Source organism: Mesocricetus auratus, unplaced genomic scaffold (genome assembly GCF_017639785.1).
Source record: "Mesocricetus auratus isolate SY011 unplaced genomic scaffold, BCM_Maur_2.0 Super-Scaffold_100022, whole genome shotgun sequence".
NCBI classification, from domain to species: Eukaryota; Metazoa; Chordata; class Mammalia; order Rodentia; family Cricetidae; genus Mesocricetus; species Mesocricetus auratus.
Window position 1 is genome coordinate 11,525,595 of NW_024429203.1, and position 144,179 is coordinate 11,669,773.

At 42.7% G+C, this 144,179-nt stretch overlaps 1 protein-coding gene across 1 annotated transcript; it reads right to left on the minus strand.

Annotated features, from left to right (window-relative positions):
* Nucleotides 1–43,669: 43,669 nt before the first annotated feature.
* Nucleotides 43,670–108,252, minus strand: Barx2 (BARX homeobox 2). Its single transcript, XM_005084438.4, has 4 exons — nt 107,910–108,252; nt 57,255–57,555; nt 52,456–52,540; nt 43,670–44,685 (listed from the first exon to the last, which is right to left on the minus strand). The coding sequence occupies exons 1-4, from the start codon at nt 108,094–108,096 to the stop codon at nt 44,419–44,421; spliced, it is 840 nt and encodes a 279-aa protein (XP_005084495.1). The 5' UTR covers nt 108,097–108,252; the 3' UTR covers nt 43,670–44,418.
* Nucleotides 108,253–144,179: the final 35,927 nt, after the last annotated feature.

Sequence of the window (144,179 nt, forward strand, 5' to 3'; positions counted from 1 at the left end):
GGAACAAAATGGAAAACACAAAAAGATCCACACAGGCAAGATGAAATGATTTCTGATGGAAGAGCAAAGGCCACAAGTCTCTCCAAGATGTGAGAATACCTGGACGTACACATGAAAATGTTTTTCTTAATTCTAAGCAGACTTTATATTCTTTATAAATGGTAACTCAAAGTAGGCCAGAAGGCAAAATATAAAGTATCAAAGATAGAATTCTCAGATCAGCTTCATATTAATCTATACAACCATAGGTTTACCAATAGCCTTCACATGCTGCCATAGGCATGATCCATGGAGACACAATCAATGAGAGGATTTTGTTACAAACAAAAATTTCCACTCTGGGGGGAATACACTGTCAAGGGACTAAGAAGACAAGACACAAACTTGAAGAAAATATTTGCAAAATATATACTTGATAAAAGATTATACAAAATATAAAATGAACACTCAATAATTTAAGTTTAATCTAAATGGAAGTCCTGAACAGACGTCTCATGAAAGTAGTCAGATGACAAATAGACATAGCTGGAGAATCCCAGCATCATATAAATCAAATGAGGTTCTACTATACACCTATTAGCACAGCCAAAGTTCAAAACACTGACAACAGTGAGCACCGAGAAGGATGTAAAAAGACAGAATGTTGGGAAGCTCTCACTCATAGCTGGTAAGAATGAAAAATGGTGTGGTCAGTTTAGACAGCATCTTGACAGTTTCTTACAAATCTAAAAACATAGCTTCTATGTAAGTCAGAGGTTTAGATGTTCCGTCCGTGCAACTCAACAGAAGTAAAAAAAAAAAAAGAATGAAAAAAAAAACCCAGAATCTCTACTCCTACAAGACAACAGCCACAACCAAATTTATCAAGCCAGATTCAGTCTCCTTGAGGAAGCAGACATGGGTGCAGAGAACCCATGCCTGGATGGACCGAGGAACTCTGACGAGGTCAGTGCAAACCACCAGAGAAGCTCTTCCATAACACACACTGGCGTCGCAAGAACAGTTAACTGGGCAGCCAAGAGCTGAACACACAACTGTTGATGAGGACTGAAGAAGCAATGTTTCAGTAGTCTCAACTCAAAGAGCTTCTCCTGAAGCCGGTGGGAGCCCTCACACAGACTGCCCTCTCCCTACACACACTCGCACCCAGGAACAGCTCCAGGGAGGAGCTGCTGCGGAGCCTGGAAGGGGACAGGACTGGGGAGCAGTCCTGGCTATGGAGGCCTGGACTGAATGGATGTTGAGGCTCAGGCAGATGTCTTGGTTGAAGTCAGCAGGAACCCACAAACAAGAGCTTCCTGAAAGGTTTTACGGGGGTTCGGCTGGGGGGGTGGGGAGGAGCACTGAGATGGGTTACTGAAGAGTAAGGGTTTATTAGAAGAGTTACTGATATCAAGGTCAGATAGGCCGTCCGTCAACAGCATGACAAGGACTCTGAGTAGATTTCAAGGCGCAGCTCCAGAAACAGACTGGAGACACCAACGCCCATGTGGCGGAAGTCAGGCTTGCTCTTATACTTTCCCGATGATGGAGGAGGATTCATAGCCCAAGCCTGATGCCGGGCTCTTTGATACCCAGAAAAGAGGCAAGGAATGAAGTGGGAACCAGTATGTGTGACAGCCATTCCCCGCTTTGATGTTAACTCACTTCCCAAGTGAGAAATCCTAGCCGTGGACGTCTGTTAGCTAGGGACTCACGGTGTCAGAGACAATGCCTGTCAGTGTCTGTGACAGGATGCTGCCACAGATGTGACCTCAGCAGAGGCTCGATTCTAACCTTACATTCTTTTGTTTTCCAGAGTCAGGGTTTCTCAGTGTAGCCTAGGCTGTCCTAGAACTCACTCTATAGACCAGGTTGGCCTTGAACTCACAGAGATCTGCCTGCCTCTGCCTCCTGAGTGCTGGGATTAAAGGCGTGTGCCACCAAAGCCGGGCCTAACCTTACATTCTTACACTAATGCACTCACCCTTCTTTGAGCTCTAAGGATCCTAAGAAAGGAGGAAGAAGGGAACTGAGACTTATGCCACTCGACTCAGAACAGTTGTGGGAGAAACTCAAAAGTAATTGGTCTCAACTCCACTAGAGCAATGCATACACCAAATTAGGTTTCATAGGCTTGAATTGGAATTACAAATTACACTTCCTCCATTGGCTTAGTTTGCTACAAGAAACATTACAGGGAGGGAAGGTATTCAAAATACTTCCCATCAAGGAAGAAATCTTGACTGCAGTGATATTTTTAACCTAATGCACTTGTATCCCACATGGTCTTTTCTATTGATGATTTTTGTTACTTTTATTTCTTTTTTCATTTCTACTCTTGCATAATTGCCTTATGGTGGTCTTGCATCAATCTGTATGCTTCTCAATTAGGCTTTATATCGTTCTGCATGTTTCTCGAACCATTCTACTGTTAGGTGTATTGTGTCATTCTTCCTACACACAACTCATACACATTTCTCATTCCTACCACTTTTCTTATTTCTTTGTCTCATCTCCTTTTGTTTTCACCTTTCACTACAACCTTCCAAATTTTTATAATCCTAAGACTTTATGTACCCTAAGAACTATCCCAATCTTCCCTTACCTCTTAGTTTTCCCACCTCTATTTTTTCTCAGTTGATCTAACACTAACCCCTACACCCATCCAGTTTGCTTCCCCTTTGCTTCTAATCCTAATAAATGATATTGGAGTATACAGTGTGCTAGTCTTGCTGACTTATTCTCCAACTGATGCTAGAGGGATCACTGCTTATAACTGTATATAAGGCAAGCAGACTGCATAGCAGGCTTATGTAGTAACTGTGGTTGCTTCTACAGTTAATGTGCCCTAAGTATTAGGTCCAAAGTGGGTTCCCAATCCCCCAAATGACAGTGCAAGATCATAAGTGGCAGTGTGGGCTTAGCTCAGGCTGGACTCTGTCCTGGTAATGGAAGGACTGCCAGCAGATAAGCAAAAGTCAAAAATGAGCAATCCCAGAAGCTTGAGAAGCTACTTCCCTTAGCAGCCGCTACACTCCAGCAATGGGGCGTCCGGTTCCCTATTAACACCATCTGTAATGCACATCAGAGACCCACACTAGTCCTTTAGCTCTTCTGGCCTGCAAACCTCTCCCATCCCTATTCTAACTTCCATGCTGTTACAGTTTACAGAGTCCTTCCTTTAGAACAGGCAAATTGTTCCCTGCCGTTGGCTTCTCTCTGCCTTGGCAGTTGAAATAAATCTTTCTTTCCAACCACAGAGTGGTCTAGTTCAGTGGTTTCACTGCACCCTTGCACATGGATTCAATATTTAAGTTATGAGCTACGCGTCTCAACCCTGTCACAATGTAGCCCCAACTGAGTATTGCATGTACTTTTACTCAATGAACACAGCCAATTAAAAAGCAAATTAAAACTAATCCACACAATAACCCCAGATGCATAAATCCAAACACAATAATAAAAGAAAAGAGAAATCAAGGCAGTGTGGGTCTCCTCCTGGAAAAAAATGCCAGTTCCACAGTAACGGCTCCCAGTGAGAGGGAAATAAATAAAATCTTAAAGTTTAAAAGAGTGATTATAAGAATAGTTTAAAATTAAAGGGGATACAAATGAATCCTTAAATGAATTAAAAAAGAATTCAAATAGCTGAGTGAAATAATGAAATAGAAACTAGATATGAAATAAAAATTCAATAAAGGATAGAAATATTGAAAACAAATCAAAATTAAATTTCTGGTTAGATAGATGGCTCAGTGGGTAAGGATGCTTATGTGCAACCCTGACAATCTGACTTTGATCCCTGGAAACTACATGGTAGAAAGAAAGAACTGACTCCTGAAATTGTTCTGTGACATGGCACACACACACACACACACACACAATTTTTAATTCTAAAGTCATCAATAATGTATTCGATGAGATCATACAAAACTTTATAAATCTAGAAAGAGAGATGACCATTCTCTCAGCAGATATTTAGAACACCAAATGGACAGAAGAGAACCACCCACATTAAACTATAGTTAGAGAACAAAGAAAAGTACTGAAAGCTAAAATCGACAAGCACCGACTCATACATGAAGGAAACCCATCAGAATTGCAGCATATTTTCCAAACCCTAAATGCCAGGACAGCATGGAATGTCATAATCCAAGTACTAAAAGACTAAAAGTCAACCTATGCTGTACACTCTGTTATAATTGATGGGGAAAGAAGCACTCTCCCGACAGAAACCAATTGAAAGAATCTGAACTAGCACTACTAAAGACCAGAAACCAATTGAAAGAATCTGAACTAGCACTACTAAAGACAACTGAGGGAATGCTTCAGACTAAAGAGAAAGATAAACATACCCAATATGCCAAAGCCAAACGAAAACACAAAAACAATAAGAAAAAGCTATGCACCAATCTCCCTAGTGAATATACAGAAATCAAATTTAAGAACTTAGAAAGAAGGATCACTTACCACAATAAAACTAGCTTTATTCTAGAGATGCAGGGGTGGTTCAACAGACAAATTACATAACACTATACATCACATGAATGAATTCAGTGAAGAAATTCCATCATTGTCTCAATAGACAGAAAAGGGTTTTGACAAAGTCTGACATCATGATAAAAGTCCCCAAGAAACACAACAGAAGGACTATATATCAATATGATAAATGACATATATTATATCAATATGATAAATGACATATATTACAAAAGAATAACCAATATTACACTAAATGGAAGAAAAAAGTTCAAGGCATTTCCACTAAAATAGAGAGTAAGACAAAGGTGTCCATTTTCTCCATTCCTATTCAATGTAATGCTCAAGACTTAGGTAAATCAGTAAGACAGGCAAAAGAAATAAAAAGGATATGTGTAGGAAAGAAAGGAGTCAAAGTGTATTTATTTGCAGATGATGTGATCCTACATGTGAGGGACCCTGAGAAATCCACTGTACAGCTCTTAGAGGTGATGAATATTTTCTAAGAGGCAAGACGCAAAATGAGTATACAAAAATCAGTTGCTTTCTTGTACACTAGGAAACAATCCCATTCACAATTGCCACAGGAAAACAAAGCCCCAAGAAGAAATCTAACCAAGGAAGTGAAAGACCTCTACAATGAAAACTTCAAAGCATTGAAGAAAGAACCAAAAACAAACACACTAGAAGACAGAGAGTACATTCTTTTTTTTTTTTTTGACCTTTTCAGATATACTGTTATTTTACTGTCCTTCTGTCCCTAAAATGCCCCCCTTTTTTTCCATGTCCCCACTCAGGTCACTTGTGCCTTGCCCTTCCTCTCTATTGTTCTCCAATCCCCATCCTAGCAATGGCCCTTTTTACTTTCCTGGTTTCTACAGTTATTCAGGTTACATACATCTGAAGGTTTGGAACTTGGAGGCTCCAATGATAGAGAACATACAATGTGTGTCTTTCTGGGTCTTTGTTACCCCACTCAATATGATCTTTTCTAGTTCCATCCAGTTACCTGAAAAGTTCATGATTTCATTTTTCTTTACAGCTGAAGATTATTCTGTGATACATACATACATATACACACACACATATATACATACATATACATACAGTCATTGTTATTATCCACCTGTTGGACCAGTTGAAGGACATTTAAGTTGTTTCCATTTCCTAGATGTTGTGAATTGAAGGAGCAGTGAACATGGCCAAGCAAGTGTTTGTGCAGTAGAATGTTGAGTCTTCTGGGCATAGGACAAGGAGTAGTATAGCTGGGTCATATGATAGGTTTGTTTTTAGCTTTTTGAGAATTCTCCAAACTGATTTCCAAAGTAGTTGCACAAGTTTGCAATCCAATCATAATGACTGAATTTGAGTTGCACTGTGTCTTGGTTTGCATCTCTTCATTTCTTGTATTTGGAATTTCACTGAGCTGTTAATATCTTTGAGTTTATACTGTCCATCAAATTTGTAAGACTTCAGCACTCTTTTAGCATTTTGAACTGCTTCTTTCTTTACTTGGAGATTCCATTCTCCTACACCATGTGACTCACGATTTACTTTTCTTTTGATTGTTTTTTTAGGGTTTTATTTTCTGTTTGATTTTTCAGATGCAAATCATTAATATTTTTCTGGGCAATAATTAATCTGTCTTCAATCCCACTCACTGTCCTTTTCATGTCAACATAGTTTTTTTTAATACTTTTTAAATTATATATTTAAATTAGAAACAAGCTTGCTTCCCATGTCAGACCCAGCTCCCTCTCCCTCCCCTCCACGCCCACTCCCTCCCCCCTCATGCTCCCCCAGCCCCCTCCACCCAATCCCCACTCCATTCCCCAGAGAGGGTAACGCCCTCCATGGGGGATCTCTAGAGTCTGTCATTTCGCTCCGGGGAGGGCCCAGGCCCTCCCCAAAGTGTCCAAATTGACAAAGCATCCCTAATTGTGGGATGGGTCCCCAAAGTCCATTTGTGTGCCAGGGATAAATATTGATCTACTATGCAATAACCCCATAGATTGCCTGGGGCTCCTCATTGACACCCACATTCAGGGTGACAAGATCAGTCCCACACTGGCCTCTCAGCCATCAGGCTGGGGTCCAAAATCTCCACCTTGTTCAAGTCAGCTGTTTCTCTGGGATTCATCAGTCCAGTCTTGACCCCTTTGCCATCACTCCTCCATCTCTGTCTCTGGGTTCCAGGAGTTCAGTTCAGTGTTTAGCTGTGGGTGTCTGCCTCTGCTTCCATCTGTCAATGGATGGAGTTTCTAGGATGGTATGTAAGATAGTTGTCAAAATCATTATTAGGGAGGGGTATTTAAAGTAGTCTCTCCACTACTGCTTAGTTTGCCAGTTGGTGTCGTCATCCTTGTACATCTCGGGAGTTCTCCTTAGTGCCAGATCTCCCCTCAAACCTAGAATGGCTCCCTGTATTATGGTATCTCTCATCCTGCTCTCCTCTATTCTTCCCCCAACTCAACCTTCCTGCTCCCCCATGTCCTCCTCTCCCTTCAGCGTGTTTCCCTCTCTTTTTCCTAGCTCCGTTTCCCCTCCCCCACCCTGTGCTCCCAATCTGCTCAGCAGATCTTGCCTCATTCCACCTTCTCTGGGGTACCATGTATATCTCTCTTAGGCTCCTTCCTGTGAGACAGGCACTCACATGATTCATGTCAAAAATCCACATATGAGTGAGTACATACCATGTTTGTCTTTTTGTGACTGGGTTACCTCACTCAGGATGGTTTCTTCTAGTGCCATCCATTTGCCTGCAAATTTCAGGATTCCATTGGTTTTTTTCTGCTGAATAGTATTCCATTGTGTAAATGTACCACATTTTCTCTATCCACTCTTCTGTTGAGGGGCATCTAGGTTGCTTCCAGGTTCTGGATATAACAAATAGTGCTGCTATAAACATAGTGGAACAGATGTCCTTGTTGTATGAATGTGCATCTTTTGGATATATGCCTAACCATGGAATTGCTGGATCTTGTGGTAAACTGATTCCCATTTTCCTGAGGAATCTCCATACTGATTTCCATAGTGGCTGTACGAATTGGCATTCCCACCAGCAGTGTAGGAGTGTTCCCCTCTCTCCACATCCTCTCCAGCATAAACTGTCATTGGTGCTTTTGATTTTAGCCATTCTGACAGGAGTAAGATGGTATCTCAGAGTTGTTTTTATTTGCATTTCCCTAATGGCTAGGGATGTTGAGCACTTTATTAAGTGTCTCTTAGCCATTTTAGACTCCCCTGTTGAGAATTCTCTATTTAGTTCTGTAGCCCAATTTTTAATTGGATCCTTTGGTGCTTTGGAGACTTGCTTCTTGAACTCTTTGTAGAGTTTGGAGATCAGCCCTCTGTCAAATGTGGGGTTAGTGAATATCTTTTCCCATTCTGTTGGCTCCCTTTTTGTCTTCTTGACTGTGCCCTTTGTCTTGCAGAAGCTTCTCAGCTTCAGCAGGTCCCATTTATTGATTGCCGATTTCAGTGTCTGTGCTACTGGTGTTGTGGTCAGGAAGCTATCTCCTGTACCAATTCGTTCAAGGGTACCTTCCATTTTCTCTTCTAACAGGTTCGGTGTGGCCGGATTTATGTTGAGGCATTTGATCCATTTGGACTTAAGTTTTGTGCATGGTGATAAACATGGATCTATGCAAATTCTTCTACATGCCAGCATCCAGTCATGCCAGCATCATTTGTTGAAGATGCCTTCTTTTTTCCATTGTATAATTTTAGCTTCTTTGTAAAAACCAAGTGTTCATATGTATGTGGGTTAATATCACAGTTTTCTAGTTGACTCCATTGGTCTACCTGTCTATTTTTGTGCCAATACCAAGCTGTTTTCAGGACTATTGATCTATAATAGAGCTTGAAGTCAGGGATGGTGATGCCTTTGGGTGTTGCCTTGCTGAGCAGGGTGGTTTTGGCTATCCTGGGCCTTTTCTTTTTCCATATAAAGTTGAGAATTGTTCTTTCAAGGTCTGTGAAGAATTGTGCTGGGATTTCAATGGGGATATCATTGAATTGTAGATTGCTTTTGGCAAGATTGCCATTTTTACTATGTTGATCCTATCCAAGAGCATGGGAGATCTCTCCATTTTCTGGTGTCATCTTTAATTTCTTTCTTTAAAGACTCAAAGTTCTGTGATATAGGTCTTTCACTTGTTTGGTTAGGGTTACCCCAAGGTATTTTATGTTGTTTTGGCAATTGTAAAGGGTGATGTTTCTCTGATTTCTTTCTCAGCCCTTTTGTTTTCTGTATATAGTAGGGGTACTGATTTTCTTGAGTTGATCTTGTATCCTGCCACTTTGCTGAAGGTATTTATTAGCTGCTGGAGTTCCCTGGTAGAGTTTTACGCATCACTTATGTAAACTATCATATCATCTGCAAATAGTGAAAGTTTGACTTCTTCCTTTCCAATTTGTATTCCCTTGATCTCCTTTTATTGTCTTATTGCTCTGGCTAGAATTTCAAGCACAATATTGAAGTGGTATGGAGAGAGTGGGCAGCCTTGTCTTGTTCCTGATTTTAGAGGAATTGCTTTGAGTTTCTCTCCATTTAGTTTGATGTTGACTGTTGGTTTGCTGTATATAGCTTTTATTATGTTTAGGTATGTTCCTGTTATCCCTGATCTCTCCAAGACCTTTATCATGAAGGGGTGTTGGATTTTGTCAAAGGCTTTTTCAGCATCTAGTGAGATGTTTACATGATTTTTGTTTCTCAACTTCTTTATATGGTGGATTACATTGATGGATTTTCGTATGTTGAACCATCCCTACATCTCTGGGATGAAACCTACTTGATCATGGTGCATGAGTTTTCTGATGTGTTCTTGGATCTGATTTGCCAGTATTTTATTGAGTATTTTTGCACCAATGTTCATGAAGGATATTGGTCTGAAGTTCTCTTTCTTAGTTGTGTTTTTGTGTGGCTTGGGTATCAATGTTATTGAAGCCTCGTAAAAAGAGTTTGGCAAAGACTCTTCTGCTTCTATTGCATGGAATGCTTTGAGGAGAATTGGTGTAAGCTGATCTTTGAATTTCTGGTAGAATTCTGCACTGAGGCCATCTGGACCTGGGCTTTTTTTTTGGTTGGGAGACTTTTGGTAATTGTTTCTATTTCCATTGGTGTTATAGGTCTATTCAAATTGCTTATAAGTTCTTGGTTTGATTTTGGCAAGTGATATCTGTCCAGAAAATTGTACATTTCCTTTAGATTTTCAAATTGTGTGGAGTACAGTTTTTCAAAGTATAACCTGATGATTCTCTGGATTTCCTCAGTGTCCGTTGTTATGTCCCCCTTTTCATTTCTGATTTTGTTAATTTGCATATTCACATTCTGCCTTTTAGTGACTTTGGATGAAGGTTTGTCTATCTTGTTGATTTTCTCAAAGAACCAACTCTTTGTTACATTGATTCTTTGTATCATTTTCCTAGTTTCTACTTTATTGAGTTCAGCCCTCAATTTGATTATTTCCTGGTGTCTACTCCTCCTGGGTGAGTTTGCTTCTTTTGGTTCTAGAGCTTTCAGTTGTACTGTTAATTGTCTAGTGTGACTATTCTCCAGTTTCTTCATGTGGGCACTTAGTGCTATGAACTTTCCTCTTAGCACTGCTTTCAAAGTGTCCCATAAATTTGGGTATGTTGTGTCTTCATTCTCATTGAATTCCAGGAAGTCTTTAATTTCTTTTTTTACTTCTTTTGTGGCTCAGGAGTGGTGCAGTTGTGCATTATTCTATTTCGATGAGTTTTTAGGGTTTCTGCAATTTGTGTTGTTGTTGAATTCTAACTTTAAAGCATGGTGGTCTGATAAGATACATGGAGTTATTCCAATTTTTTTTGTACCTGTTGAGGTTTGATATGCTGCCAAGTAAGTGGTCAATTTTTGAGAAGGTTCCATGTGGCGCTGAGAAGAAGGTATATTCTTTTGTGTTTGGATGGAATGTTCTGTAGATGTCAGTCAAACCCAATTGGGTCATAACTTCTATTAGTTCCTTTGTTTCCTTGTTAAGTTTCTGTCTGGTAGTCCTGTCTAGTGGTGAGAGTGGGGTGTTGAAGTCTCCCTCTATAAGTGTGTGAGGTTTTGTGTGTGGTTTGAGTTTTGTAATGTGTCTTTTATGAATGTGGATGCCTTTGTATTTGGGGCATAGATGTTTAGAATCGAGACTTCATCTTGATGGATTTCTCCTGTGATGAATATGAAATGACCTTCTTCATCTCTTTTGATTGATATCAGTTTAAAGTCTATTTTGTTAAATATTAGGATTGTTACCACTGCTTGTTTCTTGGGTCCATTTGACAGGAAAATCTTTTCCCAACCCTTAACTCTGAGGTAACTCTGTCTTTGAAGCTGAGGTGTGTTTCTTGTATTCAGCAGAAAGATGGATTCTGTCTTCGAATCCATTCTGTTAGCCTGTGCCTTTTTATGGGCAAGTTAAGACCATTAATATCGAGGGATATTAGTGACCTTTGATTGCTCATTCTTATTTGTTTTGGAGTGGTTGATGGTGTTGGAATTGTGTGTGGATTTCCACCCCTTTCCTCTTTGGCTGTTGGTAAGTGGGATTATCTATTACCTATGTTTGTCTGGTTGTAGCTAACTTCTCTGGATTGGAGTTTTCCTTCTAGAGCTTTCTGTAGGGTTGGGTTAGTGGATATGTATTGTTTAAATCTGGTTTTTTCATGGAATATCTTGTTTTCTCCATTATATTAATTGAAAGCTTTGCTGGGTATAGTAGTCTGGGCTGGTGTCCGTGGTCTCTTAGTGTTGATAGAATATCTATCCAGGCTTTCAGAGTTTCCATGGAGAAGTCAGGTGTAATTCTGATATGTTTGCCTTTATATGTTATTTGACCTTTTTCCTTAGCTGCTGTAAGTATTCTTTGTTTATTCTGTATGTTTGGCGTCTTGATTATTATGTGGTGAGGGAACTTTTTTGTGGTCTACTCTATTTGGTGTTCTGTAAGCTTCTTGTCCCTTCATTGGCATGTCTTACTTTAGGTTGGGAAAGTTTTCTTCTATGATTTTGTTGAATATGTTTTCTGTCCCTTTGAGTTGGGTTTCTTCACCTTCTTCTATACCTATTATTCTTAGGTTTGGTCTTTTCAGTGTCTCATATTTCTTGGATGTTTTGTGCTAGGGATTTGTTGGACTTAAGATTTTCTTTGGTCGATGAATCGATTTCTCTTAGTGTGTCTTCAACACCTGAGATTCTCCCTTCCATCTCTTGTATTCTGTTGGTTATGCTTGCATCTGTAGTACCTGACCATTTCCCCAGTCTTTCTATTTCCAGCATTCCTTCAGACTGTGTATTTTTATTGTCTCCATGTCTGCTCTCAACCCTTGCACTGTTTGAATTGTTTCTTGTAATTTTTGCTTCGTGTTTTCCTCCCTTTCTTGCATTTGTTGGAATTTTTGGTTTGTTTTTTCTTCCATCTCTTTAAGGAATTTTCTCATATCCTCTTTGAGGGCCTCTATCATTTTCATGAAGGTGTTTTTAAGGTCATTCCCTTCAACTTCATCTTCTCTGGGGTGTTCAGGTCTTGCTGGTGTAGAATCTCTAGACTCTGGTGGTGTCTTATTTGTTTTTCAGTTGCTGAGTGTTTTCTTATATTGCATCTTTCCCATCGCTTCTTCCAGTGGGTGTAGAAAGTGTCTCTTCCTCTCCTAGTGGGCAGGCAATCAGGGTCCCCTTTCAGTGGGTGCAAGCAAATCCAATACTCTCTGGCCTCTGCTCTTTGCTTTTTGTTCTCTGTCCTGAGTGCGGGCAGGAGTGGACCAGCTCTCTCTGCAGGTTCCTGCTCGCTTGGTCAGCAGTCCAGGGGCAAGTGGACCTGGCTCTGGCCTCTGCCGTGAGTGTGGGTGGAAGTGAACCAGCTCTCTCTGCAGGCTCCTGGTTACTTGGTCTGCAGTCAAGGGCGAGTCAACCTGGCTGCAGTCCCCAGGTAAGGGGATCTGAGAGTGAGATTACATTCTTATGAAACAGAAAGATTAATAGAATGAAAATGGCCTTACTATCAAAAGTAATCTATAGACTCAATGATTCTCCATCAAAACTCCAATGTCTTCACAGAAATTGGGGGGGGGGGAATCTTAAAATTCATATGAGCATATAAAAGACCTTTTCTAGATACTTTTTGTTGTGATAAACAACAGGACCAAAATCATCTTGGAGAGGAAAGGGTTAACTTGAATTACACCTCCAGGTCATAGTTTATCATTGAGGGAAGTCAGGGCAGTCACTGGAGAACTAAGGCAGCAACCTTGAAGGAATACTGCTTACTGGCTTGCTCTATAGTCCTCTGCTCAGCTTGCCTTTATTACAGCCCAGGACTACCTGCCCAGGGATGTCATCACCCACGGTGGGCTGGATCCTCTCTCATCAATCATTAGCTAAGACAGTTTCCTCACAGACGTGGCCACAAGCCAACCGGATCTGTGAAGTCCCCCAACTGAGACTTCCCCAAACAAGTTGACAGTTGTGGCTATCTAGGAAAAGATAGCCAAAGTAATCCTGGGCAAAAGAACAATGCTGGAGGTGTCACCTACCTGTTTTCAAGCTATACTATAGAACTATGGTGCAGTCCTCTGAGCATAACAGCCATTGTCATCTTCATCAGAGCAGCTGTGACTAGTCCAAGAGACCCTCAAGCTCAGGCCTGTTGGTATTCCTCTATAGAAGAGTGTTCTGAAGGTCATTAGGCCCTCACTTGAGATTTCTTCCATTGTTTCTGCACAAGTTGCACATGGTCTAGTAGTCTGGAGAAGTGATTGAACATATATTGAGTGTGAAAGTTAACCCAAGAGGAGACTCCACTGTGCTACTATCACAAGGTTGGATGAGACTTTTCTGTGGTGTGGTTGTTTGGAGTCAGTTTCCTGTAAGTAGCCCTTCCCACATGCTCTGTGAGTAATTCAATAAACTAACTGGTTCATGAACTTGGACTTTGGTGGAATTGTATTTGGGTGCCCTATCTGGGGTGAGTAGACATTCCTTCCTATCTTCCCAGGAAAACTTCACCCAATAAATAGTAATAATTTATACAATACTGGCACAAGAATAGAGCTGTAGATCAGTGGACAGAATAGCAGACCCACACAGCTATAGCCACATAATTTTTGACAGAGATTCTAAAAATATCCATTGGAGAAAAGTCAATTGTTTCTACAAGTGGTGGCAGCAAAATCTGAATATCTACCTGTAGGAGAATGAAAAGACATATTTACCTTTCACCCTCTATAAAGTTGCCTCCAAATGGATCAGTGATCATTAATGAGAGACCAGAAACTCTGAACCACTTTCAGATGAGACTTTACTAAATTAAAAGTCCTCTGCACAGCAAAAATAAGCAACCTGAGTGCATAGACATCCTGTATAATATGGGGAGAATCTTTGCCAGCTACACACCTGACAGAATTAATGTCTACACTATACAAATAGCTCAAAACTAACAAGAAATCAAGCAACCCAACCAATAAATGAATTAATGAAACCAGCACACAGTTCTCAAAAGATAAAGTGCCAATGACCAGCACACATGTGAAAGTGTGTTCAAAAGCATTCGCCATCAGGGAAACACAAACAAACATTGCGTTGAGAGTTCATCTCGCCCCAGTCAGAATGACTATTAAGAAAACACAGTAACAAATGCTAGTGAGGATGGGGACATAAAGGAACTCTTATACACTGTTAGTAGGAATGTAAATTAGTCCAGTCCTAGTGGAAAACAGTAAAGAGGTGCCTCAGAAAACTAAGTACAAATGACAGAGCTATGCCACGCCTTAGTATTTACCTGAGTGACTCCATGTCAACATTTCATAGACATGCTTGCACATTGATGTTTATTGCAACACTACTAACAATAGTTAAGTGGTGTATATAAACAATGGAATTATATTGTTTATAATCAGTCACAAAGAAGAATGAAGTTAAGTCACTTGCAGGGAACAAATGGACACAGCTGAAAATAATCCTATTAAGTAAATTTAGTTCCAGAAAGATAAACGTTACATGTTCTCTCTTATTTGTGGATCCTAGATTTCATATAGACACATAGAATCATATATATTAGTTAGGGTTCTATTGCTGTCATAAAAATGCCATGACTGAAAGGATTTATTTCATCGTACAGTTTGTAGTTCATCATCCAAGGAAGCCAAGGCAGGAGCCTGAGGCAGGAGCTGAAGCAGAGGCCGGAGAAAAGTTTGGTTTACTTGCTTGTTCCCAATGCCTTGCTCAGCTTGCTCTCTTATAGCACCTGGGACCACCAACCCAGGATAGGTACCACCCACAGTGATTTGGGCCCTCCCACATCAATCACCAATCAAGAAAATGCACCACAGGGTTGCCTACAGGTCACTCTGGGGGAGTCAATTTCTCCTTGAGGTTCCCTCTTCCCAAATGACTCTAGCTTGTGTCAAGTTGGCATAAAACTAGCCAGCACATCATGTAATATGGATAAGATAAAAATAGATGAGGAACTGTCTAGGGAACAAGGGAACAATGGGATACAGAGGGATCAGAAAGGGGAGAGAAGCCGGGAATTGGGGAAATATGCTGAAAGCACATTATACACTTGAAAATGGCCTTATGTAACCCATTTACAGTAATAAAAAATGTTTTAAACATTGTTACTATACTCCAGGTATCAATTTGGACATTTACTGAAAGCAGCTAGAAACAGGTACACACACACACACACACACACACACACACACACACACACACACACACGACATAACATGGAAGAAACGCAAGCGCACGTTACTAAAGGATCCAATTTGAAAGGACTACTACTACCCTATGATTCCAACTGTGTGATGTACTAAAAAAGGCAAAACTATAGAGACAATAGACCATGGTTGCTGGGGTTGTAGAAAAGGAAAGAAGAACAGGAAAGCAACGAGAATTTCAGGGCAAAGAGAACACTCTACAAGGCTATACTGATGGATACGTTTCATGCTTGTGTTGTGTTGATTTGGGGAAAGTCCATGGATTCTAGTGGACTGCCTTTCATTCCCCTACCAGTCATAACTAGTTTTGGAAACTAGCCATGGGGATTAGACAGACAATCAAAAATAGAACTAAGTTGAAACAGAAGGGACAAAAGTGAGAAGTCCTCAGAGCTTAGCCATGAAACACACAATGGGCAGGTGGGTGGTTATGCACTTCCTGGTATTAGTGATGGGTGGGTGGGAGGGCAGGGGACAGATGGAGGCAACTGTGAGCTGTGGGTATATCTAGGATGATGGAGATCTTGTTAACATTTTTAACTTTGTGGCAATACAAGACTTGTCCTGGTCACAGTGAAATTGATGCTGCAGTGCAGCTATAACCATAATTACTACCTGGCTCTAGTTGTTAAGGACAAGCCCTGAATTCTTATCCATTTACTTATTCAAGAGAATACCAAGGGTCTGCCATTAGGCAGGGAGCTTTTGAAGCTATGACGATAAGCAAAATCAGACAGTATTTCTACCACCTGAGTACTTACAGTCCAGACAGTGGAAGGCAGAAATTAAGAAAATACACATAAACATATCATTGCAAACCATGCTTAGTACTTCAAAGACAAGATAAAGAGCAAATAAAAGGAACTGCTGAGCTGGCCTAGAATGTCTGTGATGATTGATTTCCCTAAACTAATAATGTGTGAGGTGAGAAACAAAACATGGAGCAGAGTTTAACAGAGAAGGGAAAGGATGGCAGCAGTAGTTCGGGGAGAGGGAAGAGCACAAGTGACCAATGAGAGAAGAGAAGATGATGCTTTCAAAGACCCCAGAGAAGGCCAATGCACTGGAGTCCACAGTAGTTAGAGGAGGAGTGTGAGAGTAGGAGCTGCTAAGGTTGGCCAAGCAAGGTGGCTGGTGCCCTGGAAAAGAGGGGAAGGGATGAGCTGCCTCCTGGGTCTCTGGCTCAGTTGCTGGATGTATAATAATGCCACTCACGTGTGCACAGCAAAATCTCCCTTTGTTTTCTTTATTTTCTGAGAAGAACGAACCTAGGGGAATATGGTGAATTAAATTTAGGACATGCTGAGCTTATGATGTGCTTTTTTCAGCCACTTAGTACACATGTCTATCAGACAGCTGAGTTATCATCGAAGCTATGGGTGTACAGGAGATATCTCATGGAATAAATATGCATAATAGAGAAAACAGAGGACTCAAGAGGCATGCAGGAACTTAATGACCTTCATAGATGATGATGAACCTGCAAAGGAACCCAAGAAAAAGATGTTGAAATGGGAGAAAAGATGAATAAATGTCACTAGACAGATGGAAGAGTGAGAGATGGCTCAGACGTGTAGAGAAGTTGAGTAAGATTGTGTCTGAAAATGATTCCCAGGTTTAGAGATAGGTTTACAAACTCTTTCAGTGATGTGATGAGCCAGAATCCAGACTGGAGCTATGTGAGAAGAGGGGGAGGTAAAAAAAAGTCTCGATTTTGAATCCAGGCAACTTTTCCCAGGAGGCGTGGCTAGAAAATGGCATGATCTGTGGCTGGAGATAAAAGTATGCTCAAGAGGATATTTTATTCCTGATATTTAAATACCAGTGAAACATATATCTACTTCCACCCAAGATGGAGTAACAGAGAACAAATGTACCCTCCTGTTTGACATGGCAGCATCAACAATTTGGCAAATGAATGTTGAATACCTCTGATCTAAAATGCTTCACATTTCAGAGTTTTTTTGGATTTTGGAATTTTCATACATACATAATGAAATACCTTAGGAATGGAGCATAAATCTAAATGAAAACACCACTTATGTTCATGTTAATTTATACTCATAAGCAGAAGGTGCTAGGGTGTTGTTGCAGAATGTCTTCAATACGCCCGTGTTTTGACCGTGACCTTGCCCATGAGACCCACTGAGCCTTTTCTACATCTCAGTGTCATGTGAGCATTATAAAAGGTTTAAATTTGGGAGATTTTCAGATTGGTTATTTTTTATTAGGGATGCCTAATGTGTTTATTGGGGAGGGAAGGTTTTTTCGGACTCCAGACAGAAAAGGAAAAGGGACATAGAATTCAGAATCATGAATGACCACAATTTATGACCTTGACTATGCTTCCAGGCTGTTGTGCATGGAAGGATGGTGTATGTGCTGGGCTTCAGTTGAATAGACAAATCTCAGGGTCCCAGATCCTGGCAAGACCAATGGAGCTAAAGTTTACAGCACAGAGTAGCAATAAGGACAAAACTGCCTAGAAGGGGAACCCCAGAAAACTGCAGAATGCCCTCATGAATATTCAGCAGAATGCCAACAAAATACTTAACAGATAAGTCAGACCAGTGATAGGAAAGATCTGTATGCTAAAACTGAAAAATGTTATTGATAGAAACAGAAAAAGGCCTAAGGACACCTAGATGGAGAGAATACTAAAATATCTATCTACATGTGTTAGTAACTTTCAATTGTTTAGCAACAATCCATGACAAAATACCTTCTAGAACAGTAACTCTCAACCTGTGGGTTGACCTCTCTGAAGGTTGAACAATTCCTTCACAAGAGTCATGTATCAGATATTTACATTACAATTCATAACAACATCAAAATCACAGTTATGAAGTAGCAAAGAAAATAATTTTATGCTTGGAGGTCATCAGAATATGAGGAAATGAATTAAAGGGTTGCAGAATTAGGAAGGTTGAGACCCTCTGTTATGGGATCAAGTTAATGAGGAAAAGGTTGGTTGGGGAAAACATAGCATCTAGAATTGCTCTGCCCCTGGTAGCAGGAGCTTCCAGAGTGGCTTGCTACGCCTTGATGAAGGACAGATCTTAGGAAAACCTGGAGCAACTATAATGTTCAAGACCTGCCCCACCAGAGGCCCACGTTTGCTGGGCCCCAGCCTCCGAAGTCTACAACCTATTAAATAGCACTCCACATCTGGGGACAGTGTCAAACACAGGAAATCAGGTGCATCATTTCGCACTCAAACCTTGACATTCCACCGTTGGCCCTCACAGGCACACAGCCATCTCATAATGAAAAATGCACTTAGTTCAACTTCAAAAGAATTTCCACTCTTAGCAGTTCAATAGTTCAATTTTTTTCCAAGATTTAAGGTAAATTCTTAGCTGTGGGTGTCTGCAAAGTCAAAACAAATACGTACTTCCAATATATAATGTCACATAGTAAACATATCCGTTCTAAAAGGGAAGGGTAGAAGGAGAATAAGGAAAGACTGAACCAAAGCAAGCTCAAAATGCATCAAACCCAGAATCTCATGTCCAGTATCTGAGACTCATAGCAGCATCATCTGTGGTAAGATGGGTTTGGGTAACTCTATTCCTGGTCCTTGCATCACATATGGCCTCTCTCTTAGGCCTGCTCCCCTTCACGCCTGCAGTTTTCATAGACATGTTCACCACATTCCTGATATTTCCAACACTCTAGAGTCTCTATTGAAACTTGAAGTTCACTCTCACAACTTTATATATCTGCATTGTGGGGTCTTTCTTCAGAGGATCTGACCCTATCACGAATTGCCTGTCAACATTGCCTCTTTTTTTCTGAAACCTTGGTGAAGCCGTCAGTATCTTGTAATTGTTATATTCTGGTGCCTGCAAAACCAGAACTACATGAACAATGTCTAATTCTGCTGATAATCTAAGAAGTAGCCTTGGTAACCACAGCCTACGAGTATCCATGTGGATCAATCGAGAAAATCGCTTCCGTTGGTAGCCCTGTTCAAAAAAGTGCCTCGGAGGCTCTCTTTGTTCAAGACACTCTCCTTTTTAATTAATTGACATTTTGACACCTTGGAGACTTCATTTGGGTGGGGTCTTGGCTCTGAAGTTACCTTTGCTGTTACCCTAGCAAAGTCTAAAGTTACTCTTTATCAATACAAATCTCTTTAGCTACTACAACCACATTGCCTATACCTGCTTTGCCTGCTCTTTTAAATGTCTTTTCCTTGCTAAACTTCACATCTTTTACATTTTTATATTCCACCTTTTGTTTTGAATTCTCACCATAAATCTGACTGGAAGCAGCAACTAAATTTGTGCTGACCTAAAATTTCCTCTGTCAGATAAATTAATTACTTTTAAATTAATCTCAAATTTTTATGTCCTAGACAGAATGCAATAAGATTTCTTACCAGAATGTAGCGTAAACGGCCTCCACTCAATTTCCTTTTACATTTCCTGTTTTTCTGCCTGAAAACTCATTAGCACAGTCTTTGCTTTCTCTTTCCTGGAGACAATATGTCCCTCCAAACTTCCACCAGAATGGCTCATTAAGCTCTAGTCCCATCTCCAAACTCTTCCATAGCCCTCCTTTAAACCAGTTGTAAGGGCTTAGGAATCACATATCATTGTGTATTGCAGCCATGGCTCCACGTCTCAGCGCCACTTTTCTCTCTCAGTAAGTTTTGTTCCACTAAAGCAAAAGTATCCAACATAGCAATTTAATACAAATACGTTTATTTTGGATCACAGTTTTAGGACACATTGGTCCATTCGTTATGGTAGAGAAGGTATGTGGGGTCAGGTGGTTCCGTCCGTGGTAGCAGGAGCTTGCAGTATGAATTGCTACATCTGTGCACATGACAAAGCAAAGAGCATGGGAGGAACTAGAGACTGGTGAGCCTTCAAAGCCTGTCCCCAGTAACACCCTTCTCCTAGATGTGCCATAATCCCAACGGTTTCATGACCTCCCAAAACAATGCCAACAGCCGGAGCCCAACTGTTCAAACATGAGTCTATGGGAGAAAATTCACAATCAAACCACATGACTACTTAAATTTATCTGTATATTAAATTATACAGATAAACTCTTACCAAGTTTGTCTGTATACATTAATAAAGAAATCCTAACACACATATTCTAGTGCATATATATGTCATCCTCAGATTTTTTTTCTGGCATCTAGATGCAACCCTCATAACCCAATAAGTCTTGTATTTTGGTGCCTACAAAACCAGCACTACATAGGCAATGCCTAACTCTGCTCACAGATTGAGAAGTAGCCCAGAATCTTTGGAACATGTTAGCAACACCTCTGAGTGTCTATGTGGATGAACCATAAGTCATTTCAGTAAGTGGCTGTTCAAACAAGGTCCTGTCCTGTTTGATAGGAAAGTTGCCAGTACCAAATGGAGCTACCTTGAGAGAACACATATGCTGCAGGGAACTCTGACCATGTGTGTATGGGTATATACACACAAGTGTACATGTACATATGCCCGTGCATGTGAAGGCGTAAAGTTAATGGTAGGTGTCTTCTTCAGTTGCTTTCTCCATTATTCTCTGAAGCAAGGCATCTCCGTTGAACCCAGAGCTCACAGATGGTCTAGGTAGACAGCTTGATTCAGGGATCCTCTAACTCTGTCTTCTGAGTGGAGGGTTTGTGGGTAGACTGCTACACTGGCCTGCATTTGCGTGGTTGTGGTCTTCTAAACGCAACTCCTCATGCTTATATGGTAAGCACTTTAACGTTGGGCCACCTTCCTGTTTGTTTTCTCAGAGAGCTTAAAATAGCAACCCCCAAAGTGTAAAAAGAACAAAGGGGGTAACACTGTCTTAGTTCAATGCTCATTATAAAACTATAGAAATTAAGGCAGTGGGGTGTTAGTGCAATGACAGAGAACAGACCACAGAAACAGAATAGATGGTCTAGACATATTTTGTCATGCTTTTGACAGAAATCTAAGAGCACTTAGTAGACACAGGATAAATTTTATAACCAATAGTTGCTGAACAACTAGATATCAATACTCAAAAAGAGAGAGACTAGAGACCAAGAACGTTGAGATCTTCTTTGTAAAATCGAATTCATAAGCAGACAGAAGGCCAAATGAGCTTATGATTCTTAGAAGAAAACATAGAAAAATATCTTTGTGACCTTGCGTAAGACAAAACTGTCTTAGATTTGATATGGAAAGCACAACCCATAAAATAATGAGGCTTCAGTTTATCAAAAGATGCTGAAGAAATAAATGAAAAAGAAAAAAGTATTTGTAAACTACATTGTCTGATCTCTAAAACCTTAATGTTAAGGAAACAAACAACTCAGTGAATATGGACCAAGGGTTTGAACAAACATTTCACAAAGTAAGATATACACATCTGAAAAGAAGTCCAGCACAACTAATCATTAAGGAAATGAATATTAGCAACTTGGTAGGAGTCCTCCAAAGACACCAAATGTAGAGAGACACATTGTCCAGTTGGAGGACTCTGGTAATTCCCATCTGTTTCAAGAAGAAGATTCTCTAATGAGGATTGAGCAATCGCTCTGATTTATAGGTAAATTAGAATGAAATTAGGAGTCATTTCATTACTGTATTCTTTTAGTTGAATAATAGTATTAGGTTTTACCCTAGACCAATGACCTCTCAGGTCTCAGGTTCTTAGCCTCTTTAGCAGTATCAGATATGACTTCCATCTCATGAAGTGGGCCTTAAATCCATTTTTTAAAAAAGGTTGGTTGGTTACTCCCATAACATATGTGCCACTGTTACAGCAGTATAACTTGCAGACCAGTCACTGTTGTTACGTTTCAGGGTTTGTATCTGGGCAATATTGCTAATTGCCTTTCTCTTCCAGTACCATGCAGAGTACCCTTGAGCACTGTGGGTACTAACAATGAGGAAGGAACCACCCAGTCAGGCACCAGTTCACCTTCTCCTTGTTATATGGCATAAGTAAGTGTGGTCCTCACAATAGGGTCTTGCCATCATGTTGGAGAGAGTAATCAATAGCCATGGCAATAACCTGTACATTTGGAGTATTCCATGGAACTCCTTTGGCAGATAACTCAATAAAATGTAATCTACTCCTGGCACTTGAGGTTTCCTTTGGCTAGATGAGGCATTGCCTCCCCTATTATTTAATAACTCCACTTATATTCCTTTCATATATGTATATATTTTAGAAAGCTTCTGAAGTAGTAGGTTTCCATGCGGCTTTTCAAATCCATTAGTATTAGTTGTTCCTCCCCTATATTTCCCTCCTTTACCCTTCTCTCCCATCTTTTCACCTGTTTAATCCTCTTATTCCAGTTTCCTTGTCTCTCCATTACGCTATATTCTATCTCCCCTTCCTTGGGAGATTCCCCTCTTTTCCCTGGTCTTTATTAGATACCTAACTTCTGTGGTTATTCAGATTGTAGCATACATACCAAAAGCTTAAAAGCTTTTGTAAGGGAAAACATGGGTGAACTCACTGAGAATGATGCTTTTTATAGCTTCATTCATTTACTTGCACATTTCATAACTTCATTACTCTTAACAGCTGGATAATATCCCATTGCATAAATGTACCACATTTTCATTATCCATTCATCATTTGATGGACATCTCGGCTGTTTCTAATCCCTCAAGGCTCAAGGATCGAAGAAGAGGAGGCAGAAATATTCAAAGGAACAGTGTCTTCCATACACAACAGGACTGATGCACATATGAACTCACATAACTATGGCGCCATGCACAACGTCAACCCAGATGGGATTCCAGCACCGAAAGTGGGAAGCAAATATTTGGTGAACTCTGTAAGCAAAAAGCTATTTGCAAGTGATACTTGCTGGCAAAGGGAAAAATCAGTTTTCTCCAATGGAGTGTCACTGGGTGTATATCAGCCACACTCCAGCAGGCCCCATGCCCAGGAGTAGTTGGTCAACACAAAATTAATTTCATGCATTTTGGGGGACTTTTTGTTTTGTTTCTGTATTTCTTGTCTTGTTTTATGCTTGTTTGTTTTGATTTTTATTTGTGGGGTCCTGTTTTATTTGATGTTTATTTCTTTGGAAGAGAGAAAGACATACAGTTTGGTGGATAGGTAGGTGGAGAGGATCTGGAAGTAGATGGGATTAGGAAAAATGACCAAAATGTATTATATGAAAAATTAATTAAAAAGCAATATAATAAAAATATTTACAAAAGCAAGCACACAGTAAGTGGGCCAGGTATGGTGTTACACACCTTTAATCCTAGCACTTTAGAAGTTGAACAGACAGATTGTTGCTACTTCACATCCTGCTTGGTGTACATAACAAGTTCCAGGCAGTCATGCTACACAGTGAGCCCTGCCTCAACATTAAATTAAATTAAAACCATGGTTAAAAAACAGTACAGACCTATGCATTCCAGGTGGAAAGAGTGACCATTCTGTGTCGGTGACGATAGGGAGAGCAGAAACTCTCTCATAATGTTGGTAGGAATCAGAACTAACGCAATTGCTTTGGAAAACAGTTTGGCAGCTCTGTAAGAAGTTAAACATAAAAAAAAAAGCCAGGCTGGACCGACAGCCTCCAAAGCTACAGAGAAACCCTGTCTCGTAAAAACCAAAAAAAAAAAAAAAAAAAAAGAAGTTAAACATAAAGTTACACAATTACAAGCCATTTTTTAGGAACGTACCTGTGAGAAAAGAATGCAGGTAGTACATTAATAGCTACATAAGCTGAATTTATAATGGTATGAAAATGGAAACGCCCCCAGTGTCCATCAACTGGTAATGGATAAATTAATTTTGTTTTTATATACTTTAGAATGTTACTTAGCAATAAAAATAATTTATATACACAACATGAATCTCAAAATAATTACACTGACTTAAAGAAGCCAGACAAAAAGTACATAGAGCATGAATCATTTCTATGAATCTTTAGAAAACAAACTAATCTATAATGACAGAAGGCAGATTCATGGTTGTTTGGGGATGACAGGCAGGGAGGAGCTAGAGGAAGGGATTAGAAAGGGACATGAAGAAACCTTTTGGGATATTGGATATACTCACCATCTTGACTGTGGTGATGGCTTTTACATATATATATACATATGTCAAAGCTTGTCAAATTATACACCTGCAATATTTAAAGTCTATTATATGTCAATTATCCATCAGTAAAGCTATTTAAAAATAATACTTCTGAAGTAGGCACAGTGATTGAAGAAGAGGATATATGGTAATATTCCAGAGGTTGAAAAAAGAGACATCCAACACACAGGTGAAAGGAGAGGTTTTACAAAGAACAACACCTTTTAGGAACAGGAGTGAAGGAAAAAGAAGGCAGGCAGAGATAATGGCGTGCAGGCTTTGTAGCAGGAAATTGAAGGAGTCCCATCTAGGCCTTTGTTTTTTTTTTTTTAATGAAGAATAATCTGCTGAACATGCGGTGGAGGCATGAACTAGTCACTGCAGACAGAACACAAAGTTTTCTTAAGTAGAAAAACAGTTTCCAGGAAATGTCAGGGCGTGGCAGAGGAGGCTCATCATGAAAAGTGTCTGCTGCTCTTCTTACGATTAACTCCGGAGCAGCCAGACTCCCTCTGCAGACACTGATGGCAAAAATATAAGAGGGGAACACAGGTCTGATACCAGCGGGATGCAGAAATTAAGGTGAGTTTGGAGCAAAAGTGACAAGGCTAATATTGTCTGAGAAGATGCACCTGTGGCATGGGGATTCTGATGATAGTTGAGAATGGTTATAGGATCCATTAATTTTAAGATGGAAAGAATTAAAAGTTGCTATGAGACTGTTTGTTGCTGCTCTATTCAAAATAACCAGAAACTAGAAACAACCTAGATGTTCCTCAACAGAAGAATAAATTTTTTAAAAAGTGATACATTTACACAATGGAGTATTACTTGGCCATTAAAAATGGCATTATAAAATTTGCAGGTAAATGGATGTAACTAGAAAAAAATCACTCTGAGTGAGAAACCCCAGATCCAGAAAGAATATGGTATGTATTCACTTATACATGATATTAGCTGCTAGCTCCTAAGTCAATGATAACCAAGCTACAGTCTGTAGAACAACAGAGGGTAGGTATAAAGTAAGGGACTAGATAGACTTTGCTAGGCAAGAGGAAATTGAATAGTTATGGGTGGGTGGGTCCTAAAACGGGAGGATCAAGTGGGGAATGGGAGGAAAGAGAGGAATGAAGAGGGAATGAGGAAAGACAAACAGCTAAAATTAAGGGCCATTTGTGGGGTATTATGGAAACCTAATACAGTAGAAGCTTCCTAATACACACACACACACACACACACACACACACACACACACACAAAGTTGATCTTAATGAAATCATCAAATAATGGGGGAGACAGAGTCCCAAATAAACATCTTTTGTCACCAAATAAAACTTCCAGTACTAGGTTTGGGTTACATCTAAGTGAGTTTTTGCCAATGGGGTCCCATAGCAATCCCCAAACAACCCAGGCTGTATCCAAGACAATAGGTTGCTTTCCAAATATTGAAAGCAAGGTTCCATTTTGCTAAAGGCAACACCCACACAACCCCTTGAACATGGTAAAGACGAGCTTGTACCTACAAAGAGCCTTCACCTCTACATTCTAGCATCTTTGGTACAGGAAGATATTTGGCATACTACTGAAGAAGAAACACCAACCCAGTGACAAACACTTTGATCTGTAATGGTGCCCTTCCTGCAAGTTATGCTAGGGCAGTGGTGGCACCAAACTCAGGGGAGTAATTGATCAATATCTGATTTGACTTAAGGCCCACTACATAAGATAGAACCCACACCCAACACTGTTTGGGTGATCAAGAAGATGCTAGATACCCTGGGAACCTAGGGTAAAACCAAATGCTACTGTTCTAAAAATAGAAAATGTAGTGATGAATGACTCCTGATGACTCCTAATGCTATGCTCATAGATCAGTGTCTTGCTTAGCCATCATCTGGGTAACTTCCTCCTGCAGCAGATGGGAACAAATACAGAGACACACAGCCAGACATTATGCAGAGAATGAGACACCTTGCAACATTCAGTCCTACACAGCGATGTCCCCATCAAATCCCTCCCCTCAGAGTTCAGGGAATCCAATGGAAGAAAAGACAAATAGAATCTAAGAGCCAGAGGAGATGGAGAACATCAAGAAAACATGGCCCTCTAAATCAACATGATCAAAGTTCAGATGCTCAGTATCCCTAGCTGTCAGGGAAATGCAAATCAAAACAACTCTGAGATATCATCTTACTCCTGTCAGAATGGCTAAAATCAAAAACACCAAGGACAGTCTATGCTAGAGACGATGTGGAAAAGGGGGAACACTCCTCCACTGCTGGTGAGAGTGCCAACTCATATAGCCACTTTGGAGATCAGTATGGAGATTCCTCAGGAAAATGGGAATCAGCCTACCACAAGACCCAGCAATTCCACTCTTAGGCATATACCCAAAAGATGCATATTCATACAATAAGGACATCTGTTCCACTGCATTCATAGCAGCATTGTTTGTAATAGCCAGAACCTGGAAGCAACTTAGATGCCCCTCAACTGAAGAGTGAATAGAAAAAATGTGGTACATCTACACAATGGAGTACTACTCAGTGGAAAAAAATGGAATCTTGAAATTTGCAGGCAAATGGATGGCACTAGAAGAAACCATCCTGAGTGAGGCAACCCAGTCACAAAAAGACAAACATGGTATATACTCACTCATATATGGATTTTAGACATGGATCAGGGAAGTGCCAGCCTACAATCCCACTGCCAGAGAGTCTGGGAAACAGAACCTTCAACCAATGACTGATGGAAGCAGAGACAGACACCCACAACTAAACACTGAGCTGAACTCAAGGAACCCAGTGACAGAGAGGGAGGACTAATGAGCATAGGAGTCAAGACTGGGCTTGTTTAACCCACAGAAACAGCTGACCTGAACAAGGGAGAGCTTTTGAACCCTAGACTGATGGTTGGGAATCCAGCATGGGACTGATCCAGACTCCATGAATGTGGGTGTTAGTGAGGAGGCCTAGGCAACCTATGGGGCCTTGGATAGTAGATCAGTATTTATCCCTGGCATACAAATGGACTTTGGGTGCCCATCCCACAATGAGAGATGTTCTCTCAGTCTGGACATATGGGGGAGGGCCTAGGCCCTGCCCTGGATGAAATGACAGACTCTGGAGATCCCCCATAGAGGGCCTCGCCCTCCCTGGGGAAAGGAGTGGGGATTGGGGGAAGGGGAATGGGAGAGTTGGTGGGAGGGCATGGGAGGAAGGGAGGGATAGGGAGCTGGGATTGACATGTGAAGCAACCTTGCTTCTAATTTAAATTTAGAAATAAAATAAAAGGAAACTCACTTAGGTAGGGACACAGAATACACAGGGCCTGCACGGTCTGCACAAGGTCCTCTGCATATATCTTATGGCTTTCAGTTGTGAGTTCAGTCCCCAGTTTGGTGATATGGAAGTGATTTTAAAAACTTTAAGAAGTCTAGCAATGATGGCACAGGCTTATAATATCAGCACTTGAGAGGCAGAGGCAGGCAGATCTCTGTGAATTTGAGGCCAGCCTGGTCTACAGAGTGAGTCACAGGACAGCCAGAGCTGTTATATAGAGAAACTTTGTCTTGGAGGAGAAAAATCTTCAAGTGGTACAGCCCATTATTAGGCCATTACAATAATTGATCTCAGTCCCATGGATTTGGCCTCTGATCTTGTCTGGTTATCTTTCATTCCCTGCCACCCTCCAGGAGGTGACACAGCCTCAAATGAGCATGATGTTTGTATTTCAGCTCCCAAAGCTTAAATTTCATTTCATTCTAAAAGAGCATGCAGATTTTTTTTGTTACAGTGACAGAAAAGAAACCAGGGCTGATGTCAAGGGTGACTTTCTCTGAAAGAGTGAAGTTAGAAAAGTCCACATAAAGTATGTCATTATAGTCATTAGATACTGCAGACTGTATCTCTGGAGCATGTTTTAACACATTCCTCAGCCTTTTGACATATATATATATATATATATATATATATATGTATCAATATGTATATTGATCTAGAAGTTTGATCAGAGTCTACTTTGACTTCTGTTTTGCAGGAGTTCTTCCTAAGTAATGCTGCACACTTTACCGGGACATGTCTGATTATCTCCCTGGGGCTCTAACATCTACTGGTGATTATCACTCACATCTTTTCTCATTAGCTTCTAGGGAAAAGATTTCTGCCACCAGTTGTTAATATACAGAAGAAGCATTTTTCTTAGAAGACAAATGTCTCATGTTTTCTCTTTATTAATTTTCAAAAGCATGAGTTGGTTTCTTATTATATGAACACACAGATGTGTGCATATCCTAAGTATTTCAGCTCATGGTTACAATTCCTACTGGTTTCAATCCACATCACCCACTTCAGTCAATGGAAATATCTTGGATGCAGCTCCTGTGTCCTCCATTCCTTTGGCATGACCTCGTAGTGTTCTACAGCCCCACTGCTTTCTGGTCTAACAAGACAGTCCAAGCCAAACTTGCAAAAGTCCCACCCTGGATCTTGGATGAGTCACTTCTTGGAGACTTCCAGTTGTTATTTGGAGGGAAGAAAATTTAAGGAGGATCATCTCTGTACTACTAGGTTAACATTGCTTGCATTTAAAAAAGGCAAAGCGAAGAAGTACTTGTTTTTAGAGACAAATGAATTCACACCAATACCAGCAGTCAATGGTTAAAGTTCATACATTCATGGAAACGATGAGTCTGATTCACAAATAAATTACTAAAGGGCTGAGGAGATGAAATGGAGAAGTCCATAGGTAGAAGGAAACAGGGGAGAAATACTTGCTCTTAAGCTCAAGCTGATCCTTTATCAGGCCAATACCAGCTACATTTCCCTAATCCATCTTCCAAAAATTGAGTTGGCTTCTTCTAAAAGTTGACAATGGTGGCAAAATAAATGAAGAATGTCTGTCTCATATTTACTAATTTTACTCATTGCTGTTATCAATAAAATATGAATCAAACATAAGAAGTGAGGTATAGGAAAGGAGACAACTGCCAGAAACTTCTCTGGAGGGGTGGGGGTCAGGGGAGAACCCACAGCCACAATCACAAGGAAAGGCAGTCTGCCCAGCAGCACACTGGCAGTACGGAACAACAAGAGAAACCTTGAATCTAGTGAGAACGCTTGGTGTGATCATGACTTCTTTTGCATAGAAGTTAACATTAGACAAGAATACCATTGCATTGTTTCCTGTATTTCAGAGTGTGTAATGGGGTGTCATCTTGAGAAGGGTCTTAATTGTTTGAGACTATGGGAACTTAAAAACAAGGAACAATTGAAAGTCAGAGAACCTGGGACACCTTGCCACAGTAGATGAGTGAGAAATGTTAAGAGACACAGTTATGGAGTTGGGAAGAGTTGAATCTGGAATTGCTAGGAGGTATAGGTAGCAGAGAGCTTGTGCTATGGGGACCAGCGGCCCCACTCTCAGGGGTACCAAGTGAGTCCATCACCTGTAGATTCCTGAGAGGTTCAGAGCTAGGAGCTCTTAGATGATGGGCTCCTACAGAGCTGCCTCTCTGTCTTTTGTGGTTTGTGTCTGGAGCAGGACTCAGAACTCTAAGGCCTGGCTTAGGGATAATTCATTAGATTTCTCCAGTCTGGTTGGAGAAGGTAGAGAGACTGGAAGACAGAGAGAAAATCAGCAAAGAGACAGGGATTCTAGAGGAAAAACAAAATGAAATCGTGGAAATAAAAAACTCAATGATGGGGCTGGAGATATTATTCAGTGGACCTTAACATTCAAGATGCTAGGACATGATTAAGAGATCAAATTTATAAATCTGTGGTATAGGAGAGGGAGCCAGAACAGAGTAAAAAAGGTATAGAAAAGTTTATTCAATGGAATTATAGCAGAATTTGGACTTTTAAGTACAGGAAGCACTTAGGATACCAAATAGAAGTGGTCATGTTACACTATAGTTAAAATGACCATCAAACATGAGCTGAACAAAGATGATACTAAAGAACGTGCCAAACTGAACAGGGGAAAAAAAACCATGAAGCCTCAGCACTACACAAAGAACTTCAGGCAACTGAGTAAAATTGGCAATGGGAGAGGTGATCCTCCCCAGGGAAAAACACACCAACCCTGAAAACATATACATAACTAAAATTGTAGGGACTCAACAAATTATATTTGGGAGTGTGTGTGTGTGTGTGTGTGTGTGCGCGCACGCGCGCGTGGGCGCGTGCGCGTGCATGACAACTTGGCAAAACTAAAGTCATTTGAGAGGAGGGAACCTCAATTAAGAAAATGCCTCCATAAAATTTGACTGTACGCAAGCTTTTAGGAAATTTCCTTAGTTATCAATGGAGGAAAGCCCAGCCCACTGTGGCTTGTGCTATCCCTAGCCTGAGGGTCCTTTCTATAAAAAATCTGGCTGAGCTAGCCATGATGAGCAAGCCAGTTAGCAGCACCCCCATCCCAGTGGACTCTGCATCAGTTCCTGCCTCCAGGTTCCAGTCCTGTTTGAATTCCTGTCCTGACTTCCTTTCATGATGAACAGCAATGAGGAAGCATAAGCCAAATAGACCCTTTCCTCCCCAACTTGCTTTTGGTCATGATGTTTCATCGTAGAAATAATAACCCTAAGACAATAAACAAATACATGCATGTATGTAATAACAATTAATGAATAGAGGTCATGAATCTAAAGGAGAGTGGTGAGGAAGGGGTATATGGGAAGGTTTAGACTCTAAACTTTAATGGGAAAAAAGACAAGGGAGAAATGTAATTCAATTTCAACATCAAAAATGAAGAAAAAATACAACCTAAAAGTAAATGCCCTGGGGGCACAATAAATAAAAACTGTAATAGAGAAGGCACAAGTTACTTATAAAGCAAACATGAACTACAGAAGACCTCTTGGCAGAAGCCCCCAAAGGCAAGAAGACCATGAAATGATGTATTTTAAGCTCTAAAACCAATATATTCCAAGCCCTTGGCAAGCCAGATTACTATATCTAGAAAAGCTATCCTTCAATGTCAAAGAAGAAATAATTTCCATAATGAGCACAAACTAAAGCAATTTAGGAACAGTGACTGAGTTGTACAGGTGAAACATAAAGGCATGAATGTGTAGAAGAGGAAGAAAGATATATACAAATAAGAGAGCTCAGAAAAATCACAACACTTAGAGTAGTATAGAAAGCCGATGAGAATCGGCAAATAGTCAAAATCTGTTAGTTTAGTAATCTAGAAACAACTAAGATGAAGAGAGGAGAAATTAATACACTTTTTCAATAATAACTAAATAGAAATGGTCTTTACTATCCAATTAAAATATGCAGACTGGCTGGGTGGATGGAAAAGCAAGATCCAATGCATTTTGTCAAGAAACTCATCCTACTGATGAAGAAGAAAAGGGTAGAAATTGAAAGGATGGACGATATTCCAAACAAATGAATAGAGGCAAGCAAAAAAGTCATAGTCATATCTGAACAAGCAGAAAGCAAGCCAAAGGTAATCAAGGGGATAAAAGTCATCACATATTAATAAAGAAAGCATAAGTATTATAAATACATTAAATGTAGATTCGGGCTTGGTAGCTCACACCTTTAATTCCAGCAGGAAGCAGAGGCAAGCGGATCTCTGAGTTCCTGGCCAGCTTGGTCTACTGAGTAAGTTCCAGGACAGCCAGGGCTATACAGAGAAACACTGTCTTAAAACAAACTAATTAATTAATTAATTAATTAATGCAATAAATATTGAATAATGAAATAAATATACCAATGAATATATTAACTTCAGAAAACAAACACTGTCAAGCATAATGAACAGAGAGGTCTGGATATAAAAAACAAAATAAAAGTTTATCAATAATAGATCATTCAGATGAAAAAATTTCACCATGAAACTTCACAGTTAAACTTGTTCCACAGATCAGATAGACTTAACAAATATCCACAGATTATTTTACCCAACGATGATGATAAATGCTCCTTTCAATAGCTGATGACACTTTGTCCAAAATAAATTGCATTTTATGTGATACTGAAATTCATTTAAAAATGGAATAATCTCTTAACAAATCTAGAGCTATCAAAAGAAACAACATAAACACATGAAAACTGAACAGTAGGTTTTTCAGTGAGTTTCGCTGAAGAAGGCAGGAGAAAAACTTGAAATTTTTTTGATTGAGGCTGGAGAAATGACTCAGTAAGTAAAAGCACTTGCCATACATGCCTGACAGCCCAAGTTCAGAGCCCTAGAACCCTGTAAAAACCATATGTGGCAAACATGTATTTATAATCCCAGCACTCCTAATACGAGTTGGGAGGTGGAGACAGAAGAATCGCTCCCCCACCAAAACTCATGTGCCAGCTACTCTGGAATACACAGAGCAGTAGCAAACCAGAGAGCTCCCCACCTCAATCAAGGCAAAAATGACCTAATACCCATGGTTATTCCTGTTCTTTACACACATGCGCACGCACACACACACACACACACACACTCCATGGCATGTATGCACCCTCCTATACAGACATGTATAATCACATACACAAGAATAAAATAAATATTGTTAATGCTTAGGATAAACCATAAATGGAAACACAACTTAGCAGAACCTTTGGAATGCAGAGAAGGTGTTGTAAGAGGGAAGTTTTAGCTATAAATATTAGCATTAAAATGTCAGATTTCAAGTAAATGGCTTAATGATGCACCTCGAAGTCTTAGGAAAATAAAAGCAAACCGAATTCAGAACTAGTAGACAGAAAGAAATAAGAGGGATCATGTCAGAAATTAAAGAATGGAAAGTATCAGTGAAACAAGTAATAGGTTCTTTGAAAAGACAAATGAGACCAATAAGCTCAGCTGACCCAAATTAATAATCAGAGACAAGGGGGGGTTATTATAACATGTCCATGAAATCCAGAAGATTTTTTTAGGGAATACTCTGAAAACACTGAACCAAGGGGACATTAACAACAGAACCAGAAGATCTACAAGCAATATGATTGAAGCCCTAATAAAACATCTCGCAGCAAAGGCCAGGGCAGAATGGAGCCACTGCTAAATTCTACAAGGCCTTTAAAGTTCCTACCACCAGTCTCCTCAAAATAGCAAACTGAATAAAAGTGAAAGGAACACCTCCAAGTTCACCCTATGGGGCCAGGATTACTGTGATGCCAAAACAGATAAAGATATGGGAATGCATGGTGAGAAGAGAAGGGGCGGGGAGATTTTAAACGACTTTTCTTAGGAACACAAACACAAAAATACTCAATAAAATATCAGCAAGGCTGATTCAACAAACATTTAGAACACTTGCTCAAACTGCTTTCACTGTGGATACAGGCAGAGTTCAACCTTTGCAGGTTGATAAATTTAACAGAGCACACAAATAGAATCAAGGACAAAAGTCACATGATCCCAACAACAGATGCGGCAAAAGTCGTTGACAAAATTAAATATCAAAAAAAGCTAGGGGTAGGAGGATCTTGCCGCAATATAATAGAGACTGCATATAACAAACCACAGGCAACTTTACACCAAATGGGGGAAAAATTGAAGGCATTTCCTATAAAATCAGTAACGAGACAGTGTGTACTCTCTGCACTCTCATTGAACATTAGAGTTTAATTCTTATCCAAAACAAGCAACAAAAAGAAATAAAGGTAATGTTAATAGGAAAGGAAGAGATTAAACCATCCCCATTTTCAGGTATTATGAGCTTATGCTGAAATGATCCTAAAATCTCTGCCAGAAAGCTTAGATCTGATAAATAGTTTAAACAACATAGTACGATATAAAATCAACATGCAAAAGTTGATACACTTTCTACATATCAACAACAAACATTCTGGGAAGACATTAGAAAAATCATTTCACTCACAATAGCCTTAAAAAAAATTAATGTATCCAAGGAGGCTAAAAACCCCTACAAAGGAGCTGGTAAAGGCACTATGGAAATCAGTGTGACTTTCCTCAAAAGTTAAACATAGGAGCTGGAGAGATGGCTCGTGGTCAAGAGCATTTACTGCCTGTTCTAGTTTGTTTTCTGTTGCTATGGCAAACACCAAGACCAAAGCCACTTAAAGGGGAAAGGTTGTCTCTGGCTTATACATCCTACCAAAGTCCATCAGTGAGGGAGCCAAGGAGGAGGAGAGGCAGGAACCAGGGAGGAAGGCTGCTTACTGCCTTGTTTTTTATGGCTTGCTCAGTTTGCCTTCTTACACAACGCAGGATCCAGGGTTAGCACTGCCCACAGTGAGCTAGAACCTGCCACATCAGTCATCAATCAAGAAAATGCCCCCATAGGCCAGTCTGATGGAGACAATTCCCCAACTGAGATTTTCTCTACTCAACTGACATTAGCTCATGTCAAATCGACCAATATCTAACCAACACGTGGGTCTTACAGAGGACTAGGTTTGGCTCCTAACTCTAAACCACCTGTAACTCCAGTACCAAGGGATCTGATGCTCTCTGACTTCAAGGTGCACTTGCACAAACAAGCTATACACAAACTGAAACCGACACGCGTGCATACACACATACTTATGCATACCTTTTAACAATAAATCCTTAAAGCTAAAAGTACTAACTATGCGTTCTCCAGCTGTAATACTCCTTGGTATACCCACAAATGAATCAGTCAGCACACAAGAGCATAACCGCCCCTCCCATATCATACCTCCCATATTACATCTGCAGTATTGACAATGCCAGAGCTGTGGAAGCAATCTAGATGTCCATTAACAGGCGAGTGGGTAGATAAAATGTGATATACACATAATTAAATATTATTCACTCATAAAGAATAAACTCTGCCCTTATGTAAAAATAGAAAGAGCTATAAGTCCTTAGAGTAAACTGAATAAACCAAACTCAGAAAGACAATATTATATGCTTTCTCTCATATAAAAATAAAAAGAGGGAAGTTTGGGAAGAGGAAGGGGAACAGTGACAGGGAAAAGGGACAAGAGAGGATGATGGGAAGTGAATACTGTCTAAGGGCATTGTGCCCATATATGAAATCACAATAAAACCCCCATATTGTGCCATTAAAATTCACCAATAAAAATAACTAAAAGCATTTTTTATAACTCACCTGAATTTAGCTCACAGATCCTTCATTGTGAACATTTTTTAGTTCAACTAACTCCAAAAGCAGGCTGCCTTTGGACCACTAGCTGATGTTTTACATGGGGCTTGATGCAAAGTCTAAAATTGACCTGATTCTGTAAGATCCTTTGCCACAGCTGCCTTCATGTGTAGAGAAGTCTTTCTAAAGAAACTCACACTCACTGAAGCCTTTGGCTCCTGTGACCACACAGCAGTGTTCCAGGGTCCAGACACACACAGCTGCCTTGATAACAAAAGCCAATGTTTGCCAGCCCAGAAAGCGGTCATAACAGCCACCTCTGGCTGCTGTGTCTCAGAGCATTCTTCATATCTGCATTGGGAACAGCTGTTTTGGTGGGATCCTATGGAGTGAGGAGTTCATATCTTGTACCATATTTGCCTTAAGTACAAACTGAAAACAAAATGCACGTGAAAAGAAAGCAGCGTCTGAAATGGAAACCAAAAAGATGAAGAGGGCAGTCGGGGAAAGGAAAAGGTGCCCGGGGTGATTGAAGGTCAGAAACAAGGTGACCCTGGGAATGGGATCAGATCATGAAGGCTCCTGGGACCTCAGGGATCACTCCAAGGACTCCGGGGAAGAGTGACCTCTGCATCTGTAGGTGTAACAAAGAACTCTACATTTTAGTGGTCCTCAAGTCCCACATCTTCCTCACATGTCCATCCCTCCGTGATGCAACCGACCACATCCTTGAACACTGGACGTAGGAAGCCCTGTTTCTTTGCTTCAGATGGGACTTCTCCCTCCAAGTTCATCCAGATGTTAGCACCTGCTTCCAAGGTTACTGCCAGAGACTTCAGTACCCCTTAATCCTCTTGAGCCTCTGGACACATAACAGAAGAGGTGAGAAAGAACCCGGACTTGTCACATTTGTGGTGACTGGGGTGGGCAGATTGCACCCCAAACTGTGAAGAATGGTGCCCTTATGTGTGGGAGCCGAAATGTAGGAAGTCTGCAGAGGGCGTGAGGGTGCACAAGGCCTGCCAGCTCTAAGCCTCTTTACCCTGGAATCAGCCTTCTCATAAGCAAGCTGCCAAAGCCTAGTGTTCCCTCCCCCAGGGAAACAGCAGAGCTCCAGCTATGTCAAGTAACTGTACAAACTACCTAGCCATGTTAGACCTCAGTTTCCCCGTCTCTAAAATGGGCATGGCAATAATGCCGACATCCTTGGTCCGCTAAGGGAATTCATCTGACAGTGTAAAGAAAATCCCCATTGCAGAACCTGGTGTTGTCAGGACGCATTAAAAAAAGACAGCCGATCTGGATTTTGTTGCTTTCAGTCAAGCAGTTTACAAGAGTGACGATCCAAGTGCGTGGGAAGAAAGGCCACCTGAAGGAGAGAAGGGACCCAGGGAATTTGGATGGAGGGAGCCGCTTTCATCCCAGAGGGATGGGGATTCGGCCTGGCATGTCTTGAGGTTCTTGGCAGGCGTCTTTGAGCAGGTGCACAGCCGCCTCTCAGCCTGCCTCAAATCGTGTGTTCTCTAGCAGGCAAAACAAAGAAATGAACTCTGGACCCCAGCATCCTGAGGGAGCGATGACGTCTTGACGAACCGGGTAAATCCAGGCACCTCTGAGGGCCCTTGTCACATTCTTGAGCTGTAGGAGAGGCCTCTGCTTAGGTTTCGGGTGTTCTTGGCCTCCTCGCTGACCTGGGGCACTATTTCCTCCTCCTCTCTCCCATGCTTCCCCCACCTTCTTAAAAAAAATGTTTAAAGGGTTTTGTCCATGAATGAACTTATTCATGAAGCAGGCAGGATGACAGTTCGCAGAGTTAAATGGGCACTTTAACTGTGTGTCTAATAAATCCGCAACAAAAATAAACAGAGGGGAAGAGGGTTTGGGAAAGAAAGGAGTCATGCAGGCTGGCAGGCATGAAAGGAGGTTGTCACACGGATTTACACAGACCCTTAGAGAGCAAGGTGTCCTGCCCCTCCCAGGCCCAGTCGACCTGCAGGCCAGTTCAAAGCAGCCAGGTAAAGGCCAATTCCAGAGCGCACCTGGATGGCTTGTGAGTAGTGGACGAGACATGATGTGTCCACTGCCCACCAGACACACAAGAGTAAACTGCAAGTAGGCAAAACCAGACTGGTGCGGAAGCACCTTGGGTTCCACACCCAGATTACAGATGGCATTACCAGGCTCTTTCTGCCCACCCCAATCACCCTCCACCCAGGATCTGGGAGACAAACTGGGATTAGAGACATTCAGGTGAACTTAAACAGCTGTTGCTCCAGTGTTAATCACCACTCCAGGTGTACGAAGGGCCTGCATAAGGCCTTAACCCTTTCTTAGGCAGCCTAGCATGGTAAGGGCATGCTTTGGGGTGGATCTGCCATGAATCACCTTCCTTGCCCAGGAAGAATGTCGTCACACAGGGAAAGGGACAATGTCTTTGTAGCGAAAACGCAGCTGGAATCTTTAGCCCCATCCTCAAGCTTACAGATTATAAATTTCTCTAGGATTTGAATTCATTGGAGGGCAAAGCTACCCTTCCTTTTCCTCCTTGGCCCCACTTAGCGCTGTCTTAGGACTAGGCACAGAAATGAATGTTAAAGTGCTTCCTGGGTTGTGGCCATGGCTGCTAATGGCTCTCTGGAGGCCCCGATGCTCTGGTTTCAGGTTCTGCAAGCTCTGGGACCTCTTTCGCATCGCTGCCATCTCCATCAGCTTCCACTCTGCAAAAAGGAAAGTATGTCTCTAGCTGGCGCCCATTCCAACCTTTGTGGCTTGGCTCCATCCTAAAGTCGAGCCTATAGGCATGGCTCAGACCTTCTCGCCTTCACCTTCTAGCCACTCTACTCAAGTCTAGGGTTCATCTTCCCACCCCACCTCTTGTTATCACAGGCCAAACAGCCTCATGACTCCCCACCAGCTACCCAATATCATTCTGCTCTAGACAGATTTTAATGTTTGCTTTAGATAAGTGTTCAGCAGGCACTGCCCCTCCCCTGGGCCACACACTGCCCACACCACCCAGCACTCTTGATGGAAAATGCTTTGAGGATATCTTCAAAGCCCTGGCCAGATTCTTTCCAAAAGGAGATGGTACAATCAGTGGTAGCCTTTGCCCTTCCCCACAAGGGCCTCCAACATAGATTCCCTGTTACCCTTCTTTCTGCGTGGCTTACCCAGGGGAAAGTGATGCAATGTTATTTTATTAGGTTTTGGGAGAATTTCAGTGGGCAGTGAAGCTCTTGTCTTTGACTTTCTTGACTGAAAACTGCAGGCAACCCCCAACCCCATGGACAGATCTGCTGCTCTGAGGACAGCCAGGGACCAGAAGTACTTCATGATGAGGGGACCTCAGGTTTCATGACTGTGAGCAATGCAAATTTCTGTACATCCAATAGTAACAATAACAATAATAAACAATGATAACAATAACTTAGCAGGAAGCCAGCATAGACCCTCTAACTGCACAGCTGCAGGTCTTTGGGGGACCTCAGCAGAGAAAGAGGAAGTGCCAACACATAAACCGAGAAACAGCCTCAGGGGATTTATGCTCTAAATAGGGAAACAAAAAAGAATCCGCGTCCTTCTTGGGAAAAATGGCAGGACGAAGCAGCACTTACAAAAGGCGCATTAAGGAGAAGAGGCAAGGGAGGAGTGAACAGGTTGGACTGGCGAGAAGGTGGGGTTAGTTACGGAGCGCTCTTAGGAGGTGACTTCACGCTGTCCTGCTGAGGTGTGAGAAGAAGGAGTGGAGAAAGGACACTGTCTCTTGGGCACAGGGCATGTTCGGGTCCAGCATCTCAGAGACAGAGTCACCTGACCCAAGGAAGAGAGCTGGCTCTGTGCCTGGAAAGAGTGCAGCAGGCAGCAAACACAACCAGATCTTGGAGGGGGTCTAAGAGCACCAGCGAGTCCAGGACTTAGGCAGTGCGGGCAATGAAATGCATAGAAACCCTGAAAGGGGAGTTTCTGTACACAGTGCATTTCAGCTCTGCCCCTAACATCTTCTACCCATCTCTGGTTTCTTTCAAACAGGGTAAGGAAGTACCTACAAATAATTTTGAGAGGATTAAGTCTTGACTTAGCCACAGACTTAGGTAGGATGGAAAACTCCAAACTGGTCTACTTAAGGCTTGCTTCTGATGAATCTATTTAGATGAATTTGGGAGTTTATGGCTCATACTGTGAGACCCAATGCATTACTGAATTCTTGTTTTGGGTGTATCTTAGCAAATCTTTAAAGATAGCATGGGAGCCATCTGGCACACATGGTGACCCAGAACACAATCATGTGGATAGATGAATGTCACTGACAGTCTACAATGGGTTCTACAGCAGGAGTCTGCTTTCTGCCAGAAAGAATGCACACTATGGAAGCAGAGCCAGAGAAATCTCCTCAGAAACCCTCAATAGGACCAACAGCATGTCCACCACAGGGCCTTGTCTGGAAGCAGAGAAGCCATGTTTAAGAGGAAGATTCTGCGGGGACTGGGACCCTGGCTTGGTCCCCAGCATGGTTTCCGAGCCACTGCAGGACCCAGAAAATGGCATTGTTCTCTCCCTGGCTAATGGGCTTGTATAAAACTGAAAGAGTCAGCCCACCTCACAGTCTAATTGAGTGGATGATATGGGACATGTGCACACTATGTGAAGATGTATTATTATGATTGATGTAATAAAAAGCTGAACGGCCAATAGCCAGGCAGGAGAAGATAGGTAGGGTTTCCGGGCAGAGAGAGGAAGAGGAGGAGGAATCTAAGCAAGAGGATTTAGACAGCAGACTCAGAGCAAGTTGGATGTGGTGTACTAAGGAGAGGTAACCCAGCCATGTGGCAGAAAGTAGATTAAAAATATGGGCTAATTAAGTTACAAGAGCTAGCTGAAAACAAGTCCAAGCTAAAGGTCAAGCTTTCCTAATTAATAGTAAGTCTCCATGTTGTTATTTGGGCACTGGGGATCCAAAGATAGCCCAACACAGGCAGCAGCAGGTAAAAAATAATGTGGTAAAAACTCTCTCTCTCTCTCTCTCTCTCTCTCTCTCTCTCTCTCTCTCTCTCTCTCTCTCTCTCTCTCTCTGAGTGTGTGTGTGTGTGTCCCTGGCTGCCCTGAAACTCATTCTGTAGACCAGGCTAGCCTCAAACTCACAGAGATTCACCTGCCTCTACCTTCCAAATGCTGGGATTAAAGTTGTGCGCCACCACTGCCCGGGTCAAAATCAAAGTCTCTTAGGTCAGTTGCTTCAAGCAGATTCTGAAAGACTTGCCTAAGCTCTTTTTTTTCCCTTGGAAAACTTTAAAAAATTGACCACATTTTACACTGAAATCTGAACCCTTGGTGACCATCATCCTATACTCCTCCAGAGAAGAAGAAGAACACATTCACTTAGCAAGGCCTGCAAGTTAAGAAGCACTAAGAAATGATGGGGGCAAGGGGATTCTGTGGGAGTCACTCAGTTCCAGAATTGCTTACAACAAGCTACCTATGATGACATCCCAGAGGAAATTTGTGAAGCTGGTACCTGGATGCCTATCACAAGGCCTAGAAAATATGTGAAAAGGGAAAGACAGAGATGAAGAAAGAGCAGGGCATGGCTTACAGACAAGGCATAAGCCTTTTCCTCTCCAGTGCTGGGGAAAGAGACATCAGCATGCCTGTGTTCATGTCAGTATTACTCACAATAGCAGAGATGGCTGTAAACCCTACGATCCAACTGACAGGTGGGTAAAGAAACTTGCACAGAGCTACAATGGAATACAGTTTGGCACAAGTGGAGGAAATCTTATCATTTGGAACAAAATAAATGGTTCTGAAGGTCATCATATTAAGTGGAAAGAGGGGACAGCTATAGAAGACAGCCATGACATGTCCCCTTACTTGGTATGTAGATTCTAAGGAAGTTGAGGGTATGATAGAAGTAGAGCGTAACCATGGTAATTACCAGATGGGGGACTAGGTCTGGAGAGATGCTGGGTAAAGGATACACGATTTCATGGGGCTGGAGAGATGGCTCAGTGGTTAAGAGCACTGGCTGATTTTTTTTTCCAGAGCACCTGGATTCAATTTCCAACACCCACCTGGCAGTTCACAACAGTTTGTAACTCAAGTTCTAGAGGATCTACTACATTCACACAGACATACATGCAGGTCAAACACCAATGTACATAAAATAAAAGTAAATAAATCATTTTTTAAAAAAAGATTTCAGTTAGGATAAATAGGTTCAAGAATCTATTGTACAGCATGGTGATGACAGGTTTCGGCATATTGAGTAATTAAAAGTTGCTGAGAGTAGATTTTCATATTCTAGCCACAAAATAATGGTATATGAGATAATGCAAATGCCAACTTGCCTAATGTAGCCATTCTACACTGTGTGCAGATTTTAAAGTATCAGGTATAGTTAAGTATGTATAATCTGTATCTGTCAATTAATAATAATAATAAAGGCCTCGCCTGGCCCATCTTTGATTCGTCAGAAAAAGAAAAAAGATGCATTGCACATCTGAGGCTGGAGGATAAGCCAAGAGCTTGTAAGTGGAGGTACCCTTGGGCTGGGCCTTACCAAACACAAGGAATGATAATCCTAGGTCTTAAATTCACCAGTGAAATGTCTTCAACCCCTCCAGGCAAGAAACACACCAAAGAGCATCGTGGGCCAAAGAGCAAGCTGGAGTCAGAAGCACCTGGCACCCAGCACGTGGGAAAAGCAGCATGTACGCGTACAACAGGTCCATACGGTTGCAGTCATAGTCAGAGCACAGTAAAGGACATCATAAACACCCAGGGCAAGAGACCAAAAGCCCTCGTAGGAAACCGGCATCTCTGGGAGAGGCGTCTCCTGGAGTGAGATCAGTAGAACGGCCCTCAGAGTCTAGCCTGGTGCCCCTCTGCACGCTTACTTTGGCCACTGTGCGTATTCTTTAGCTTGTTGTGACACCATCTGGGCGGCAGATTGTAAAATTGTCCTGCGGGGTGGGTAGAGGTGAGACAGTTTTCTGCTCACTTGGGCTGCAAGCCACCTCACACAGGCAGCCGGGTGCGGTCTGCACCAACTGGTTCTCAGAGGCCAAGTCCTTTAACTCCTTTGTCTATTCACAGGAGTGAAAGAAAGACGGCTTTCTCTGCTCTGCTCAGTAGCAGAGGGGTAAGGTCTGCCTTGGTAGCACCAAAGCTGCTGTTGCCCTCCAACTGCTTGTCAGTGGAGAGAAGCAGGCAGCCAGAAGAGTGCACACAGGCAGGGTTTGTCCTGTTGGGCTCTGAAGTGTGTTATGGGACTGTTTCAGAATAGTCATTAGTTCTGCCAGCTAGTTGAGGCCCTGGTAGCTGCTGGCTGGTATTCTCCGAGCCTACAACTCGGCGGGGTTGACAGCAATTGATGACTGGCTAGCCACTCACTAGGCGTTGAGTCCTGAAGAGCATCGCAGGGAAACAACCCTAAAGGTGACCCTGAGAAATCAAGCCTCCCGGCCAGAGTGCTTGACGGTGAGACAAGCCCTCTTTGTGACAGACATTCGGTGTCTGCCACTTCCCAGGCTTTATTTAAAGTGGAGCATCGATACTGCATTTTATTTGTCTTCCTCTGATGCCAGGAGTGGAGCCCAGGCCCCTGTGACCGTAAGAAAGCACTTAACCACCGGACACTAGCTCCAGTCTGGGATGTCACTTTTAAATTTGACATGACTTAGCATGGTTAGGCAGTCTGTCCTGAAGATTTCTTAAAAATTGGACACTCCGGTTTTCAAGCTGGGAGAACAGCTGAGGAACCACTATCAACAATTGTGTTTAATTGTTGGAGTGGAAGTAAGGCTCAGTTTTATAGTTTGGACCTTTAAAGCATACCATCTAATTCGTTTTTCAAAAGGTAAAACAGGGCCAATCTGCAAGACAGCTGAGCAGGTAAAGCCACTCACCTCCAAGCCTGACGACCTGTGTTCAGTCACCAGAGTCCACATGGTAGAAGGACAAAACTGACTCCCACAGTTTGTCCTCTGGCCCCCACACACGTACAGTGCCATGAGCACACACCAAACACACACACACACACACACACACGCACGCACGCACGCACGCACGCGCGCGCACACACACACACAGAGATGCATGTATGCAGACATTCACAAGCACATGTAAATAAAATAGATACACTTTTAAAAGGCTACAACAACTTTTAAAGTTGAAGCCCCAGATGCACAGCTGCTGGCCATGGGGTTGCTTCATGAGGGGCAGCCTAGCTGCTCAGCTCCCTCACCACAGCATCACTTCTGTGGCTCCTGTACTTAAGCATTAATGGTCTGGTTCAACCTTTTGCTTTGTAGATGGGAACAGGAAGGTCCAGGGCCCCTGGATACCTCTTTCCATAGGACACGTCTCAAAATAAAGAAAGAAAAGAAAACAAGACAATCCTCTTGAAAGATTTATTTTTAATTAAAAAATAAAAATTATCTTAACGTATCTGCACTTGCAGCTTCAGGGATGGCAACTTGATGAAGCAGGAAAACCAAGGCTCATAAGTTCTTTTTGTCACCTGACCATCTTATAAAGGTACAAAGGCACACGTGTCTCCAACCAGACAAGCAGGACTCGGGACTGTCCCTAGTAACTCGCAACTCCCTCCAACTCCCTTTTTGCCTGCCTTCAACAGTTTTCCCCACCCCACCCTCCGAAAAGAACCCCAAAACAGTCAATTCTCTTAAAACTACAGAAATAAGCGCTGAGTCAGCAAGGAGCCTGGCCGGGCTTCCCAAGCATTCCCACCTGCCTCTCTCTGCTTTGCTGACTGGCTGGCTGCCCAGAGGGGAGGCAGGGAGGGAGAAGAGCAGTCCTCCCTGCAGGCCAGGCCAGCTTCTCACACTGACAGTCTGCTTGCTGTACCTAACCCCCCAGCCATCACCCCAGCCTGGGTAAGCAGCTCCAAGGCGCTATCTCCCTTACTCAAGGGTATCTGTGGCTAACACAGCCTTGCAAGAAGGGCAAGTCCCAAGGCAAACAAGTCTTCATCAAACGCTCAAGATGAAAAGGCCTCTGGGAGGAGGGAGACAGGTGGCGCTCCTCCACCCACTGACTAGGCTTTAGCTGTCTTCTCTCCTGAGTCTCCTTGCTTTCTCTCTTCCCTTATTCCCAGTCTCCCCCGTCCCCCAAAGAACTTTAGTTTAGCTTAACGGTGGGGGTTCAGAAGAAGCTTCTGGCAACTCCTGGGGATGGAGAGGCGTTTCTGCCGCCTCCAGGGGGACACGGCATGCCTTGGGCTCCTGGGTGTCACAGGGCTCCTCCTGTCCCTGCAAGGACTCCAGGTGCTCTTGGCTCTGGGCCTGGCTGTTCATCTTCTCTTCGGCTTCAATCTCCTCTGATGTGGGAATAGAGTTCTTCTTGGGACGCCCCTTAGGTTTTGTGGGTGCTTCCTGTCCACCTTTAAGAACCTATGTGACGAAAAAAAAAAAGAGAGAGAAGTTATTGAATCCAAAAAATCCCTCCATTCCGCAACTTGGTTCACCCTCACACAGCACTCTGTAGCTTCCCTCCAATAGCAAAGCCACAGGGTTTGGCCACATGCATTTTAACGCTGTCCCCTATAGTCAGCTTCTTCCATGTCCAGTGGACTTTGAGTCAGCATTATATACTTTGGCATTTAATACCCCGATCATAAGAAAATGGTGCCTGGATCATCTTTTCAAGATAATCTGACAAAAAGCTTTAAAACGTGAACCCCTTTAAAAAAGAAATTCCTCAGGATAAATTCTCAACACCCACCCATGTCTTAAAACATGGTCAACCTAACATTGGTTATAACAGCAAAGGATAGGGTGGGTACCCTAGAAGTCAGATAATTACAGTAAATTCCAAAGAGAGATTCTTGATAACCAAAACAATTATTATAGAGGAGAGTGTTTGCTTGGGAAAGAGTATGAATATATTTTTTTGTAAAAGTCAAGTCATCATACAGCATAGTCCAACTTTAAGTCTAGACAGCCATATGATGCCTTGTGCAGGATCAAGATCATGGGTAATGCTTCATCTTTTACGTTATGTTATTTTCTAAATTTTCACCAAGGACCATTTGTAAGAACTTCTGTTATCAGAAGAAAAGGTGTCAAAAAGAAACATTTTCCTGTCTTGCTGAAAGAGGTAGCTAGCTGTCTTAGAAAGAGTTGTAACCACAAAGGCTAAATTCCAACTCTGCCACTTCCCAGCTTTGTCTTTAGGGAGCTCTTTAAGGAACCCACGCCTCACTTTTGATGTCTGTAAAATGGTGCTCAGAGCACCTTCTACCACAGGGTGACTGGGAACAACCCATTGTGTACATGAGAAACCAGGATGGTTGCTGAATGGCAGCTTTCTTCTGCTCATAGCTGCCTCTCCTTGGCTGATGTCTTCTGGAAGCCTATGTTCCCTGCTCTCCTGAAATCAAATTCTCCCCCCACGTGCCCCGTGAGAACTTTCATAAAAACACCACCACTACATGTGTATTTGTAGGCCCCTCCCACTAGCTCCTTGCATGCAGCAAGAATGTGACAACTATTGTGGACAGAACCTTTAAACACTTCAGAAAGGTTAAGGTCAAAAGTGCGGCAAAGTGATGTATGCCTGTGATCCTAGAAGTTGGGAGGTGGAGGCAAGTGGATCAGGAGTTTCAGGTCATTGTTGATTATATAACAGGTTCAAGGCCAGCTGAGCTACATAAGACCCAATCTGAAAAAAATAAAATTTAGGGGAATGGGGAGGTAATTATGACCAAAATATACTGTATACATATGTGAAATTCTCAAGGATAATATATATATATTATATATACATATATATGCACACACACACAAAATCATGCAAAAAAAACCTACACCCCAAATGGTCTTTGTTGGTATAAAAGATCTATATACTTATCCCATTTTATGATGATCTACACAAGAGCCCCCATGAGACAGATAGAAATCATTTTTTAATTTTTCATGGTTTACTTTGGAAGGTAATATACAATCCCTTACTCCATCATCTTAACACCTGGTTGTGTGTAGTTAACGTTCTGGGCAGCTAGTGTGAAGAAGATCTTTGGGAGGGTTTGACTCTAACAGAGAAGAGGTAGGAGATTTTTTTCTACTTTCTATATTAATTAGATTCATATCTCTGGTGCATAATACCTGAGATGCACAAACCTAGCTGGAGGAAAGGTTTCTTTTCACAGCTCTAGTGGTTTTATTTGGTGCTTGGCCAACTACTTTTGAACATGTGCTGAAGGCAGAATAGGAAGCTGTTGATTTCATGGGATCGGGAAACAAAGAGAAACAAGAAGAGCTGTGGTCCTAGTGTCCACTCAAGGACACTCCCCGGTGGCTTAATGTCCTTCCTCTAGGCTCCACATCCTAAAGCTCCCATCATTCCTCTATCCCTGACAGCATTACAGTCTAAAGATGGAGCCTTCTACACATGGGCCTTTGGGGTCATTCTAGATCCAAACTACAGAACATCTCTAACTTATCACTGTCTTCTCCATTTGCTCCGAAGCTCCTTAGTGGCAAATCTCTATGACACTTCAGCTGCCATGACCTTTCTTATTGACCCTCTCTCTTTCTTCAAGGACAGAAGAGAACCTTCTTGGGCTGAACTTCAAGAAAGAGTACAATCACTTACCAAATTTTAAGTTCTTATTAAAGCAGCTTTGAGATATAATTTGAATACATGCCCAATTCAACCATGTTTATTATAATTGCCAACTTGGGCAACTATCATGGTAAACCAGTTTTATAGCATTTTTCCTCATCCCCAGTAGAAACCTTAAACCCATTAGCACCAAATCCTCATTGCCCACAACCTCTTTGGCCTGCACCTCATCAATCAGTAGTCTTCCCTTTGTCCTTACAGATGAATCCATTCTGGACAGTTCATACAAACAGAACCATAATATGTGGACTTAGCTTACTTGACTTGGCACAATGCTTTAGAATCCACCTACGTTTGCAGCATGTACTCAAAAACATTCACTTTACGTCTATATCAAAGTGTGGTGACTCACTCATCAGTTGATGGACACTTGGGTTACTTCCACCTTTGGGTCTGCGAATAATGCTGTTATGAACATGGGTGAACAAATACCTCTGCAAGTTTCTGCTTTGACCTCTTTCTAGCCTATACCCAGAAGTGCAATTGCTACATCGTATGGAAACCCTATGATTAACACTCTGAGGACTTTTTCTAAAGTAGCTGCACCATGATGCACTCTGCCAACAATGTGTGGGTTTCAATTCTCCACTTCCTCACAAACACTTGTCATTACACCTTCCTGATTATAGCCATCCTCGCTAGTACGAAGTGGGTTCTCATTGTGGTTTTGATTTCCATTTCCCTGGTGATTAACAAGGTTGAGCAGCATTTCCTGTGCTTATTGGCTATTTGCACACCTTTTAAAAATAAATTTAAAAATATTCCCCGTTCCTTTCCTCCAACCCCTCTCACGTATCCCTCGCCACATTGGTCTCTTTCAAACACATGGCATCCTTTTTTAATTGTTGAGATTTTATATGTATGCATGCACATATGTATGTATGTGTATGCGTGTATATATATGTATATATATGTGTGTATATATATATATATATCCCTAAGTATACACGTTGTATGGGAGAACCATTTATACAACTGTTTTGGAGGTAGGTCTGTTCAAATTGTCTCCTTAGAATACATCATAAGAGTTTTTTTTAGTAGTCTAGATACAATTTCCTTAACAGATAAAACATTTGAAAATATTTCTTTACATTCTAAGGACTCTCTTTTTCATTTTTTTTCTCTTTTTATTGCTTTTACATTGTGAGGGTACCCTTCACGGTACAGAAGTTTTAACTTTCATAAAATCCAACTTAGTTTTTCTGTTGCTGATACTACTTTTATGTCATATGTTGAAAGGTCTCATTAAATCCTAAATCAAAAATATTTACTCACGTTTTCTTCTAAGGCTTTTATGGTTTTAGCTCTTGTGTAGAATTGTGATCCATTTTGAGTTAATTTTTCTATGTGAGGGCCAGGAAAATTATGTATTCTCAACTAATCCTCCTTTCCAGCAGCAATTCTTCTTGACCTATTTGAACCTGACTAGATAGCTCACATGGACATAGGAAGTAATCTTCAACAAGGTATAGATGTTAACAGAAGTCACATCTGGAGAGACGGCACCCCTGTATACCTTTTTGGGTTAGTCAGTATCTGATTTTTATGTCAGTGCTTTTGAAAGTGCCTGACTATGCCAGGACAGAGTCTGCGTGTTGAAAGCAGCCCCACCGGGTATGAAAGAGGTTATACAGAAAGCAGTTGCCCCATGCAGTAATCAAGTTAGAAAAGGGCAGGTCTAAGGAAGCCACCTAATTGGCAAAGGAAAGCCCAGCAATTAGAGAACACCACCCACACGGCTTGGATTTACCCCACCTGGCTGTTTTCCTACAGCATGAAAAAAAAGTCAAAACAATCAAACCATTTTCTAAATGGAATAAAACATTCCAGTGCAAGCAATAATTAGAAGACAACTACCCGCCTGGCTGCTTTCCGCATCGACCTCTGGCCCCTGCCTCTCAGCACCTGAGACATGCAATTATCCCCACACCCTCCCTGCACCAGGGCTACACATACTCCCATGCACCCTGCAGCCCTCTCTGGGGGCTGGCCTCCTCACTAGTCCCCAGATACAGTTTGTTCCTTAGTGCAGAGAGGCCAGATAACCCACTGGACATGAGGTCACAAGCGTCTCTGTCTCTCACGAACACACCTAGAACGAGGCACTTTCGTAGCTGTGTCTATTGGCAGCCCTCCTCTGAACCCTGAGTTGAGGCATGTGACTGCCCAGTAGCTGAGGGTGTCAGGATGGGTCCTTTTGCTTTCTTTGTGAGGTACCTAGGTGAGGTCCAGGCAGTCACCTCAGAGAGGACAGGATGGTCTTCCTTCACCTTCCAGATAAGAAACAGTTCCAGAAAGGGCTTTCAGGGTCAAAGAGAGCCAAGGGCAGAGCTGGGCTTGAACATAAGATGCCTAACCACTCAAATCTAACATTCTTAGCAGCGATTTATTCTGTTTAGCATGCAGTGAACACAGGACAGGCTGCTGTGTTTTCTGTTCCCTATTCACCTGCACTTACCCAACAGATGCTTATGAACTTAAGTTTTGCTTCCCTCTCCCCTCCTCCCTCCAGCCCCGTGGGGACCACAGAATTGATGACAGTTTCAGTGATGCAAGGGGGAAAATGTCTGGGTTCTCCTGAGTGAATCTCTCCCATGGCATTACTGCTCACATTAGTTACTTGTCCCAGCCTGACGGCCTAGTGTCACACAAGGCCTCAAAGTATGTCCCAGTGCCAAAGCTCTGAATAGGGGACCAACAACCCAGGGACTCCTCTCAACCAAAAGAGCCACTTGAGGGGTCCTCAAAGCCTGTAGAATTCATTTTGACTTTACATATTGTGGCCTCCAAAGGTTTGGATCATCTGGAAACACGGATTTTGCAGAAAACAAACAGTAATAATAATGGCAGCCAATATGTCTTGTCTGTATCCTTTGTGGCAAGAGCTGTCCTAGGTATTTTATAGATGTTACCTCAGTTAATAGCACAACTCTGTGAAGTGGATATGAGGTTTCACCAAGGATACACACAATTCCCTGTCCAGGGTCATATAGGTAACAACCAGTAACAGTTCCACTGAACTCTCTAGAGACAATGCCAAAGCTAGGCAACAACAAAAAAAAAGTATGACCGTATAATCCACCCACATTGTGGTGTGGGATTGGATCCTCTTTCAGGAGAAAATTGAGTTTTAACACTGCAGACCACTGAATAATGAGACGTTTTCAGCCTGGTACAAATGCTGCGGACACAGAAAAGGAATATAGGATAAGCGCCCCGTCTAATGTGCAAGATTAAATTTACTCAACCCGCTATAGGTTGCAGATGCTGACCAGTCAAAACTCGTCAGAGATCCTATCTCGCTCTTGGCAGCTTTTTCCTTGGCACCCTCAAGAGTGAGTCTGAGAATCAAATACTAATCTTTTTCCAGTTCCAATTAGGTTACTAGCCTTGAGACATCTTTATTACCCAATTATCTTTTTCTTTCCTTCTCAGTACCTGAAGAGATAGCCTTGAAAGAGTTTTTAGCAGGAAAATATGTGAGGCAATCTGGAGCTCAACAATGCCTCGCTGTTCTGAAGCAGCCAGAACTCAACCCTCACAGCCGAACGCCAAGCCTTCGTTGCTCCCGCCATTTTGAAGTTCCTAAGCACCCCCAAGCTTTCTGCCTGCAGTCCATTCCCCACCATCACTGACACATTTCCATCCAGTCGCTGCAAACAGCCCCATGGTGCCTCTTCCTAAGCCCCCCCCTTCTCTTCTGAATCCTGTCACTCCCTCCTTGGTTGCCCTGGTTAGTTTGTGTAGCTTAGTTTTCAGGTCTGTGTCCCTGACTTGACAGAAAATAATTTTATATTTTGTGTGTTTTATTAATATTTTAATTAGCATGCAAACCATACGATTTCATGAAGCGTTTTGAAACACCTTTTGTGATAACTCCCCCCCTTCTTCCCATCCTCTGCCTCCCCTTCTACTCCGCACCTCATCTTTCCCATCCCTTCAACACCTTTTCTCCTGTCACAGCCCTTTTGAGTTCCATGACACTCACAACCACCATATGGAAACACCAAGGGTCACAAAACGTGTTTAAGGTTTTAAGAGACAGATTCAGCTTGTCACTTCATCTCTAATACCTGTTATAAATTAATTGGTCCATATGCTATTGCTACCATGAACTGAAAGCTTTGTTCTCTTCTCTCCTGAAGCGACCTGAGTTTGATCCACCTGGAATGTTCTCTGGGGTTAAATATGCAGAATTACTTCCATTTTGGTGTGTAGGGTTGATAATCACCATCAACTACTCCATGGCTGTGCCAGCAGCAGAGTGGCTGATGAAAAACAAGTGATGTCAGAGCCCAAGGTGCACTCATTGTCCCACGGGGGACTGGGTGGTGCTGGCCCTGAGGACTGGCTGTCAGTTCGTTATTCAAATGACTCATGAGAAGAGCTGATAACCAATTTAAACAATACTCTGCTACTCAAGAGACATTGATTTCCATGATGATGATTGATGGGGAAAGAGGTAGGTGGTGGAACTTAAAAGGAAAAGAACCAAAGGGACGTGCCCCAAACAGGCAGGGAGGGGCACGCATGGGAATGCAGTCCAACACCTCTTCCCTCCCAAACTTGGTTCCTTCAAAGAACTACAGCACCCCCCACCCCAGTCTCCACCGTAAGTTCCATGTATGTAGTAGAGCCTTATAGAACTTTTAGAATGACTATTTATCTGAATGTCATTGTCCTTCAGTTTCAACTTCTGTCTGCAACTGTCTTCACTACCTCATCTGAACTCTTTGGGGTCTTATCAGCTCAAATGAAATAACCAAAATAGCCAGCACCAAGTCATTCTGCACTCCCTTGTTGTTTCCTGAGCCTTCAGCCTCCAGCTACATAACAAATTCCACTAGAAGCAGAAGTTATATTCTATTGTCTTTCCTATGGTGCCCAGGACAGGGATGGCTAGCAGAGGAACAGCAATGTTCGAGTGTGAAGGTTGTTCACAGCTGGATCCCTATGGCAGATGTTCAGAGGTGGGACTTCAAGGACCACATTATGAGAGTGTTGACCTCACAACGGGTTCATAAACTGATAGGCCAATGGAAGGCGGGGCCTGATTAAAGGAAGCACACTTTGGGATAACCTGGCCTATCCCCAGTTCTGGCATGGGTCTCTGAAGTCACAATCCCTAGGAGAAGGGCTTATCCTGCTACCTAGGTGACTATGACGGCCACCAATTTTAAGGATCCCTGCATTAAGGGACATAGGCACAGAAATATGTGTCTTTTTTTATGACTGTCACTACTGCTGGGAGGGAGACAGAGTTCTTTGGAAGCACTAGCCGGTGGGATTCGGAATAGCAGCTGAGACACTTGTAGACTTTCTTCTTTGATTTCTAAGGAAACTGAAAAAAAAAGAATATCTCTCTGGTTAAGAGATGAGGACAAGTTCAAACGTCCTCTCTCCCAGCCAGCACCTTGGAAGACCTTCATGTCTTGAAGTCCAAACTACCCACTGTCCTTCCTGCCTCCCTGCTGTCCCATGGTGGGAATTCTCCCTATAGGGACGGGCTTGGGGTTACACTCCTTGTCCTTTCTTACCATCTTCTTCCACTTCATCCTGCGGTTCTGATACCAAGTCTTCACTTGCAGCTGAGTGAGTCCCAGAGACTGGGCCAAGTCCAATCTGGAAGGCATGAGACACAGAGGAAGGGTGAGGAAGAGAGGCGAGAACAAGAGTCCCAGGGTCGTGCTGGCTGGCACTTGCTTCTAAATCTCAGGCTGTCACCAATAAACCAGTCCATCCCCCAAGAGGAAGAATGTCTCCCTTCTAAGATCACTGAAGGAAACTGGAAGCTTAGAAACGTGTGAGTGCCAGTCCTTGCCCTAGACAGTTTCTCTCTCTGAAATGAACCTGACATCCGAGCCTTCAGTCGTCACCCTGATCCCCTATGAAATGCCTATTCCAATCACTATACACTGAAAATAAAAGGTGAAGCTATACTTCTATGGGAATTCCACCCATCAGTTCCGATCTACCTCCAGCAGGTGAGTCCCCGAGCTCCCAGGACCCCTCCTATTCAACAGTCCCTCAATGGATCACACTGTCAGCTATCTCCAGAGCACATGTTACTTCAGCCTCTCCAGCTCAAGACCAAGTCTTTCACTTAATTTACGTCCACAAAAGTACCTACTACTATGTTGCTAAATTCAGACGCAGGGTTCAGAAATAGTTTTGCATAGCCATGTATGTAAGTTGAGCGTGCACGTTTGTGTGTGATGGGTGGACACCCAAAGCTGATGTCAGGAAACGTCTTCCATCACACTCCCCTTTATATTTTAGACCTTGCTGGACCCAGAGTTCTCCCATTGCCCTGGGTACCCCCTGTTTCTGTGTACTAAGTGCTGGCTCTTCAGGGAGCAGCCACACCGTCTGACTTTCATGTGGGTTCTGGGGATCTGAACTTCAGTCCTCACAATTGTGAAGCAAGTGACTCATCCGCTGAGCCATCTCTTCAGCCCCAGGAATTTACTGTAGCTGCCTTAAATTATTATAATGACTGGAATGCAAAACCATAGAGTCCAATGAAGCGTGAGATCCATAGTCCCTCCCACCTTCTATGCTCCCCTCGTGTTCCTACTTTTCTCCATGGCCTTCAGAAAGGCCCTCAAGTCAAAGCCATTGTCATGGAGGGCACAGTGGGAGGTAATTCCAACAACACGGCAACTATTTCCAGAGTGTGGCAGCATCCCAGAGAGATTAGAATTTCTCAACTATGTAGCCAAACCCTTCCTGACACTCGATTTTCTTTTAAATAAAGTTTATTGGAATACAGACAAGTTTGTTTGCTTTCACACTGCTCGTGGCTACCTCTGTGCTACTTCAGCAGATTCGATGGAATAGCTGCGACAGACCATGTGTCCCAAAAGCCTGAAATAAACAGTCTTCTGGCTCTATTTTTGCTGACTCCTGGATTCTGGAACGAGTGTGAAATCCACCCATGGCTGACTTATATGCCACCTTCTGTGGGAGGGCCCATCTCGAAACACTTCTCTACAAAGCAGAACTGTCAAGGGGGACACAGAGATGCCTCAGTCTGAGGCATAGTCAACACTCCAAATGGAGCACATGGGAAGGAGCAATTGATCAGGTTTCTACCCTTAGTCCTCCAGGCTGCGGCCAGGCACCTGTGTGGTTACCTGGGCACCACGTGGAGGGACATGAGATCTGAGAGACCACGAGCTGCCCACCTACAACCTCCCTGAGTGCAGCACTCCAGATTTGCATGAAGCAGTGGCCACCGCTTGAAGGTGCCCATGTTTGTGAGAATTGCCACTTGCAGATCTAGGGCCCGCTATTTCTTGCAAGCCTGCACAGACTCAAACCTAAGCCACGGGTAGTGGGCGTGAGGTCTCCGCTGCAGCTGTCTCTACCTGAGGAGATGGAGCATTGGCAGCAACACTGAGCTCTGACCCTGGTATCAGCCAATTCTTAGTGCTCACAGGCACAGCTCCTCATCAGGGTTTATTAATTAAGCCTCTAATAATAATTTAAAAAATAGAATCTGCCTTTAAAGGAGTATTGAGCTTGTCTTAAAGCCTGCTTTCACACATACCTGACCATCCCTGTAGAAGGGCTACTGGCAGCAGAGTTTTTTTATGACCCACTAAAGCAATAAACTCCCAGTGCTAACAGCAATTCCCATTAATGAAGCACTATGCCCTACGCAGTCATTCGTATGAACCAGCAACCCAGGGGGGGTCCCACAGTTCTGGTCCCAGGGCTAGTCTGGGCTCTGGTAGTCCTCAGGGTCCTCTCAGGCTCCTGCAGGGTTTTCCCTGAGCCTGGTTCACCTGAGGCCATCAGGTGCATTAGTCAGTGGAAGGTTCATAGTTCCGCCATGGCATTAGCAAATGCTGTTAGCTCACTTGGGAAAAATGCATCCTTGACACACACTGGCTGCAGAAACATCTCACTGTCATCAGCTTTCTCTCATTACCTGCCACCGTTACAAATTCTCACTTCCCTGCATATTCACTCAAAGGGAGTCACCTAGGAAACCGGGGAAACAAACACAGAGGAGGAGGAGGGCAGGAGCTGTGGGAGGAGGGAGTGCTCATGGCTCTGGTCACGTAGGGAGGTAGGGAACGTCGGAGAGGGCGGGTTGAGACATCAGTGTCAATGCCAGCCAGATGGTGTCCTCCCTAGCAAGTGAATCAGTTCTGTGTGGGTCACCTGAGAGATGCCTGGGCAAGTATCAGGGAGCCCCAACAGATGCTATTTGTTAAAAACTAGCATTTTGATTTTTTTTAAGTTCTCTAGCTTCTGAGAAATAAACCCAACTTTTACCCATACTTTTTCTACCTCTTAGATACACAACTGGACAGCTAATGATGGCTGCTCCACCTGGTTACACAAGTCCATGAAGCTTAGCTACCTGCTACTTGGGGATCAAACGTATTAATTCCCAACTCACAGACCTGACTGCCCGATGTGACCCCCCCCCCCCGTGTGAATGCTCAAAGCAATGTTCACTTTTCCCCATCAATGCCAGCCTGCCCTAGCCTTTTGGCTTCCAGGAATAGCATCCTTGTTCCTGACAGCCTGCCTCATTCAGGAACCACAGGACACTCAGCTCTCACCCTTCTCCCTCATCCAGTGTCAGTGCTGCCCATTCCCCTTCCAAACACCACCCCCTTCTCCTCTCTATTCCCAGTGTGACATCCTGCAGCATTCCGTGCAGTCTTTCATAACTCTATTCCCAGTGTGACATCCTGCAGCATTCCGTGCAGTCTTTCATAACTGCTTTTCTCTACCCTATCACTTGCCAGTTGTGGTGCCACCAAAGCTATGATCCAAACATGCAAATCTAGCTCTTATGGGTCGGTGACTGCCTCAACAGCAAGATCTTGTTCTTCAGCCAGGCATCTGGGGTCTTTCGTAACACCCTGAGTGGAAACACCCATGCTTGTAGTGCCTACAATGTGCCCAGTGAGACCAAGAGTCTCTGGCTTTGGGGGCATCCCCTCTATGTAGGATACTCTGTCTCTTCTGGAACCAAAGCTCTTCTTAAAGGCTTCCCTGCCACACTTAGCAACATCTGTGGGTTTCTATGGCAACATATGGCTCCGGTAGTGGCTCACTATGCTGTAGCAATTATAGTCACCCTTACCCCAAGTCCTTCAAAGCAGGACTGCTTTGAAGTTTACTGCTTCCTGAACTCACACCACCCCACCCCATCCCACCCCCTCCCACCCCTACTTCGCCAGCACCCAAGCATCTGACTTGTGGAACCAGCAGACAAATTCTCCCTGAAGGGGTGATCTGCAGACTGCTCTTTCATTTCCATCTCCATTTCTAAACAGCTACTAAATAACTCGGGCATTCATCTGCATCTACTTCCCATTCTCTTTCACAGGACTGGGGTCAACCAAATATCGACAAAGCAGTTTTAGTGAGAGAGAAAAAAATGATGTTTAGAAAGACCTGGGAAAGTCCCCCGATAAATAGTCTCATCCCTGAGCTCAGCCATCTTGGGGTGAGATAAGGTAATAAGGCGAGACACGACTCAGCGTATTTTGTAGTTAAGATATTAAAGACAGGGGGTGAGGTATTAGACCAACCTCTACAGAAAGTAAGGATTACAATCACCCCGCCTGCTGCATGAATTGCAAAGGGGTCTAAAGAGGAGATCTCCCTCCAGTTTTGCAGGGATCTCTGCTAGGTGGCTCTGCTTCAATCCTGGTCAGATTCCACTACTGTGGGATCAGAAACCTCCTCCCCTGGATCAATCTAGGCCTTTCCCAGCCAAAGCCAGGCCAGAAAACTGAATCCGCTAGGTGTTCAAGGTGGGATGGGAAGGCTGAAATCACAGCTCCAGTGTCCAGGTCTAGACCCACTGCACATGATGCTAAAGGTTAGGGGCTTTAAAAGCCCAGCTACAAGCCCAGTGATGATGGCAAATGCCTTTAATCCCAGCACTCAGGAGGCAAGTGCAGGCAAATCTCTGTGAGTTCTAGGCCAGCCTGGTCTACAGAGCTCCAAAGCTACACAGAGAAACTCTGTCTCAAAAAGCAAAAACCAAACCAAACCAAACCAAACAAAAACAAAAACCCAGCTAGATTTGCTGGACTTTCCATTGCTTGTTACACTGCAGAGGTTTATCTAACACATAGAAGAGACAGAGGAGGGCATACATTCAGGCTCTGGGCTGATGCACTAGATTCAGATGAGCTGCCTCTTCTAAGTCAATGTTGACAGGGATTGAGCAAAGGAATAAGAATCTGGACCAAGAGTGTAAGCCAGCACTGAGAGGGTCCTCTGTAAATCCACACCCCACAGAGAGCAAAACACTTCTCCAGGGTGGTACCTACAGAGAGTGCCTTCCTTATGCCCTCACCTGTCTGGGGTAGACAGGTACTTCTGTTTCTGAAATTTCTTCTCCAGGCCCATGAGCTGCAGCTCTGTGAAGATGGTGCGACTCCTGCGTGGTTTCTTCTGCCGCTGTGTGGGTTGTTCTGTCTCAGATTCGCTGCTGGCTAAAGTCTCGCCTCCAGGGGTCTCGGCTGCAGCAGCCTCGGTGGCTGGATGGCGGGGTAACACTGGGGTGATTCCTGGACCAGTGGGAACCAGGTGGGAGATGACTGTGGGCTGTCGGGTGATCACAGAGAGGAGAGGATATGCCCGTAAGGAAGGAGAGCCTGGAAAACAAAGAGTCAAGTCACCACAGAGCACAGGAGAGACCAGGGACAAGATTCCGAAGAGAACCCCTTGCAAAGACCTGCATGAATGCTGGGCCTCTTGCTCTTCAGAAGGTTCAAGCGGAGCAAGCAAAAAAGAAAAGCAACTCAAGAACCTGAACTGCAGGGTGGGTCAAGTATACAGAGTCTTGCATCAGCATGGTGTATGAGGCCATCTGTGCCCCACTTAGCCATGAAAGGTCCTTGCAAGTCCTCTCATTTAAATAACTTCCTTTTCCCCTGTTAACACCTCAATTCTGGTTTCAAAGATATAGATCAATGGAACCATGCACATAAAAAGCAGTAGCCAAGAAGCTAGAAACATGTACTTCTGGATTCCAATAACAGATCTGTAATATGCAAATTTCCTAAACAAACAAACAAACAAGAAATTCCTATGGTCCTCTTCAAAGACCTGCTTATAAAATCATAGACTCAAAACTTCTATGCCTTGAATCATAATAATGTTCAGAGCAGCAGGATGCTTAATGATTACTACACTCAATGCCCTCATTTCAGGACAAACTCATCTAGAACAGTGACTAACCTAAGACAGTATAATCAGGAAATGCAGATCAAGGAGTCAAACCACAATCTCCTGACTTAAAGTCCAGGGCTCTTAGCATCAGTTCACGAAGCACATGTTTGGGAGTGGGGGACAACAGATGTTTAAAATTTATGAGGGGGCAACAGATGTTTAATTCACATAAAAATGGTTCAATTATGACTAGTTACCAGCAGCACTGTTTAAGGAGGGTTCTCGGGCTGAATTGGAGCTTTCTGGGATTGATTAACAGTGTCTGCCACGAGCAGGTGGTGGGTGCAAAGGTTCAGGGACTTATGAACTGGTTTTACACTACTTCTTAGGAATTCAAAGTGCTTTTGCAGCTAACAATCTAAGTCTATAAAGTGCTCGTGAAAGTGCCCGCCTTCCTTTCACTGTTTAATTGTATGAGGTTTAAAGTGTGTGGACTATCACCTATGAATCTCACTTTGTCTCTCCAAATAACAAGAGTGGCTACCTTAAGAGAACTCTTCAAATTCTGATATACTGATGCCACCAAAGTATGTCTCACCCCACATTCAACAGCTGATAGGAGGGCTACCCTTTGAACCTCGATGTACCCCTGCCAGCAACCACAAGGGCAGAGCAAGCAAGAGTCAACCGACATTCACATTAGTCCTGGGCTGAAACCAGCTATACCACAGAAGCCCCCAGGTGCTGTTGAGAACCAGCTCTCCTCTGGCTTGGCATTGTTCTCTGTATTCATTCCTGTGCCTGTGTTCTGGAGGCCAGGCCTAGTCATTAAAACAGATAGCTGCTCTTGTTCTTTGAGTATGGTCTAGAGAGGCCTGGCAGAAACCGCAGAGTTGTTAAGTAACGATAAATCACCAAGTGCAACAACTTCCATGAACCCCATAGCCAACTCTAACACTTGAAGTTTTGTATTGTCGATTCATTTTAAAAAACTAAAAATCAGGGCTGGAGCGACGGCTCAGTGGTTAAGAGCACTTCTGCTCTTCCCAAAGGCGTGAGTTTGGTTCCCAGCACCTGTGATAGCCAGCCTCTGGACTCCAAGGGTCTTGCACACACCCATACACTGGCACACAAAAATAATAAAAGTTAATTTGAGGGGAAAATTTCATCTAGAAATAGTACTTTATAGGAAGAAAAGCAAGATCCTAGGTGTGGACTTTCAATCTCTCAGCACACATCAGAAATGACTCTACATAACAAAGTCTCTGGAAGCATCGACAAAGACAAATGTTTCTCATGGCAAATCACTTTCCTTCACACCTTATTCTCTCTTTGTGAAACTGAGTTTCTGATCTAGGAATTCATGAGTTTGTCAGCTAGGAAATGGAAAACATCGACTTGCAAGCTTAGGTTTTTGTTACTGTTCCCATTTGTAAAGGAGTTGAACTTTTTTTTTGCTAAAAGTGATATAATATATTGTGTTGACAAGGATATGGAGTAATAGGCACTCATATACTGTTGCTGGGAATATAAAAGAGGAAAAAGCATTTACTGCTCACCATCAACGTCTACCAAGTCACTAACATAAGACCTAGTATGAGTTCTACTGTCTGTGTATACAGGATTGTGTGTGCCAGCATATCTACTACCGTCCTGTTGACAGTAGTGGAAGGGGACACAATCCACAGACCTATTAACAGGACAACAAATTGGAGTCTATTTGTAGTGTTCACTATCTGTATAATCTGATAAATATATAGATGAATGGGTAAACTAATTATTCAAATATATACTATTAAGTGGGAAAAATACAGCATAAGAATCGTGTCCTCAGAAAAGCTGTGTGACAACTGTTACAAATGCATTTTTTTTAGAAAACCAAAAAGCTATTTCCCTCATGAATAACAACAATAGCAACCTCCAGGGGAACTGTGGAAGTAAAGTAGAATAGAAAGGAATCTACCGGTGTTGATCTCATCCAGTATGTAATCCTCCCATAATACTCTGAGCGTGGACTATGGGCCACACCTGCTCTGGAAGCTGAGATTGCAGCTATGAATCAAGTAAAGTTCCACCTTTGTGGAATTTACATTTCGGTAGAGCAGGCAAGCAGAAAGCGAGTAATAGAATCATAGGTGGTAGTGAACTCTACAAAGAAAGGTAAAGCCAAGTGAGAAGACAGACAGAGCAGGTACCGAAAGGATCTGGGAAGGCCTCTGAGGAATGGTGGCCTGTCAGACCATAAGTGCATCTCAGTGTGCTAGAGTCTGGAGAAGACACAGGGTTGAGCTCCAAGGCACAGAACTAGCGTGTGCAAACCCATTCAGGGGAACAAGCTTTGACTTGAGACTACCGAATGGGCAGAAGTGCGGAGAACAGAAAAGTTCAGAGTGACCTGCTGGTGTCAGGTCACATGGAGATGTGATTCAGAATGTTGAGAAGCCATCCATGGGATTCTAGCTGGGCCAGGACATGATCTGGCCTAGTCATTAATGAGCTTTATGGCTACTGTGGAGAGCAGGCTTCAGGAGCAGGTAGGGAAGCTACAAAACCAGTGAGGAGTAGAGGCTAAATACCAGGTACCACAGCAGTAGTTCTCAACCTGTGGGTCATGACCCCTGGGGGGGTCGACCCTTTCACAGAGGTCAAATACCAGATATTCTGAATATCATACATTTACATTGCGATTCATAACAGTAGCAAATTTACAGTTATGAAGCAGCAATGAAAATAATTTGGGGGGGGAACCCGCTTCATTAGGAAGGTTGAGAGCCACCACCATATGGTGCTGCCCAATTCTGAGTAGATTTCACTATAGCGTGAAAGGGTCTGTTGGGCAGTTTCAGGTGCTAGCCATTTTTTGTCTTAGCAATGGAGGGATGTCCCTGAACTTCACCACAATGGGAAGCCAGGACAAAGAGCAAGGACGTGTGGGGAAGCAAGACTGCTGTGGTGGAGGAGTAGCTGCTAGACATCTCTCATCTGTTGAGGAGGCAGCTGGGAGAGCCAGTCTGGAGTTCCAGGAAGCACATGGCTGAAGGAGCTTTGACTCGGTAAGTGTCTGTGGCATTTTGAGCCATGAACTGAATGAGATCACCCAGGGAGTGAGCAGAAGAAATGAGAGATCCAAGGGCAGAGCCTGGGGCATACCAACACCTGAGGTCATGAGGAGGGAGAGATGCCAGCCCCGGACAGCCAAGAAAGGACAAAGAAATAGAAAGCCAGGATGCCCTGGTGATGATACTTCTGCTGTGTGCACACTCTGTCACGTGCTTGCAGTAGTTTTGTACGTTTCAAAAAGGAAGAGTTCAGTTAAATAAGCCTTGCGTCCCATTCTCATTCTAAAGTTTTGATGTTTCCAGTCTTTCTTGAGTTTCCAAGAAGCTGGGCAAAGAGAACTGATGCATAAACTATGTTTGGTTTTGTGACGCTATTGGGAAGCCAACTGATACTCTCATGGACAAAGGGGACTCTTTTCATCACATAAAGGGTCTACAGAACTTTTTCTTTATGCTGGGAGATGTTTGAGTTCAGAATTCATATTCTAGGTTGAACTGTGTTCTTTCCATTAGGATAAATTCCATTAAGTGAAAAAAGCAAAAGATTTTTCTGCAAGTGAAAAAAAAACAGCCTTAGGAGAAAAAAAAAAACCTTGCTTCCTAAATTATTTAAAAGTTTACTTGAAATAGATCATAGATCCTAAACACACAGAAAAAAATCTCACAGCTTTGGAATAGGCTGAGAATTCTTAGTAGTGGCACCAAAAATACAATGCATTTTTAAAATGGGAAAAAGATGATTCTCGTCAAAATTAAATCTTTCATTTACAGTATGTTTTCTCATATGTGGAATCTAGATTTGAGGGGGAGAGAGAGAGAGAGAGAGAGAGAGAGAGAGAGAGAGAGAGAGAGAGAGAGAGAATAGTGGAAAGAGAGAGGAAAAAATAGAAAGAGGGAAAAGAAATGTCAAGGGATTTCAAGACCATAATGGAATATTGACACAGAAGTGGAGACTTCGTGGGGAGAGAAAGAGGACCAGGAAAAGGGGAGACAAGAAGGATGGAGAGTGCAATGGAGGAGTGAGATGACTAAGAACAAACTATAGTGGCATACACGCAAGGATGTTTCACAAGGACACGCCTTACTTTGTGTTCTAACTTTTGCCATGCAGAAGATAATTCTGAGGAAAGGAAAAGGCATGCCACAGATCAGTGAGTGTGGAGGCATGTGTCTAAACTGGTAAACGATTTGCATAGAGACTATATTAAAGATTTCAATTTTTTAAAATGGATAAAATGAACAAAAGTAGGCAAGGTGTGGTAGTACATATCTGTAATCCCAACACTGGGGATGCTGAGACAAGAGGGATACAAATTAGAGGCCAGCTGAGCTAGACAGTGACAACTAACCAGACATATTTGAAATTTATCTTTTAAAGGCACAGATTAGAGGTTGTCTGTGAAATCACATCACCAAAGGAGATTAGGATGATCAGTCACTGTGAAAACGCAAAATAAAATCTGAAATTCCAGCCGGGCGGTGGTGGCACACACCTTTAATCCCAGCACAGGTGGATCTCTGCGAGTTCAAGGCCAGCCTAGTCTACAGAGTGAGTTCCAGGACAGGCAGGGCTACACAAAGAAGCCTTGTCTAAAAAAGGAAATATCCAAAATTCCACCATAAAGGTCTAGAAATGTCCACAACTTTCTATAAGCTGATAGAATGGAGCGTGGGCAAGGGAGAGGAGCAACTGGAATTCTTATGTTGAATGGTGCATCTTCTTTGGAAATAAGGCTGGTGGCTCCCTACAAAGGTAAACACATAGACACCATATGACAAAACAAATCAAATTCCTAGGTGTTGATCCAAGTGAGAAGAGCACAGAAAACCCGCAAGCCAATGCTTACTTGCAACAGCTTAGTAGCAATTGCCCAACACTGGACACAATCCAAGTGCCCCCCCCTTCCTGCTCCAGGGGCAGGTAAACTAATATTCACAATGAATACTCTATTCTACTCATAAATAAAAACAGAACACAGGGAAATCTCAAATGCATTGTTCTAAGCAAAGCACTAAATGCTGCCTGACTCCACTTCCCTGACGCTCTGGACACAGCATAACCATACGTGGCAAAGACACTGCCGGACGTGGGAAGAGGGTGGTGCCAACTACAGAGGAGACACGGGGCAAGGGAGCTGAGTCATGCGGAAACTGTTTCCATCTGGAGTACAACAGCAGTTACACAGTTTTTTGTTTTCATCAAAACTCATATTCATATACTAATGACACTTTACTGAAAGCAAGCTAAAAAAAAAAACTAAAAGAAACGGAAAACAGCTCAGTTTTTGTTTTGTTGTTTTGGGGGGAGGCAACTTTCACTTCCATACATTTGTATTCTAAGATGACATGAATCTGTACATAGAGTCATTCCTCACCCCCAACCCCCCTGCCCTGGTTATTGAAATTGAGCCTGGGGCCTCACATATGCTAGGCAAGCATTCTGTCACTAACTTACATGTTTATCTTTCAGTAAGTTTTTGTTTAGGCTGCAGAGATAGCTTAGCTGTTAAAAGCTAGACTCACAACCAAATATAATTTTTTGGTGGTTGTTTATGTAGCTGAAGATGACCTTGAACTCATCATCATTCTCTCTCTCTCTCTCTCTCTCTCTCTCTCTCTCTCTCTCTCTCTCTCTCTCTCTCTCTCTCTCCTCCCCCAACCTTCTGGTGGAACATAGTACATTAAGGTATATCAGAATCACCAAAATCTATAGTGTCAGGAATCTTAACTGTATATTCTAATACAAATTCAGTTACAAAAATCCCATCCAGAGAGCGCATCTGAGCTTGGGAACACACACAGATGGAGGACCACTACCATGACAAATATTGTTGCAATGAGATTCAGGGTTCTGGGTGTTTGCTCTGTATCTCTAAGGTTTAGAAGGGACTAACTAGCGTACTAGACTGAGAGCCGGTGGGTAATATGTGTGCATCAAAGCCCCAAGTCTCCTGAAGGGTAAATCTACACAAAGAGAAAAGTGAGGCAAAATATGCTCAAGTCAGCTGCTCCTGTCTTTTCTTGTATGACCTGATTTTCATCAAAATAGCTCAGCTCAGAGCTTTACTTTCACAAACCAATTGCATCAACATTTCGTATTCCCATCAAAGTGCTGAGATGGTTTAATCATGTGCCTATAGTTTACCTAAAAGTAGAGTGGAATTTACAAATTAGTGCATAATTAGTAGAAATTATCACTACGAATATTGACTGAAGATAGCTGCCAGGGGAGCCTGGTTCACTCACATGCACTTGGGAAACTCAGGCAATTATCTGCCCGAGAGAGAGTGCTGACTGTAATACTCTATTTAAAGAAACACATCTTTAGTTGACAAAAGGAGTGTAAACATGACTACACTGGATGCTGTTTCTAATAATTATTCTTTTTCAACTTAAATGGTGCTTTCCCATAAGAAGAATATAGCATAACTGTGTGTATGCTGTTTCTAGAAATACTTTCCTTGCCGAATGTTTGGTCTTTCTGAGAATCTGCCTTGGAGTTTTAAGACCTGGGTATATTATTGGTTGGCTGGTGCATAGGGACATCCCAGGAGTTTGAGGAGATGGGCTAAACACAGTAGTTATAACTATAGATTCATGAATTCTGTCTGCATCCATGAACTTACCCAACCTCAGATTGAAAGTACTTCCAAACAATTGAGTCTGTGCTGAACATGCACACTTTTTTTTCCATTATTCCCCAAACATTTAAGTGTAACAGCCATTTGCAGAGTGTTTCCGTTGTGTCTGGTATTAAGATCATCTAAATAAGGTTTACATTATAAAGTGTGCCATTTTATACAAGGAATCAATCTGTCCATTCCCATGTTTGCTTATCCACAGGGACCAGGGTGACCTAGAACCAGTGTCCGTGATTACTGAAGGATGACAGTACTTCCAGATCCCACACACTGTGTGAGCTCACATGTGCATACATGCCAGAGCCAAGCAAGGACACCATCCAGAGCTGCAGTGCCTACCACTTGTCACCTTGAGCTGCGGCTGTACTTGAACTACAGGGCAGAAACCCCAGACAGTAGTACCTTCTTGTACAAATCTCTTTTGGCCTTCTTCAACATACCAGTTCCCAAGCTGCCTCTCCACACCCACATTTCTGGCTGACACAAGCAAGGGCCAAAGGTCAGAATGAATAAGAATCTCTAAGATGCTGATTGACTCATTTATGTTCCAGGAATGTGTGACCTACATATGTGTAGAATACTTCAGAGCATCCCAAGCAGCACACACAAGGAGACGAGACAGATGTGCTCAGTCAGCCTGAAAGAGACTTGATGGAGCACCGGGTTACAATAGCTGAGCTCCGGAGAGGGGGCGGGCACATAATCACTCACATGGGATGATTTCCAGTAGGGTTTCATTTCTCCCAACTGGCTGGTAAATTTGGAGGGGCGCTGGGGACAGGGTCTCTACTTCTGACTCTCAGAGTGATCTGGAGCAGATAGATGTCAAATGTTCCTTTGTTTTAGTGCCATCATCTATAAAGCAAACAAATACCTGTTCTTCCCTTGTGTGACTGTGAGAATTAGAGTTAAAATATGGGAAGCGCTCAGTGGATGTCAGGTTGCTCTCCGCCCCCTTTCTGGCATCCTTGATTCACTTATCTGTGATGGAGCCACCAAGGGGGCAGGGCTGACTTTCTTATCAGGAGAGTGGACTTAAATTTGTCTTGGTGGGACAGACCTGTAATCCCAGCTAGTCAGGAGGCTGAGATGGGGGAATTGCAGGCTCAAGACCTGATTAGTCCGGAAGCATAGTCAATCAGCTGTTAACTATGTCAGAGAGGTAGGGAGGCAGCTTAGTGGTAGAGCACTTGCCTAGTATACATGAGGGGCTGGGTTCAAACCTCAGTATCAAAAATAAGGAAAGAAAAAGCAAGCCTACTCAAGAACCACAGCTATAGTCCCTTGTCCTCTGATTATTCATATGCAACTCAAAAACCATCGACCCAGACAGAGTCTGTCAGTTTCTCTTTGCCTGGTGAAAGGCTGAAGCCATGTGCTGAGACTGACCACAAGCAGAGAGCAAAGTCATCAGTGTTAACTGGACAGAAATTCTCCTAAAACCACCAGAATTTCAGAAACCATTGATTTTACAAATCAATAAGAGGAAAAAAAAAACAGAGCTAGAGATGTAGCTCAATGGCAAAATACCTGCTTAGCATGCAAGAAGCGCTAAGATTTCATTCCCAGTCTTTCTCTCTCTCTCTCTCTCTCTCTCTCTCTCTCTCTCTCTCTCTCTCTCTCTCTCTACACACACACACACACACACACACACACACACACACTGGGGCACATGCACGTGCACACGCACATACACACATTCATTAAACAGCCTGAGCATCCCAAATGCATAGCCCATGTCAAGGTAATGGGGAGGGAAAGATGACTTTCAGGACACAGCAGACGACACCAAAGTCAATGCTACGAACAGCAGGAAAAGAAGCATACAGTTCATACAGTTGTTCAAATTACTTTGCGGTGAGTGATCTGAGGGTAAACAAGACCTGGACATGAAGTTAGGTGGCTGTAAGTGTTGAATGAAGGGATATAAGGAGGGAAGAAACACAAGGAGGTGCCGGACGGCCCTGTAACTCCACAACGCCCTACGTTTCCAGCCCAGCACAGTGAATAAAATCGGCTGGGATCCTGGGTCACAGCTTTGTGTGGCTCAAGAAAAGAGAAGCTTTTTTTGAGAAGCCAACTCAAAACTCAACAAAACGTCTTAGCTGTTAACTCCATCATTAAAAGAGGGTTTTGGCATTTAATGAGGTAAGTGGAAATGAATTTGAAATACGGAAGAAATTTATTTAAAAATCCACGTGAACTGACCATGATGTAGACTATAGTAACCATCTATGCGGTTATAAAGCAAGCAAGCAAACAAAGAACACTGAGGAAGATTCATAAAGGTTCAAAACGAAAGGCAGGAGGTGCACGGGAGAAGAGAAGTCAGGGAGGTGTAGGAAAATGAAGGGAGACCAGCAGAGGTAAACAGAGACACAGAGAAACCCCAAGAGGCCGGTTGCGTCACGCTCCTGATTTGTTATGCATACAAACTCAGTCTTGTCACATTCGACCTGCAATTTTATCAGATCTGTAGCTATCCGCAGAGTATCAGACTATGCTGGAGCTGAGATCAATCAAGATAGCCAAGAAGATGGATCCCTGGACCTTTCTGTGCTGCTAAAACGCAGATTGCCCCATCCCGCCGACACTGTGAGTCTTCAGCGGTCCTCAGCTTCCTCGGCCAAGAACACATGGAAAATGGCCCGGTGTCTCTCCTCCCTCCCAGCTATCCTATAGTCTACGTCCAGCCACACCTGCTCTCATCCACTCCTCACAAGCCAGCGCTGACAGAGCGCTGCCCAAAACAGCTGTTGTTTATTACAAAGACAGAATTAATCACTCCTACCTTCATGTACCCACACCTTTTGTTTCTGTCTTTGGTCACCCTTACTTAATTCAAGCCTTCAGTTGCAAGATAATTTATTACCCATCTGCTTCTCATCAACTTGCAAATTTCTTTATCAGAAGACAAAATCAAAAAGCTTATTTTCATAGAACTCCGACTGCCATTGGACTGACTTTACCAGAGCCAAGAGATTAAGGACAGAGACAATAGTTCTGGTCCACTGGGTTCTGTGGCTTTGGTCAACTCATGCTTCATAGCTCCTGTTTTCTCCTTTTAAAATGGAAATGGCACTTTTCTCCAAGTTATGTCATAGGGCAACATTGAATAATAAATATGAGAATCAGTGAAGAATTAATCCAAAAAAGATTCTCTCTCTCTCTTTTTTTTCCAAACGCCCATTTAGCAGGCCCAACCAAAGCTTCCAATTTTACAGGTGCCATATTCACTAGGAAATAACAACTCCTCTCAAGTGTCTTATTAAAAGTTAAGTAGCTACTGCGTGTGGTCAGGAGACAAAACGGTTGCAAAAACCTCTCAAGTGTGAGAGAAGGAAGAAAGGGAAGCCCTCTTTAAATTTGGGATCTTTTAAAAACCTTTATTTTACTTTTATTTATATTTAGGCTTACATATGTGGGTGACTGCAGCAGCCAGAGAGGGTGTAGGATCTCCTGCAGCTGGAGTTACAAGAGGTTGTGAGCTGTCCAGTGTACAGGCTGGGAACTGAACCTGGGTCCTCTGTGAGAGCTGCAAGCATGCTTAACTCCTGAGCCATCTCTCCAGAGTCCACTCACAGGATCTTAGCGAAAAGAATGAAAGTGTTCCTTTCCCTTTCCCTCTTAAGCAAGCAAAGGTACCCCAATTGTGAAAACTGGGAAGGTGCATATCATGCTGAGATAACAGCAATAGGATGTTACAACACCATGAACAGCAATTGTGCAGACCATGGCATCCAAACAGGACCAAAGTCAATTTCTCCCTTAAGCAAAATGGCTTTGGGCTTACCCTACACTGAACCAAATCTTATATATTAAGATTCATCTCTACTGCAGTAATTCCATTCAGTTTTCTCAGTCTTCCAACCACAGTGGGTCTCTGAAATTTCCTCATCTGCAAACAGGGAGGTGGATGATTTTGTGGCCCTTTTGGTACCAAAATGCAGTTGTTTTATTAGTATGTTATACTGAGAAACAAGTGTCTGTATTTCTCAATCTGACTTGAAGTCTTTGTGTTATATTTCTACCTGCCCTTTTATTTCTCATAGGCTATCAACTAAACAACCACTAGCTGAATTAAACAAGCAACCAAAGAGCATGAATAGTAATACATGCAGATAAACTTCTCCAGCTCTACTTGGTTCACAGGAAGTAGGGTGATAAGCTATTTATTTATCTGATATCCCCATAGGTGATCCTGATTAACTACTGGAGGCAAATGACTCTATCTGCATAATTCTCCACTTGCTCAATTAAGACTTTGAGGCTCTGTGATTTATACCTAATGACACACTGAAAATAAAACACGAGGGTATTGTTTTCTAAGCCAGCCTTTGATGGACGGGGCAGCAAGCATTGAACACAGGCACACAGATAGTCCGTGTCTGAACTCAGAGACCTCTGGAGGAGAGAAGTGTTCATCTCACTGAACTGACTTTGTAGACAAAGGCCACCAAAATGCTTTGTACTGCTGTCCCTTAATCTGCTTCATGTAGTCTATTTATCGGAAGCTTATGTGCTTCTAGAGCACAGCTAATAATTGCATACATTACCAGTCACTGTTTCCCTTTAAGATCAATACATATACAGGAAGAGGGGCGGGAAGAAAGGGTAAGCTTCTGATTGGTTGACAACACAGCAATACTGATGCTGGCGTTGCTTTGTTCACTAAAAACTAATGGTGATAAGAACAGTCTCTTGAAGGGTCAATCTCTCCAAAAGAAAGGAAGCTCAACAAGCCATCAAACCAACTTGACATTTCTTAAATAGCACCCCTAATCTAAAGGCAATGGGCATAGAATGAAAAGGAGAAAGGAAAGTTCATTAAGTTCCACCATATGTATCTCACCCCCCTCACAAACACCACCCAGTGACTAAAGCATGTGTCTGGGATTTGAACACAGCCTTTTTGATTAGTAGACATCCTCTTCTAATTATATAATACCACCTTACAAACTTCCAGAACATAGCTCACCCGGAGCTCGGCTTTCTGACACTTGCATTCCCTAAACACTCAGTGTGCCTTCAGACACTGTTCAACCTGCTGGTTCTTCCAAAGTGTGCTCGGTAACTACGCCAGGCATTAGCTTACATTGCTTAAAACTGGCCGATGCTTGTCTCAAGGCCTTCAAGGTTTTTCTGACATGGCACCCAATTCCCAAGAGAAGAGAGACAGTCAAGAGATGCATTTCATTTCTTCTAGATGACAACTATTCCACAACAGGCAATAATAGATTTCAGTGTAGAGAAACACAGAAATATGTGCCCTTCCCAAACAGACAAGTGTATTCCCACATACAGAAAAACTACCAAAGCTCATGGGTTTCTAAAAGATAAAGGGGGCCCAATGTGGAGAGGTTCTTCACTACTGAGGAAAATGATGGCCCTTGGGTTCCAGTCCAGGTAAAAAAGAGGACAAACAGTGTGTTTCCCAGGGAACAACTTGGGTTGAAATAATATGGCATTCTAAGATCCATTTAACACAGAAATAATGACCCCATTACCAAATGCAGAGAACTGAGCCAAGACACACATGGATGATGAACTCAGATTTGCTGCCAGGTAGTCAGGTATTTTCTCATTTTCCATGAGCCACTTGCCCACTGACCGTGTGAGAATACATGTTGCTTGAGGTTTCCTTTAATAAGTCAAATTTACTTCTTCTTCTTATATATATATTTTTATTTTAAATTTAAATTAGAAACAAGGTTGCTTCACATGTCAATTCCAAGTCCCTCTCCGTTTCCCTCCCCTCCTCCCGTGCCCTCCCACCAACCCCCCCCAATATCCCCTCATTTCCCCAGGGAGGGTGAGGCCCTCCATGGGGGTGTCCATAGTCTGTCATTTCATCCAGGGCAGGGCCTAGACCCTTCCCCAAGAGTTCAGGGTGAGAGTGCATCTCTCATTGTTGGATGGGAGTCCGAAGCCCATTTGTATACCCGGGATAAATACTGATCTACTACCCAAGACTCAATAGATTACCTAGGCCTCCTCACTGATACCCACATTCAGGGGGTCTTGATCAGTCCCATGCTGGATTCCCAGCCATCAGCCTGGGATTCAAGAGCTAACCCTTGTCAGGTCAACTGTTTCTGGGGGTTAAACCAGCCCAGTCTTAATCCCTTTGGTCATCAGTCCTCCCTCTCTGTCACTGGATTTCTTGAGTTCAGCTCAGTGCTTAGCCGTGGGAGTCTGCCTCTGCTTTCATCAGCCACTGCTTAATGATATAATAAATGCTTTAGGAAGACAAGTACAAAAACCAAAGCTAAAGGGGGTGTAACCTTCTCCAAATATTGACTTTGTGTTATAGGCTAAAAAATTGTGTCCCTAGTAGGAGATAAGATAAATACACAACAGTAGCTGAGATGACTCAGCAGTTAAGAGCTCTGGCTGCTCTCCCAAAGGACCTGGGTTGGATTCCAAGCACCTACATAGCCACTCACAACCATCTATGATTCCAGTTCCAGGGGATTGATGCCCTCTTCTAGCCTCTGTGGGCACCAGGCACACACGTGGTACACAAACATACATACAGGCAATATGCCCACACACATACAATAAAAATAAATAAATCTTTAAAAGGAAATAATAAATAAATAAATGATAGTGACATTTTTACCACAACCATTTCAAACCGTGCATTTTTAGCTAGGCATCATATACACCTATAATCCTGGCATTCAGGCATCTGAGTCAGTAATATCACAGATCTAAGCCCAGCCTGTTTGTACAAGGGCCTGTCTTAACATAAATTTTGGATCTCTTCTGTTTTCCTAGTGAAATGGGTGTTTGAATAATTCTGAAATTCTGTTATAAAGGAGAAAATTATTAAAATGATAATTTGGTAAATTTCCTTCAGAGGCATTACTGTACCTGTGCTAGATAGGGTCAAGAGGGTAAATTTGCTTAAGAAAAACCCAAAAAGGAAAGAGCAGCACAAATGTAAATCATTACTATCATCTGTTAGGGATCCGATTGTGAGCTCAGTCCTCCCCGGAACATCGCTCTTCTTGCTATTGGCATCTGAGAACTCGGTTCCCACCAAAAGTGAAGATGTATATTCTGAAACAAACTCATAGACCTCCAAAAAGCACAGTATCTATTCATTTTGCAATTTCATACAGCATAACAAAAAAGATTTTTAAAGGAAAAAAATCTCTTCACAGAGCCCCAAAAGGAGAATTTAAGTATATAGCAGGCACTGCAGGGGTGTTGAACTGAGCTACCACTTTCATTTAGGTGCTAAGTGCTCACTGGATCTTTCAGAACAGCGCCTACCTTCTCTCTCTCATTGCTCATCTGGGAGCAGGAATGGAGTATTAACCCAAGAGGTGTCTCTCTCTGTCTTGGGGAGCAGATCTGAAAGGGAGTTGGGGCAGAGTGGGGTTTCTTTATCCCATGATTCTGCAAAGGACCGGTAGAGACAGAAGTGCTACAACATCCCTTAAAATGAAACAAAGACACTGGGTAGATGCACTCCTAGGATATCCCAAGAGTCTCCAAAAACTAGCCTCAAACAGCAGCTGAATTGTATTACACTGACATCCAGGTAGATACTGCCCATCCCTGAGGAGAGGAAGAACCAGTTGGTCTCTTACATTTTTATGCCTATAATGAAGTTATGTGAAGTCAGGTTCCAGGTGCCAAAGTGTTAATTAAACAGAAACTGCCACTGTCAACTTGTCAGCCCACCCACTCACTGGTTAGGGCTTCTATCTGGTCAGAGTTCAAAGGCGAAACAAGCAGCCTCCACATATCAGCCCCAAGTGTTTTTGACAGACCACACAATTTCTCAATAGTCTGAACTGATGAGGCACCATACAGTTCTTGGTTTGAAAAATCCTTGGGGCATTGCAGATGAAGGGAAGTGGTCAGAGACGCAAAGATAAGTCACTTCTGAGAACTCTTGAGGAGTTTCTGTAGGAAGAGCTGCCTTGTTAACTTCTCCATCCCTAGGCCTGGTCCTCCTCCTTCTCAGCATGGGAGTATCTGCCAGTCTTTCTTAACCTTCCCACCTCCATCACTAGCCACACCCTATTCTCCTGATAACCAACCCCGAATGTCACCGGTGGGAGATAAAAACCCCACGTTCAGAAATATCAAAACCCTGTAAAATGCAATGTTGGATCTCAATTGTCAGAGGATAGAAACTCAAAGAATCCATTCAGATATGTCCTGAGTCCCATCCTTAGCTATGACACAACCTGCAGATTGGATGTGAATGTACCACATTTCCAGAGCTCACATGAGAACAGCCCACCCACCCAATCAATCTTTGCTGTGAGAGACAAAGATGATCAGGCAGCCGGAGATGTATAAAGAAATTCCCACCTCTGACCCAAGGTGAGTCTTTCTGGGGATGAACATGGGAAGCCTAAGGAGGAACATAAAAGCCCAGCCCATGTCATACCCAATAAAAAGTCACAGAAATAGTGCCATTTCTGAGCCCTAAGACACAGCTAACTTCAAAAATATTCTAGGGTTGCCCATGACTGCAGGGTAAGATTCTTCAAAGAATTTCAACATGCTTTTCTTCTGGAGAAGAGGCACGAGGAAAACATGGGAGGAAGGGAAGAAATTGTTATGAAAAGAGAGATTTTTAAAAATGGATTTAACAGACATAAAATCAAGCATACTTATCTGTGCACCATTTCATGATTTCTTGAATGTATACATGCATTACACATACAATGTGTAATACTCAAATTAGAGTAAACCTATCTCAAATAGGTATTATTTCATTATGGTAAAAATACTCAAAATTCTTTCTTTTAGCCTTTTAAAATATATATACTCTATCACTGTCTTTTGTCACCCTTTCTGCAATGGCACAGCAGTTTTTACTATTAGTCTTACAATAGTCTTACATGCTTGCCCAGCTACAGGGAGGCAAGCTCACTGCCTGGGACAGTTCAGAAGGCTCCTTCCCATGATTCTTGCAGGCTTCACTGGGGAGGCAGGAGGAAGCTTCTGAGCTGGGGTGGGGGTGAAGGGTGGCCAAGAAGAGAGCAGCTGGCCAGCAGAGCCCACAAAGTGAGAAAAGACATCAAAGAGGCTGGCCTATTAGGCAACAGACATACACTTAAAACTCATTATTATCATCAATAGCACCATCAAACCAGCTATTAAGAACCTAATTACGGGGCCTATCACAGGGAGTGAACTGAGGAAGTTCTACAGTAAGGAGGCCACAGTTACTACAAAGCTTATAATGGGGAAGGGGACTTAGGTGTCATCTTCTGTTTAAAACGGACAACTAAATAAAAACAAGGGAAAGTTAAACAGATCAAAATTGCAAGAGCAGTAGGAAGTCAAGGTGTCAGTGAGCACCAGCTACCATGAAAGGCTTGCTGCCCGCAGCCAAAAAGGACAATGAGCTCACTCATTCAATAATTGCTATCTCATTATTTGGGAGTGTTGTTGACAGTACTATTGTTCACTTTAATTATTTTTGGCCTAAACTCTTTAGCCCTTATGAAAATCATTAGTAAGAATGCCTTTGAATTTCTCACACCTAGCTCAAGTAGTATCTCCACATACCTTTGATAGGAGTAATCAAGGCCCAGGGTCTTTCCCAAGCTAACACATGACTACAGTCACAACAGAGGTGTAAACACACCCTGATTCACTGCCTGCTTCTCCCCACTCAGGTCATGTGCATGCCGTGCTAACTCAGTTTAAAGGCACCAGAAACGCAGCACCATGGAAAGGGGGAGATTTGCCCTAGACTCAGAGAAGATGTAGCTTGGTAGACAATGGTCTGGAGATCTTAAAGAAAGAGGTGTATTTAACATGGCAGCTATAATTAACAGAAAAGAAAACAAGGAAATAAGAAAACAATTTACTGGCCTGTTGAGAAATATTGTCAGAGTCCGGCATCAGAATCTGATTGTATTTAATTAATGTAATCCCTTTATCTCAGAACTTGTTAGATAAGGCATATGAAATAGCTTAGTCACAGAGGCCAAAACACAATTACATACAACACTGAGCTGAATCAAAGGTCATATAGTCCTGATAAGCCCAGAACTAAGGCAGAACTTACACCAGCTAAGAAAAACCACTTACCTTTTTTCTTAAAAACAGTGAAAACCTAAACTAAAGCCTCCCTTCTTATTACATCGTAGGGAGACTGGCATGGGTGCCAACCTCACTCCTGCTGTCTCCGAAACTTTCCTATTTTTTCCTGCCCTTCCATTCCCCACCTATTCCATACTTTCCATCTTTGTGCCCCCACGTCCCCCACCCCTCTTATAACTCCTCCCCCTCGAAAACCTTCAAATAATCCACAGTATCCAAAACATAAAATTGAGTTCTGAGAAATGGCAGTAGAAGCCCTGGACAAACTGTCAGCCTGCGAAATGGCTTTATGGATTGAGAGCTTGCCATACAAGCATGAGGAGGATCTGAGTTCAGATCCCCAGCACCCAAGTCAAAAGCCAGGAGCGGTGCATATCTGTAACTCCAGCACTGGGGCGGCAGCCAATCTAGCCAACTCCAGGTTCAGTGAGAGACTGGTCTCAAAAACCGAGATGGAGGCATCTACTTAGACTAATCTGTCACCAAGTCGTGCTTCAGAATACACGTGGTCCACACCAGCCTCTCCTCTACTTACTCTGGTTCTGCAGACGCTACTGACGAGCCAGCAAAGAGCCACACAGCCCCACTTTAGAGTAAAACCCCAACTGATAAGCCTTGGCTTTTCCACCTGCAAAGCAGAGATAATAACAACGCATTCATCCTAAGGACAGCATAGACCGTAAAAGGCACCCTGTGCAAATGCTTAGAGCAGTGCTCACTGGGAAACTGCAGTGTCCACTGGTTCCTGTTTAAGATACTAAGCTATTCTCTGGAGTTCTTCATGACAAAACTCAAATTAGATGCACAACTAGGAACTTCTCCAAACATAGCCAAACTGTCTTCAAATCTTATTGCACTTAAATTCCCAAACATAAGTTAGCATCAAGTAGCTCCATTTCCTCAAGCTTGTTATTCTGACTGTCCTCAATCCAAAATAGAAATTTCTTCAGAATCCAGACTGTTGTATCTACTTCAGAATGTATTTCAGACCAGGCACAAAACTAGCCCTCTGTTAAGAGACACTAGCCAACCATCCCAACCGTAAAGACGGCTCCCTCATCTAAGCTCATCCATGGGAATATATTTTTTCATTTTTAAAATAACTTCATTCTGTTTATTTCTTTTTGTGTATGAAGGGGTGTGTGCCACAGCGTGTGCATGAAGCCCGGAGGACAACTTGCTCAAGTCGGCTCTCCCCTTCCACCACATCAGTTCCAGAACTCAGGTCCTCAGGCTGGATGAACAAGAACTTTTTACCAGCCGAGCCATCTTGCCAACTCCTATATTACATCTCGTAAGCTGCCCATTTGTGATTTATAGATATCTCGTTCCGTAACTTAAATTCTGCTCCAGCAGATCACCTTAAAAGCAGAGTCTCTCATATCTCATTCTTTTCCATAAGACTCTCCCACTCATTCTAGCTCATTCTAGTTCTAAAGCAAAAGGGCCCGGAGAACTTTTAACAAACAGTGATCCCCAGGCCTCACACTCAGGACTTCCGATTGACTGTCGTGTGGTGGGACCTGGTGATTGTGCCGTGCAACCAGAACTGAGAATTGATAGAGCTCCAGTCATACAGTTCTTGTCGAGAGACTGACGATAAACAAGCTTGTGGGCTGTGGTGAAGACTCTTGGTCCCTGTCTCAGTGTTAGTGAGCTTACTCTCTCCAAACGTGCCCTTGTGTGGACTTCAGCTCAGCTCTTCCTGTTCTCTCCCCAAGTCTCTTGAACACACAAACCTTCAGCTCAATTACAGACTTGCTCTCTGAGCAAGCTCCCTGAAGACTTTAGTGCAGATGCTGCCCGTGACTCCTCATCCATATTATCCTCGGTTGCATCCCCCTGTGAACGTCTCTAATACCCCTATTTACTGCATGCTATGCTGCACTGAGAGCCTGGATCTGACCAGCACAGATCACCTTCAAGCCTGTCTAAGGACTAACTTGGAAACAAGCTTATGCTAATGTAAACATGTCTATAACGCAGCCACACAGCTTCTATTGCGAAGAGAACATGGTTTCCACATTCCAGGATCCAAAAGGACTCTGGACTCCACCGAGCAAGGTGGAGCACAAGCAGGCAGGTTTGTTGGGTGTCTGTGCGCAGAGCCTTAATATGAACCCTGCTGGGGTTAGACTCTCCTAACCAGTTAGACACATCCCAGGCCACCTTCCAACAGAAACTGGAGGGATCCTTCTACAGAGAGAAAAAAAATAGCCTGGGCAAAAGCTCTACTAGCACTGATAATGCTGTGTGTCCTCCAGCTGGGCTGCCTTCCCCCTGCTTGGACACCCCACAGGGGAACACACCTGTTGAGGGGGTGTACACACAGCAAGTCTGGTACACACACCCTTCCCACTCAGTGGCTTAGAGTTACATTCTGGTATAAAAAGACACAACCCAAGTCATTAAACATTGAAGCAAGCCTTGAACATGAAAGTCAAAAATAAAATAGGGAGAGAAAAGGGAAATTGGTGCAATTAAAGACAATTCGGGGAAGTAGAAGAAAAACTTAAAACTCATTAACATCCTCAAGAGTGATGAGGAAAAATTCATATTCATGAAATAGAATGCTATTTTATTTATAGAAGGAACTATTATGAGGACAAGAACAGACTTTTAGAACACAAAAATATAATAGCTGGGGGCCAGCGAGATGGCTCAGCAGGAAAAAGACACTTGCTTCCAAGCCTAACACCCTAAGTTCACTCTCCAAACCCATACAGTAGAAGGAGAGAACCAATTCCCACAATTAACCTCTGATCTTTTCTCAGGTGCCATGGCATATGCATATCTTTATACATACAATAGATAGATGATAGATAAGATTGATAGATAACAGATGATGTTTTAGTGTTACTTCCAACAACAACAAAAATGCAGTAACTCAGAAGGTAGAGTTGAGAAAATAACATTGCAGTAAACTAGGCATGCTGGGACATGCCTCTAACTCAAGCACACAGGAGAAGGAATCAGGAGGATCACAAGTTCAGGACCAGCTTGAGATAGACAGCAAGACTCCATCTTAAAAATAAATGAATAGACAGATAAATAAGAAATAAAATAAAAGCATATAGCTATCAAATACCCTAAGAAGAATAAAGCAAAAAGCAAACACTGGAGAATATCAACAGCATTGAGATTTTCTAAACCTTTTTTGTTTGTTTTTGGAGACAGGGTTTCTCTGTGTTGTTTTGAAAGCTGTCCTGGAACTTGCTCTGTAGACCAGGCTGGCCTTGAACTCACAAAGATCCACCTGCCTCTGCCTCCTGAGTGCTGGGATTAAAGGCGTGTGCCACCAACGCCCTGCTGAAATTTTCTAAACAGTTTATAGTCATTTGTAAACATGCTGCAGGTCACCAACTTGTGGCAATATTGAGACATAATGGACTCTTGATGAAACAGGGTACAAGTGGAAGCTTTTGCATTCTAAGTTCTGACCAAGGTACCAGACTCAGAAATATTTCTCTGGCCCTCTTCCATGGCAAGTGAGAAACAAGGGCTTTCCTTTGTAGTCAGGGAGGAGGGATGCATTTTCATCATAGCATTCAATATGAAATTTTGGTAATTTATGTTTGTCTTTCCTGTTGGACTCAACTAGAATCTAAAAACATACCTTAGTCCAGGGTTATATCTTAGACTAATAGTATATAGGAGAAAGACTAATAGTTCATAAATACCCATGGCTTATCAGATAAATGTATCTAATAAATAAATGAAAGGTGAAAAACACCTTGGAAGCTGCCTGTGAAGTAGGGCTGGATGAAAGATAAGATTTGAGATGATTATAGTTCAAGAAAGCCAGAGAGTCGATGTGTCCGATGTGTCCTATGTGTTCTATGAAGATGCCTGGGGACTACATAGACAGAGAAGTTGGAGTCCTTCTCCACACCAGCTGCACGCAAGCATGCCCCCCAGAATAGTGATCTGAGAAAAAAGGGCTACAGTATAGAGAATACTAAACCAACTGACTTCATAGGCCCCACAGTACAGGCTCTAGAACTCAGAGAGTCTGCAACAGAGAACATGTGTAAAACACATGCGTGCAGAGCAAACCCAAAATGCTTCCCGAAGACACTGTCAGATTTCTCATTAGAGAAATGCCCCCTCAATACCCCCCTGGTTTTTCTTCACAGTGTGTCATAATAAACACAACATGGAAAAGGCTGTAGCAGCTGCCTGTGGAGTGTAGATGAGTGGAAGGTAGGGTTTAACTGTAGCTCAAGACAGCCAAAACAAGCTGAGGCTTCATTAACAGCAGGGAAAATTCAGGGTTATGCTTTCAACCCAATTTTAACTAGAATATATTCTATTTATTCTTTAGCAATTTCATACTTAACCTATTTTTTAATGTCTGAGGGTTTTGCCTGCAGGTACATATTACATCACATGTGTGCCTAGTGCCCACAGAGCCCAGAAACGGGTGCCAGGTCCCCTAGAACTGAAGTTACAGATGGTTGTGAGCTTCCATGTGGGAGATGAGAAGCAAACTTGGGTCCTCTGGAAGAGCAGCAAATGTGCTTAACCACTGAGCCATCTCTCCAGCCCCTTAACCTAATTTTTTTCTATTTACAAAAATCTAGACATATTTCTTAGTCTTTCCTGTGTTCTCTCCGCCTATCATCATTTTCATCTCCATCCTTACCACCACGCCCTCTGTTTTATACAAATGCTAAAACAGAAGGTCAGTGTCACAGTTGACTGTAAAAGCAGGTTTCCCTCTGCTAAGACCATGAGAAGGGACAGTGGCAGATGGATCGGTGTTGAGAATGGGCAGTACAGAGAAGAACTGTGTGTCCGTCCCTTCTCCTCTCGCTGGCGAAATGTCATGCAGTGTCCTCACACCCATGCTTCCCCAGGTACGTTTACAGCAGGTGCCTCTCTTACAGAGGCTGTCACTGCAGTGGAACTTGTAGATCTCCCACTAGCCTGGAGGCTGCTTACAATCACCAGCTGGGTTTAGCTCCAGTTTGCCAGTCCAAACATGGTTGGGGAGTCAGACAGACCTGAATTTGAGCTCAGACTCAGGTACTAACAAGTTGGATAGCTCTGAAGGAATTGATGTCTTGGAGGCCTGCTTTTCTAAAATGAAATGAGGGGGAAAGTTAGAAACAAAAACAAAAACACTTGTGCTATGGGATTATCATGAGGATTAAATGATATTTATATGAGTCTTATTAAGATATATCTCTTTATATCTTCACTTAAGATTTATGGTTACAGGTGATATTAGATGAATATGTGGTTATCATAGGCTAATATCTTACATTTATTTTTTTTGAGACAGTGAGTCACTCTGTAGCCCAGGAATGACTGAAACTAACTATGTAGCATACACTGGCCTTGAACAAATGACAATTTCCCTGCTTCAGGCTCTTACATTGTGGGATTAAGTCAAGCAAGCATAATCAGGAATGTTAAGTGATATTCAATAGAAAGAATGAAACTATCTGCCTGGAGTGTCCTGATAGAAGATGGCATATAAACTGGACCCCGAAAAGATTTTGACCATGAAATCATCCCAGGCAAAGGAGATCTCACAGTGGAGGCCAAAATACAAAAATTTCCAGAATAGATCAGAGAGGAAAGGTAAGTGGAGACTTGTGTCGACATACAAAATCTAATTTCTAAGTTTTCAAATTATGTGATCTTTTGAAAGTCACAGCTTCTTCTACCATCTCCTGAGGTCCTCAAGGGCATGCCTGAGCTGGCCATCCTATCACACGCATTATCCCAAAATTCAATGCTGTCTGTCATCATTCAGTGAGAGGGTAGATCATCCATTAGGATGCCAGGCCTGGTAATGATGGCCTGGGCTAAATGTAAGGATCTAAAGAAGCAGATCTTTAAAAAGAGAGGAGTCTGCATAGCCTCTGGAGACTGGTGAGACAGAAGAGAGACGCTTCTCCAGAACTCGGTGTCTGTATAAGGAAGCAAATGGCAATCCCATTAAGTCAAAAGAAAATGCCCCTTGGGAGAGAGGGAGAGAAGAAATGAAGATGGGAGGGAGGAGAAGAGAGAGGGAACAGGGAAAGGAAAGGAAACATTGGATTCAGCCTTGCAAACCCCAACACCCAAGTTTAGACTCACCACATCCAGAAGTCCAGAAAAGCTCACTGGACTTCTGCCCTGAGTGTGGGTAGCCTTTTGGCATATTAAAGAGAGTGTCACTGAGAGGCTCCTCAACTTAGGGGGTTCTGTTCCAAAATAACCATTGTGACTTGTAATAATGCAGGTCAAAAATGCATTTCACAACTGCCTCTACTGTATGTATTCCCAAAGTGCATGCATTAGCTTACGTTTGTGCAAAACCATCTAAAGCCTATTTGTAATAAAAGGCCAATTAAAGAAATCCTAAGTAGAACCACTGACGGCCATGGTCCTGTTGTAGCTGTAACATATCAGACATGATGCACATCCCAATGTTCTGAGACTTTAAAGCCCTCAGATCATCAAAGAGCCTCCATTTCCCCGCATTAGATCGAAATCTCCCTCAGATCAAGCTATGACTCCAAGGACACAAAAGATTGACTGGGAGCATCCATGCACAAATGTATATACAACCCACATACTCTTTGCATACTTCCAAACTGCACTGTTTATGCAGCTGTCCACAAACCCAGCTTGTCTGTTTATTTTTGTCCTTAGAGGAAACAGAGAAGTCTGCCTATTAGGCACAGGCAGATCAAAGAGCCCCTAACCAGCTTGGGAGAGTGCTCCACTCCAGCCTTCTATCTTAGCAAGATCAAAACTAGGCTGCGACCCTGGCCTGGCTCCCCAGCAGAAGGCTTGTGGCAGCACCTGTTGGGACCCTCCTTTCACTGCTCACACCAGATGGACATGCCTCTGCTCTCCTGGGAGTGAGCCATGGAATAACACTGAAACTCTCAAAAGTAAAAGCATTTCACACCAGGTTTATCGAGGCCATATTACCATCTCACCGCACACAGCGCCACACTGCTTTATAAACCAAAAAGGGGGTGGGGTTTAAAAAAAAAAAAGAAAAAGAAAAAGGCCTGCAAAGGTCAGTTGGCAAACTAAAAGTTATCCAGCCACTTGTAGGTAGATTCGAAGGTGGCAAACACTTGCTTTCTCTCTTGGGCCAAAAGGAAAAAGCTGGCACCTTCTGTGTTTTCACTCCCCCCTTTCTGCTATGTCATCCTCTTAATTGGTTCAAATCACCTAAAGCAAGTCTGTAGGGTGACATTTATATCCATCACCATTTTGGTTGGCTGCGGAGACAGGCATGCCCTTGTGAGCTATGAATGGTGCATTGTTCATCTCATCAGCCTGTGGAATACCTACTTCCCTCTCAAGCTGCCTAGGGTTCGCTTGGAGTTATGGTAATAGCCATAGCAATCAACACCATAACCCAAAAGGCTGTGTGACAGCAGGTGTGATTTTGGGTCTCAATAGTTCTTTTCCTTTGGGAAATTTCAGGATGAGATGGGTAAGAATTGTGTCATAGAATCTTAGATCCAATCACTATGTAGAACAGGTTTCCAGGCCAAGACTCTGACCCTTGTTTCAATTTTGTCCTTACACGTGTTGACCTTTCCATGTAGGAAAGGACAAGTTGCATTTTGATACAAACTCCATAGCCATGGAAATGACCAAAGGCTATATCAGCAAGAAACAGGGTGACCACTAGGTCACAGCTTTCTTAATCAGGTTGTAGTAATCGACAGCAGGATATGCCAGTTGGCAACACAGTAACCATGCAATAGCCACACAGCATGGAAGCGGGCACAGCACACTTGGCACAATCCAGACTAGCAGGGAAATTCTCCCAGAGTGCTAAGTGGGGACGGTGGCCAAAAGTGGAAGGACATAACAAAATGTTCCAAGAGCATAGGCTGAGAAACCAGAGCTTCCTGTTGAGTAAGCCTGGGTGACATCCAAGGCAGATAGATCCACATGTCACACAAACCTTTTGATGTGATCCAACACAGGGACCCCCAGTTTCCACAAGAAAAGTAAGCCTACCACTGCCCTCCTGCACCCACCGACGTTCCACCCACCCTTATTCTGTAGGGAAGAAGTTGGAGACACTTGAATTAAATGACCGATCACAATTCCATCTAGGAAACCTAGAGGCTAAGCAAACCAGGTCTGTGTGACAGCAGAATCGAGGGGGAGTGGTTTTAACTCCAGGACCACGCACTGCATGTCCTAAGGTCTTTCCGAAGGCCATTTCACCAAAGATGCATTTGCTCAAGAAGTGCTTTGCAGCAGTGACCCCCTCCTCCTCTGAACAGCTCCCTCGCTCGCTCGGCTCTCACTTAGCCTAATCCTCCTTCCTAGCCTCTCTTCCCTTTGGTAGACCTTCTGCCCTTTGCTGTTTCCTTTGGTTCTTTCTGATGAATTGTGGTGACGTAGTTATGCCAGGGATTTAATCAGTAAGCTGTTGACTTACAGGCCTATTACTCATATAGAGAACCTACTAGGAACCTGAGGGGAAAAAAGAGTTAAGCATCCAGGTGACTGTCTCACCACCAACACCTACGCAGTACTTACAAACCTGGTGAACACATTCCTTCAGCTTCCAAAGCATTTCATTTCATGAAAGTGCTCCTCATAAATGGCTCATTTTGTTCCATCATAAAATCTTATAAATAAAAGAATGCTACAATGAACCCCTTTATTTTGGAGCTGGAGAAGTTGTGATGTTCCAGTATAAGTGGCTGCCTAGTCATCCAGTGACTTTTGCCTTCACTCACACATCATTGGGACAGCTGTTGGGCATCGTGTTTGTGGGTACTCACGTGGACACTTGACAGTCTGCATAGACAATTGCTCATTTGATCACCATAGCAATCCTACATAGTGCGTATTAGGATGCCTTTTTTAGAAATGAAGAAACAAATGCTCAAAGTGTCTAAGTCATTTGTCCACTTTATTACATTGAGAGCCGCATGGGGGCTGTCCCTCTGGAACTACAAGTTGTTATTAATGCACACTGATGTCTCTCAACTCAACACAAGACAGAGCCAGGCTTCAAAGTCAAGCATCAACCCTGTATAGCAGCAGTTACTTCATGTCAGCCCACACTGCAACAACTCATACTTGCTCACACACTTCTATGAAAAGACACTGGTCTTCTGCATGTTTGGTGTGTTTCATTCAATAAACAAATACTCTGCCAACCTGTATGCTAGAAATTGCCCATCATTTCCTTAAATGTTGATTATACTCATTACAAACCTTTACGTATAAGGTGTACTGGGTAATTTGGGTCAAATACATCAAGCTTGCATTACCTACCACATATAAACTTCTGGCTAGAGTTAGTTGCTGTTTCTTGTTTTGTCTCCACCTGCTGTATGTCAACCTATAATCAACACAACCACTTCTTAACTACAGAAAGTCCAGGATCAAACTACTGAAGGCTGAAATATTTTTAGTGTAAGTAAAAACTATTTTATTATTATCTTGATCCCTTGAACATCCATCATCTAAGTTCCTCATAAGCTTCCAATTCTCTATTTTCCTATCAACTATAGGAGGTTGCTCTACTGTCATAATAAAAATGTGTTTCTTAACACATCCATCTCTAACAACAGTCTCTTTTTCCTACTATAGCGGAGTTTAAGACTATATTTTCTCTACTTTCTCATTCCTAATAGATTCTCAGTAATGCTGCCTTTGTCCCAACCATTCCAATTGATGGTATGTCAAGGTCATCATTACCATTTCTAGTTTCAAGTAACACCTCTAAGTATGGAACATGAGTTTGCAGTCCTTAGAAGGTGCTGGTACTGCTCAGTCCTGAACCGCAATTTGGTAGCTCTGTCAATCTTTATCCAGCAGAGCCCTGACACTCTGCTGATTGTTTTTTCATCCACTAGCTGGGTTTGCCCGGGCTCCTGACCTCTCCTTCCTGCTAAGTGCCAGAACTCTACCACCACCACCCTGGCTCTGCGTCTCTTGCCTGTATGTTGGTAGGAGCCTCCAAATGGGTTTCCCCATCACCACTCTCATCCTTGTCATGGTCACCTTCCAGAACATTCCCCTCAAATCCAACTCCAGTCCTATGTTTTCCTTTCTTAAGTCCATTCCATGATTCCCCAGAGCCTGGACCCTCCTCTCCAATCTCACCCAACAACATTTTCTCTTTATACGTCAAATTCCATGGACTTGTCCAGAGTCCCAAATGTATGTGCAGCTTCAAGCACTTCACATTCGGTGACATTTTCTCTCTTCTCAGATGTTTCCTGCTTCACCTCATAATCTCATTCCCTTGGCTAATTATTATTTATCCTTTATTATTCAGCTCTGGTTTGCTCATCCAGAAAACATTCTAAAGCCTTTTCCTGCTCCCTTCTGTACACTCTGGGCCCATCCACTTCCTCCGTACACCCATGGCGCCGCCATGATTATTGCCTCTCAGGTCGAGCTTTCCTCGGTATTTGAACTGACTTCTTACTTGCTTGTATCCCTTTACTAGTCAGAAAACTCTCGGGAAGGGGGGAGCGGTAATTCAGCCTTACAGGTGCTTCTTCAAGACTGTGAAGAGTAGGCTCTTGTTGAATGTTTTGGAAACTGACCTGGGCTTCTATTTCTCCTCTACCAAATCAAAATGTATATGAGAGGAACCCTAAGTGTCTTTCTGCTGTAAGGTCTGCAGTTCTAACCAAAGGATCAGCTCTCTGTCTTCAAAGGAAAGGTAGTTAGCTGAGTCAAACTTGCCTTGTTGGCTCTCCCAGTTATTTGTCATGGACCTCTGATCAACCTTAATGTCTTCCTATGAGGAAAGTTCTCCAAATAATAACAGATCATAAGGTATACCTCCGGAGAGCCTATAGAGCCAGGGAAAGATACAGAAGCAACACTGGTGGGCAAATGTGGACAGGCATGAGCTGATGGACAAGGTCTATCACAGTGTTCTTTAAAACTACAGATTAGTGGTCATGCCTCTCTGACAGTATCTCTGGGAGACAATGGTATCTTAGGGAGATAAAGTAGCACACCATGTTTTCTCTGAGCCATTGTGCTATAGAAAAGCAAGTACACAGCTAAACAGAGCCCTGCTCTCACCTCATCGGAGCTGGGTAGTTTCCTGTGCAAACAATATAGTGTGCTTATACAAAGACAGCTACAACATCACTAGGAAATATCATCTTGCAGTAGCACAACTGTATATGGAGTCAGGCATTAGCAGAAATGTCATTATGCAGCCCATGATTACAGGGAATGAAATTCACACTCAGCTTTTACCAATGGCTCTAAACTGTACTCTATACATATTCAAATGATGTGTGAGTCAAAATAAAAAAAATACTCAAATATGAAACCCTCAAATTCCAGTGGGAACAGTAATGATACAGATTTTTTTTTGTTCACCATTTGCAACAAGGATTCTGCTTTGTTTTGTTTAAATTTTTTTGAAAGAGGGTTTCTCTGTGTAGTCCTCCCTATCCTGAAACTCACTTTGTAGACTTGGGTGACGTCAGACTCAGAGATCTGCCTGCCTCTGCCTGTCATGTGCTGGCCTTCAAAGGCTTGTGTCACCACATCAAGCTAGCTTGCCACTGGGATTCCGATGCTTTGTTAGAAACTGTGAATGTTTAAACTCTGAAACTGAAATCGGAAAGCATTTATTGGGACTCAGAACACCTAAAAATCTGTAGACTCTTATTTTGGATTCTCTTCTTCTTAGTTCATGTGTAGGAGTCCCAAGGGCTTCTGCAATGGTGCTGATATCTCTGTGCAAGAGGGGGAAAGGGTTCAAAAGAGAAACAACCTAGCTGTGTCACCCTAGGAGTTCATCACAAAGTTGTGAGTAAATGTCACAGGTCAAGTGAGCCTCTCTGCTCCTGGTAAAGCACAAAGCCATGGTTTCATCAAAAGGCACAGATACTATCATGATGTTCTAAGGCATCTATGTCAAATAGAAGTTTGCAATTCATGAAGTAGCAACAAGTAAGGACTCAAACACACACATGTGACTCACTGTGTCATCTTGACACACTTTTGCAAACATACCATGGAAATACACATTTGCAACTATATTATCACTCAGACTCTACTTATATTTTTATATGGGGCATTTATGACACTGTGTAAAGACTAGTGATCAAAAAATAAAAAGTGAATGCCCTGAAAGCTTTGAGATCCTCAGTCACCACGAGTGTTCGCTTATATTAGTTATCCCACTCAGAAAAAAAAAGCCTGCATTTACAAAGCTTCTGCCTCTCCTGAGCACTCCTTTTAACCAGCTACCCACCGTCCTGCAGGCTCACTGCAGGCTCAGCTCCAAGGCTGCCTTCCCTAACTGCTCAATCCCAGTGGGAGTTCAATGCCCCTCGGCACACCCACCTCCCGACACGGGATCTGTCGGATGGCATTGACATGGTCTCTTCAGACCCACTCACCTGCGTCTCCCATGAGAGAAATGGCAGGACTTAGATACTAACTTTCCAGTTCCACCTCTTACACAGTGGGGGTAAGGAGCTTTAGTTGAAACAATAAAGGCCATTAGCTTTCCATTGATTTAATCAAAAAGTATGATTGCTTCATCCTTTTGGAGCTGGATTCAATTCGCTAAGGGCTTTTTTTTTTCCCACATAGATATGGGTTGAATTTCCCTTATCTTGAATGCTTGGGACCATAGGTACTTCAGATTTAATATTTTCATAGAATTTACCAGTTGAGTATCCCTAACCCAGAAATCCAAAATCTAAAATATCTACGACTTGTTATATTGTTATTATTGTTGTTGTTGTTCATGTGTATATTTGTGGTCCATGTACCCGCATGTTATGTGAGTGTGGGTGCCATGGAGACCAGAAGAGGGCACTGGAGCTGGTGCAGCTGGTGTTACTCTGAGCTGAAGCCACCTGATGTGGATGTTGGGAACCAAACCCAGGTGCTCCAGAACAAGTGCTCTTAAGCTCAAAGCTATTTCTCCAGCCTCATTACTACTCTATAATCTTAAAGCTTTTGGGTGTTTTGTCCCTTCTTAAAACTGTGAGGTTTCGTGCCTTTTGGAGTTGAGAAGCCAGTCTGTACTGTAGCTTCTTTATTAACTTGTTTAAAGTTTGATTTTTTTGAATAAATGTTTTTTTAAAAACCTCCAATGCTTAGACAATTTCCTGTGAGTTAAAAGAGGCAAATGAGCTCACTAATAATTTTATTTCCAAGTGGGTTAGCACTCTTTAAATGCTATGAATTTCCCAGGGAGTTTCCCTCCAGACTCTCTCATAAGAACCTGTTTAACTGCAGTTACGCACATTAGGTGATGTGGGTTTTATTTTCCCTGCTTCTTGGGATTGCTTATCTCTAAAGACTTTAAAGGATTCTGTGGTTCTTCCTTATAGGACACTAACTGACGTGACACCAACCAGGCTGTCCTTCTCACAGAAGTTTAATTGAAGAAGAAAGAAACACAGCAATAGATGCAGAGGCCACACACACAATTCTGTAACTAGATTCCCCTGCTGACAATTCCCCCAGCCTTTCTCCCAGGACATCCTAGGGCAAAGGTTCAAGAGTTCCGGTCTGAGACATAGTTATTGTCTACAACTGTAAGTTCAAATCCTACATCCCACAGCTCTCAGGGTCCTCATCAAGTTCCAGAATATTCTATTACTCCGGTTCCCTTTTCATGTTTAAGCTGTTGTGAAGGGTTGCTATGCACGGTTAACAGCTGCCACTTCACTGCTATCCCCGCCATGTCCACCCGGAGAGGCCACGCTTTAGTCTTGTAGATTAACTTGAAATGAACCATTATCCCTCAGGATGAAACACAATCAAAATTAACTTAGAGAATTTAAACACACACACACACACACACAGCCAGCAGACACTTTAATGTCTATAAATAAGGTCTTAAATATTAAGCGGAACATTCCAGACAACAACTCCAGCTGCATATTTTAAGTACTTAGTACAAAGGGGAAGGGGGAGCGCCAGTTGGGAGCAGCAGCGTGTGAGAACTGCGTTTGTAGAGTCAGAGACTTGGAAAAGGTTCGTGTGCATAGAGACGCAGGCGAAGACCAAGGAAGAGAAGACTTGTTCACAGTAAGAAAGAGAAGGCAAAGGTAATTCTCAGCAGGCTACCAAGGCTCGAATTCACTGAGGAAGCTAGCTGTTGGCACCAGATCTCAAGTTGCAGGAGTGTGTGGGTCTAGCAGTCTGTAAGGCCCGAGCCTCTTGCCCATTCTAGTCTCTGGCTTTCTCATGCAAAAATCTAAAGAGGTCCATGCTGACTTCTTTCAAAGTGATTTCAGAGGTGAAGTGTTTTGTTCACAGCAGAGTCCCAGGTACTCAGCTCCAAGCCTGGTTGCATTCCTCTATAATGTCCTCATTAAATAGATTTTTAGCATGTGGCGATTTCTCCTCAAGAAGCAGAAAGGCAAAGCCCACCCCTGGCAAATGCAGAGCGCACCAGCTCCTGAGGGGTTAAGGGACTACATTTCTTCCATGCTGAACCATGGCTATTTCAGGATGGGGACACAGGCAGAGGGTAGAAGGTGGCCCCAGGGGTGTAACAGGGAGGGCCAGGGGATGTCAAGAACATGAAAGCTTCACACCCAGCCCTAGATGGAGGCTCTCACTTCCCACTAACCCAGGCTAATCCAAATGGCCTCCTGAAGATCTCTCTTGCAAAGCTGCGGCTTCCTTAAGGAGCAAAGCCTCACTCACCCCCACCCCACCCCTCCATCCCACCCCACCCACCCCACACAGTACAGCACAGCTGGGTTAGACGGGGTGGGCAAAGTGTCTAGAGAGGCCTGTGCCTCTGTTGACACAACAGGCTCCTTCATGCTCCATGCTCGCCCACAGTACCCTTGGTAGAGAGCAAGTTGTAAGACAATGGAAATATTGTCACCACCAGGAAGCAGGGGTGAGGTGAGACCCCTGTAGGCTCAGTACAGAAAAAAACTTGGTGTAACAGTCACACCTCCAAGTGTCAGAGACTGTATTAGAGACTAAATATTCAAATGAAGTTGCATTGAGGCAAATACTTGTCTATGAAAAAAACCTGCCACTTTCAAAATTAGAAGAAACAACCAATTCACAGGACTGTTATAACAGCACCACATGTAAAGGACACACAGGAGGACTCCCAGGGATCTAGATTAAAGGACTTCATTACTCTGGACACGGCTTTTCTTCTCCAGTCAGAGCAGAATGTGGGTGGATAGGTCAACGGTCCAACTTGGCACTTCTGCATAATTCTGTGGGTTATTCCAGAATGGCTTTAGGGTCTACTTTTGTAACTGAAAAAAAATTGTGTAAAAAATAAAAATTTCTTTTCCGTTATCTTAATAAACGGGTGGTGCAGAGACCATCTCACAGGTACACAATAATATTGTTGATTGTTGCACTACACAGAAAAGCTCAGTGAATGTTCAGTTTTCAGAAGGGAAGTGTTTCACATTCCACCACGATTTAATATTTTAAGTTTATTTATTTAAGCATTGTAAACATCTTAACTTAACTTTTGGTGTTTTGTTTTGTTTTGTAAATCTTAAATGCTTTGATGTACTTTAGAAAATTAAACAAGTCATCGTTCAATTCTGGAAAAAAATGAACCCATAAACCAAATAACAATAAGCTTATTTGACTGGTAAATCTGTGCCCCAAATTAAAACTACATTTCTGTATATAGGAACAAATATAAATTGCCACTGGCAATTATGAATTGTAGAAAAATAATTATTTTATTTAAACGGCTCTTCAAGTTAATGAGCTGAGGGAAAATTTAACAAGAAGTTTCAAGCAACAATATGCACAACAATAAGAACAGGAAACATTCCAAAAGTCCATCAATGAGGTGAAGAAACAGAGTGTGCTATGTTTACGCTCTGTATGCTGTAATAAAAATGCAAGGACTGCTGCCATGCACAACAGCAAGAAGGAGTCTTGGAAATACAATACTATGTGAAAAGGTGAGTCACATAAAACACGCTCAGCTGCACTGATGTGACACCCAAAAGTGAGCAAAGCAATGCAGTACATGACAGTGACACAAACATGTCAGAGAAAAGCAGTCCTAGCAGAGAGCTGAGACATGGGTGACCTCTAATGGTGACGCGTATCAGGCAGAGATGCTCTTTCCCAACGAAGTTTGATGGGCATATTTTGCTCACTTTATTGCTATCCTTGATGTTCTATCTGTATTTTATCCATAATTTTACATGGTGTGTGTGTGTGTGTGTGTTTGCGCGCGCGCGTGCGTGCGTGCACACTCAGACTTGGGACTGAACACAAGGCCTTATGCATTCCAAGCACATTCAACCCAACTTTAAGGAAGAATAACAGTGATATGAAATGTATTTAACTATCTGCATCCTTGGACAGCGTAATGGATAAGAGTAGAGCAACATCCCTGTCACTAACTTGTTTTGCAAATTTGGCATGAAACACATTCCTAGGACTTCAGCTATATGGGATTTGAATGGCTCTAAAACAAAAAGATATCCTAATCCTTTTTTGGAATAGTTTGGTATCTCCTAAATTTAACAAATCAAATAAGTAACAATTAAATTAAGAGCAGGAGGGCCCAAAAATAACTCAAGAGGAAAATGTACCTGGCAACCTGAGCTCAGTCCCCAGCATCCACATGACAGGAGAGAACAAGACATCCTCTGGCCATCACACCTTCACTATTGCACTCAAGGGAGCATGCACGCACACACACACACACACACACACACACACACACACACACACACACGCGCGCGCGCGCGCACGCGCGCAGGGGGGGCAGAGAGAGGAGGGTGGGAGGGAGGGAGGGACAGAGGGAGGGACGGAGGGACAGAGGGAGAGAAAAAAATGTTCCTCTCAAAACCAGAAAATTTCATAATACATGTATTGCTGAGGATCTCCTACCATACAACATTTTGCTTTTAAAAATAAATTTTTCAGATAACCAAGATCTAAATTGGGCAGCAGTACCCTCAGTGTGTCAAGGTTTGGATTTGTCTTCTGTTCCTTTACCCATACTGTTTGGGAGTGCTGTATTATCATGACAGAAACTCGAGAACACTGTCCAACCTGGAGAGTTACTTCACCTTCTCCTATATCCCATTCCATTCAGGAAAGGGAGGTCTTGTGTGAGTCCCTTCTCTATCATTTGAGGTGAATTACCCTGTGTCTACCATAATTATGGTAGGAATTACATAAGTGAGTTCCTGTAAAACATCCAGGGTGTCAAAAGGTAGACATATGCAAGTGTTTGCTATGATGTATGTTTTGATAAACACACATTATGAGCTATGTATTATTATTTTATGAACTTCACCTAAGATTGAATAAGAAAATCTGTACTTAGTGGAATTCTACCCACTAAAATCAATAATTCAGTCCTCTGAAATTAACTGACCTCATGACTCTTCAAGTCCCATTTAGTGGTAAGGGTTAAATCTAGAAGTTTCTCAGCCTAGAGTCTGGGTTAACCTTATAATGCAGAGACAGCTATAGAGTCTGGATTAACCCTATAATGCAGAGGCAGCTAGAGTCTGGGTTAACCCTATAAAGCAGAGGTGGCTATAAAAAAACAGCCTACCATCACACACCCTGTTTCCTAAAGGGTTTTGCTCAAAGTAAACATTCTAAATGGAAGCAAGGGAGTCGTTGAAGAGCTAGAAGATCACACTTTGTCCTTCCTGGAAGGATCTGGGAGCTGCCCATGCAGGCATTTGGGAACTCAGAGGCTCAAAGAGACATCCACTCCACAGCAGGACAACCACGGTCAATTGACTCATCCTGTTCCACATTCTCTTTCCAGCCAGGGCTGTGGTAAATGACCACATAACTTTTATTTGTACTTAATATTGTATCTAGGGATGGGTGACAAGTTAAAGCCAATTAAGAAGCATATGAACTGTCACCAAATCTCAAGCCATCAGTCATGTTGATTCTCCAGTCTGTCCTCACTTGTCAGCTTCAGAATCCCTCCAGGAAAAACAGTGTCGGTTGAAACAGCAAAGAAGGAATCCTAAAATTATTTTATTGCATTCCAACCACTTTACTCAACCACTTTATTGGAAATATTTTTGATCACTTTGGTACAGAACTATTTCGGAAAAAAAAAATTGGGAAGTCATCCTAAGAGCCCAAGCCTGATCTTCTCAATTTTGAGTGTCTTTGCAAAGATCCCCACTGCTCTAACCTTCAGCCTTACACACACACACACACACACACACGTCGAAACATGCCAGCAGCACCAGGGACCTTGGTGGACGAAGAGAGTTACTTGTGTGACTTGGGATGACATCAGATGCTGTGGATCAGTAACCGCCTTATTTCACAACCAGGAACTCCTCTTCCAACAGCCTCTGTCAAGGTTTGGCAAAATTTTCTGGAAAATAAATACTTAAGGCTTTTTGGGAGCCACACTGTCTCTGTCACATCTCCCTGCCTCTAATGATCATCGTAAGAGATGCACAATACATAAACCAGAGTGTATGGTTAAGTTTAATGTACGGGTGCCAGTTGAATTCCATAAAATTTTCACAGATTGTGAAATATTCTCCCAATGTTTCTGTGACTATTTATAAATACAAAAACTATTCTTAGCTCAGAGTAACAAAAAAAAAATTTAAAAAGATGGTGGGGTAGTTTTAAGATAGGAGTGATCCTCTGAAACCCAATTCCAGAACAAAGTAATGTCTATAATTACAAAGACCACTCAGCTTCCAATATGCTTATCATGATTTTATCGTTTCAGAGCTAATAGTCCTTAGTCAGTCATTCCTCCCTAGCACAATGGGGAGGTGGGACCTGTTTTATCAATAGTAGAATGCAAATCATTCAAACATAGTCAGGGAAGGTCCACAATAACCAGGCATGGGGGAGGGGCAGGTTTATTCTGGTTTGGTTAGAACCCAGGGCTTCACAGATGCTAGGCAAGCACTCTGTCACTGCACTGCATCCCCAGCCCAGGAAGAAGGGTGGTTTTAGCAGGATTTCCACCTTGATCTCTGCTTGCGCACTGTCTGTGTTCATCGAGTACACAGTTTCCTGTGTGGCACTGAATGAATACCGTGGCTGTGTTCAAATACAGTCATAAGGCTCTTTCGTGATCCAGGATGATGACCCTTTTTAACGCATCATTAATGTGTGCGATAATTAGGCTACATGTGTGGCGAGGCAGGCTATTGCCCCATCAAAATCAGTGGTTGCTATGAGTTAGCAGGCGACGCCTCTAAGAGGAGCACGTATTCACAAGGCTGTCTCCAAACACAGTATTCCGATCTTGTTTTTAACATTTGTTTTGCTCCTGCCGACAGCAGGTGCTAAGCAGGCAACCCAGGACCCTGCTGCAGTCCGCAAGCTAGTCCTCATGCCTGACCCTTCATTCCCCATTTGCCAGCATTCCTCCTTCACCCCCACCCCATTCCTGCCTTCTGTCCTCCCATGGGAACACGCACGCGCACCCCCACACAGGCACACAATCACGCACACTCACTTTGTCCAGATTCACAAGTCTTACAAAAAATTTTCAACAAGCTGCTGAAGATACCTAAGTTCAACTGAGTCCCGTGTCAGCTAATCAAAACTCAGACTATGGGTGGAGGTCAGTCGGGAGACTTGACCACCCTCCTCACAAACACCGCCCTACCTTGCCATGGTGGCACACCCACGTTATCTTATCCTCTGGCTTCCTCCCGCCTGGCCCCCACCACCATGAATGTGGAGGAGGACACTAGATCTTGTTTATAGGACTCAACATTTGAGCAGTTGGACACATGCACCACCCTGTGCATTTCCTTTGTGCCACTGGAGCAAAAACTGCTTGTCCGGGGACTTTTCTCACACTGCAGGGAATCACCAAACAGAGTACTAACTACCAGCAGGCACTAAACTCTTTAAGAGAGGAGTGATCCTCTGAAACCCAATTCCAGAAAGATCCATGCAGAACTCTCATTGAGGCAGTCCTTCCATTCAAGGATCATCTACCATTACCACTTAGAAGATCACCAAAACATTTGCCAACAATTCAAAAGTCGTAAAATAGGGCTTTATAGAATGCAGACCCAGAAATAAAATCAGGAAAGTGAATCACCCTCAGACTGCTACTTTGTTCCATCCTATCCAATCAGAAAAAAAAAATGCCTCTGTCAAGTTGTTTCCTCCTCAGCGTTCTGAAATAAAAGAACACGAACCCTTACTCTCCTCTAAAAGACAATCCCTAAGCTCTCCCAGAAGGAAGAAAAGAAACCCAACTCCCTGAGGACTTCTTTTCCTTTTCCAATACAGTTCTGGAGTCCCTAACATCCAATGACTAAACATCTCCTCTGGGTAATTAATTCTAAGCAACTCCAATGGAAAAGAACAACAAAGCTCATTTTGTGAGGCTGCCCTGTCGACCTGTTTGTGCCACTCATCTGAATTTACAAAACTCTGAGCTCCCACTGTAAAACAGAACAGTGGGAGGAATGAAACATACCTATCCAGGAAGACCTGAACTCAAACACCTCGCACAGACCACCCACGTTGCCCTAAAAGGCAGCCAGCACAATGATGCAATCCAGAAGGGTGTCTACAGTAAAGTGAGGTTTTTGAGACAGAGCTAATTTTGCTTGAGTTTAATACATAAATAATGGTAATCTTTCCCTAAAGGGCTGTGCCTCAATCAACTGAGAAGACATTCTTATTATGAGATAATTATTTTTAATACAAGCTATCAATTACTGGGTGCTTTGTTTCCAGGAACTACGCTTAATAGCTATATAAACACTATCTTATTTAACTTAAACAACTAACCCTATTGTGTAGTCATTATTAGCTCCATTTTATAGATGAGGAAACCAAGTGTCAGAGAGGTTAAGTGGCTTGCCTTAGGTCACACAGACAATAAAATACAAACCCAGAACTGTCTAACTAAAAACCTGTACACAGTATGCCTCCATTAAATAGTTTCATGTATCTGTAAACACAGAACACAAACTACACGCATTTTATCCTTACATAGTTACCCACAATCCAGTGATCCCTAATTTGCAATTCCAATAAATCTTTTAAAAAACAAAGATTGTGCCAGGTGGTGTATGCCTTTAATCTTGGGACTTGGGAGATAGAGGCAGGAGGATCTCTGTGCGTTTGAGGCCAGCCTGGTCTATATAGTGAGTTCCAAGACAGTCAAGGATACACGGAGAAACCCTGTATTGGAAAAGCAAAGATTGTGACCATATTTTTAATGAAATTTTGTCATTTACAGCAAAATTAATGGAATCAGAAAGCAGTATATTAAATGAAATAAGTTGAGCAAAGAAAGACAAATTATGCCTGTGGATTAGCAACTAAAAAACTTGATCTCTAAGAAGCTAAAAAAGGGTACAGGATAGAGGGAAAATGGACAATGGGTATCAAAAATGGTTAGATGGAAGGCTAGGCATTTTTTATTCTATAGCATAGTATGGGGGACTGCAATTTACACCAATCTGTGACATATGCTATGGGTAACTAGATAGAGCTCAAAACACAGAGAAGTGAGAAATGTCCATGGAGAGGGAAATGATAATTACAGGCTTTGATCACTGTACACTGCATGATATATTGAATTATCACACTACACCCCACAAGCACATGTCAATTAAAATGGAAGTAAGCAGAAACTGGATCTGAGTAGTTAAGTGTTTTCTATCCAGTTCATGACATTGAAGGATTGCAGATTCAACCCTTGGTTGTTCCATGAGAAGCTTTACTCAGTGAATCACAGCTCAATTGCTGCCCTAGAGAGACTCAGCGAATGTCACCCAGCAACAAGTGAGTCACATCAACCTCCTGATGACCAGACAACTTCATTTCCCACCCAAAATCCCACTGCCTCGTGGAATTTTCTGGAATCACTAAAACCTCAATCACAGGGAAAATAAGTACACATATACACAAATATATATTATGAAACCTGCCTAGGTTTTAATTCTAATTTACATGCCTAATAATCCCGGGAAGTATGTAACTTTACACTGAAAGAGACCCATGAGTCTAATCTCAACTTTGCCACTTGCTCGTCATTTTCTATGAACAGTGGTAATGACAACACTCCATACAGGGTCTCCTGTATACAACCTGGTATACAGCTGCCTCCCCCACCCCAACATCCTAAACAGCAAAACACATTCTGTTTAAGCTAATTGTTGCGAGCATCAAAGGCATACTATTCCAGTAGAAAAACACATAGCCAGCCCTATGACAAGGTGATCTATCCTGCTATGATCTCAAGGGGCAACCTGGAAAATAAACTTTTAATAGTCACAGCTGTCTAATGTGCTAAGAACATTTGTGAGCTACCATGATATCCAGGAAAAACAAAATTAATGACACCCTCCAAATAAAATCTCCTCAGGGATGACATACTAATTTTTTCAATAAAAAGATTTTTAATCATGAAAAAGAAGTAACTTAGATAGAATGCCTTTTTTTCCCTTGCAGTTTGCCAACACATTCCTCGTTCCCTGAATATCCTACATCTTAACTCTTCTTGTCTCTAGTAGTTTCCTTTTGTTTTTTTTTTTGTTTGTTTGTTTGTTTGATATTTTGTTTTTTGAGCACAGTAGCCTTGAGTAGGCTGGATCTTGCTATGTAGACCAGACTAGTCTAAAATTCACAGAGATCCCTCTGCCTATGCTTCCTGGGTTCTGGGATTAAAGGCCTTTACCACTATGCCTAGCTTAAGTAGTACCTTCTTAAAGATTTATTTTATTTTTATTTTTATGTATTATGTGGGGTGAGGTTGCCCAAGGAGGCCAGAAGAGGGCGTTGGATCCCCTGGAGCTTGAGTTACAGTAAGTTGTGAGTGGCTAGATGTGGGTACTGAACAGGACTGTGGTCCTCTGATAGAGAGACAAGAACTCTTAACCACTGAGCCACCTCTCCAGCCCCTGTCCTAGGTAGTTTCAAAGTGAAGATTTAAAAGCAGATCTATCAGATGTGATGCCATTGTGCAGACTTTCATAGATTACCCTTATCCAAAGATGATGTGTTTCTGCACCCTCCATGAATATATGAAAGTGTAGTCCCTGTGTGTTCTGCTGGCTGGCTTCCATATATATATGGAAGTATATATGTATGTATGTATATATATCATAAATCTTCCATATATATCATAAATCTTATTTATTAACTACCGAAGGTAGCTAATAATAAAAGAAAGCAATTGTAGCAACATACTATACGTAAGAGCCCCTGCCAATATCTTATTGAACGGTTCTCACCCCTCTTGCCATCTTGTGAGATGTTAACTGTATCTTCACTTATACATTTATTTGGGCATAAAAGGTATAGTCTGGGGAATTGGGGATGCTTTGGCAAGTTCAGTTGTACCAACTACTTCACATAAAGGATGGAAAAGCTCACAAAGAGCTATATTTTTGCCAAAATGCCTAAAAGCAGTATTTCTAAATTAGACTTACCATGCAATGATAATTAAAATGTCTGGACTGCTAAGATAGCTGAATAAAGCATCTGCCACTATAGTTGTCAATATAGAATAATGTGGTTGAGATTAGCACCTCCAAACAACAAGATGACCACTTATTACTGGTAACAGACATCTCTCTGGAGATCGCCATGGTAACACTCATCCCTTCCAACAGTCCCTGATACCACACAGTGAACAGTTTTTAGATTAAATCATGGTTGCAAAATATAAAGAAAACTAAAGATGACATACCAATAGTCTTATCTTCCATTGCCAAAGAAACTACAATTTAACATCATATTCTTTGATATTTAATCTCATTTATCCTAGACAATTTTCACCAATTAAAATATCACCACCAATGAGGGACTGGCCAAGAGCCAAGGGTAGTGTATCACCATATCAGCAAATATTTATTAAAAAGTAGGATGCACAGCAAAGACAGTTCGTTATGACTTTAAGCATTGTTAACAATAAGAAATCCCAATAACTTTGACTTACATAATTATCAATTCACACTAGCAGGGAACAACAATTAAGAGCTGAGAGTTCTAACAATTTCTTTAAAAGTTTAGAATTTCTTTACTTGCATGCCAAAGCATGGATGGAGTGCAGCAGCTCCCCTGGAAAGAAAGAACGCTGTCAACCAGGCTAGGAAGGTGGGCAAGACCCCAAATGCTGCTTCAGAAGCCACAGTGGCTGTTCAGTGTGAGCTGTCCATGTATCTAATTATAAAGTGACCTTGTGTCCCCACTGTGAGACGGTCGACAAGCTCTGTATTTAAAAGCTTTTGTCTCGGGAAGGAAAAGCTATTGAGAAAGCCATGAAAAGTTCCACAAGATTAAGAGTTTCATAGATATGTGTGGTCCCATATCCTATCGCTTTTCAATGTTTACGTTATGAGAGGTTTCAACTCTACACAGAAGCACAAAGAGCAATATCATGAACACCTGTGTACCCACGACCAAGTGACAGATTTGTAATGCTTAGACTGAGTCACAGAAGGCCGTTTTAAATGGTAAACAATTACATAGGAAAATAAAAATGTGTGGTTCCCTCTCCCCTCTGCCATCCTCCCTCCCGCTAATATCCTGTACTAGCCTGACTGTTTGCAGTCGCTCTATAAATAGTACCGGACTATACACACCAATCCACAGCTTGTTCATCCCCTGCATTTTAATTCTAAAAATGAGCCATGTTGACACAAGCACATTTAGATCATTTATTTTAATTACCACATAAAGTTTATTGCATGATTACAGCACATGTTGTTTTATTCTCTGAAAGGCCAGTTAGGTTGTTTGCTTGTTTTTAATTTTCCCCCATCTAAAAACACAGGAATGAACATTCTTATCCGTGTCCGGGTACACATCTATCATGACTCCTCAAGGCAAACTTCTCAAGGCACTGCACTGCCGAGTGCGTACATCTGTGGTATTACCAGGAGTTGCCAACTGTCTTTGTTTGTTTGTTTGTTTTCCTTCAGTAATCTAACCCAGACTGGTGTCCTGACTCAGCCTGCACAAAGCCCCAGGTTTGATCCCAACACCACACACACACACACACACACACACACACACACACACACACACACATACACACACACACACACAATCTGAAAATCCCCCCAAAGTAATCAAACTAAATAACATCTTAATCACCAGTGTCTGGGGTTTGAGAAGATCTACTTCGTTGTATCTCCGTCCTCATCTAAGACAGACAGACCCTCTGTTTGCCTACCTGAGGGCCATAAGACAGCATCTCAGTACGCTTTCCTGACCCAGTAAGGCTGAGCATCCTCCCTGCATGTACCAGCCATCTAGACCATTAATGTGACTTAAACTTCTCAAGTTCCTCACAAGCAATGGAGATAATAGTGCCCCCTCTCAGGGATGTTTTAGAACTGATTTAAAAAGCTTTTATGTTTTGGTTGTGAGCCCAGTCTTTAACAGTGGTGGCACATGCCTTTAATCCCAGCACTGGGGAGGCAGAGGCAGGTGGATCTCTGTGAGTTCCAGGCAAGCCTGGTCTACAGAGTGACTTCCAGGACAGGCTCTGAAGCTACAGAGAAACCCTGTCTCGAAAAACCAAAAATAAATAATAATAAAATAAAATAAAAAAACATTTATGCCAGTGCTATAACATGTCATTCAATTAAAAAAAAAATGACTGGACCAGCTAGATGACTTAGTATGTAAAGGTGCTTGCCCCCAAACTTTACAACATTGAGCTTGATTTCTTGGACCCACAGAGTGGAAGGAGAAAATTATACATACTATTGTGGTTATGCATGTGAATAAGGAGCCTGGAAACATAAAGTGTCTCTGTCATTTCTCCTGTTTGTAGTCTCCTCTGATGACGACTGCAAGGCTGAGAGCAGATTCTTTGCAAACCCTCTTGCTCAATCAAGATAGCTCCCCAAGATAAGAAGTTACACTGTTTGTTCCTGGTGTCCATTCAGGAAAAGTACAGTCAGCAACACAAGGCATTATGTAAACCAAACCTCAGTCAACACACTTGTGACTGCCACCATGTTTGTGACAGGATCATTATCTTGAATCTCAGCAATTGTTTGGTCACAGAGTAAAGGGAACTCTGAATAAACAGGGTGGTGGAGGTTGACAGGGACTTACCATACCCAAGTATTTCCTGGAGTGGAAATACAACCAGGCCTTCATAAATTTCACTATCCCCAAGACCACTCCATTTCCCCCACAGAGCCACAGTGATCTTACATATGCAAAGGGAGAAGGGCAATCATAGCGTTAATTGAAAAGTTAAGTCATATGTAATAAAAGTAACAATCAAAAGTACATTGAACCTGGGCATGGTAGTACACACCTTTAATACCAGCACTCTAGAAGCAGAGACAGGCAGATCTCTGAGAGTTTAACTTTAATGTCAGCCTGATCTACAAATGGAGTTCCAGTCTAGCCAGGGCTACAGAGTGAGACCCCCATCTCAAAGAAAGTATACAGAGCCGAAACAGTAGCATTTCCTATTTGATTCAGGCTTGGACTACACAGTGAATTCCCATCTAGTATAGAATACATAGTGAGACCTAATCTTGATAAACAAACAAATAAATAAATAAATAAATAAGCAAATAAATAAATAAATGACGTGCACTCTGCCTGGACTTGGGACATACTGGATGTCCTATGATCGATTGCCTCTAACTCTTTTCACTTGCATGTGACTTTTCCTTTGTGGACAGCTGTGCTCGTCTTTGTGCCCTTAGCTGGTAGAGTCAGGGAACACACACAGCTGCATGCTAGACCTGTGGCGTAGCCCTGACATCAGCACCCACTGGTGACTGCCAGAGCCTCCTCTGATGTGCTTCCATGTCACCGAAAGTTCGTGATTACTGTCCCTCTGCAGTCGATTTCAACTGGCATGCAGACACCAGAAACTCCTCCGTAACTATGCTCAGAGGTTCTCTGTCCTCTCCAGAGTTGACTCAAGACTCAGCTGCAGCCCAAATATAATTAGACAACCCTTCTAAAACTCTCTAGGTGCAAGGCTTTCTTCTGCACATGAGTGCCAAGTTTCCACTTTCAAGAACTTAAACTGCCATATAAAATGCCCTAGCAAGGATGAGTAATTAGACACTGTAATGGAAAATTAACTGTGTTTTTATTTAGAGCACTTATTTTAACAAGACTTTTTTCCTAACTATTATTAAATTGCAATAAAAATAAATTAAATCCTGAGAATTTACAAAGACGTTCTGTTTTGAAAAAAAAAGTAATACCAAATGAACACTCTCCTGGAGAGTATTTATTTTGTTAATGCCATGAAGTTTTGTGTAAGGTCCAGATCAGAATCTCGTCATTAATGAATCCTAATGCTGAATCTGTCTCTGCCACACTTGCTGTGGGAGAGACACGATTTGCAACTCTCCGGCAGCTAAAATAGCAGGCATTGAGTAGACCCTTGGTCCCTCTTTTTCTCCTGTCCTGCTGGTTGTGGCTGATTGTGTCCTTTGTGAGCATTCTACGAGCACCTGTGACTTTAGCAAGCTCCTGGGGTAGGAAGGAGGATGCTGGCTAATCCAGATGTGAGCCCCTCTCAACAGACACACTGGTCACAGCTCTTCCACCCAACAGAAGTGCCGAGCAAGGGCTTCCTAAGAGAAGATGCTCACCCGGATCCTTGCAGCCCTTCAGTCCTGTCCCAGTTAAGAGTTGGTAAGCTAGCTCAGCTACGAAGCCACAAAATTTACTTCAGGACAGGACAAATGGCAAGAGCGGGAGAGCTGGCTCCTTCCCTTCTACACGAGGCAGGCGACAAGCAGAGAGGACAGTGAGTGAAGCTCGGGCCCTCTGAGCTGCTTCACTTGTCATTTGCTCCTTTCCCTGCAGCTCTCCAAGCTCCGGAGCTCCAAGCCCCCCTCCTCCTCCGAAGAAACTGACCCTCTAAATGCTTTGGATATGACACTTTTTTCAGCTGCTTACCCCCTGCAATGAATGTTAAATGATAGGCAGTACTCCAGGGGACTCAGCATGAATCTAAGTAGAATCAATGTTACCTGTTTATTGTCTGTGGACAGTGATTTCAGAAGCCACCTTTATTTGGTCTCTACAACAAAATGCTCCAAGATATCCTGTGATACAATGTTGAACCTGAGTATCCTCAAGATTTCACAGAAACCCACTCTTTCTCTTTTTCTCTATTACCTTCTTTTTTTTCTTTCTAATGTCTCTTTACAATTTAAACAACCATATTCAATTCTTACTGCTTCTCATATAGACTGCTGGAAAATCTACAATGTGCTAAATTAACTTTTTAGTATCTATACTTGCATTATAAATTCTGTCTTTCATTTCAAAGAATAAATAGCCTATATATATGTAACTGGCCTCTGTGTGTGTGTGTGTGTGTGTGTGTATGTGTGTGTGTGTCTCTGTATGTGTGTGTGTATTCCAAGCAAATATAAATATCTGTTTAATTGAACTTGAGTTCAGGGATATAAAGGATTGTAGCATTAGAAGAAGCATTTTAGCTCTGAACAGAATTTCTGATCTTTTTTCCACCTGCTGTTAGTGAACAATTCATAAGCTCTTATACCCAATTCCTAAGGAACCCCTCAGTGTCTCAATTTAATGTCTTTAAAGAGAAATTATAAAACTTAAGAGGTGGTAACTCAACAGCTCCTCTCCAAATATATTCTGACCCTAAGCAAGTCCCGATGCTGTATGTCCCTCAGTGTGTTCACCCTTCAAGTGGGAATAGGAGAAACTGGTGTGAGTAATTGCTAATAAAAGCCTGCTTTGCCTCTGGCAGCATTGATAATGATCATTTTCCCAGACCCTGGTTTCCGTTTCTCCATTAACATTCCAGGGCCCAATTCTCAAGTTCCCAATATGCTACGGGTTTTGGTCTCCAACTAAAAGAGCTGAGGTTTGGGGAACTTCGTGAAACACTTGCTGGCTCTCTAACATGGCTAGTGACGTAGTTCCGCCTACGTACGTATACGTCTTTACGTCCAGCCGTATACATCTTTAGTCCTGCCTAAAGTGGGTGTGGTTAGCGGTGTGGTAAACCGCCCTTTTATTACCTCATCTGTATGCGCCTCTAGTAAGTCACATGTTTAATGGCGGCATCAGACTTCCTCCTACAGTCGTGGAAGTCTGGGACTCAGTTAACTTTTCATAGTGTGACACTCGGTCTTTGTGATAAATGTACCCAAGGACACCACCCCAAAGAACTTGTTTCTCATGGACCCACCAGAGGATAAAATGTTCTCAATGCCACCTCCTAAGATAATCACCCTGTCCCAAATGCCCCTTTTAATTGGTTGACTGTCCTCTGGGTGTGACTGCACGAGTTTATCCAGGGTGTGTAACCAAGATACAACAGTCTTCCTGATTTCTGAGAATCCTGACAAGGGCAACAGTGTAAAAAGTGGATTGAGCTATGTCGAAACACAATGTGATGCTGTGACTCTGTAAAAAGATAGATAGATAGGTAGATAGATAGATAGATAGATAGATAGATAGATAGATAGATAGAAATCTATCTTCCACTTGGGCAGATTGACCTTTCGACCACTGCCTGCCAGCTCCAAAGCCATTTCCAGGCGTGAAGAATTGTCACTGAAGGTCATGGATAGATTTAACAGAACCATTCTGCCAAAGAAGGGTGAAAGGAGCTAGATTACAGACTGTACTAGAATAATTGAAAGTCACAGGTCATAAAGTGTCCAAATATCTGTATACTCCTCCCTGAGATAAGCAAGTGGAACTGTAAGCTCATTCTAAATAGCAACAATAAATTGTAAGTAATTACTACCGTATATATGTTTATCAATAGACTTGCAGGAAAACCTGAAGGGTAAGCTGTTGCATGTTTGTGTTTGTGTTTGTGGAACAAGTCATCTGTTTTCCCTGAACATTCCCCAAATTTAGAAACTCTGACCATCTCTAAAAATTTAAACCCAGAGGCAAAGTTTTCAAAACTTCCAGTGCCAATAGTCTAGTCCATGTGAGGGGTCAGTTCTATTCAAGCAACTTTCCGTCAAAAACAGTTAATGATGATCCAAAATAGACAAAAACCACACACCCCAAAAGTTACATTGCATTTATAAACTCACAAAGTATAACTTGTTTCTATCACGTCCTCCATTCTAATATTTGAGAGATGATTACTGACTTCCAACTGGCAGTATATTTGGTTCTGTGTGAGGATTACTGTTATCAGATTTAAAGAGAAAAGCTATGGGTCACACACACAGCATGTCAAAAAATATTCTCTACCTCACTGATGGAGGCTTTCTCTAGATTAATGATAAACTTTTCTTTAGTTTGACTTAAAGAGAAGGATACTCCTTGGCATCTATTAAGGTGGTTTAAGGGGAACTAACTACTGGAAAGCAACATTTAGAGACCACTCTCAAAGAGTAAAATTATTGTTTTTTCAATAAAGGGCCTGTTGAAATAAACAATACTTTTTGATGATGAGTATTCCATCAAGGCAAAAATGTTTATTAATAAATGACTTCCAGGTGATCCCTGCCTAATGAAAAAGATTTCCATTCTTCTGTTTACTTAAACACAGACTCATGTGCCTGAGGAGATTTGATATCATGCATTGCTACCTGGATTACCAAATCTAGCAACAAGGACTGCTTAATTAGGGAGAAGTCTTTCAAATATGGCTTTTGTTACGCCCCTATCCTATGTGGTTATCATACATGCTGGTAAGTCAATCGGGAAGAACTTCTTTAGTCTTAGTTTTCAGTGTTTTGCCGGCAAAGTTCCCCTCTGTTGCATATTTAAGCTGGTGGACATGGGCAAAACTGAAAGATGAGAAAATTTGGTAACTTTAATTCTAGTATAAATTTGCACTTAGTGTGAATTTATTGTACATTACTCCTGCCACACATGCTAAATATCTGTCTCCATCCAGAAAAAAAACAAGTTATTGTTTCATTATAGATAACAGCAACTTACGATTTTTATTTCTAATTAAAAAGATTGTGTTTACCCTAGCTAAGGTTTTTGAGCCTGCATTTGACACTTAAAAAGTATGAAAAGGCTTTGAAAGCATGAAACCCCAGAGAAGTCACTAATGGGCTTCTCGTGATCTTACATGTAAGGCTTCCACTGAAATTGTAAACCCACTGAAGGCTTAGGATCTGAAAGTATGAACTGTTGTTGCCAGTTTTTATGAGTTTAATTCCACTAGCAAATCCTACTTTCTATATTTTAAGTCTCAACTAGAGCAAAGTCAAGACGCATTTTGAAAGGAACAATCCAAAGGAAGAATGGAAAAAGAAGGCAAGAAAACCACTGCCAGCAACCCCTCCTGGCACAAACCACCAAGGAACTCCTGGGAACATAGGACTGCCCTGTGATGTCTGTCAACGCACGTTTAACACTCACAAAATTGCCTTTGAATCATTAGATTTTCTCTGTGTTATTTCCCACACAAGGTCCAGTAAATTATGGAACTTACTCAACCTAGACTGACTGCATGAAAGTTTTCTGGGCCCCCCTCCCCTTTTTTTTCCATCAAATTTTTCTGCATGACCCAATTCTGTGACTCCTACGAGCCAGGAAAAGCTGCCTCAGAATCATGGCAGAGGCCCTGAAAATCAGCAGGTACTAACCAGCCCCTAGGTCTTCAGGAACTGTGTTTTCCTCCCTAGCGTCTCTCTCCTGGCAGTGACTGAATGGGGTGCACTGGGATTTGCCTGAGAATCCAATCCTCTGTGGATTTGCATTATTGTAGCAAATAGATATTCTCAGAAGAAGATTTAGCCTACTTCTCCCAGGCCAGCATATTCAAAGACTCCTCATCATCACATGAGGCACCACTTACAGTAGACACACAAAAGTAAGAGTGTCAACATGATGGGTATCTCTGGTGTTTCTAAAATCCCCTTTATGTATCTTATGTATCTCCTTGTTTGTAAGATTCAGTATTACAAGGCTTGTTATGGGACATCAGACATAATTCTACCTTGCTGACAAAACTTGTAATACTCATTTTATAGCCAAACAAATGTAGGAATATCTTGCTTCGGCAAAGTCCTTGGTATATTTACTACAGATTTAGTAACAGGCTTAGCAGGACTGTCGATAGAAGCAAGGGAGAAATAGGATTCTAAGCATTATATTTAGCAGCTTTTTATTCCAAATAGTTCTCATAATAAGTAGTCAAGAACCACTGCCAGCACACGCTTCGAGTTTTCAAAATACAATTTCATGAACTCACTTCATGGCAGCTATACAACAAGTATAACGCCAAAGGCCCCTCTTGCTTGGACCCACTAAATGTTTGCTTTTAATGAAAGTGTGGTCAAGAACTTCTTTGAAAATTTTTTTTCTTCAACTCTTTTTTTTTTTTTTTTTTTTTTTTAGCTACACCCACGGTTTTTGTAGCCTGAATCCCCACCATGCCAGGGAACTTTGAAATCTGGAGCTTCTTTCACGGCACTCAGAAGTGTTTTAAACGCCTTTGGACTGGTTTCCTACACACCCACCTTTTCGATATCATTACTAAATTCTGTCTCTTTCCTATTGGTCTAGCTTTTGTGGAGAGAGGAAATCAGGTTGGAGGGCTGATTTTACTGTTGCTAGTGTTGGTTTTAGTCACTTAAAACAAACAAGGGGTTGATCCTCTACTTGTGTCAAACCGCAGCATAGTCCAAAACTACTTCCCTAGAGAGAGGTCATTTTAAATACAGTTCGGTGAATTCAGTAGTTTGTTTTGAAGCCCAGGAAACCAATTTACTTGTAAAATTACAAAGGAGACATAAGAAGCCGGGCATTAGGGGAAAGACCATCAAGTTCAAGTTGAAACCCACAAACTCACTGCGCGAAACCACCTAGGCACTACACAGAATCTGGTCAAGCGTTTCGAAGTTTCTCATTGGAACTTCATAGTGCCAGGAAGGAGGGAGCTTTCTTCAAGAAGTAGGACGGGGCGCTACAGAGGCGCCCCACTCCAAGGGCCATTTGGTCTTAGCTTATCTCCCATTCAGGGAGCGGTACCTGCCTGGGCGGGTTGCAAACGCTCGTCTTTTGACTGTCCGCCGCTGGCGAGTTTGTTCTCCTTGCAAGGACGCAGGAAAAGAATCCCTTGGTCTCTCTCGCTCTCGGTTGGTAAGCAGAGGAGACCGCACATGAGCGAAAGTACCACAGCCCACTATCTCCCAGTGATTGTCTTACCGGTACAAGAGTGCAGGGGCTTGGGTCGCACCACCAGCGATGGGCACACAGAGTAAAGGGAAAGTTTCTCAAAGTAGTCGCAGGTCTCCTTGGAGAGGATCTCATCGATCATGAAAGTCTTGTAGCGCCGCCTGGCTGCTTTGAGCTGGCCGGGTGAGCTCAGCCTCAGTTCCGCGTGGCAGTGCATGGTGAGCCGGGACTAGAGCCTGACGACCTGAGTGCTGCGAGCGCCGGCTCGTCGGGGAGCGCAGGGGTTGGCACGCGGGCTGGGGCCAGAGCCCCGTTCTTCCGCAGCCAGAGGGGCGGCGGGGCCCGGGGAGGCGCGCGGACGGACCTGAGCGGGCACGGGCGCGCCTGCTGCGTCTACACCCACCCGCCGAGCAGCATCTTTGACTACAGCCTTTTTGGGACACCGCAGCTGTCAATCAGCGCGCACTTCCTGCAGGGCCAGGTGCGGAGCGCGAGTCGAGGGGCGTCGGCTGCCACCCCGCCCCTGCGCGTCCGTGCGGCCCGGGCGCTGACCAGCTCACCCACTGTCGAGCTGCTCTAGATCTCGGCCTCCCGCCGGTCCGAGTCGAGCGCTCCCCACGCTGCCTCTCTATTTTAAGACACTCGCTTCGGCTCTCCTCTCCCCCTCCCCCAAGCTCCAGGTGTGTGTACAGGGGTGCGCGCGCGCGCGAGCGTGTGTATGCACGCGCAATCTGACCGGTGCGCGCCGCCTCCTCCTGCTGCCCAGGCGTCCCGCCGCTGCCGCTTTTCCGAGCTGCTTCTTCCCCTGTCCTCCCTTCGAGACAGTCCGGCCAAAAGGGCCACCCCTCCCAGCCCCCCGCAACCGTGCGGGTAGCTATGTCCGCGTCTCTTGCCACAAAGCAGTGGAGTCCTCGTCCAGACTCCCGAGGCTCCGGGCCCCTGAGCACGCGCTTCCCGATCACCACTGTGCCTCGCTTGTCCTCGCGTGGGCCATTTCCCAGGACCATGATGTCCCCTTCTCAGCCCGCAGCTCTCAAGCCCACGCTGCAGCCGTGCGCTCCCGGCGTAGGGCGTTTGCGCTGAGATTGTAAGGTTGATTGCCTTACGATCCTAAACTACAAATGACCTTAGAACAGCCCGTTACCCCAGTAATAAAGCAGGGGGATAATGTGCATTTGTGTGTGTTTCAGTTCTGGTCATAAAACGGTTTACTTGACTGGAAAGTGCCAAAACAGTGGGATCACGACGTGTCCGAGGCCCTTCTGTAGTCAGCCCAAATTCTGGCTTTTCCTGGTGCCCAATCCCGGTTTTCATTCCCAGACATGACAGACTTCAAGTGTTTGGAAATTCTTTGCCTCTTTTTCCTTAGCGTCCTAATCTCAGACTCTGTCCCTATCAATGTCTGTACGAACTTTTGTTTTCAACCACAATCCTTGCGTGAGAGGGACCGGCCGGCACCTACGCGCCCGGGACAGCTCATGCTGTCGGCGACGCGCACCGCTGTGGGAAGCGACCTCCCTCCCGATGTACTCTCGGTCCCAAGACTGTGTCTCTAAAGCGGTGTACGCGAGCTGGGAAGGAAACCGACAGTGGAGACACAGAATTTTGGACACGGGCAGCTGATGATGTTTCCTCGATGCTCGTACCCTGGGGGATGACCTTGAGTCTCGGGGTATTCTGCCCGACTGCGCGCTCTGAACCTGACTAGCTGCAGAAGCAAGTCGGGACGCGCACCTCGGCCGGTGGTTAACCCCGCGAAGGGACAAACTTGTTGAACTAATGATTAAGCACTTAAGGAAAATAGGCAGTAATAGACGGAATCATAACCAAGCGTTTGCTATGGCCTGCAGCCCGTGTAGACGACCTTTATCTCCCACGTGTCTGCGTCCGCCTGATTCTGCTTCCCTCCTAACCATTTGGAATTTTTTTTTTTCTTCTCCAGACAGAAGAAGCCTGCCATGACTACAGCTAGGTATCCCGGTGGCGGCGCGAGTCTTGTTTTCATCCCTAGAAGACCCCGCGGCCTCCTATCTGTTGTGGGGGATGGAGGGACCTGTCCCTGATCAGTCTGAGCGCTGCCTTGCTCAGACTGTGCAAGGAGATGGGGTCAGGGACCGGGACGAAACGCTTGCTGCCAGGGCAATGCTGGGGAGCTCTCTTCGTCCCCAGTACAGTGCCGCTCTGTAGGCGGCCGCAGAGAAGCTGAATGCTTAGTGGGATCCGCGTCTAACCGAGGCGACAGCGAGGCGGGTTTACAGTGCTCGGAGCCCGCCCTGGAGTGGACTCTGCCGCTGTAGCCGTGGGCGCACGGAAGGCGGGAGCTCTGGATCGCTCTGCAGGAACCCTGTCCATGTACTGCTCTCCTTTCCTTCAACGTTTTTCTTTGCTCTTCCCACTCCTTCTCCCACTAACTCCTTACCCCCCCCCGTCATTTCTCCTTTTCCCTCCTTGTTCCTTGCAATAGGAGCCTCTCGGTTTTGCCCCCTTCTTTTCTTTCCTTGCTTTTGCCCTTCGTTCTGTTCTCCCCCTTAGCGCGTCCTTGTTACTTTTTCTTTCTTCTCCATATTCTATCTTTCCAAACTCCGGTCACGAGTGGTATTTGTGTACCCCGTGTCGGCAGTAACTCATCGGCAGACACAGAGCTTTGAACCCCTAGCCCAGCCGGCAGGAATTAACCCTTGGACTGGCCTTCCTCCCCCTGACATGTCTTCCCTCTTACTCCCTACTTCCACATAGTGGCCAGCACAAAATTCACTTAGGCCCTGCTGTAGATTTGTTTTGCACTCTAATGCATTTTGATAGCCAAAGAAGTAGAGCATCCTCCATCAATGCCTTGGGTTTGGGGGATGTTTTTGTTTTGTTTTTTGTTTTCTTTCTTCCCAGTTTCTACTAGGAAGGTCAGAATCTGAGGGGTCTGTGGGAACGAATTTCCACTGGAGGGAGAAATGGGTGTTTCTGGATCTTGGAATCTGAAGTCTTTGGCGCTCTGGTATTCATTTCCTAAAATGACCTTGGCTTTTCATTTCCAAACACTAACCCTAATTTCTACTCCACAGGGTTGGCCTTTCAAAATCTGTGCCTTTTATGAGCCTTGCCTTTAATTGGAATGCCCTGATGCCTCTCCCCTCCCTCCTTCTCTGACAGAAAAACTAGACACCCAACTCAAATACAATGTCCTCCCAAGAAACCCTTTCTCACTCCCAGGCCTGTCTGCCCCTCGCTGTCCCTGCCTGTATGCAGCATTTCCTTCCCTGTCTTGCCCCTGCATGTTTTTTCACCCGATGGACAATGATTTCCTGGTGGCTAATGCTTTGTTCAGCATTATTCATCTCCTACCTTCAATGTTCACACAGAACCCAGCACTGGTCTCTCTCCGTAAATGTGTCCTGAATCAATGACTGTGTGAAAACTCTGGAAACAGACTTCTCTAACGTGTTTGATGGGACATCAAGTCTTAATTAGTTGTACTAAATCTGTCTTTCTCTTTAAATGAGTCTCTGCTTTCCTTGTTAATTTTGAGCTTTGAGTGATGGTATGCAGCCCAATTTCTCTTTCTTTTTCTTTTCTTCTTTTTCTTTTTCTTTTTTATTCAAGCTCCTTTCAGGCCCTCTCTGCCACTCTTAGACTGTAAAGCATTTCCATGGGAGGAAGCACACCCCAGCTGTCAGTCACGAAGTGGAACTTTGTTCACAATAGTCAGGGGTTTTGTTTCCAAGGTTAATGAAGTGGCTGGAACAACAAACATCTGCCAAAGGGGCTCAAACCTTTTCCAGCTGCTGGAGACTGGCAGACACTCTTCAGCGTCCCTGTCACCCATACCCAGGCAGTGTCTGCCCTTGCAGCTGCAGAGGCACACGTAGGGAAGGGGACAGGCTGTTTACACTGAGTGGTGAGCATACAAGGTGAGAAAAACTCACACCCTGGTTTCAGAGGATCACACCCCCTCCCCAGTTCGGCCCCTGGTTCCTGAGACAGCCCAGAATGAGACGAGGGTACAAGGATGAAAGTTGGACACGGGCGATCTGAAGACCAGAGATTCCATTCCCTTTTAGAACTTACACTCAACATCTCCACTCATCGAGAATCCTTAAAGTTTAATAAAAGAATTCTTATAATCCCAAACGTGACACTTAAATTACATGTGGGACCTACCGTAGGTGTGATCACCTTAACTCTTAGTTAACCACCCCTTTTACTATCTTGATTATAATGCAGTCAGGTATAATTATGAAAAGCTCACCAGTTCGTTTCCCAGCTATCATTTCTTCAAAGGGGACTCAGAGAGCAGAAAGCATTTCTTATAGTCTGGTCACGTGTATTTAATAACTGGTATTCCAGCCACTAAGTTTTGAAATAGTTTCAGACATGTAAAAGCAAAATAGGGAAAGTCTTGTAAGCTAATACTCCCCTGGGCCCCACGTCCATGCCAAAACCGCTTGCTGTCTGTGCAGCCCGACCCGGCAGCTTCAAATAACAAGTTAAAGGAGGTGTACGAGGAGGCCAGCTTATTTTTAATGATGATATTAATTTACAAAACTGCTCTCATACACTGTAAGGCACCTTTTGAAGAGAGACCACAAATGCAATCCACTTGACCAATGAGCTTAGAAAGATGGAGTAGAGCCACCTAGCCTTCCCCAAAAGCCAAATTCAAACTGGAAAAACATAAGACAATAGCTATATCTATAAAGCACTGAGCATTAATACAAATATGAACAGGTTCAATAAATAGTTCGGTAGTTTCAAATTTGAGAAGTTTAGTCTACAGATGAAGATTCATAGATTCTGTCTCTCGGTCTCTGTCTCTCTCTCTTTCACACACACACACACACACACACATGCTTGAATATTTTGTTTTTGTTTTTGTTTTTTTTTTAGAAAATGTTTCATGTATCCAGGCTTCCCTCATACTTACTATGTAGCCAAGGCCGACCATAAACTCCAGATCCTCCTGTGTCCATCTCCCAAGTGCTAAGATTATATAGAACTCCCTGGCTGTGTTTTTCCTTTTTAACTATATTATGCTGATATCATTTAAACATGCTTCTGCAAATGCCCTATGTTCCTCAGTTATTCCAAGTGGTGTAGCCAGGGAGCTAAAATTTGGCATTATGAAGTGTCTCATAATATTGTGCAAAACCCATGGGAAGCCTGGAGCATCACTGACAATGCTTTTCCCCCACCTGTCATCCCTTCTCTAAGGAGAAAGCTCCAGCAAGAAAGCAGCATCAGTTTGAGACACACGTGGAACTGTCTGGGGTAAGCAAAATACACCTTCAAGTCAAGCCAATCTGGGTTCTATTCCTATCCGCCATGCTGAATTATTCTCTGACCTCCAATCTTCAACCACCTGTGTATAGGGAAAACAGCTGCAAGTTTGGAGGAAGATCCTTTGGAACTCCATGTCCCCAACACAAACTCAAGAATTACTAGTGTCCCTGACACCTTCACTGTTTCAATAAAATAAATGATTTTCACAAAACAAAACCATTCCTTAAAAGGCAGGAGGGCCTGCTTTTCGTGCTTCATATGCTTAGTGTTACATTTTCTCAATGTTTTGAGTCCAGAATTAACAAAGATACTATGAGCAGGAAGACAGAAATGGAACGTAGCACAGTTTGTAAAATACTTGCCTGGATTCAATGCTTAGTACCACATTAAACCAGATACGACCACATGTGTATACACTGAGGAAACAGATACAGCAGAATCAGAGGTTCAAGCTCATCCTTGGTTACAAAGCAAGTATAAAGTTAGCCTGGAATACATGAAACCTTCACTCAAAAAAGAAAAAAAAATTGTTTGTTTATTAGTGAACAGAGGGCAGAACTAAAGTAAAGAAACAGCCTTGGCTACCTAGGGCCCCTAAAAGCATCTTGCCCTGCAGCAACAGACTCAGCACATCTGCAAGTTTACCCAGAACATTACAGGTGCCTGGACCACCTATGATTCCATGATTGATCATGCATCCACCAGAAGATATCTCATCCAAACCATTTCATAAAATATGTTTTTCTCTTCTTGCTCTCAAGTAGTTTTGAATTGGATTTTGTGTGTATTCTCTGCAGAATTCCCCAACCCGGGGCAAGTAGCCAACCAAGAAAGATGGGCTTCAAAGTCAGCCAGCAGCCCCTGGGTCATTAGCATCGGCTGTTATGCTAATGAGTACAGAAGGCTCCTGGTCAGCCAGTCCTGGAAAAGACTTGTGGAGCCAGTCTGCCTTCTGAGCACAACACTTGCCTGAGAGCCTTGTGTGATTAAGGGAATCTGCTGGCAGGATTATTACTCTGCTAATACAGAACAATATTTACCAAGAACACTGGGTGCAATATGCCAATCAAAAAGTGTAATGATCTCTGCACTCCAGGCCCTTAAGAAAGAGGAAGTTTGTACAGAGTCCTGGTCACAGGTGCTAATCACCTACTTATGTCTGCCTGCAGAGGGTGTGTGAGGCTGTGTGAGAGTCTCTCTGTGTGCCCACATATGATCTTGCTCCATAAACTTTCTGTCTGTCCATTCTCTCTCTCTCTCTCTCTCTCTCTCTCTCTCTCTCTCTCTCTCTCTCTCTCTCTCTCTCTCTCTCATTGTGGCTTTGTTTTTGTCTTTTTCTTCAATGAAGAGAAGAGAAAAGGAAAGAAAAGACATCTTAAAATTGTATTTATTAGTCAAATTCAAGAGAACTAGCCCATTCCTCAGGAGGAAACAAAACATGCAGGCTCAACAAGCCAAAGTATCCCATTTGGAGCACAGGTCTGTCCTATCTCAACCAGTCTTCGCTGCATGTACAGAGATGTAAACTGTTTCCCTTTCTAAGATCTATTTATAAGGAACATTCTTTATGATCTGTGGAGATGATAATACAGCAAATGTACTCATGGAAAAACAGAGAAACAAAGAGAATAAGACATTCTGGCATAACACAATATCACATGAAATAATCCAAAACTAAAAATACTAAAGTATCCTTTCCTAGAATAACCAGTCAAAGGGATCTCTTTTGTTGTGTTTTCTTTTTTTAATCAGGGGTTTTTCTGCAGAGAAACATTTTACTTAACTTCCAACAGACAGCCTCAGGACAGTTTTCTCATTTCTCTGGTATTATGGATGTTCTTTCATGTCTTTCAAAAGTTATAGGAATGCACAGATCTAAATAGGCTGTAAACTACCGAAGTAAGGGAACTAGATGGTGCCAATCTCCATTAATTTCAATTATGGGAGCAGACTGCCTTTTTTTTTTTAATTCAAAGTCATCACAGAACAGAGAATCCCTGAATCCACTGCCAGTCCACATTCTGATACGTTTACTTAAATCAATTATTGAGTTACTTAGATTATGTCTCCAAGAGCTGCCAAAACATCTGGTGGTTTCAATCAGGTCAACAGGAGATTGTGCCAAGTCGGGGGGAAAAATTTGTCTGATTACTCATTTGTATAGGCAGAACAAGGCTTGTTTTCTTCTCGTAGACATTAAATGGATATAGCTCCAACAGGTTTTGGTTTTCTCTTCGGGAACCAGAGTACAGCTCATAATTCCTGAAAGAGGTTGTGATTTTTTTCATCAGTTAATGCTTGCAAAGTATTCTGACAGATCTTCAGTCCACGATGTAATGGGTGTGAAGCTGGCTTATTCGTGTCTGTGAGACAATTCTGTGTTCATTTGTATTCTGTGTTCTGGAAGTTGGAACCAAGCCAATAGACCGAAGCTGTTTGGTATTCTCTGAATGCTGAAAAATAAAAGTAGCCATGCTAGCAATCACAGGATGGTGTCCTCGCTGTAACAAACCCCCACCGTGCTTTTTGTTGCCTAAAGCGTGTCTATCCACAGCTTTCCACTGGAACCTTCGTGCATACAGCGATTCTCTATATGATCTAGGGTAATCTGGAATTAACAGAGAACTTTGATTTCTTCAGCCTCTCATAGGACACCCTCAACTGATACCAGCAATTTCAAATCATTATCTTTATGACTCAGATGGCCACAACCCCAAGGCAACCAGGAGAGGGAAAGCCCCGAGAGCCTGGTATTCTGAGGACATTGTCCTGATTTCCCTTCCTCATATGTTACTTGGGGAGGAAATATCCTATGATTGAATAATTTGGTTCAGAAATCAGCACTAGAATAAAGATTCTCCCTTGAAGAAACATGTTAGGAAAAGAAAACATTTTCATATTGATTTGTGACATTAGGGACAGATTACCTAGCTATTTCTAATGTTTATAGATCTCTTATCTGCATACAGTTTTAAACTGAAAAGGAAAGTCAAAAACTATTAAAAGACAATTATTGTCATACTATACAATATAAACTTTGTGTGAAGGTCAGGGGTGACTCACTTTCCTACTGAATATTCCAGAGCACATAATCAGTCATGCTGATGTCTGTGTAGAACTTGTTAGGTGTCTATAGATTAATGGTTCAGAATTAATTGTTAATGAACTAGTATTTTTGTTTTGCTTAAAGTGTTTCGTTCTCCTACAGGAGAAAGTAATTTTCTTGAAGGACAATGAAATTTAAAGGAACTTGTTTTCTCAGTAGGAGGAAGATTTTTTTATGAGAATAATGCTTTATTTAGAATCTCCATATGAGTTGAATCTTGCTTCATTTAAAAAAATAAATAAGGGCTGGAGAGATGCCTCAGTGATTAGTAGCTCTGGCTGCCCTTCCAGAGGACCTGGGTTCAATTCCCAGCACCCACATGGTGTCTCACATCCCATTCAAGCGGATGCATCACTCTCTTCTTGCCTCTGAGGGCACTAGGTTAGCATGTGATACACATCCGTGCAAGCATAACACCCATCTACATAAAAATAACAAATAAAAACAAACTTTATTAACTTTTCAGACTAACTACCAAACTCTGGAGTTCACACTACTTGAGCAGAGTGAGTGGTGGCATGGAGCCCAGCCTCATGTGTGAATTCTGCCAGCAACTATGCTGTTTGTACCTTCTTGGGAAAAGTAGGCACTGAAGAGAGTGGCTTGGGAAACAAAATGGGAGCAGAGCATGAAAGAACACTGAAGAGGTGACAGTGTCTTCTTGCACAGGCTATGACAACCAAGTCCTAAAAGCCTCAGAATTACTGACAAGCAAGGTGAAAAATGCCAGACCTGCAGTTACAACTTTAGAATGACATACCTGCCTGCAGACACATGGAGGCTAGCAGTCTACAAGCGAGCTACTGTCCTAATGGCAAGCTAAGAAGTCATTTATAAGGGCATCGTCTGGAGCACAGCTAGACACACAGAAAAGAAGCTAAGTGACTCACACCCTGTGTGTGGGCATGTGGCCTGGCATGACACTTCTGGAGGGCAGTTTGGCATCATGTCAAATTCAGAAGCAATCTAGAAATCCCAATCTAGCAACTGAAAGCAAAGCTGTGGATCTCCAGTGCCATAGAAACCAGAGCTGTGGATCTCCAGTGCCATAGAAACCAGAGCTGTAGATCTCCAATGCCATAGAAACCAAAGCTGTGGATCTCCGGTGATCTATGCACATTAATACTCTAGGTCCTGGAGTCCTCAACTTCTCCAAGAGTTTAGGAGAACTTGTCTGAAAACTGTCAACACCTGGGGTGTGAGAATTGACCTTTCTTTACTTTCTGAGGTTTTGTTTTGTTGTTTTTAGTTTGTTATTTGGATGGTTTTGGTTTTGGTTTGGTTGTTTTGTTGTTGGTGGTGGTATTTCTTGAGATAGGGTCTCTCTACATAGCTTTGACTGTCCTAGAACTCACTTTGTAGACAAGGCTGGCCTCAAACTCACAGAGATACGCCTGCCTCTGCCTCTCAAGTGCTGGGATTAAAGGCAAGCGCCACCATGCCAGGCAAGAATTGACATTTTTTTAGCAAGCAGTTTGCTCTTGGTTTTATAATAAAATTGGGAAGGTTGTAAGCAGAAAAAGATGTTAATTGTAAGATTCATTAAAATTGCAAATGATAAAAAAATTGCAGAAGCTAGAGATTGTTATTTCATATTTCTGAGCTTCAGTTTTCTTCTGTTTGAGATACACACACACACACACACACACACACACACACACCAATCTCTTGAAGCTCTTGTGGGACTTCAAAAAATACACATTTAAACAATGCCTGACGTAAAGGTGAACAGCTACTATTCATAAAAACCAAATTTTAAAAAATCCATTTAAAAATGAAGGAAAAGTTTAAGTAATATAATGTAAAATACAATACAATATTGTTCATGGGCCAGGCGGTGGTGGCGCACGCCTTTAATCCCAGCACTCGGGAGGCAGAGGCAGGCAGATCTCTGTGAGTTCGAGGCCAGGCTGGATCGACAGCCTCCAAAACAATACAGAGAAACCCTGTCTTGTAAAAACCAAAAAAAAAAATATTGTTCATGGACTTTTGTGTACATGCAGACATGTCCCAAAACATGTTCAAATATTAGCTGATAATCTCTTGCTGTTGGATATTTACAGGAATTATCTTAATTTTTAAACAAATATTTCCATTATTTTATTTTATATTACGTATATAAAGTAAATATATAATATATACTATACATATTAAAATGTATAATTGCCCCCAAAGTTATAATGTTTAAACTCAAAAACTGTATACCTACTGCTGGGCATAGTAACACACACCTTTAATCTCAGCTCTCTGGAGGCAGAGGAGGGCAGATCAATGTGAATTTGAGGCCAGCCTGATCCACATAGTGAATTCTAGGTCAGTAAAAACTACCCAGTGACACTTTATCTAAAAAAAAATCTAAAAAAATAAATAAGCAAAAGCTATATACTTAAGTCTAACTTTAAAAATATCTTATATTTGAGTAGCACATTTGCAGAAGTCTTTTGCATGTGTTGCTTCCTAGAAACCTTAAGCAATCCTATGTATGGAAAGCCAAAGTGTCTCCTGCTCCTGTTTTACAGCAAGGAAAATGAAATCACCTGCTTCCTTTAGGCTTTCCAAAGATAGCTCAAGTTTTAGAGCTGAGTGCCAAATCCAGGTTTTTGTGTTTTGGGTTTTTTTTTGTGTGTGTGTGTGTGTTTGGTTTGTTTTGTTTTTGTCTGAGTTCAGAATATCCTGTATCGGACAATGTTTCCTTGTTGATCCCAGTCATTTTTTTTTAAAGAAATCTAATTTCTACTGTTCATTTGTTTGCCCTAAATTATTTGAGTATTAAGAAGACTGACAGGAGAACATAGTTATAGAACTCAATCTTCTCATGGGCCGTGAAGCTTCAGTTATAAGTAATCTAAACATAAATAGTTCCAACTGCCTTTCAGAATTAACTGAAATTTCATGAGCAAATGTAACTGTTGACTTTGCCTGGAACCCTCAGGAGCCTGAGGCAGAGGCACTATCTTAGAGCTGCAGTTTGGTGGTGACTGTCCTCTCTATCAGAGGACAAGGATGTTGTCAGTGTGGTGGAATCATGGCTCCCTCTATTGGTAGGATATGGGAATGTCCCTGAAGACAGGGTCCCTGAGGTACCAAGCCAGACACTTGTGTTCTCTAGGGATACTTAAGGGGTGACTTTAGCCTTCCCAGATCTAGAGCCAGCTTCTAATGTGACAAGGAAGACACTTTGCTGACCTTACATCCATTTAGGTTCTGGTAATCCCCACCATCAAGGACTTGAGTATGCATCTAAAATAATTTCAGTGACTTAACTTTGAAAGAAAGATATGGGAGCAGAACATAAGAAGAATGTCTAGAGTACCCCACTCAATGATCTGGGCTGTGTCCTGATGCTACGGTGTGAGCCCAAATCCAAGCTCCATTCGTGGACCTTAAGCAATACTGAAAGCCCACTGGCCTGAGGGAGTTAACCTCAGAGACCTCATTAGCACACTCAGCGAATCTCCAATATGATCTACACTTGTACTTACAGTGTATTTTAGTGTAAGTGTGCTGACTCCTGGACATATTTTTAACACCTCCAGCTTCTGAGGGTTGGGTGCATTTAACATCACCCTGAACTTACAGATACACCTGGTCTCCTTTCACTAAGGCTGTAAACGTTCTGGGAAAAAGAGTAGAGAACATGGCTGAAGTAGGAAAATGTAAGGTACAAAATATTAGTAACAGGATGCACATAAAAGAAAATAAACCAAAAACAGCTAATCTTTCCCACCATGGAGCAAAACCCTGGCCTTGGAAATGACTGGGTCGCTGTTGACAGGGCAGCAGTGACACTGGTGTTTTCACATGGAAAGCCTATTTCCTTATTCTCCCCTTCTCTGCAATAGGACATACCACGCTAACCAGTCTGGTTAGGCATGAATAGCAAGTTTATATGCCACTACAGCCATCCAGCCCTGCCAAACCTTTCAGAGCAGAGCTCTGGTTCATGTGGCTGGCTGAAACCAGCACAAACTACAAAGCACTGTGGATAATCATTAAGAGGCTGGCTGGGGTACTGCATTCCCAGCAACCATTTAGCCAATCAGATAACTGAGCTGGGGAACAGAACATTGTTGTTTCTTGATACTTAATACCACATTGTTAAATGGCAGCATTTTCCCTTTGCACTGCACTGCCTTCTCACAGTCATGGCCGTGTATTACAATTCTTTGTGGTAGAGAAATTGCACATAAATTAAATATAGAGACACTTTATCCAATTATTTGTTGAAAGTCATTTCTGTCCCAGAAGCCCTGGCATGGGGGGTTGCGGGGGCGTTGTTGGAGAAACATGGGTAACAAGCAGACAGTCCTTCCTCAGAATAGCAGACACATGAGTCAACAAGCAGCTACCTGTGCCCAAGAGGGTGTGTTTGGAAATTGCCCAGTAGGCCAGTCTAAGACGAGATCATGGAAGAATGTCAGAAACAGAAAAGCGAAAGAAAAAGCCCATTTCCATCTAAGTTAAGATCTGAAGGAGGATTATAAGTTGGCAAGAACTGAGGGGAATGTGAAAATCATTCAAGGTCGACAAGAGAAGTATCCAAAGTCTAGAAGCAAGTGAAAGTGTCGGGTGGCCTGGGCATGGCAAGTGTAGCTAGAGTGTAGTTACAGACAGGGCAAGGTCAATAGAGGTCAAGGTGAGAAGATGGACAAGACCACAAAGCACCTTCTAAACCGCCATTGATTTGACGTTATCCCGAAAACCTCCCTCCCTGTCACCTCCACGGCAGCAGAGTGATGCAGACAGACACGTGCAGATGGGAAACCACTTAAGAAGTTACAGTGCTAAGGTCAGTGAGTACTAAGCTGTTTCTGAAGCCATGGAGATGAAGTGAAACAAGAAAATAGTTTTGAGAAATCTGAATCTGTAAAATGTGAGGGTTACTATATAGCAATTTCAGGCAAGCCCAGGCCATAATATAGAAAGACGTTACCTCAAAAATAGGGCAGGCCATGGTGGTACATGACTTTAATCATAGCACTCCAGAGGCAGAGGCAGGCACATCTGAGTTTGAGGCCAGCCTGGTCTACAGAGTTCCAGGAGAGCCAGGGATACACAGAAAAACCCTGTCTTACACACACACACACACACACACACACACACACACAGAAAGAAAGAAATTATACAATTTAATATCCAAAATATTTAATTTTTGTAACAACTCCATTCAAAAGGGAAACAGTGTACTGATTCATACCTATAATCCCAACACATGGGAGGCTAAAGCAGAAGTGTGGGCTAGACAGTGAATTCAGTCCAACTTGAGCCTGTCTCAAAAAAATAGCTTGAATAAACTTTTCTCCAGCAAAGGTATAGAAATGTCAAACACAGACAAGTAAAGATGCTCATTATTATTCATCACTCCAAAAATTAAATGAATAAATCAAAACCATAATGATGTAACCCTTCACACCTACTCCCACCAAAAAGAAACAAACAAAAAACGTATTGGTGTGGATGTAGAGAAATTGGAGCCCTTGCCTTGATATGACTAGTAGGAAAGTTAAATGGTGCAATTGCTGTAGAAAGTAGCTTAGCAGTGCCTCAGAAATCTAAACATAAAATCACTGTATTGTCTTAGTTACTTTTCTATTGCTGTGTTGAGACACCATGACCAAGGAAACTTGTAGAAGAAAGAGTTTATTGGCTGTGCTAGTTTGGGCTTCAATCGCTGTGAATAGGCACCATGCCCACAGCAACTCTAATGAAAACATTTAATTGGAGCATCTTTCTTACAGATTCAGAGGTTCAGTCCATTATTATCATGGTGGGGAGCATGGCAGTGTGCCAGCAGACATGGTGCTGGAGTAGTAACAGAGAGTGCTACGTCTTGCAGGCAACAGGAAGTCAACTGACACATTGGGTGGTATCCTGAGCACAGGAAACCTCAAAGCCCAACCCACAGTGACACACTTCCTCCAACAAGGCTACACCCACTCCAACAAAGCCACACCTTCTAATAGTGCCCCTCCCTATGAGATTATGAGGGTCAAATACATTCAAACTACCACAATCCACTCCCTGGCATATGTAAACTTGCAACATTATCATAATGCAAGACACATTTAGTTCAACTTCTAAAGTCCTCATAGTCTATCACAGTCTCAACAATGTTTCGAAACCCAAAGTTCAAAGTCTCTTCTGAGGTTCATGCAATTACCTGTAATCACCTGTAAATTTCAAAATTGAAAAACAGATCACATACTTTCAACATATAATGACACAGGATATACATTACCTTTTCAAAACGTAGGGAAGGGAGCATAGTGAGGGACCAAAGTAAGACCAAAAACCAGCCAAGTGAAGTCCAAACTCTGCATCTCCATGTCTGATGTCAAAAATCTCTGTTCACCTTGGTTGACTGCAACACACTTCTTTCTCTTGGGCTGCTTCCACTCGCTGTTAGCAGCTCTCCTCAGCAGGTATCCCACGACTGTGGCAACTCTGACATCTTGGGTTCTCCGAGGCCATCTAGGCTTCAATCTCACAACTTCATGCAATGGCATCACCAGTCCTCCATTCAGGGACACCCCTGACACATGCCTGGTCTCCGCAGCGTTCCTTAGGCATGGAGACAAATTCCATAACCTGTTTCTTCCATCCTTAACTCTAAATCCAGAACCATATGACTGAAGCTGTAAAGTTCTGCTGCTTACTGGTGCTAGAACACGACCCCTCCTTCAATTACATCCTCACCAACTTTCTGTTTTTGATCGTTACCTTTACGCCTAAGTTTGGCTGTTCTGAAACTTGCTCTGTAGACCAGGCTGGCCTCAAACTCAAGATTTGCCAGCCTCTGCCTTCCTGGTGCTGGGATCAAAGCTGTGCTCTACCCACACTCAGCTCTAAGCTTTTCTTTAATTCCTTTTCACAAGTTGGAAACTTATTTGGGTAGAATCTTGCCCTAAGGTCACCACTCCCTTTATTCAATTTCTTAATCCACTTATCTCCTTGAACACAGGATTTAGCTGCATCCCACTTCCTAGTGATCTTTTTCTCCTGAAACTTTACATTTCGTAATTTACCCTGCTTAACTTGCTCCTTTTCTCTGGCCAGTGGTGGCCCACACCTTTAATCCCAGGCAGAGGCAGGCAGGATCTCTGTGAGTTCGAGACTAGCCTGGTCTACAAGAGCTACTTCCAGGACAGCCTCCAAAGCCACAGAGAAGCCCTGTCTCGAAAAACCAAAAAAGAAAAAAACAAAAACAAAGAAAATTGCTCCTTTTCCATTATAAATCTTCATAAGAGTTACCACTAATAACCACATGATAGGGTTCTAGTGTAGGCTGTTTTGAGATTTCCTATGTCAATGGAATTAACCCGAAGCTCTTCACTTTACCCTCAGGCAGAATAATTGGACAAGGACAAAAGGCAGCCACTTTCTTCACCAAAATATCACAAGATCAGTCTCTAGGTCACATACTACCATTCTTCTCCTCTGAAAACTCTTGAACCCCATAGTTCATCAAATCACACTCAGCACCACTGTCTTCCATGCTCCTACTAGTGTGGCCCACTGAGCAGTGCTTAAAGCACTCCACTACTTTCCTAAACCAAACCTGCAATGTGTAGAGAGAAGCCTTTTCCTTGCCAGCCGCTTTGGTTTTTCCTCACCAGTCGCCTGGGCTCTGCCGCATTGTAGTCCCCAAATAACACACAAGACGCTGTATTAATTATGAAGCTGTTGACCTTGCTTGTTTCTTACTGGCTAGCTCTGACTTAAGTACTTACCCCATAATTGTTAATCTAAGTATTTCTCTTACCGGAGAAAAGTTCCAGACATCTTACTTCTCTGGCGGGCTACATTGTGACTCCCTGTGTTTCTCCTACCCAGAGTCCTCCTGGACTTCTAGTCCCACCTATCTTGCTTCCCTATTGGCCAACAGTGCTTTATTGACATATACACAGGACTTCCCCATCAGCAATGTCCATATTACTCTAAACAAAAACATGAGCAGGCCTATCACAGCAATACCTCAGACCCTGGTACCAACTTCTGTCTTAGTTAGTATTTCTATTGCTGTGAATAGGGCACCATGACCATGGTAACTCTTATAAATGAAAACATTTGAGGTTGTTAGCTTACAGTTTCAGAGGTTCAGTCCATTATCATCATGGCGGGGAGCATGATGGTATATAGGCAGATGTGGTGCTGGAGTAGTAGCTAAGAGACCTATATCTTGCAAGCAACAGGAAGTTGACTGACACACTGGGCAACATCCTGAGCATAGGAAACCTCAAAGTCCACCCCCACGGTGACACACTTCCTCCAACAATGCCATACCCACTCCAACAAAGCCACACCTCCTACTTGTGCCACTTCCTATGAGATTATGAGGGTCAATTACACTGAAACTACCACATTGGTCTTAGAGTTTTAGAAGATAAGCCCATAACCATCATGTCAGGGAGCCTGGCAGCAGCAGGCAGGCAGGCATGGTGCCGGAGCAAAAGCTAAGAGCTTACATCGATCCACAAACACAAGGCAGAAAGAGCTAATTGGGAATACTATGGGCTTTGAAAACCTCCAATCCCACTCCCAGTAACACACCTCCCCCAACAAGATCACATCTTCTAATCCTTCCCAAACAGTTCCACCAAATGGGAACCAAATATCCAAATATATAGGTCTATGAGGGCCATTCTCATTCGTACCACCACACATACTATCCAGATATGTAGCCCTAGATATGTACTCAAGATAATCTTAAAAGGAATTACAAAAGTATATTCAGATGCTCACTATATGGCTAAAAAATAGAAACAACATGAGTCTACCAACAAAAAATTAGATAAACACCAAATGTCATATACACACAAGGGAATGTTATTTGACTAATCAAAGAAATAAAGTTCACATACATTCTACAACATGGATGAGACTTTTAATCATTACACTAACTGAAACAAGCCAGATACAAGTATATAAGTATTGTGTAGTTGAATTTATAGTTAGTCATAGAGGCAGATATCTATAATCTTAGCATTTTGGAGGCTGAGGTAGGAGGACACGGTTTGAGGTTATCCTGAGATAATACTGTGATCCAGTTTCAAAGAAAAAAAGAAGGAAGAAGGGGAAGAGAGAAAGGAAGGAAGGAAAGAAGGAACGAAGGAAGGAAGGGAGGGAGAGAGGGAGGGAGGGAGGAAGGAAGGAAGGAAAGAATTTTATATCAAATACCAAAATAGATAAATTCATAGAGACAAAAGGTAGAATCCCAGTTAACAGGACTTGCTCAGGGAGATGTAAGCAAACATCTAATAACTCCATGATAGGTACCAGCAACAGATGAAAGAGATGATTCCATGAAAGTCTATCTTGGTGAGCCAATGAGTTATTAGAGTTACTTACAGGAATATGAAGAACATGCACGACCCAAAGGCATCCCCTTCACTGAAAAGGCCAATCAGCATGGGTGACGACTCAGAAAGCTGCATTCCTGAAGCTCCCTGACAAACTTACAGGCAGTTTCTCATCAGAAGAGCTTCCTCTGAGTCTTGCAAGTTTTGTGAGCTTCCAGACATTGCAGAGAGTGTGTGTGTGGGGGGGGGTAATGTTCATGTGTGTGCACCTGATGTTAATATTGACGGTCAATTTGACAGGGTCTGGAATCACCTGGGAGACAAGCCTCAATGGACTAGCCTCTGTGCATGCCTGTGAGGGAAATGCATTAGCCTCTGTGCATATTTGTGAAGGAATATTTAGATTGCATTAGCCTCTGTGCATGCCTGAGGGGGAATATTTAGAATGAATTAGCCTCTGTGCATGCCTGTGAGGGATTTATCTTGATTAGGTTTAATTCAGGTGGGAAGAACCACTCAAAAGCACCACTCCATCACTTGAATTGTATAAAGAGAAATCTAGCTGAACAAAGCATCCATTGTTCTCTGCATCCCAACTACAGATGCAATGTGACCAACTACCCCTAGTTCTAAAAAACAAAACAAACAAAAGATCTAGAGTTTAAGTATAATTAAAGCCAACTGGTGGCGGTGGTCCATGGCTTCAATCCCAGTGCTCAGGGAGGCAGAGGCAGGCAGATCTCTAAGTTTGAGGCCAGCCTGGTCTACAAAGGAAGTTCCAGGACAGGTGGGGCTACACAGACAAACCCTGCCTCAAAACAGAGAGAGAGACAGAGAGAGAGAGAATTAATGCCAGCCACTGAAAGTTAAGACATAAAAAGGGGAAGGGATAGGGAAGACAAAGACAGAGAAAATGAGACAGGAACGAGAGAGATAGTACACAGATGTACTCCACAGGTGTGTAGGCAGGGTGTAGAAAAATACAGAATAAGCATAAAAATAATGAACATTAAAAACTAATGCAGAGCCATGAGAGGAATCAAATTTTAAATAAAAACAAAAAAGGTTTTGCAAATTATTAATAGTTGGGCAGTTAAGATGGCCAAGAGGGCTAAAGAGCTGTCTGAGCAAGCCTGGAACCTACATAAGGTGGACAGAGAGAATCGGTTCCACAAAGTTGTGCACACACATACACTCACACTCACACTCACACTCACACTCACACACACACACACACACACACACCAGAGTAATAAGTAAATACATTTTAAGATCCTATCTTTTAAATTATAGCATCACTTACTTTGTGGAATTGGTTTTGAATTATGCAGAAGCAGGAGGTACAGCATACAGCTCCAGTTCGAACTTGTAAACCACATTTGCTAGTGTTCCAAATGACGAGTCCAGTGGAGTTCAAACGTCTTTTGATTTGAGCTCCTGCTCAGTCACCAGTAGGTGTCAGTCGCCCTTTGTGTTTCTTTTCCAAGCCCTCAGTGTGAACTTGTAGGAAATCTTCACTAGGTATGTTGCACAAGTATTGGGTTTCTGGCTTAGGTTCTATGTGACCATGTCCCTTTGTTGGTCATAGATAGAGCTGGAAATGTTCACCTTACCAGTGCTCCATTGTGTTTCTTGGTGCCCACTCTGGAATTCTCCCAAACTTCAGATCAAGCCCATTCGCTTGCCCAGCCGGTGGACCATCAATGACAGGTTCACATGTCACACTTCCGCTGCCAACTCACACTTTGCTAGGCCTATCCAACCTGTTTCCTTTTTCTTCCTTTTAAAAATTGCTTTATTGCTTTGTGTGCGTGTGTGTTTTGCCTGCAATGTATCTATGCACCACAGTCATGCACTGCCCAGATGTCAGAAGAGGGTGTTAGATCCCCTGGGCCTGGAGTCACAGATGGTTGTAAAACATTGTCATGTTGGTGCTGAAGATGGAAGCCCGGGTTCTCTGGAAGAGCAGCCAGTGCTCTTAACCAACGGCCCATCGTTCCAGGTCCAACCACAGTTTCTGACTTAGACGCATCTTTACAAATATTTTCTCCTGTTCTGTGGGTTGATTTTTCTTTCACTTTTAAAAATTTCTTTGAAGCACAATTGTTTACATTTTGTTGGGGGCTTTTTATTTTTTAGCTTTCTTTTGTAGATTATGCCTTTAGTGTAGAATTTAACAAGGAATTGTCAAACACAAAATCAAAAGGGCTAACTCCTCAAATGTACTAGCAAGAGTCATCACTTCAGCTCTTAAAGTTTTCCTTATGATATGAAGAAAGAATCTGTTTATCCTATTTCTTGTGGATAACCAGTTGTCCTAGAAGCATTTGATAAAGTTTAGTTTCTCAACCATGCTGTCTTGGCACTGTTAGGGGTAAAAAACCACCTTCACTCCAAAGAGACAAAAGATAGTTTATTACAGCTGAATTTGAGTGCACATGACCTGGAAACACTGACTCAGATTGCATCAAATGACTTACTGCATCGGGAAATGGTTACCTGAACTTTTATAGTTACAGAACAAAAGACAGTCACAAATCAATACACTTACACAACACACTGGGAAGGTACTCAGGACGGACAGGATGACAGAGCAGACACCGCAGTGGGCAGTCAGTGGATGGCTGTCCTGGGACTTTAGATGTCCCAAGATAATTTGGCCTCTGGATTCCAGCACATTCTCTACGCAGCTAATTCTACAGTCGTGAAATTCTACGCAGTCCCCAGACTCTTCAGTGTAGGTGGGATTGTTTTTTTTCAGGGAACCTCAGTTTATAGCTTCCTTTTAAAACAAATCAACAGGCTTTCTGTGCCGACATTTCTCCCATGAAGATGGTGAACGTTCCTAAGACCCGCTGGACTTTCTGCAAGAAAAGCATTGAGCACCAGTCCCACGAAGTGACACAATACAAGACTGGCAAGAATCCTTTGTATGCCTAGGGGAGGGGCATTAGGACAGGAAACAGAGTGGCTTTGGTGAGCGGACTAAGCCTGTTTTCCACAAGAAGGCTAAAACTACAAAGAAGATTGTGCTGAGCTTGAGTGTGTTGAGCCTAACTACAGATCTAAGAGAATGCTGCCTATTAAGAGATGAAAGCAGTTGGAACTGAGAGGCGGTAAGAGAGAAAGGGTGGTCCTGTGCCCAGGCAGACAGAATGGTCACAGGCCCCAGCGGGCACCACTGTGATAAACAGGTCTGTGGTGGAGACTTGAGAGAGGAGAAGCAGAATGGTTCCTGCACTGTGAGAAATGGTACTGAAGTCACAAAGGGAGGGGAAGACCAGGATGGCATGGGTGCCTGTGCTGCCTCCTGGGGCTGTGTGATGTCCAGGCCAGCGCTGCCATGGAGGACCACGTGTTGGTCTTTGGCCCTACCGCAGCCGGGGTCTGTGATGATGCCCATGGCCAGTGTTACTACCAAAAGCCATGACTCTGGGCCACCACCTGAGGCCACCTTAGTGTCCGAGGGCCATGCAGATCTGGATGACCTGTGCTGCCACCAACGGCCGTCGTGACTTCTGGACCCTGCTGCATCCGAGGGCCATGTCTGGGTTTGTGGTCCTACTGCAGCCAACGTCTATGCTGATGTCCGTGGGTCGTGTTACCACTGGGAAACCATGGGAAAACCGGTCCTGCCTCTCATGACACTTGTCTGGGGTGGGAGTGGGAGGTGATCTTGGTAGAGTCCCAGACTTAGCTACCACCCAGGCACAAATCCAGGGCTTTGAGTTGGCCCACCCCAACATCTACCCCATCTATGATCTGCTGGAGCACGTGAAGAGACCATTCCTACGGAACCATAACTGCAGGATCTCCATGACTTTGGTCAACAGCAGGGTATCTTGAGAGGTGTTTTGGTGAGGATCCAGTATTGAGGGTGTATCAGAAGCCTGAAGCCTTGAACCAGACCAACAGCTCCTTGGAATGAACAGCATTTTAGGCAAAAGGGTATACTGTGTGACCCACCACAGACCCCAAGGCCATTGTTACAAATGAATATGTGATAAAGGGGCTGGAGAGACTGGAAGAGCTAAGTGGGTTTTTTTGTTTGTTTGTTTTTATTTTAGGGGGCAGAGTAAGTGGGGGAGACTGCAATGGTGGAGGGGCTGGGAAATGAGTGGGACTGGGGTGAATGATGTGAAATTCTCAAAGAATCGATGAAAGCATAGATCATAAAAAAGAAAAGAAAATGCCTAGTGACCCAGTTCTAAGCTGGTTTTGTTATAAAGATAACAAGATGAATGAGCTATCTTACTAAAAAAATTAAAAAGCAACTGACCAAAAAGCTGAAGGCTTAATTCAGACACCCAAAATCTGTTATAATTGACCTACATGTTTACCTTTACTCCTGTATCTAACTTTTTATTTTTATTCCTATAGCTTTGTAGAGAGCTCTAAATCAGGTGGGGAATGGAGTGAGGCACAGTAACCAGTCTACTAGGCATTTCAGTCGGATCGGGATGGGTCAGGTATTCTGGTGCTCGGGAGTCACAGAATACTGAGTGATACATGGCTCAGGTGGAAAGGTATCCTGAAGCTCGGTTGCAGCCACAGGTTGCAGTAAGTTTAGCGGCTTACAGCCTTGCCTCAGGGAAAGGCTTCCCATTATATCAGCTCTGCTCCAGCAGGAGAGGTTCTTCCAGCTGGGGATATTTGCCCAGTGTAGCAGTTTTGCTCCAGCAGGGTGAAGTTGCTACAGTTCAGCTCTGCTCCTGGGCTCCCTGCTCACTCTGCTCTGCCCAGGGTAGCCTCTGTTCCATTGCAAAAGAAGGTCTTCACACAAAGCTCATCCAAGGGGTTTATTGGGAGGGAAGAATCCAGGAGAGTGGCTGCCCTCTACCAGAGTGGCAGAGGACAGCCTGGTAGTGCGAACAGACACAAGCTGAACAGAAATAGGGCTTTCAAGGTGGGGATTGGTCAGATTGGCTAGAGCTCCTGCTCAAGGATTGGTTAGTTTTCTGCACAGGGTTAGGGTCAGACTTGGCTCTGGTTTTAGGGTCAAAGAGTGTTTCTTTCTCTGGTCCTTTTTAGCCTTTTGGCTTAATTTTAGGGCCAGGGTACATTTCTTTGGTTCTGGTTGCAGGGCCAAAGTGTGTTTCTTTGACTCTGCTCAGGGTGTGCTTCTTTGGCTGGACCTTTTCCCCTGCAACTAGGGTTAAAAACTAAGAGAACTTCCTGCCCCAGCATGCTTGCTCGTCCAGTTTGAGTGGCCATGTACACTCTGGTAAAACTAAAAATCACCTTGTTTCACTTTGTTCCAGTGTATCTCCAACAATATAACATGAGGTGTATAAATAATGTTATGAGATATTAAGAAGAGTAAACATTGTGAAGATTTTGATCTTCTAGAGAAATATTTAGTGTATTTTTGCCTGTGTGCAGGAGAAATGTATCACATTAAGTGGAAATATGTATTTTTAAATGTTTGTTACATTTTATTGGTTTAAAGATGTGCAGGGTACCAAATTGACTTCAGGACAACTATGATGGCTAGCGTTATGAATCGACTCAGCTAGACTATTGTATTGGTTACTTTTGTTGCTGTGTTAAAACAGCACAATCCAAAAGCAGCTTATGACAGAAAGGGTGTGTTTTGGCTTGAGTCCATCGCAAAAGGAGGCACAGCAGCAAACAGTAGGCAGCAGATACGCCTGCAAGAGCAGGATCTGAGAAACCACATTTCTACCCACACTAGGGAAACAGAGTTAACTAGAAGCAGGATGAGCCTGTGAACTCGTAAAACTCACTCCAGCCAGGCTGTACATCTTAAAGGTTCAATAATCTCCCCCCAAAACAGTGCTACAAACAAGGGGGAGCATTTCTTTCCAGTTCGTTTCATTTTTTGAGAAAAAGTTGTTGTTTTTATCAAAATCCTTTTACCAACAAGGACTCAGGAGCCAGATGCTAGGGTGAAAGCCTGCTAGAGAGACAGAGAAAGCACCCAGCCGACATCCTGAAGCCTCTCTTACCCCGCGCCTTCTCAAACAAGACCCTCAAACTCCATGCCCCGCCCTCTTACTTCCTGTGCATTTCTCTGGACCACCTCCTGACTCCCTCCTACTCTGTTTCTTTCCTATGTTTACTTCCTGTCAACTGGTTGCTTGCTCCAGCTCTTGGCCTGAGGCTACCTTTATTTAATCAATCCTGTCTACCGTATTCAAGCAGAAAACTCTTGGATTAAAGGTGTGTACTAGGGCTGAGCCACATCACAGCTAGAAGCATTTTTCCAGTAAATATCTAAATTTCGGGGCTCACAATGTGATCAAATATCCTGTAACACAGAGTTTCTTTGTGTAGCCTTGGTGTCCTAGAAGTTAGTCTGTTGACCAGTCTGGGCTCAAACTCACAGATATTTGCCTCCCGAGTGCTGGAATTAAAGGTGTTCGCAACCACTGTCTGGCTAAGGAACATTTCTTATTTAAACCACCATAGCTATTATTCTTTAAAAGGGTTATGAAAGGCTGCTAGATGGAGATAATTCCAGTGGCCCAGATTCTTATGTAAGTGAAATGAAAATTAAGTCTCACTTTCCACAAGCAGCAACACAAAAGACAAGGAGAAGTGAATAAATTAGAGATAAAAGGGGACATTGCAACGGATACTGAGAAATTCACAGAGTCATGAGAACACATATACTTAAAAATCTGTATTTGGGAAGGCACCCACAGGCCCACCTGGTAGGCACCAGTATTATGAGTAAATATATGGTAGAGAAGGGGGGGAGAGAAGTGGACCCCTTCCTGTGCTGTGGAAAGAGGCAGATCTGAAGATGGGAAAGGGTGGTTGTGGGCCATATGGGTGGCCTGCTTGGCACCTGGGCCATGCTGACATCCCAGGCCCCAGACTGTTACTAAGGGCCATGTCTAGGTGTGTGGCCCTACAGCAGCTAGGGTCTGTGTTGCTGTTCATAGCTTCAGTTACCACTGAAGGCCAAGTGTCAGATGTCTAGAGATCTGGTCAGTCACCTGAGTCCACGCTGGTATCTGAGAGCCATGCTGCTAATGCAGCCAAGCTGATCTGAGTGGTCAGGACTGCCACTTGGGGCTATGGTGATGTCTGGGCCCAAGCCACAGCTGAGGGCAATGTCTAGATCTGTGACTCACAGCAGTCAGAGCCTGTGTTTATATCCATGATTCCTATTACCACCAAAGGCTGTGTGGTTGCCTGGGGTCTGGGCTGCCACCCGGGCACATGTTGGTGTCTGAGGGCCATACTACCTTTGTGACCATGCTGATAGGAATGGGCTGCACTGCCACCTGGGGCCATGATCTTGTCCAGGCCCCAGTTGCTGCCAAGGGCCATGTCTGGGTCCATGGTCCTGAGGAAGCTTGGGTCTGTGTTGATTTCTGTGGCCCGTGTTATCACAGGGGGCCATAGGAACCATGCATCTGAGGGCCATGCTGAGCAGGCACCACCCTTTTCTGGCCCTGGGAGAGCTGACTGCCTATCTCTGGCCACAGCAGCTGAAAAGCTGGCCCACATGGGAGAGACGGTCCCACTCATGACCATGACCATGGGAGAGCTGGCCCTGATGGTATGGGCATAGAAGAGCTGGCTCCACTTCTTACCTGAGAGGGGACGGTCCCAGCAGCCCAGACTGACCAAATCAGCTGCCACCCAGAGCCGTATCCAGGACTTTGAGTTGGCACACCCCAACATCTACCCCACCTATGACCTGCAGGAGTGCATTAAGGGACTGACCCTGCAGAATCATAGCTGCAGTATCTCCATGACTCAGAGTACCAGCAGGATGTCCAAGAGGAGTGTCAGTGAAGGTCCAGAATTGATGGTGTACCAGAAACCAGAGATCTTGAACCTGACAATGAACATTTCCAAGTAAAGATGAGTGGACAAAAGGGTCTACTATGCACAACACCACAGCTCCCAGTGCCACTAAGGAGAAAGAAGAGACGATGGTAAGGATGGAGGAGAGAAGTGGTTTTTCATTTTGTTTTTTTTTTTTTTTTTGCTTTGCTTTGTTTTGTTTTTAATTGATATTTTTAAATTTTTCTTTCGGAAGGACACTATGAGGGGGAAGGGATGAATATCGAGGGAATGGGAAATGAGTGAACAGGATTAGGGTGCATGATGTGAAATTTCCAAAGACTCAAAATAAATACGTTAAAAAAAAAACAGTCTGTATTTTGCTAAACTGAAAAACCTCAAAGAAATGGATGAATTTCTTGATATATGTAGCCTCCCAAAATTAATCAAGTTGAAATAAGTAATTTAAACAGACCCATAGCCACTAAGGAATAGAAGCAGTAATTAAAAATTTCCCAACCATACAAATGGGTGGTGATGGTCTTTAATCCCAACACTTGGAAGGCTGATGGATTTCTGTGAGTTCATTGCCAGCCCATGGTCTATAAAGTGAGTTCCAGGACTGCCAGGGTTATACAGAGAAACCTTGTCTTGAAAACTCAAATAATAAACAAATATAAATAAATAAATTTAATCCCCCCAAATCCCAGGGCCATATTGATTCAATGTAGAATTCTACCACACCTTTGAAAAAGAATTAATGCCAGTAGTCTTCAAATTCTTCCACAAAACAGATACTGAAGGAGCATTTCCAAATTCATTTTAGGAGGCCACTATTACTACTACCCTGATACCAAAGCCACACAATGACCTCCCCAAAAAAGAAAAGTATAGAACAATATTCCTTATGAACATAGATACAAAAATTCTCAATAAATGCTTGAAACAAAATTCCAAGAACACATCAAAAAGATTATCTGTCATGATCAAATTAATTTCATCTCAGAGATGAAAAGATGGTTTAATACACATAAGTTAATAAACATAAACCACCACATAAGCACAATGAAAGGAAAAAGTAGCATGATCTACTCATTAGATTCAGAAAAGTCTTTGACAAAATCCAACACCTTTCATGATAAAAGTCCTGGACAAATTAGGGACACAAGTGGCATAACTTAATAAATAAAGGCAATTTACAATAAGGTCATAGGCAACGTCATCCTAAACAAAAAGAAACTCAAAGCATTTCTGCTAAAAATCAGAAGCTAGACAAGGTTGTCCATTCCATATTTATCCAGTTTAGTACCTGAAGTTTTAAACAGAGAAATAAGACAAGACAACTGAAGGACATCAAGGGAATACAAATAGAAAAGACAAAAGTCAAAGTATCTTTATTATACATAAGTGTTCCTAAAAACTCTACCAGGAAACTTCTATAGCAGATAAGCACTTTTAGCACAGTAGGGAGATACAAAATTAACACAGAGAAATACCTTTCCCCAGAAAGAAATGAGGGAAACAATCTTTCACAATAGCCTCATATATATATATACATATATATGTATATGTATATGAAGCTAACACATATATCTTATAAATACAAGATATGCATATATCTTATATATAATAAATATAAAATAAATAGGATAACTCTAACCAAGAAAGTGAAAGACTCTTATGATAAAAACCTTAAGACATTGAAGAAAGAAATTGAAAAAGACATCAGAAGATAAAAAGATCTCCCAATGCTCATGGATTGGTAGAATCAATATTGTGAAAATGGCTGTCCTACCAAAAGCAATCTACAGATTTAATGTAATCCCCATTAAAATTCCAACACAATTCTTCACAGAAACTGAAAAAAAAAAAGACAATCCCTTTTCTTGTTTTGCTTTGTGGTTATTCCGGAACTGGAAGGCTGGAGAGAAATGTCTGGTTACAGGGATCTATATGGAAGAGGAGGCAGAAAGATTGTAAGAGCCAGATGTGGAAGATGACTCCAAAGAAACAGTGTCTTCCAGACACAACAAGACTGATACATGTATGAACCCACAGATACCATGGCAACATGCACAAGACCTGCACAGGTTTGAGCTAGATAGGGTCCTAGCATTGGGAGGAGGAAGTGGACACAGGGTTCCACTCCTAACCAAGAAGCTATTTGTAATTGATACACACTGGCAAAGGGAACATCAGTTTGCCCCAGTAGAGTGTCATTAGGCATATCAACGACACTCCCGGACAGGCCTCTTGCCCAGAAGTAGCTAGCCAACAACACAAAACAAGGTTAATGGAATGGTATTTTTGTGAACTTTTCGCTTTACTGAATATTAACATTTTTTGTCTTACTGATCTATTGTCCATTTGTTTTACTATTCATTTTTATGAGGGCAGTGCTTGCTTTCATTTTTGTTCCTTTTTTTTTTTTTGGAAAAGAAAAGGGGGAAAGAATGCAAACCTGGGTATGTAGGGAGGTGGGGAAGATCTAGGAAGAGTTGGGAGAGGGAGATAAACATTATCAAAATATTTGTATGGCACCGGACGCTGGTGGCACATGCCTTTAATCCCAGCACTTGGAAGGCAGAGGCAGAGAGATTACTATGAGTTCGAGACCCGCCTGGTCTACAGAGTGTGTTCCAGGACATCCAGGGCTACACAGAGAAACCCTGTCTCAAAAAAAAAAAACTGAACAAACAAAGAAAACATATTGTATGAGGACAACTTTCTCCCCCAAATGATGTGATGGACGTTGATGGCTCCCCTTAAAGGGTCTTACTATCTCTGGGGAGTGGGTGGTGGGTGGGTTGGGGGATTGGTGGGAAGCATGGGAGGGTGGGAGGGCTAGGGAATGGGGGGATGGATATGTTAATAGGAGTGTTTCTAAAAATAATAAAAAAATTTTAAATAGAATAAGATAAAACAAAATCCTTTGTAAAAGCTGTAGACAATGATAAATATTGTTGCATAAGACTGAAAATCTCTTGGCTAAATTAACTAAAAGGCAGAGAGAACCAAATAAACACAATTAGAGAGGAAAAGAGGGATATAACAACACTGAGGGAATTCTAAACCTGTACTCTACCAAATTGGAAAATCTAAAAGAAATGGAAAATTTTCTTAATATATACAAGTTCAGATAAGCAATTTTAAGAGGCCTACAACCCCTAGTAAAATAGAAGAAGTAAATAAAAGTCTTCCAACCAAAAAAAGCCCAGTGCCAAATGATTTTATTTCAGAATTCTACCAGATATTCAAAGAAGAGTTAACCCTAATACTCTAAAAATTATTCCACAAAATAGAAACTGAAAGAACATTGCCCAATTCTTTTTACAAGGCCACAGTTACTCTGCTGATACCTAAACAACACAAACACACAACAAAAAGAAAGGAATTATAGAATAATCTCCCTTATGAACATAGATTTAAAAATTCTCAGTAAATTCCTTGAAAACAAAATCCAAAGACACATCAGAAAGATCATCCACCATTATCAAGTAGGCTTTATCACAGAAATACAGGAATAGCTCAACATCTGTAAATCAATAAATGTAATCCATTATATAAATAAACTGAAAGACAAAAACCATGTGATCATCTCATTAGATTCAGAAAAGGCCTTTGACAAAAATCCAATACCCTTCATAATAAAATTCCCAGGGAGATTAGAAATATAAGCGATATACCTCAATATAATAAAGGAAATTTAGAGTAATCTCATACACAACATGAACTAAATAAAAAGAAACTTGTAAAGAAAAGGTTTTTCCTTGCTAGCCGCTTGGTTTTTTTACCCACCAGTCACCTGGGCTCTGCCACGTTGTAGTCCCCAAATAACACACAAGACGCTGTATTAATTATGAAGCTGTTGGCCTTGCTTGTTTCTTACTGGCTAGCTCTGACTTAAGTATTTATCCCATAATTGTTAATCTAAGTATTTCTCTTACCGGAGAAGTTTCCGGGCTTCTTATCCCTATGGCGGTTACATCTTGACTCCCTGTGTTTCTCCTACCCAGAGTCCTCCTGGACTCCTAGTCCCACCTATCTTGCTTCCCTATTGGTCAACAGTGCTTTATTGACATATACACAAGACTTCCGCATCAGAAACTCAAAGCATTTCCATTAAAATCAGGAACAAGAGAAGATTGTCCATTCTCTCCATACCTATTCAGTACAGTCCTTGAAATAGTAACTAGAGCAATAAAACAACTGAAGGAAATCAAAGGAATACAAATAGAAAAAGAAGTCAAAGTATTTGAAGATGTGATAGTACACGCAAGTGACCCTAAAAATTCCATCAAGAAACTCCTACAGCTGATAAACACTTTTAGAAAAATAGTAGAATACAAAATTAACACACAAAAATCAGTATCCTTCCCTATATACAAATGAAAAACAGACTGAGAAAAACAAGTCAGCAAAGCAGCACCTTTCACAATAGCCACAAAAAATATACACTATCTTGGGGTAACTCTAAGTGAAAATGAAAGAATTATGTGATAAATAATTGTAAGATATTGAAGAAAGAAACTCAAGAAGATATCAGAAGATGAAAGGATGCCCTGTGTTCATGGATCAGTAGGGTTAAAATAGTAAAATAACTGTCCTACCAAAAGCAATCTACATATTCAATGTAATCCCCCATCAAAATTCCAATATAATTCTTTACAGAACTTCAAAGTACAGTTTAAGTTTTATATGGAAAAAACCCAGAATAATTAAAACAGTACTAAATGATAAAAAAAAAGTTGTTGGAAGTATCACCATCTTCAATCTCAAATTGTACTACAGAGCTATAATAATAAAAACAGCATGGTGTTGCCACAAAAACAGGTATGTTGGTGAATGGAATAGAATTGAAGGCCCAGACATAAGTTCACATGCTTATAGAATTGAATAAATTCCTAAATTTGGATAAAGAAACCAGAAATACACACTGTATAAAAGACAGCATCTTCAACAAATGATGCAGGTCAATGTGGACAGTTGCATGTAAAGAACACAAATAGATACATTCTTGTCACCCTGCACAAAACTAGACTCCAAATGGGTCAGACCTTACCATAAATCCAGATACACAGAATCTGATAGAAGAGAAAGCAGAGAATAGCCTTGAACTCATTGACAAAGGAAAAGACTTTCTGAACAGAACACTGATAGCACAGGCATTAAGATCAACAATTAACAAATGGGAGCTCATGAAACCAAGAAGCTTCTGTAAGGCAAATAACACTGTCATTTGAACACAGCAAAAGGCTTCAGAATGGAAAAAGATTTTTGCCAAATCTACGTCTGACAGAGGACTAATACATAAAACATATAAAGCACTCAAAAAAAATCGGATATCAAAATAAATAACTCAATTAAAAAGTGGAGTGCAGATACAAACAGAAAATTCTCAAATAGCTGAGAAGCACTTAAAGAATATTCAGTATCCTTAGTCATTGGGGAAATGTAAACCAAAACTCTTTTAAGATTTCATCTTCTACCAATCAGAATAGCCAAGCTCAATAAAACAAGTGACAGCCCATGCCGGCTACAATGTGGAGTAAGGAGAACACTCATTCACTACTGGTGAGAGTCCATACTGGAACAGCCTTTATGGAAATCAGTGTGTCAATTCATCAGAAAGATGGGAATTTATCTACCACAAGATTCAGCTAATACCACTCTTGGGCATATACCCAAAGGATGCTGCTTCGTCCTACCACAGAGACAATTTCTCAACCATATTCAAAAGTTGGAAACAACTTAGGTAATTGTCAACAGATGAATGGATAATGAAAATTTGGTACATTTATATAATGGGCTATTAAAACAAATGAAATAATGAAATCTGCAGATGTGCATGGAACTAAAAAATTATCCTAAGTAATGTAACTCAGACCCAGGAAGACAAATATGGTATTTATTCACTTATATGTTGATGCTAGCTGTTAAGTTATTGATAAATAAGCTACAATCTATTTAGCTACAGAGGTTAAGTAGAAAGTAAAGGGCTAGGGGAGAGGGATGGGTCTTCCTAAGAAGGGGAAATGGGATAAATAGTTATGGATGGGCATGGGTGATGACTGGAATGGAAGGATCAAACAGGGAGGGAAGAGGGGGGAAAAGGGGGGCAATCCAGATAGAGACAGCTAAAACTAAGGACCACCTGTGGGGTCAAATAGAAACCTAACACAGTAGAAGCTTCCAATAATATATACATATGTGAAGGCAATCTAAATGAAATTTCCAAATAATGGGACAGAGCCCAAACTGTATATCTTATCACCAAATGAAGGTCCTAGTACAGTAATGGATTACATCTAATCAAGTTGTTGGCCAAGAACCTGAGACTGAATAGCCCAAGGATCTAGAGGAAAGCCAAATTATTGTTCTGTCAAAGGAATCAGCAATAAAATGACTCCTAATGACATCCTGCTATATTCATAGATTAATGCATTACCTAACTATTGTAAGAGACAATTCCTCCTGCAGCAGATGGGAACAAATACAGAGTCCCACAGCCAGACAACAGGCAGAGAATGAGAGACTTCAGAACATTTAGCCCTAAATGAGAGGTCTCCATCAATTTCTCCCCTTAGGGCTTAGGTAACCCTGTGGAAGAGGAGGCAGAAAGTGTAAAAGACAGAGGTGATGGAGGGCACCAAAGAAACAGTGTCTTCCGGACACAACAGGACTGGCAACATTTGAACTCAGAGACTGAGGAAGCATGCACAGGGCTTGCAAAGGTCTTCACCAAATGGGGTCTTAGAGCTGAAAGAGGAAGTGGACACACACCCCATCCCAAACCCAGAAGCTATCTCTAATTGATAACTACTTGCAAATGAAAGCATACTTTCACCAAGGGAATTTCATTATTCCAGAAGTAGATAGTCAATACAAAACAAACTCAAAGGCATTTTTGGAAGTTCTTTGTCTCATAACGTTGTCATAATGCTAATTCATAAATCTTATAATGCTTGTTTATTTTATTTTTCTGACCTTACAGGCCCCTTGTGTCTATATTAAGACTTCCAGTTTGGGGTTTTAATGGGAATCCCCGGTGTGTGTGTGTGTGTGTGTGTGTGTGTGTGTGTGTGTGTGTGTCTATTTGTGTTTCATTTGCTTTTTTCCTTTGGCTCTTTTATTTGGTTGTTTTGTCATATTCCAATTGTTCTTCTTACTGATTTGTTATTTTATTACTATTCCTTAGATTCCATTTATTTATTTATCTATTTATTTTGGTTTTTTTTTTTTTGAGACAAGGTTTCTCTGTGTCGTTCTAACTGTCCTGGAACTCATTCTGTAGACTAGGCTGGCCTCAAACTCACAAAGATCCGCCTGCCTCTGCCTCCCTAGTCCTAGGATTAAAGGCGTGCGCCATCACCTTCTTTTGTTTTCTACGAAAAGAGGGAAAGGGGGTAGATACAGATGGGAAGGGAGGTATGAGACCAAAACAGGAACAAGAGCAATACTTGGTGCACGGTAATGGGAGATCCAAAAAAACAACACACCTTGAGAGTTAAGGGGTCTGTTTGCAGGTAAGAGGGGTTAAGACTAAGTTCCCATTTATCCTCTTTGTTTAACCCATCTGCAGCAAGTGTGCTTGATCACATGTGTACAGGAGGTACATGGGCAGGAAGTACATCAGGACTGGATGTAGGTGGGAGGTACATGGGCAGGAAGTACGTCAGGACTGGATGTAGGTGGGAGGTACATGGGCAGGAAGTACGTCAGGACTGGATGTAGGTGGGCGGTACATGGGCAGGAAGTACGTCAGGACTGGATGTAGGTGGGAGGTACAAGGGCAGGAAATATGTCAGGATGTATACTTGTATAATTGGACCTGATGGGAAATCAGGTGAATTATGGGTTTTGCCTTTTTAAGCCCCTGCAAAATGCGACTCATGGCCATTTCCTGGGAACCCAAGTATGGATCAGGCCAGAGTCCACCCACCCGGCCAGTATTTAATTAAAGCTTGCTTCAAATTTGGCTTTCTACTGTGGTAGGGGTCTTATTCTTGACCAACGGGATCAACAGTGGGAGAGAGGAACTGGGAGGACTGGCAGGGGGAATAATAATTAGAATATATTGTATGAAAAAATGCTTTCAATAAAAAACATTATTGGGCAGGCAGTAATACACAAAAGAGGCCAACAGTGAACATCACTTTGAAGAAAGTATGAGGCAAAGGAAGTATTCGCTCTGAGTTTTGGGTCCACAGATGTCCTTTCATCACAAATCATGATGAGCAGCCCTGCCCAGCTCTCCAGCGAAACTCATGCAAACTATTATTAGAGAAAGAACTCTTTTAAGTTTCCTAGAAATAGTCCTAAGGGCAAATGGCAAAGGAAGAAACAGCAAATCAAGAGTCTATTGCCAAAGGAAGAGTCTGTGGTTTAGACATGACCAGTTCCTCGTAATCACCCTAAGAGGAGTGGGGTCACTATTAAGCCCCTCCTTTTGGTTATCAGAACACTGAAACAAGGAATTGGGGGACATTGGAATTTCCCCAGGAGTCTTTTCCTATGGAGAAGAAAAGGGCTGATGCAGCCAGAGACGGCATTTGTCTCCCTGAAAGAGACTTCCCAGTTCTGTCAGCCTGTGATGCTACCTGCAGGAGAGACTGAACCCAAGACAATGATGAGTCACTTGTTGTCAGGGACCTCTGGCCATCAACCAGGTACGGCTGCCTCATGTACTCATAAGAAAAGACCCTCATAGAGAGTACACAACTCTGGACCACCCTGCTACCTGCCAAATTCCAGAAACAGACCTGAGGCTTATCTAGGGCGTAGGCTTAAACAACAGAAGGTGGAATGCGAAAGATAAAGTTAGAGTCTGCAGTTAGGTTACCAGAGGACACAGGATGCCCTACCCATCCCACTGACCTTCCGCTCCGCCAGGTTCATCGCAGCTACAGCACATCCCCCATTCCTTCCCCTCCTCCCTTCCCCTATATAAATCCCTTTGGGATGAATAAAGTTGTCGCCTTGATCAGACTCTTGTCTTGGCCTGCGTCCTTGTATTCTCTGCCCCCCATCCTTTCCCTAGGTGTCCACCAGACCCACGATGAGTGTCCTGCAGGTCGGGACAACTTGTGGGCAGAGCTGGGCCTTGACCAGGTCTGCTTAGCTGTGCATAGCATATCTAGTGCTCTGTACTTAAAACTAAGCCTCGTGATAATACTCTAAAGATGGATTTGGGGGTCATTGAGCCCCTTTATGTCTTCTTAGTGTGGCCATAGTGAATAAGTCTCCTCTGTCTGCTTCTCACCATTATTTGTTTCATTAATTGGCCTATTGAGAATGGAAGAACAAACCTGGCTTGTGCACTGCCAGGGCCCATGCCCTGGCGCTAATAACCCTGGCAACACGCCCTCTGTCGTCACACCATACCAACTCTGCTACAGCTACTACAGCTTAGCGTACAAGATCCCCTCCTCCTCCATCCCCAGTAGAAGGATTTTCCTCTCTAGAGGATCAGCGATTAAAGTTTACCATCCCATCTGCATGACTTCTTTTTTTTTTCTTGCCACTATGTGCACTTTTTTTACTCCACTGTGGACAAATGTATGAGGATAACATTTGCTTATTTGTAGGGCCAAGGCTTTAGTCTAGGGGGAGGGCCAGCTTGGACTATGGAGCACAGGGCAGGACTAGAATCCAGACTGTGTTATTCTTTGTGAAAAGGCTTGAAAGACCGTCACAGAGGTGGCAGAGACAATAACGATGCAGTTAACGACCATTGGATTTGGATGATCAGGGAGCCGATGTTCAGGCATTTGGCAGTGGAGGCACAAGCCTGGGCTCCAATCACACCATCCACCATCTTCCTGCCCTGAACTTCATGGAGTAGGCATAGGGAATGATGCTCAAGCAGCAGATGTCCAAGAAGAGAGGGCAGAACAGGGGCCAGACCACGTGGCCAGACACAGAGACCTCTCTGGACATGTTGATCACAGTGGTTCTCCCAATAGCTGAGTTGTTGGGGGTCCCCCAGCTCAATCGCTGCATATTCCTCTTTGATTGTTTCCTAGTTTGAGGGAAGTCATTGGCATTGGTGGCCAAGAAGGCTTGGGAACTATGGCTTATGGTATTGACTCTGGAACGATCACCCCGCCTCCATGACTGCTTGTTAGAGCCAATTCCTATGGGAACATACTAAAGACATGGCTCCCTTCCACTGCTCAGTCCACTTAGGAAAGGGAGGTCCAATCTTGGGCTTGGCATGTGGAAAAGACTGGAGCCCTGTCACTTTAGCAATGACCAGTGCAGTAGTGATCTGTGCCAGATGAGGCAAAATGGGAGGGCCCTTGGAAGCTGCCCTTACCCCTCCACTGAGCACTCTGGAGCAGCAGAGTTCTGTCATCAGTCCTCACCCAGAAGCACAAGACTGGCTGAGAGGATTCTCCTGGAGGAAAAAAAAAAGGGGCATGAAAGAGGGAATTCCTAATCTCCCCAAAAGAATTCACTCATTTGCAACAAAGTTTGGGCAAGTAGGTCCTAAAGAGAAGCTGTGAGTGACAGGGACAGATCAAGGTCCAAGCTAAACCACAAACTGGCTGCTGTGTGGGACAGGAGCTCAGACTACAACAGCTATGAGGAGCCCTCTTGGGAAAATACCAAGTGCTGACCTCACAAACCATTTCTTTAAAGGAGCCATGATTTTATTACATCTGCCGGTAGAGTGATTTATGCACCAGGAAATTGTTAAAAACAGAGAAGCAATCACTTGGTATCTGTGGTCAGAAGAAAGGAAGAAAGCCTTGTAGAACCATTGACTTCCAAGAATGAGTTAGGCAACAGAAGCTGGACTCCCTGATTCTTACTACTGAGAGGTAAAGAGGGAGAGGTGGCATCATTGGTCCAGAA

Coding starts and splice junctions, on each gene's coding strand:
- Barx2 (XM_005084438.4), bottom strand. CDS start 108,096: ATGCACTGCCACGCGGAACTGAGGCTGAGCTCACCCGGCCAGCTCAAA. Junction 57,556..107,909: donor GCCCCTGCACTCTTGTACCG/GTAAGACAATCA, acceptor TTTGTTTTCCAG/GCTCTCCTTCCTTACGGGCA. Junction 44,686..52,455: donor GGATGAAGTGGAAGAAGATG/GTAAGAAAGGAC, acceptor TTCGTCACATAG/GTTCTTAAAGGTGGACAGGA.